This window comes from Larus michahellis, chromosome 8, assembly GCF_964199755.1.
Source record: "Larus michahellis chromosome 8, bLarMic1.1, whole genome shotgun sequence".
Classification (NCBI taxonomy): domain Eukaryota; kingdom Metazoa; phylum Chordata; class Aves; order Charadriiformes; family Laridae; genus Larus; species Larus michahellis.
Window position 1 is genome coordinate 36,277,310 of NC_133903.1, and position 144,179 is coordinate 36,421,488.

Sequence of the window (144,179 nt, forward strand, 5' to 3'; positions counted from 1 at the left end):
CATTGACACAAACAAAAGAATATGTGTATAGGGCTCAAGTTTATGTGTTGTTTGTTGGTTTGGGGTTTGTTTGGTTTTTTTGGGTTTTTTTTGAGTTGATCATTGTTGTTAGCACTTTTTGTTATTAATACTTGACTTGAGGAGTTCACAGTCTCTCTGATGTGTGTAATATTGCCAACAACAGAACAAACAGCGTAATCTCTGATGGTTGGCTTTTTTCCAAAACAACCACATGGAAAGGTTAATTCTGTCTGAATTAAAGAATTTTATTTTGTGCATTTCAGAAATAAGTGAATAATGACATTTTTCTAAAATCAGTTGTTGCTGTTCTAGACAGACACATGTAAAACTCATCTTTCCATTTTACATTACAACATGCAGTGCCAGAATGATACATTATTTCACTTGAATTCTCAAGTTAATAATCTTTGAATAAATCAAGAGCTATTAACTGTATGAACACCGGTAACAGTCAAAATTATTTCCCTTGGGAGGAAGAAAATAAAAAAGATGTCTCAATACCATATAGATCAAGAAACACCAACTAGAACATGATGGATTAACAGTTCTTACTATGTTCTTTAGTTTATTTCTAAAACATTTTACTGATTATGACTTTGCGTTACTAGAAGTTATTGAGTGTATAACATAAATGATACTAACAAACAAGAATACAGTTCAGGATGAGTCAACCTGTCACCTCTTTTTAGGGGATAATGATATAGAATTTATCTAGGCGAATACCAGCTCATGTAAGTGTTAGATTTACCATTGTTCGCTTCCCTCTTCATTTTTAAACCGTCTGGCTCAACAAAGCATTGAGTAGCTTTCTGATTAAAAAACAAAACAAAAAAGAAACAAAACAAAAAAACCCAAAACCAAACAACCCCCTCCAAACCAATAAACCCCCACCAACTGCCCCAACAGTTATAACCTCAAATCTTACTTTTGTTGCTACTTAACAGCAAAGTCAACCAATATGATACATATTTTTTCCTATTTAAAACATTTATCTGTCACTAAAACTAATGGTCAACTAATCAGTGCAGAAGCAACATTATAAATGGGCATTTTTAGAAGTTCCATAACACATGTATCTTTGTGAACCCAGTGGTGATTTATCTTTAAAATTTTACTATTAAATTAGGAAAAAAACTAGCAGTGACAAATATGCAGTCTCTATCAGCAGTGCAGTTTGCAAAATAGTGGAAAGTCATCTATAATAACATAGGAAGGCTTTAATGAATAGTTTTTCATGTTTGTTTGTTTTTTTTCCAACAACGAAAAGGTGACCATATGTATCATTTGATACCGTGTGGAAATCTTTTTCAACAGTCATAGCTCTTAAGCTGCACTTCCAATTTTAAAACATTTTCATCAAGCAAGAACAATTTATCCTGCCATATTATTCCTGCTTCCTAAACCATAGGAGATACAAAACATACCTTGAAATAATAAATGAGAGATAATTATTTAGGGAAACAGTAAAAAGCTAGTGATACAGTAGGACATAAACCTCAATATCATTATCAAGAATTTTGGAAAGTTCCGTACATTATGAAAAATACTTTATATGCCTCTTGCACAATAAAAAAAAAATAATCCGTGGCTGACATTTCAGTAACATTTTCAATCAAATGACATCTCATGCATTGTGTCGAGAAAATAAAAATTTCCCAGCCCATGAGCAGCAGCTCAAAAGTTGACATACAATATAGATCTTCCCTAATCGTAACTTCTAAGTACTGAACACTTCAGCAAGGGAGTTCAAATACTTACTAACCTTTCAAACTAACAGTGTGAATATAGCTGCTTCTTACAATTCATCTATCTTCAGTCTATTAACTTGCCCTTAAACGTATCTATCTGTAACACGTCTCCTTGAACAAGACAGCACGCTTCCGCTGTACTTCAACAGGGCACAGAAACTTTAAAATACGGATACAATAAAATCTTGACCTACATGTTATTAGTGCATTATAATTACATCCTGTGTTTATTTTTTTCATCATATGTTGTCTAACATTAAGAAATGCAATATCAATTTTGCCCCCCATCCCACCCCGTGATGTGGGAAGCACCGTCAGCCTCGCCCTCTGCCTGTTTACTGCACGAAGATGGAAAAATGGCATGAATAGAGAGTTGAGAATTACCAACTGCACTTCTGTCAACGACCCTTCAGTTTGGGAACACTGAACTGAACTCCATAAGGGCACACAGGCATCCAAATATGAAAAAACATATGTTTTGCATCATGTTCACTGGATGCTGTTTCCAACAAACAGCACATAGAGGTAGCATGCTTATTCTTATTGGTGTAATTTCAGAAGGCCTATAAACCTCCTCTTCTCTGGTGGTAGGCTAATATCTTTCCCACTGATGTTAAGTGTTTCCACCTGCTTCAACAGAGCTAGGATTTGCCTAAGAATAAAGGGCTGAGGTGACCATACCTCTTCAATAAATTAATTTAATTAAGCAGTCAAGCACATTCACTTCTGTATCTTTGGCCTCCCCTAACATATATGCTGTGCACTGTATGCACATGCGTATGTTTCTTACAAACTCCTCACGGTGAAAAACAGATTTACATGAAGAAAGAGGTTTCCTGCATGGCTCACAGTGTTTAAATAAATTTAAAAATGGATTAGCATAGGATAATACCTCATTATTGCTTGAGTTAACTCTCAAAGTAGTTTTAAGTTTTATATATATATATATATATCTTCAAAGGTTGGTTTATTATAGTATTCGTAAACTTTATTTCTGTGGTTGCTTAATGGAGTGTTCAGCTGAACACATGCAAAAAAACCAACCCTGTAATACAGTCCAGAGAGATAACATATTATGCCTTCATTAAATGTATGCTGCTACAGAACAAAGCATACCAAACTCGGGAAGCTATAGGTTAGTCTATTCCCCTTTAAGCATGCATTTGCAAAATATCCATTTACTCTTGAAGAAATGAAGAAAAAAAAAACAAACAAAAATGTAAGAGCTGTGCTACTTATTTTTAGCTCATAAAGAGCCACTTCGTTACATTAAGATTTTATTGAAAAGTCTAAAAAAATACCGCTACTTAAAATTAAGTTTGTGCATGTTCTTAAAATTGCTCCTTACTAAAAGTTTCTGCATCAAGTGTGCACTGCAGTTTTATTTTATTGTCATGGCCTGATTTTCAACAAACAAGCTCCCCAAGCCCCACACAGTTATAGGACACAGAAGCTGCTGGCATTCAGCATCTTTGAAAGTCAGGACATGGCTTAAGTGTTTGTGCAAACAGGACGTTTCCCTTGCAGTATATGTCAAGTGTTGATTTATGCCCAATAATAAGACCACAGAAGTTTCATCAAATCAATCAAAATAAACTTTTACAAGTCATAGAGGATTTCAAGGATAACACCAATCGACCAGGCCTGAGTTTCACAGCTAAAAGGGCAATACTGTCCATTTTCATTGGTCAATTCTGGGAGCCCTTTCCAAGATGATCTGGATAAAATAAAAAACAAGCAAACAAGTATTGTTGTTAGATTATACATTGAAATTTAAAGAACATTTCATTTCAAAAGCTTTTAGAAGATTATCTCAGTAGAAACTGGAAACCATGACTAAAGGTCTCTTGTACTACAGGCACAGTATGTTCTTTAATAACTGAAATCTATTTCAATTTTTTTTTTTCCTGCAGCTGGGAATTGTAGTTTTATGAGGACGTGCCTCTCCTTCAAAGTAGGCTTTCTTCTACTAATAATATCTGAACTTACTCTGCTGGCTCCTGTTGCTCCTGTTTCTCATTCAGGTAGTTTTGCAGTTGGAAGACTATGAATGATCTTTGAGATAACTGAATGGTATTCAAACTACACTTGAAACTGTATTATGGTACTAAAGAGAGATAAAGGCTGGAAGATAGTGTGACTACATAAGCCTTTTTTTCCCTCCATAGGCATAAAAAAACCCCCAGAAACTAATGTACTTACAGAAATACTCATATGTAGACCCTGTTGCTACATTAATAATTCTATACACAAATAAAGTATCAAAACAGAGTAGAAGTACACTAATTAAGTAGTAAGACAGAAAAAACAAAGAATGTTACCAAACTGCAAGTCATTTGATAATATTACCAAACAAGACACTGGGACAAGACACTATGTACGGCAAAGTTGCTTAACATCCCTTTTCTTCCTCCCCTGGTCAAACCCTTCTGTCTTGACCAGTCCTACCAAGTTACTCTTATGGGTGCAAATAAATGCATATTTGAAGTACTGCAGAAGAGATTATATGGAATAGATATCAAGGGCAAGATCTTTGTTTTGTTTGTTAGTTTTCGTTTGTCTCAAAATCCTTAAAAATTAAAAATATAAACAGACGATAAAGGGGGAAAATAGTGTGGGTTTGGTTTTTAAGAGGGAGAACTCAAAAGGCAAAGGAACATTTCAGAGCCATAAGCAAGCTCCTCTGCCTTATTCGAATATCAAGCTTATTAAGATTCTGACACACTGTCATAATAATTTCCTCATTTATAACACAAGAAATCCTAACAATATTTTGCATCGTCTTATCTGCCACAATTTTACTGTGTCACTACTAGTCCTTTAACTATTTTGTTTTGCAGGTTTTTTTTGAAATATTTTGATTTTTAAAAAAACAACTCGCCATAGATTTTTTTTTCTGAAATTCATTTTTTTGTATGAAATGAGATCCTGATTTTTAGGCCAGGTTTATTTCACCCAGTCTTCACATGGGTTAGCATTAGTAATTCTGCAATCTATAAAAAAGCTCTAGATCTCAGCTGTACTTGAAACCTCACTCGAGCTCTGCAATAGCACATGTAGCAGTGGACTTTATATGTAGAAAACAGATGCTGTTTATATTATAGATCTGTACTTTTACATGCAATTGGATAGTGGATACCACTAGCTTGAATGAATATCTTAAATGTGTGTTAGCTGGTGTCTTACCTTTCAAGGTGAACATAGTGGCGAGAAAGAACATTCTTAATCATAACTACAGTTTTTGCATATATCTCTGGACCAATCAGCTTTGAGAAGTACAATTTTGCACGAAGAAAATATCCAATCGGCCACAACCATTCCTAAGCAAAGAATGAAAATAGATTATTATGATAGCTGTCAGTTTGAAAAGGTGACAGCACTTTTTCTAAAATTGAAGAAACTGGCTCTTACAGGTCCTTGGTGATAATTAAAACCTCTGGCTACATTATAGTTGTCATTGTCAAGAGCATTATCATATACTCCACAGTAAACCATGTCACTGCAAGAAAGAAAAAATAAATTATGCAAACAAAGCCTTAACAAAAACAATACATAAAAACGGAAAGCAAAAATTGTTCATGGCATTTACATTTAATGATGGTTAAGTTCGGGAAGTCTCCACCAGGTTCTGTATTTCACATGATAATGGAATTCCAAACACAGTTTAAGCTAGTAGGAAAGCAGTTAAAGTCTTGGAATGACTTGAATTCATAATTTTGCCCTCCTGCTTTCACTCAAACCATAGTGCTGTGCACTGTATCATATATAAGTATATATCAAGACACAAATTCAACATCTTTCATGATACCAAGTTTTACTTGCTTACTGTGGGCATCCAAAAACACCTGGTGATTGTCTACATAAATAACATCAATTGCACAGACTTCTAGAACAGCAAAAAAATTGTTCTGGAAGTATTTATTGCAGCCTTATTTCACAGGTATATGTGACGATTTTAACAAAAGAAATACTACCCCTAAGTGTTAAATAATTCCTACTGTCACATTTTGTAATTAATGCTTATTCTGATTTCTACTATACTTACTCCGGGTCTAAGGTTTTCATGCCTAATGGACCAAGCAGTTTTTCCTCTGCTATCTGCAGAGCTTTCCAAGCTCTCTCAGGTGTGAACAACTCAGGGGCCTAATAAAATAAAGATTTAATAAGTAAACTCTGCACATGTACACACATAAGACTATGTATATAAATGCAGAAGCTCACAAAAAGCCTAAGTTCTGTATTACTAAATCAACTTCTGAAACCTACCAGCTGGAGTAAGCAAGAGGAGAGAAGCTATCCAGTGATTTTTTTAAAATTTTTATTTTAAATACACTTGTCAAGTATTATTACTGAAGCTCTTTAGAAACCCAATAAAGACAACAAACAACCCATGCATTTTAGCTAATTTGACAGTAAAAGCTGCCTCCCAGACCTAACCTCAAAGACATTCTGAATATAGTGACCACTGCAAATCTATCCTAGCTATACACTGGACAGCAGTTGCATTTAGGCAAGTCCTGTCAAGGAGGTATTTTTAGGAGATGGTCCAAGATGGACCAATATGAAAAGCATGGGAAAGAAAAGCTTTCAAAAAGTTACCCTAAGCAATGTATGTTCCTGATACAATGTCATCCTGATAAACTTTACAACGTAAGCTTAGTTCAATAATAAAGAAAATTTTAAGTGCAAATGCTTTCCCCCTCCCCTTGCCCCCACTTACCACAACCATTGCTATTGTAAAATTTGGCCTGAGTTGGTAATCGCACCATGGACTTGAAGCTCCATAGCTGTCCTTATAAATTCCACGTTTGTGAACAAGATTTGGATGTTTCTCATTAGGATCTGATGGGTTCTCAGAGACAAAGAACAGCCTTTCAAAGTGTCCTTGAATTTTTCTGTTCCACTCATCATATGTGACAGTCACCTCTTTTCCTGCAAGATGTTACGTACAAGTTTTTTTTTGTTGTTTTTTTTTTTTGTTTTGTTTTTTGTTTTTTTCTAACTTGCAGTTAACTAGGAGCAAACAGTATGAGGTACTGTGATCTTTAGTAAATATCTAATTGAGTAAGTTTAAAATTTATAATTAACATTTCAGCATGGTAACATGTCAACTCTTTTATAGTACTTGGTATACATTCTCTTGCTATTTTGGAGACTTCAAAGAGAGTGTCAAAACAAGGATAAGTGTCACTTTTAAAAGCTTTCTCTTCCTGAATTCCTGACACTTAACATAACAGGAGCAGACCTAGGATAACCTCTCTCCAGCTGGTGATTCCCCACGTTTAGGTCAATTCTACAGTTCACAGGAACAGCTCACTGAAACTTCAAGTGAGACTAGAAAAACATCAGGTTTTAGTCAGCAGGATTATGCTAGGGATATCTTCCTGATTGAGACACACATACATCTTAAATAAGCAATGCTTTTATGAAAGAACCAAAAATAGTAAAGAATTGTACTTAGTTCTATATTAGGTGAGTATAGCAGTATTACACCCATTTTTCTTAAACTGTAATTGGAATATAGCAAAAAGGACAATACTACCAAAATTGAAATATGGGGGGTGAGGGGAGGGGATGGGATGGGGGGGGGGGGGGAGGCAGAGCAAAGAGGCGGGAGATGAGGTGGAAGAGAGGTCTTGGGTCCTTTTACTTAGCATTCTTGTAATGAATAATCATACATAATACACAATCATTCTATTACTTAAATCCATTTTGAGAAATAGAATTTAGGCTCTGAAATTCCTTTGTAATCCACACCTTAATACATGGAATAAAATATTTGAAATATTGACAACACAATATCAACATCTTTTTTGTAGTAACAGAAGATTTTAATCATACAAGATACTTTCCCAAGTTTTTCTCCTTTTTCTCCTAATCTTTATTGAGTAGTTTGATAATCACCCCTGATGTTATACGGCTACCATTTCATCATTTTAGTTATTTTTATACTCCAGTAATACAATTATGAGATATGTCTGTTTTTACCATGTCTTTTTACAGTGACTCCACGGAATGGAAACACATCTTTCCCAGATAAATCCATCAACCAGCGAACAGCCGACTTGCACAGGCCAACAATTTCCACAGCAGAGCCATCTCTAAAATAATAATGATTTAAAAAAGCCCAAGAATTACTTTAAGAAGGCTATTAAAGTTCAATAAGTAACTGGACAAAAAAATAATGTGTATCTTATTTAGACACGTTATTTTTCCCTATTCTCCTACTGTTCTCATATTTCTCCTGTAGAAGCATGCCAAAGTTCTACAGTATTATAGTGTTTTGTGAATAACAGTTCCATCATAATCACTACTGTCATGATTTTCTAAACTTCAGTCATATCTCTCTCACCAATATTCTCTTGAAAATGAGAAGTCCTTAGACATTGCAGTCTGTCCTTAAAAGGCAGCTACTCCATGCCTTTGAGTTTTAGCTGTCCTTCTCCATACCATTCTTTACGTCCTTCTTAAGACCAGCTCTCCACGTAACACTCAAGATACAAGTGCATCTTGCAGGTGCAGGGTTTCACAGAGGCAGAACGATGCCCTCTGGCTTGTTCTAAAAACCTTTACTGATGATACCCAATATTCACTTTTGTTATTGGCTTTTTTGTCTGCTGCTGTACACTAAGATATGATTCCAGAAAGCTACCAGTGACTCAGATCTCCCTCCTGTGTTGTAGCTCAGTTCTGATCGCATTGTGTGGGCATAGTTTCGACTAGATGCGTATCTTAGCTTTATCTACGCTGAAGCTTATCTGCCACTTTTAGGCATGCTCAGTTTTATAGGATACTTTTGAGTTTCATGAAGGGCCAAAAAAAAAAAAAAAAAAGAGAGGAGAACACCAGTATAAGCAGCCCGTGTCAATTTACTTTTATTTAGATCAGTAGGATTCCACCTGATGAAGAATCAAGGGAGGAAAGGGTGGAAAACACATGAGGTTTTCCATGAGCTAACAGTCAGGGAACAAGCTTCACTGTACACTGGCTAACAGATAGTTTTTTTCTGTACAATAGACTAAATTTAACATGGCATTATCATACCCAGGTAATTTTCACAGATTTAAGATAATTTTATACCAGTGATTAAGAACATGAAAAAAAATGATCAGACCCAAACGACTTGATACTCTGATGTCAAAACTGCATTCAATACAGAGGTTCTCATCTGCATGTGCACTTTGGTAACTTAGGTAATATTTCTGCCATAGTAGGTTACTCAAGTCAGAAGTGAAGCATTAAGATAAGAAGTAAATGCACTTCTTGGACTTGATTCTTTTTTCAGGTGATACTCAGATAATCACCAAATGCATAGATTTTATATTATATCATATTGGGTTTTACTGCCTGCTTGATGGACAATTTTTCTCCAGCATCACCACTTTACCCTCCTTAGGGCAGGTACCTCAACCTCTCTTGGTTCTCAGTTAAAATGCCTGACTTGTCATGCAAGACAATGCTTTCCTCCAGTTCTGACCCACAGATGGTAACTGATTTGAAACTGATACTGTACTTAACTCAAGCAGGAATGCCTGCAGCAGTTTGCTGGCACATAGTAAATAGCTTATTTTTAAAATCTTTAATCTCAACTTTAAAAGCTCAGATGTTGTAGATATTTTTGAATTCTAAGTAACAAGTATTCAAACAACACAATTATCAGTAAATATCTCCTATAATAAGTCGAAATAACAAAGTACTATTAGTACTACAAGTATATGATTTTACCTAAATTACATTTTACTATTTGAATTCAAAAGTTGAGTCTTTGGATGGAGCTAAGACCGTGCCAGAAGCTGAGGGGTTCACTTGCTAAAAACACACCTTTTTTTTCTTCAAAAAAGCACAAAGAAAAAAATTGCCATTAATATTTTAGTAGGCAGAAACATGTAGAACATTTGAGAGATAGCCTCTCAGATGTATTAATGGAAGGCATAGTAGGTCTGCAGAAGAATTTCAGTGAAAAAAAATAAATTAAAACATTCCCCTCAAAAACCTGGGTTTTGTACCTTGGAGTAGCTGGAATTCCTCTGTTGCGAGCTATATCACTCTCTCCCATTTTATCCATCCAGGTGCCACAATTGAAGCGGTTTCCTCCAAAGACAAAGCCAGTTTCATGGTCAACACCTGCAGTTACATTAAAGCCTGCCAAGCAAGAATATCACATGTGGAGTCTATATTTTAAACAAAACAAAACCCCAACTGCATCCCCCCGACCAAGCCTCCTAAATAAACAAAAAAACCCTCGGAACAAGAAATCTGAGGTGCGTTTCTGAAGGCAACTGTACATTTTAAGTGAACTTTTATTTAAAGATAACTTGTACCACAACATATAAACAGTTGCTGATAATAAACAATTAGACACTTTTTGAACATTAAAATGTATTTCAAGTAATGTAGTTTTAGTTTTACTAAACATAATTAGTTTTTCAAAAGTATACTCAATAGCTAGAGGAAAAGAAATATAAATGCCACCTTTTGAATTGCATAGTAAGTGTTCTATATATGTTACCTTCATCTCTCATGTTTTGATCTATCTGTGGACCAGCATTCCTTTCTCGAAAATTTATGCCTTCCATGTGTCTTTGCATTGCTTCCTGTATTACTTCATAAAGTGGCTGATCCTAGATTGATTGCATGTGTGGATGATAACGTGAAAAGCAAGAGATGAAAAACTAGTAGAAAGGCTCTAATGTGCAAATAATAGCAATTCTTAGCCTCTAGTTTATGGTACTTCAAAAGAAAAGCATCTAACATTTTTCAGTAGCATCTTTGTCAACGGCAATACATTGTATACAATTTTTAATATAAACATTTTTTTCAGGACAAAAAGCAAAGAAAAAATTTATTAGTAAAGCTGATGGATTTTGTTTGTCCATCCCCAACCCCCTGCACCTGTCTAATCATCTGATACAGATGTAGAGAAGCGCCTAAAATTTCGAATTCTTGCACTATAATCAAATTTCATCATAAACAACAGATAGCAACAAGTTCTTGTAGGTAGAAAAATTACATCCTTTCATTAAAAATATATAGTTGTATTAAATACTTAATTCAGAAGTGATCTTTACCACAGTGCCTGCAGGCTGAGGAGGAGAGTCATCTCTTGGGTACATCCTAGAAACTGGACACCTGAGAATGTCTAATCCATTTGGAACAATTTTACAGTAGTCCTGGATACACTGAAGCCACCACCATACAGCATCACGACAGTTGTATCTGGCATGTGTCCCCTGGCCAAGCAGATTGGGAATGAGTCCATGTCTTAAAGTCCCACCAAATGCTAAAATGATGTTTCTAGAACAAAAGAAAAACACAGTATTGACTAAGTTACTTTCAAGGCCATTATTGGACCAAGTATTAAGTACAAAGCATACAAGTTTACCTTAATAGCAAGGTAAGTCAAGGGGACAAACAGGGTCTTAAAGACAGAGGCCAAACGTTTGCTGTTGAAAGCTACAGAAAGCTACAGCTTCATTTAGCATGAACTTCTTTTACAGTAAAAGGTCATCTATTCCCTACAAATTCCCCAACATGAATAGATTTAAATCAGTTTGTATAACACATACAACATCTGCTAATATGGAAAAGCTAGTTTGCTTTTTTGTAGGTAGTGATACAGAGCCTAAATACAAGTCCCGCTGAGGTCACAGGGAAGGTTTTTATTGACATTGTTTATGATTACCCTGGTATCCATTCGGATGGGTGGGGTGGAATGGGGACGGAGGGCAGGAGTAGATGGGAATTTCCTATTAAAATACAGAGAGGTGACAGCAGCTGAGGTTATGAGAAGTTTCATTTGAGAACTGTTGTGCATACATTGCAGAAAACATGGATTCCAACTAGCTTTAAACAGAAATATAAACATACTAGTAGACTGCAGATCTTACTGCATGAGAAAGGTAATAGTTGGCCAAATGTACAATACCATAAACACATGATAAACTAAACCAAATAATTTTTATGTTTGTATCATGGGGCGAGCTCCACCCAAATGAAAACATTAATGGAAATATCAAATCAACATATCTGGCTTGTATCTGGCTCATTTGTCAGGATAAACATTTACAAACAGATTGCAGATTGTTAAGAATCCATACTTAGCTGATTTCTGTTATTAATGGACAAATATAAAAAAATTAATCATGATAGACATGCAATCACACCTTTCTGATTAAAATAGTATTATCTTGCTACTTCGAGTTTTTACATAAATAATTTTGAAATTATTGCTCAGCAACAATGGTGCAAGTACACGTGGAACACAATCACTTTGTTTAAGGATGAGCAGTAGTGTTACAGGGGTTAAAACTACTTTATCTGTACAGAACATCAGCTTCATACTGGTGCTAAGAAAGGAAGAGAGAGTCATTTAAGAAGTACTTTTAATTCTACTTGAGAAATCCCAAATCTGTCTAGGGCCAATAAAGTTTTATTCTGCACATCAATGGTTTCTAATAGCTTGTGTGTCATCTCAGGTTTTGAGAGCATGCCTTTTTCCTAACTACCTGCAAAACCAAAAAGAACAAAGAATAAGTCAGTCTTACCTTGCTTCTAGATAGCGCCCAGTAACTAACATTAAACCTCTCAGTGCAATAAAGGTATCCCTTCCCCAAGAGCGAAAAATTCCAGAAGAAAAGTGAGGTAAACCTAAAAAGAAATATTGTTCATCTCATTTATTGATATGGCAGAAATCTCCAAGCACATGTGTATGTATAAAATAACCAGAAGTAAAAATATATTCACATTTATAATTTTTTTTCCTAGGTTAAGATATTTAAGGTAAATAATTTTCTAGACCAAGTGCTTGATAAAGTGAAAACCTCATTTTAGAACAATTATCTTCTAGAATTTCAAAGATCTTCTAGACCACACAACAGAATTTCTAATATCAATAACACAGTCACATTTAAATTTTTAAATCATGTTCTAACTTAACCAAGTGCCATACTTTAATTAAAAAAAAAAAAAAAACAAAACAGAAAACCAACAAACAAAGAAGCCATGACGATGACAAGATTTGTAGCTCTGTTGACAAGGGTTTATGTGTGAGAACTGGGCCATCTCAGCAGCATCAAGAGGATAAGACTGGAGAGCTATGAATTTCTTCAGCCCCAAATTCTTCTCAGCCACTATAAAAGCATCCCTGCTTCTCTTTTCCAGCAGCTTCTAGAACTATATCTTACTGCAAACATTATCAGATGTAACTCGAAGTATGATTCTGACTGATAAAGTGTAATAATTACAACAGTGAGGTCCATCCTTGTCCTTTCTTCCATTTATTAACTTTTTCAATCTAACAAACAAAAAATCCCATACGGTAAAGTTTCAAAAGAGCCACCTGTTGTGCATACTTGATAGAGCAACGTTTTAACTTCTATCCTCTTTTCCAAACTATTTTCTCAAAAATATTTTTCAAACTCAGATATGGCCTCCACACCTCCATAATTTTAAGGCAACAGCACTTGAGACTCACAACACATGTACAAGTTAAAAATCTCACAGACACAACTACAAATGAATATGTGAAGGGAATATTCACAACCAAACCCTTTACTATAATTAATCTTTATGGCCAATGGAAGGGAACATTGTGCCTCTGCGCTTCTAGGCAGCACTAAAGCAGGCAAATGGAATGTTACTAAAAACCAGAAACTAAAAGCAATAAAATTCCATGAGAGAAAGACAGCCAGCAAAAAGAAGAAAATAAACACCCCAGTGAGACAGATGCCATAGAATCTGTGGATGTTAAAAGTTTCTATGGTTTCAGAAAAGACATGGGCCAAGTCAGAACAAACTAAATTATTTCTAACCCACTAAACACAGAGATAATACTTTTGACATAGGAAAGTACCCAATTCAAAGACTGCCAGATGCTGGCAGAACATTCAGAGGTATAAACACTGTTTGCTGCCTGCTTTTGTGCTCTTTCATTTTGGAGACATTTTCAGATCAGGCATTCTTCTGGTCTGCTAATGGTTCTTTTTCTGAGAACTTGTAAACAATAAATTCACCCTTGTACTCCATTACAATTCAGTTCTTAAATTCATGTTTAAAAAAGATAAACTAAATCCTATTATGCTAAGTATATTCATCTCAAGCTAGTCTTCTGAAAAGAAAGAGAACATATGTGAGAAAAGTGGATATAGCTAAAAATGTCTCTAAATAAAGCATTTATTATCTCCCTACCTGCCAAGAGCAGTAACAAAATGGTTGTCCCCAAAAAGTACTGCTAGACAAAACTCCCATATTTTTAATATGGGCAAATGTTTATCTGAAACACAAACTGAAACACAGAGGAAAAGTGAAGAAAATTGCTACCTACATTTTATACATGGTTGCTGACATACAGATCCCAAGCACAATGGAGACAATTTTAATATAGTTACCAAAACCAGTTTAACTGTCCTGGAAGACTTTTTTTTTTTCCTTTTTAAGATGTTGTCCTCACTTACCAGCTGCCAAGGAAACACAACACTGTTCTTTCTCATTTGTAATCTCATTCAGCCTATAGGGAACATCATGTAAGGAAGGAGACAGATCTGGCAGACAAGAATATTTTCCTATCCCACACATCTGGACTGAACCCATGGAAAGGTGTTTAACAAATGTTGATCCATTCTGCACAAAGCTGTAATTCAACATAATTAAATTAAAATAACTTTGCATTCACCAGTATCAGTCTATAAAATGTACCCTTTTTCATTTAACAAAAGACTATTATAATTACTATGCATAATAAATATAATAAACTAACAATGAATTAATATTAGTATTTTACATTAACTAATTTTGTACATAAGCTTTAATTTGTACATCACTTTTTTCCCCACCACAAAAAATGAGTGCCCAAAGTTAGCCTAAATTTTAATTTATTAATGCCAATGGGAATGTTTATGTCAAATGTTTCTAGGGAAAAGGGGAAAAAAAAAGAAATTGGTTTGGTTTACTTGATGCTTACATACAGACCTAAGACCTCAAAAATACAATAAAAGATATTTTACTATGAACAGAAGAAGTTTTTATCAAACCTAGCCAGTATTTTTAAAGATTGCCACATTCTTTTATATATATATATATATTCATATATATAAAAAATTGGAAAACAATAAATCAGTTAACACATTGTCTAAAATAATGCAACCTGCATTCCCGACTAATCTCGAAGCATTTTCATAAAATACACTACTTTCCACATAATTTCACAGCCATACCAAATTCTATGCCCGTTTTAACATCTGTATTTTTTCAATACAATATTGATTTGTTCAGAATGTCCATAGCAAGAATAAAGCCTCCATAAAAATCAGTCTCCCTTCCCCTTCCAAGAAACAAAGGAGCAGCAGACACTGAAGATTAAAGTTATTTCAATAACTAAGAAAAGTGCTCAGATAATGAAGGCTATTTAGCTGTGTTAGATAAGGAATGCTGAACAAAGCATCAGCATCAAGTACGATCTCGTATTTTCTTTTTTCCCTGAACTTTAAGGCATCATTGCAGCCATACTAAAATTATAGCAAAAAAAGTTTCTGAAGCCTGGCAGAGAAATGCTGGCTTAAGGTTTCCTCCTCCTATTGCACAGTAGTTATAAATTCAAACCCTGGGTAGACATCTGAACTCTCAACCTTTCAAACCATCACTGTTAGAAGATGGATTTGATACTCACTACTAATTTCACCCTTTTACATTGAAAATATTCCAATTACATTCTCCAGCAGATAAAACTTAAAAGGTGGAGATATCTCTACAGCTCTGATTTGCCAAGCATACCTAGACATCTGATGCCATCCCACATCCAGAAGCGTTGTGTATGCACCCACTAATATGGCATCAAAGTAACATGGGATGAGGTAACGTGGAATTCTCTTTAGGTAGACAAACATGGCCTTCAACCATTTACCAACCTATTAAAATACAATATAATTAGAACTCAATGACAGTAGGGTTCAAAAACCAGTGCTTTCAGGATCCATCTAGTTAAAGTATTTGCCACAGTTTTTGTACGTGTATTACACTCAAGTTATGCTTGACCACCACAAAGATGAGGTTATCTTCAGTTATTAATAACACCACTAGCATGCAACCATTCATGTCTAAGAAGTTGTCCATGCTAAATATTTGTGGTAGAATTGCTTGTACCTTCCTGCTCCAAAATTTCAGCTCAGACAGATGAACTCTAAGAAAAGTAGTAGGGAAAAATCTGTACTATATCTGTACTATGACATAAATAGGCAAGAACATCAACTATAGAAAGAGATTATATTTTGCTAGTCTTGTGGAAAAACAACAAAAAAGATTATAAAGAAGCAATTAAAACTGAGTAGCAAAGGAAAGCTGCAACTCCAAAGGCATTAATATGATCGAAGTGTGGGAAGGAGGTTTCTCATTACTTAAAAAGACAGGTCTGAAGAGATGAAGGTTGAGACCAAGGATAGAAAAATTATCAGAAGGTTAAATTACGTATGGCCATTAGTGAAAATGACAGCAGATCTGGGCCTAGGATTCAGGATTCTGGAGCACGTGTCACTGCAAAGTGTTTGACAACTGCAAAGTATTTATCTTCTTTCCTTCTAGTACTGTTAAAGAACATCATGAGAACTTACTAGAAAGTCACTGAAGTTTTAAACCTTGCAGATCAAGAAAGTACCTGACAATATATTTACGTGACCACTCTATACTTTTAACCTGGAAATTATGAAGGGAAAGTTACTTATGAAAACAGTGAAGTTGTAAAGTTTAGTTTCATGTGACTTCAGTATACTATAGGTACTTCTCTGCAAAACAGAACTCAAAAAATACACAGGAAAAAAAATTTAGCAACAGTCTTTGAAGAGCAGTAAATCTGGCAAGTATCAGACTAACTTCTTTCTAGAAAAGCTCCATCTCTAAGGTCAGATTCAGCATTCACTTCAGTACAACATCAGACTGCTTTATCCATTCTTCTGCTTTGTATCGCTATACTTGACTTCAGGAACAAAATGAAGAATGCTAAAGCCTTTAATCCTATATTAATTATGTAAGCTACCCAAATCAGGTCTTCATCTTGTGAAATGAATAAAGCAATTCCCGTGCAGGAAAATAAAATATGACAAAGATAGAAAAGGATGATATTGTAATGCAGGTAACTTAAATCTCAGTAATTCCTGTCTTCTCAACACTTGATTGTGCAATCTTAGTATAACTGCATCATCATGACGTATGCCTACGTATGCATAGCATTTATGCCCTCTTTTGAAAGTACTTAACTTAAAAAAATAAAGAGTTAATTCCTTTTTATTTAAGGAAGAGTAATAAACAAACAGGGAAGGACCCCTGCAGGCCTTTATATAAGAGCTAACAACTCCTCTGTGCCCTACGTATTTTCACTTTCCTTGTGCAGTCTATTCTTAAATAGGATTGAGGAGAGGGAAGAAAAACATATTAACAGTTTATTCTCCTAGAAGAAATTCCCTAGACAGGAAATATGTTATAGACAGACTGAATTTAAAAATAAACCCATAATTGAAAACTAGTAATTTAGAACCTACAAAACAAGTAATTTAAAACCCCAAAATCACCAACTAAATATTTCTACTCACTTCTGCACAGGCGCCTGCACGTGAAATCAGACGATTACTGACATAATCAATCATCCAGTCTCCAGATCTTAAATTATCACAAAATGGATGACCCAAATCATTCTTTGGTCTAATGTCTGCCATCACTGACATTAACCCTGAAGATACAAACCCAACGCTGTATTAAAAGACACAGCATTATCACAAACAGCCATTACAATTCAGGGTGAAAAGGCACACAGCAACAGATGCTTTAACTGGATTTAACTGTATTGCTTCTCTAGATTTGCAGAACGAATTAGCACAGAACTCAATTGTAGCTTCTGCAGTGTAACTGTTATGTAAATCACTGTGGAGTAACTAGCATGATAGAATTCGCACGTCTGATAAATGATCGACACTCCTCATTAATCTAGCAATGCCTAGGGTTTAATTCATGTGACTTTTCACTGGAGGTCTATGTATTTTCTTTTTATTTTAAAAGCAAGGGCATTGGTGTTAAAACACATATTGAAACTTAATTTTCCAGCCCAGAGCATCGAGAATGAGGGTTCTTGTTTTAGTATGCAGTTTCCTGGGTACAACACTGATTAGTAGCATGGTCAAGCAGAAGGAACTTTACTGGTTTTCATCCAAGCAATGGCACTAGCCATACAACAGCATTAAGGTATGATCTAGATTGAACAGCTCTATTTTACTTTTTTCCCTTGACAGAAAAAAGAATGCTAAAACTATTACCTTGGAGGCCTGCATACTTCAGCGGTGACCAGTTTGGTATATTGTAACAACCTCCGCCATCTTCTTGTTCTTCTGCCTCACACCTATACAGTACTTGATTTAGGTCAGCCAAAGTTAGTTTAGATGCAATACTGAAAAAACAGTGGAGAAAAAAGAATTTCCAAACCCAAAAGCAGCATTAGTAGGGAAATAGAGAAAGGATTTCACAAACAATTCTACTATCAGACTTACATTAAAATAATTAAATATATACAGCTCTCTCATCTCTTAAATCTTGGACATTAAGAGCCTGATTTTTCAGATGTTCTGCTCAGATATGTCAGTATTTATTTAGAAACACAGTATTAAGTATGAACCCCGAACAATCATACCCCACCATTGACAAGCACTCCAGGTTAGTAAGTCTACTTTAAGCAGCAATTACACAGAACGTGAACAAAATAGCCTAAGAAGTTTTTAAGTATTAACCCTGCTTAGTATTGTACGTATATATTGCACTCTGACAATCCAATCGATCTGTAGTAACAAAAAACCTGCCTCACTTTCAGTTTACAGACTGCTCCCACTGTAGCACTCTCAGTTCTACTTCAGAAACTTAAAAGAATACTCACGAAGAAAATAATGTTTTTAATATAGGTGCTGAATGATCATCAGGAAGACTTCCAGATTTAAAATGAGGACTGAACTGGATCAAATGATTGCGGAGTACACCCACAGCCTCTTGTGCCTTTGGGTCAAGACTAACTCTGTAAATATGAAGGCATAACTTACAGAAATGTAGCACTTAAAATAACTATTTCCAAGTCTCAAAACAATGAATCCTATCTTCTATTTTAACTAACACAGCCATTTGGCAATTATAGTAACGTACCTGAATACTATTACACTTCCTGGTGTTAATTTTTCAAATTCTATTTCTTGAACAAATTCATTTGGCCCTTTTATGGCAGTTCCAGCTTGCTTTATAATTTTACTGTCTTTAATCTTAGAAAAGAAAACACATTTGCAACTGAAATTCAGTGTCTTTTTTCTAACATAAAAATAGCATAAATTACAAAGTATTACAGCAGAACATGGGTGAAGGAGGCTAGTTACCTGGATATGCTCTCTGAGTTCCATTGTGAAATTAGGCAATCCATTTATAAAGCGTTCATCTTTTTTATAAGGACTAGCACTTCTCTCAATAGTCCTAGCCTCAAGTACTACTTCCTCTATTTTTCCTAAGAAAAGTTAAATCATGTTGTAGTTAAGATACTTTTACTCTGAAGTGATTATTTTGAAAACATGAAGTAAAACCTAAAACTAAAAACCTAAATATTCAAAATATAAGTCTCAGTTGTATAGCTAAAGAACAACAAAACATGACAAAACATATGAGGAAGTATTTTAAATATCCTATAAACATCTGTTACACATTCGCCGGCTGTATTGTATTTAAAACTGCAATTTTCTCATTTTATAATAAATTAACCATTCAAATCAGTCAACAATTATTGAATTACAACCTGTCTTTTGCTGATCACCAGCTCTGTTAGTTTCCTTATAATCTGTTAGGAGACTCTATTAGATTGGTTTCCAAACTGCAGCTACAGATCATTTATCCTAAAATTATAACACCTTATATTAATATTCAAGTATTCTAATTTTCTATATCCTTTCAGTAAGCTACAAACTAAGGTACACAGGTCTTACAACCACTTGTAAATGTCTTAATATAAAACGTGACTGACTAAAGCAGGCACACACATGCACATGAAGAACTGAGTATACCTAAAAAGCCACTTTGGAAAGCTTCTCTTCAGAAATATGGCCAGGTAACGTGTAGAAGTTGTTATACTTTGCTACTATTAAGTATAGTAAATACTTTGCATATTTCATGAATATTATGTATTACCTATATATTCTCTTTATATTAACTTACGCAGTACAATGTTGTTTCTTAAGATATATTTTAAAACCACAGAAATAGTCATATATAAGAAAGCTGAATAGCAATGGCATTGACAAATATAAGATTTTAGTCTTTTTTCCCAGTATAACACTTAATAAATAGTAATCATCCCCCCCCCCCCCCAACTCTGTACAGTTAACCATCTTGCTGTTAACTACTTCTTACCAGGTCACAAACAAGACAGTAAATAAAACCACACCCTTATGGGGAGCTTATAGCAGGAAGTATACTCAGTATGAATGCCTTGGAAAACCCTAAGCAAGATAATTTTGTTATTGTTTCTTTAACCCCTTTTAGCTACATACATGTTAGTACATATAAAAGGAGCGGTATATACTGAAAATTCTCACTAGTTTTCATGTGTTTGAAGTTAAAAGGCATGGAACTAGAATAACTTGAATTTTTTGTACTCCTGACATCTATTGATAAGAAATCAGATTACCTGGGATACACATTTCGGGTACTTCTTTACTGTAGAAGGAAGTTTTAGGATCCCTGAAAGCAGTTCGACTTACAGCCACAACAGACTGGTGTGTGTTAGGACAGTGTCTTGTCACTGCCACTATATCTTCATCAACTTGATCTACATACACCTAGAAAAGATACACCATTGCAACAGTGCTCATTCAGAACATAAATATGGAGAAATTGCAATGTCACCCTCACTTCTTGCCTGATTAAAGCCTTTAGCCCCCAGCTCCTGATGCAGCCTGTTCATGGCCAGCCTTCCTGCTAGAATTCCCGTTTGCAAATTAACTTCACCAGGAGACAGTTGTGCTGCTGGATTCCATTTTGAATAAAACCTCTCTTCAGATACTACAGAGATCTGTAAAGAAATTAAGATTTAAGCAAATATCAAATACTCTGGAAAAAAACCAAACCAACCCAAAACCAGCTGGCGGTCTCAACTACATAATCAATTCAAGTTTCATATGAAATTAGAGAATCCAAAGTAATGCCAGCTAGTAAACTGCTTGGAATTTCAAATAAACAAAGTTAAACTTTATTCTTGTCCTAGGACATATATTTTACATTTTTAAAAGTAACTTAGGAGTTAAACTGTAGACACATACCTGGTGTGGTACTAGTTCATCATAGCCTTTGGTGCTTCCTGTAGCACAGCATGCCATGGAAACAATCATTGCACTAGGAAGAGCATCATACGCAGACCGGTGCTACATTAAAAGATAAGTAATAAATAGTGAATTTAAGACATAATTCATCCCTCCCAATTCAGCATACTCACTTTAACAGAGGAATTGCTAATCACATGATCATCATTTTCTCAATCACAATGGAATTATTGAAAAAATTACCACAAAGGAACTAATAAAAGCAACGTAAGAGAAATGCTCAAAAATAAGTCCTCCAATTCCCATCATCCTCTCTCATTCTCTCCTGTAACACAGGAGCTTAGGAGAACAGGTTAACAAGCAGAGACAGAACCACTTTAGTAGCTGGAATGAAAGAATCAAAACAACTCATTAAGTAGCTTTATGTACTTTTTCCTTTGAAAAACAAAAGCTTGAATGTCAGAGGGAGTTGTTATAAAATTTTGTTCTCTGCATGAAAACCTGAAGATCTGAAACACATTTTTCATACATACCACTCAGGAATACATCTACATTGCACGAAGCCCTCCCATGGTTCATAAATATCAATTCAGAAAACATTAAATGTAAATTCTGGATTTCAGTTTAGGTGCTCACCTGAATTGGACATTCATTGTCATGTGTAATATCCATAAACAGTGCATGAGCAATAGCTGGCATCAAAGGCCTCAAACGTGGCTGAACAAAAGAACCAACAGGTTCACCTCCAAAACGATAAACTAACCTTCCCTCTTCATGGCTATTATAAGCAGTCATTGCCTCTAAAGAACAAAATAGGTAAGTGTTTGCATAAGAATAACTACTATAGAATACAACATACACAAATATGTTAATGCAGCATTTTACAGCTGTTAGTTTATTGTGCTCAATCATTAAAAAAATGTTAAAAAAAAAGACATGTAACTATAGTCTCCAATGTAAATACACAGCCTTGGATTATTCTATGTACTATGATGTATTAAGGTAGAGAAAGCTAAGGGGAAAAAAAGGGAGAAAAAAGGAGAGACCTTTAACTTTCACACAGGCTTTAAGAAACTCATGCAACAAAAAAAATCAGACATGATGCAGCACTTGCATAGCAGAACTGTGCTACCACTTCTTTTTCTCTTGCTAGAATAAGAGTGAAATATTTAGCCTTCTGTAAACTAATGTAGGATGTCTTCTCTTATTTTACAGCTAGTACTGTATTTTTTGCTGAGTATGAAAAAAGTCACAAAACAAAACCTGTACTTCTGATTACACAGAACATGAAATTAAAAGTGCATGATCCAGAAGAAACCTTTTCCTTGGAAAAAGCACGTCATCTATAATCTCTTGTTGGAAAGAGACCACACGCACAGCAAGCCTACCTCTTATTAAGGAGGTAATGCCCAGCCTATTCACAAAGACATTGTCCAGCTCCTCATTTCCTGTGAACAGTTCAGCCACTACATACAAATCCGCTCGCAATTTTCTAGCTGTGTCCAGCATGTACTGCAAAAAGCACAGCCAAAAAAGCCACAGAAAGGGGAAAGGTAGATACAAAAAAGGACAAGTTTCAAAGCTAGGCAGGGATCAGACAAAAGGAAAATGCCATGCAGCAAAGACAAACAGAAAGCCAAAATTAAGGAACAAAAAAGTTGTTACACAGAAGAGGACACACAAACATAAGCAAAATCAAGAATCCGCATACAACACAGGAGAAGTTAAATAGAACGTGAAGAAGAAAAGGTAATTGCATAAGCAAAGAACAGGAACATGTAAGAAAAAAAGCATACCAATGTTAGTTTCACATTAAGAACTCCAAACCATACATGACAATCCTACATAATTTTCAACTGCTTATTGTACCTCTAATCAGGCTGGTAATTCCCAGGCGGTTGACAAAAACATTGTCAATGTACTCACTGCCCGTGAAGAGTTCAGCTATCACATAAAGATTAGGTCTGACTGATCTGGCTGTTGCTAGCATCTCCTATAGATCATAATACATTTTTAATGCAAGACATCCATTTTCAGCTTTGTAGGTGCAATCATTAACACCGCAACCAAACACAAATGAGTTGTTCATATATGCAGTTCATTTAAAAATATTAATAACAGGTAATATTCATAAAACCATGTTTATATTTTACAGATATTATTAATGGACTAAGTAATTCTAAGAAATTCTCTGAAGACTTCAAGTTAATTACAACTTTGTTTTTAAACAAAACCATAACTGAAAGTGCAAGAACAAAGGTTGGATAAAAGAGATACCTGTTAAGGTAAGAAATCTGAGGAGGACTTTAAGCCTTTGAAGTTACCATTCCAAAAGTAGTAACAGTAAATGGAAGAATGGCAGAAGTTTTGAAATGGCTGCATTTAAGAGCCACTTACAACTTTTGTATGGACAAATCAACTTGTTTTAGAGAGCTCTTCATAGATTTAGGTAAGCTCTGAAACCAAGCTAAGACTAAGCACTAACAAGCTGCACCATTCAAATCTACTATTTAAAGCTAATTTAGTAGATAAGTATAATTTCTGGATGTAGTCAGCTCCACACTATACAATAAGCACTAATCTTAGCAATAAGCTTGCCGGACTAAACTTTTTGCATGTGTTCCTTACTGACTTTTAAATTCTGGGAAGTAAACCACTTCCTGTTTAATTCAGCAATAGGAAAATATATATGGCAAAGAAACACTAAGACCTTCAACCAAGTCTTGGCAATGACCCCAGGTAAAACTGACACACTGGATACTGGCAGTCATTGCAATAAGTCCATAGCTACTGAGGGAAAAGTTAGCCAGGTTCATCTGCATCTGCAATACTTCAGCTAAAGCAGAGAATTAAAGATAAAATAGCTGCACCACTCTACTGTTTAAAGTAGCTGAAACCGTATCTAAACATCACCAGTCACAAAACTTTGCTTATGCCATGAGGACGATTTATTCACACCTGAACTCTGACACGTAGATCCTGCAGATTTTGTAGCAACAGTGCAGGACTTATTTCACAGACAGAAGCTGCTTTATAATAAACATGCTTAATTTTGCGTACCTCAGCTACATGAATAGGCGTTGAGTGACAGTTGTCAAGACGAACACCATGGAAATATTTAGCAGTGATTTCAGTATATTTTTTCATATGAGCCCAGAGGTATGGGCAGTCTTCAGGTTTATTACCATAACGCAGTTTCACACTGTCACCCCAACAAATAAGCTCTCTTCTCAAGTAAACATTGGAACCTGTAAGGCAAAGAAATTCACTACAGTGTGTATATCTATAGTATAGAATATGCACCAAAACAAAAATGTGGTATTTAATTTTGTACTACTGAAGACTAGGAGAACACTGTGATGAAGAGTGAAAATTCTAACAATAATCATATCAACTCAAAATCTATATACCCTCACTGATGTACAGTTTCAGACTACTCCAAGGGAATATTTAACTTCGATAGCGATAGTGAAATAATTCTTCAGATTGAAATCAAATTCCTTTTAATTCTTTAAACTACTATAAAAACTGTACCTGAGGAAAAAAAGAAAAAAAAAACAGCAGACAAATGAACAAAACCAGTAGTTTGGTTGTTTATACTGGCCAAATTCAAAAAAAGCATCTCCCTGTGTTACCATAAACAAACTGCCACAGCCACAAACAAAAATTTTACCGTCTGTTAACAGCAGACTGTGATGACATAAGGCAAATTTCTTAAGTACTTACGCAGGTAGATGACTTAAATAGACAAAGTCCCTAAGTAATTTTTTTCATAGAACGTGTTGGGTTGGAAGGGACCTCTAGAGGTCATCTAGTCCAACCCCCCTGCAGTAAGCAGGGACATCTTCAACTAGATCAGATTGCTCAGAGCCTCATCAAGCCTGGCCTTGAATGTCTCCAGGGATGGGGCCTCCACCACCTCTCTGGGCAACCTGTTCCAGTGTCTCACCACCCTCATTGTAAAGAACTTCTTCCTAATGGCTAATCTAAACCTACCCCGCTCTAGTTTAAAACCATTGCCCCTCGTCCTATCGCTACATGCCCTTGCAAACAGCCCCTCCCCAGCTTTCTTATAGGCCCCCTTCAGGTACTGGAAGGCCGCTATAAGGTCTCCCTGGAGCCTCCTCTTCTCCAGGCTGAACAACCCCAGCTCTCTCAGCCTGTCCTCAAAGGAGAGGTGCTCCAGCCCTCGAATCACCTTTGTGGCCGCTCCAACAGGTCCATGTCCCTCTTGTGCTTTTTGTGTGGAGGATAAGTATTTATCCTCCATTTAGTCTAGTTTCTTATACTATTTTTTGCCTTTTTGATGCAATCAATAAAAAAAAAACCACACTTTAAATCTCAGTTCACCTGTAATATACTTACCACACAGGATGTACTGATGGAGGTTTAACTGTGACAAAGACTTAAATAATCAGTCATATCTAAAAATGTGACTTCTGTCCTATATAAAACACATATTTGACAATGGCAGTAATATAATTTAAAATAATAAACAAAACCACCAAAAGCCCACACTATTTGCAACATGTAATATCCAGGCACAGTCATGGACTTGTCAATAATCAGAACCCATGTAAGAGAAATACAATTATCTTTGAGTCATCAGTCTTCTGAAGGTCTGCTTATATTCATCTTATCTAAACCTGATCAAAGCATGAACAGGGTCAGCACCACTCAGGATGGGGAAAACAGAGCTACTCCATTGCTTTCTGCTACTCCTAGACCAGCTTTACTGATGCATCACCACAGTTATTTTGGTGGTTGAACCTTTTGAATTAGATCAGGAAGCTCGTTCAGATGAAATTTAATTCTGCCTTAGCAAAGAGATTATTTTTCAGACAGACTAATTTCACATTACGGACACCTAAGTCATTGGACACCTACAAAATGAAAGACACACAGCAAAAGTAAACAGCTAGTAAGTAAAGAGCAGAGATTGTAAGCCACAACTACTACTAAAAACATTCACTTAAGCACAGCCTAACTTTTAGGTTCACTAATGGAAACATAGCTACAGGGACAGAAAAATTGGCTTTCTTTGGATGTAACACCATGATTTTTTTTAAGGGCCACTTACAGAACTAGCTGCATTTGTTTTACAATTCCTGTATTTGTGCCCTTCTGTATAATCTTTTCACACTGTATTCTCTGTTGAAATAATGTGTGACATTATTGTCACACTGCTGTGTGACAAGCAGTGGCTGGATGGACAGTCCCCAAGAGTGGTGGTCAATGGAGTTAAATCCAGCTGGCGGCCAGTCACAGGTGGTGTTCCTCAGGGCTCGGTGTTGGGACCATTTCTGTTTAACGTCTTTATTGATGATCTCGATAAGAACATAGACTGTATCATCAGTAAGTTTGCAGATGACACCAAGTTAAGTGGGAGTGTTGATCTGCATGAGGATAGGGAAGTTCTACAGAGGGACTTGGACAGATTGGATTGATGGGCCAATGCTAACGGTATGAGCTTCAACAAGGCCAAGTGCCAGGTCCTGCACTTGGGCCACAATAACCCCATGCATCGCTACGGGCTTGGGGAAGCGTGGCTAGAGAGCTGCCTGGCAGAAGAGGACCTGGGGCTTCTAATTGACAAGCGGCTGAATATGAGCCAGCAGCGTGCCCAGGTGGCCAAGAAAGCCAATGGCATCCTGGCTTGTATTAGAAATAGTGAGACCAGCAGAAGTAGGGAGGTGATTGTCCCCCTGTACTCAACACTGAGTACTCAGCACTGGTGAGGCCACACCTTGAGTATTGTGTCCAGTTTTGGGCACCTCAATACAAGAGAGATATCGAGGTGCTGGAGCGAGTGCAGAGGAGGACAACGAAGCTGGTGAAGGGCCTGGAGAATAAATCTTATGAGGAGCGACTGAAGGAGCTGGGACTGTTTAGTTTGAGGAAGAGGAGGCTGAGGGGAGACCTCATCACTCTCTACAACTACTTGGAAGGACATTGTAGAGAGGTTGGTGCTGGTCTCTTCCCACAGGTAATTAGCGAAAGAACAAGAGGGAACGGCTTCAAACTGCAACAGAGTAGGTTTAGACTGGGCATTAGGAAAAAATTCTTCACAGAAAGAGTGGTCAGACATTGGAATAGGCTGCCCAGGGAGGTGGTGGAGTCATCATCTCTGAATGCATTTAAGAGTCCTTTAGATGTGGTGTTAGGGGATATAATGTAGGGGAGAACTTTGTAGAGTGGGGTTGATGGTTGGACTCGATGATCCCAAGGGTCCTTTTCCAACCTGAATGATTCTATGACAAAATAAAGGTATAACACAAGTATAAAGCACTGAAAAAGCCGTAGACTAATTAAGAGAGAAAACTCAGTCATGGAAGTTAGGTATGGTAACTAAAGCCAGTGACTGAGGGAAAAAATGTAGCAGTCTGCCCCGAAGGCAATTAGCTGAAAGGCAACTGAACAAAACCACCCTTGAAACACATACTCTCTTCGTGCTCGCGAAGGAGAAAAGAAAAAGCAGTGAAAGGGCTGTAGATTATTTTGCAGAAGTGAGGTGTTTGCTAACTCCAGATGACTCTGGAGTGGAGCATCAATCAGATTAACTTCTAAAGCAGATTCAACAAACTCTTAGATAGATGTTGTTAATTAGAATTAAACCGGCCTTTGATTCTGTTTACAAAGTGAATGACTACTCTGAAAACAAGAGTTGTCAACCTTGCTTTTACTGGATATCAACAGTGTCCCCAAAGGAGTCAGAATACAAGGCTTTAGTGCATGGTGAATTCATACCCTATCTTACCTTCACAAGCAATGTGACTTGGATTAAGTGGGTCACCTCTTGACTGCAACTCACAGGACCTTTCAAGGATCCAGTTTTTTCTCACTAATGCAGTAAAATACTATCCACCTTTTTATTGCATTAGTTTTCTGCCACACTGTCACTGTCTTATGGAAATGACAACAAGCAGTGGTGATGGAACAAAGTAAGCAAAGACAATGACAGAAGTGGGAAGGCAGGATGTCCCCATTCCAGTGGCAGAAAGCTGGTGATTTCCCTCTAAAATCTTGCAAAACTGTACCTCAAATCCCAGATCTTACAGTTGATCTGTATGCTGAAGGGGAAATAAGAGTGCTATAAACTGAGTATCTGTCTGCTATTCTGCAGCTTCATAGGAATACATCTGGAAAAAGAGATTAAATAAAACCCTTTTTGCCTTGGCTAGAATATCAAAAGGTTTATAAGATAATTCAAAGTTCTTTTACAAACCTGGTTCTGCAAAGTTTCTAAGAGGATCATCTCCCATAACCCAGCCATTATGAGCCATGAAATAACACGCTTTATCCAACTGATGTATCATAGCTTCTTCTTCCTCCACAGTTAGCTCTTTGAATGGATACGTAAAATACCTATGGAATAGACAGGCAATTAAAAAAACAACCAACCAACCCACCCCATAAGGTAACCTAGAGATGAAATTCATTGCCTTTGAAATTAAAATATCTGCTATGAACTGGCTTGTAGATAAAAAACAGATATAATGGGGAGCTTTCTATTTTGTAGTATGCCTTGAAGGAGAAAGGACAGGTGCTGCCACTATTTTGGTGTCAGGTGGTAGTGTAAGATTAAAACCCTGGCTCTTCAGATACATGAGTAGCATCAAGTTCAAACTTGAAAGGTGTAAGCTTTCCTAGTTCCACCCCTCTTCCACCTACATAGTGCAAAATTGCCCTTTTAAGTCTTTGATGTGTTCTGAGTAGTCCTTCATGGTCTGTGGTCACATTTATTTATTAAAACAGTTACCATTGTTGCTTAAAAAAAAGACAGTAAATTCATTAAGTGGTATTTTTCCACGGGAAATTAAACATACGCTTGTACATATAAATTTATACTTCTAATAAACTTTGAACTCACTTTCCCTAGACAGATTCTAATAGTTTCCAAACAAATAAAATAAAAAAAATACCTGGTAACTAGAGGATGTTTTCTACTGATAGGACCCAGCTTAGGACCATTACCAGCCAGCCGTTCATAAACCACAGTCCCCACAAGACAATTGACAGCCTAGAAGTAATTAAATTATGCATTATTGAAATGCTTGCATTTATTTGCAATTTAAAACAATTTCGCATTAAAACACAGTAATTATAAGACCTGCTCTTGATGGTGATTAGTTTGTCTGTATTGCTCAGCATTCAGTTCCTCAATCCTCTTGCGAAACCAGTTGCAACATTCTTCTATTGCAGCTGGTCCATTGCTTATTAGGAGGACATTAAAAGCAGAGAACTATTAGAATAATTTATTTTTAAAACATGCAGTATACATAACTAAAAGGAATGAAAAATTTAAGTTTTCCCATCTCTGAAAATAATTTCATTTATTTGGTTTTGCAAATTTAACTTCACTTGTGATTTTTAACTTCTAATCAGTAATACAATACCTGTGTGGTATGAACGTTGCCAATGCTATATTCATATCTACAGTACAGCCAAATCGTCTATAATCAGGGTCCTGAAGTATTTGAAGATGCTGATTTGGATCAGATTTAGTGCTCATTTTGCCTAAGAAAAAGATAGAAAAAGAGTATTGATAAAGTAAAAACAGGCATTACACTGAAAAGATACACAACTTTTACCATTCTAGCATAAGCAAGATATGGGTAGATAAAGGCTTTGAAGGGGTGCAAAGTCTTCAAAGACTTTACTAGCCCTCAAAGCATTCTTGTATGCTTAGATCAGCACAGCAGATTTCTCACATAGCAAAAAATTGTTTCATTTTCCATATTAAGTTTACCTATTAGTTGCTTGAACTATAAATATATAATCCACATGCTTCAGCAACATACCCTTCCTTTACCTTGAGTTAGAAGGGTTTTAAATTGCTGCACAGCTTTGTTAACATCCACTTGGAAAAATTCCCATAGTTTAATTTTTGGATATATATCTTCCCAAATTATTTTACGGATACACTGTAAAAATAAGAATTATGTTAGTTAATAATGTTGATGATTGATATAATTAGGAAAAGCTAAGTGCTCATATGAATTGTTCAGGAAAAATATTTAGAGAGTAAAGAGTTATTTGATTACATGTATCTGCAAAGCATACATCAGTTTCTGTGCACTTCCACAGCCTTAGAAATATCAAGGGTTTATTTAGCTATTTATAGTGTTTATTAACTTATACTTAGCTCTTATTCACTTACATTCAGGTGATGATCATTTTCAATCAAGGGAGGTACCCCTTTAGCAGTGCACTTTCCATCAGCCACCATACAGGTCAAGTGCCACAGAGCTCTATCCAAGACCCAAGCTGGCTTCAGGTGAGGAGAATTTACAAGGTTATAGCCACATTCTGGATGCATCCTGAGCCATTCACTGTTTGTTGCTTATTCAAGAAAAGGAGGAGGAAAAAAAAAAAAGAAGAAAAAAAAAGATTAGGTACACAAGCTGAACACTTAATTCTTTTGTAAAAACGTCCTAACACCAAGAAGTTAAGGCATGTACAGTTAGTTCACATTTCAACTAAAGTTCCATGCCAATAGAAAAATCATGTCTTATGCAGAGGTATGCATTACTGTTAAACATTTGTTTTGCAACAAATACAGCTGCAGAGACTGCAGAGAAACATTTTTGTTAGTTACATAAAAATATGCAATAGTACCACCAACTCTAAACCACTAGAAAACCCACAATAATAAAATCACATTTTTGTTGCAGGAAATACATCAAATGAAGTGCTCTTTGTGTGTTGAAAGCCAAACCTACATGCCAAACCAAGATTTAAAATGGCACAAGCTATTTATTTTTTAATATTCTTAACTCTATCAGATGATACCCACACAGAGCCAGAGAGTAAGAGGGCATACACACTGCCCAAGAAATAATTAATGAAAAATGTAGTTAACTGGGCTTTTGAAGAAAGGATTAGCTGCGACCCTGTTGCGTACATCCTAAGAAGCAGAGTGATGGGAAGCGATGCCACGGAGTCTTACACAGGAATGTGAGTGCACTGTCTGGTGCATGCAAATGGAACGCTAGTTCAAATCAAACACCACACTCCACTGTGTCTATTTTCTGAACTTCCCACATAGCATGAACAAGCACCAGAAGATATGCTGAGCACTAAGAATTAATTCAGAGAAGGTAAGGAGCCGTCACTAGAAAATGGGTGCGATATTCTAATACATACAATAGTGGGCATGCAGTAGCATGAGTAAATACGTAAAGAGAAGACAGAATTTGGATTCTGGAAGTATGACAATGAGGAAAAAGAATCCTCAAGGGTTAATTTCTTTCCATTTTTGGAACTGTCCTAAACACAGTTTAACTTAAAATAATTTTCATACGTTCTTTTGAATGAATCTCTGCAATTGAAAAACTAAATATTAAAAAAAAAAAACACAAACCACCATGGAGTGCATGAGAACAACAAAAAAAAAATCACTCAGGTTTTACAAGGTTTTTTAAAATCATTTTTCATAGAATATGTCTTATTAATCCACTGTTTTAGAAAAGCAGAGAAAAATAGAAGTACTTCACACAAGGGAAAATATATGACAAATTATTCTATTGGAAACATCAAGAGAGCACCATTAACGTGTCCAAAATTATAGCAGAATAATTAACACCTAAACCTCAAGTTTGCTTCGTTCAAAGAAGTTCAAACAAAATGTCAGAGGGAGAGAAAACAGTGTTCTCTCTCAGCTTATAGTGCTAACAGCTCTTCTGAACACCCTCTTACATTACATCTCAAGATCATTTTGAACATGGCAAAATTCCATGTTTATAAGGTAATACCATTTCTGGAAATTAAGATCTTCATAGTTTAAATGCCACCTACAACTAGAACCACCATACTTATTTTAAAGTTACATAAAGCAGTAATAAACTCAGGCTGTTAAAGGCTGTTCTAGACCAACCAGATTCCCCCCTCCCCCCTTTCTTTTTATATAGCTATACTATTTCTGAAAAAAAAAAAAAAAAAAAATCTCCAAAAAGCTAAACTAGCTTACTTGATTTCATCTAGCAAGAACCACGATTTACTACAAGGGACTTTAATGAGTAAATACAATTAATTCTAAAGAGACAATATATCATTTCAATCTAAGGTGTTATCATGCCAAAAGAAAAAAAGTCAACAGGCCTTCCACTAAACCTGGTATGGAACAGAATGATGTTTTCTGATCAGAAGGTAACCTCCAATGATTCACAACGTAACACCAACAGAAATCTAATTCTGCAGAAAAAAATTTGCCCGAAACATCACTTGTGATTACATTTATTACAGCTGGGGAGAAAATACACACAAGTATAAAAATATGGAAATATTAAGATACAGAATTACAGAAAACAATTTCCAAAAGTAAATACTTTCTCATTTAAGAAAATAATTTCACATTTTTCAAAGGACTAATTCATTGTTATATAAATTAAACACAAACTTATTTAGTAGTGATGCTCACTGCCCAAGACTACTTTTTTTTTTTCCCCCTCCCCTTTATAAAGCTGAGCAAAGGAGCTGTTTGATGTGATTAGTCAAATGCTTGGAAATAGGATTTACTCAAGTGTTAAATTGCAGTTAGACAATAGTAGCCTCTTCTGAAAGGTAAAGAAAATATAATTTATTTAAATTTATTTTATTACTTTATGCTTTATTACAGCCACTGAAAGATCAGAAAAGAAAAAAATCGACTCTCCTTTTTCTATCTCCTGATGAGAAGTAAATGCCAGTGAACACAATATTTCTTATTTGATGGTGTTTGAACACCCTGAAAAGGGTGCCCCAAAAAGGGCACATCTACCCAGTTACCAGACAGGGTTTGCAAATTTATCTGTGATACTCCTGCTAACATGCCAAAGGTGCATCTATATTTAACATTAGCCCATGCATCTACTTTATTTTTCAAGTCAGGCTATAGATGCTGGGTTTCATTAGAGACTGACAGAGACGTTAACATCAAAAACTGATTCTCACCACTCTCTACTGTGCAAGCAGTCTGTTCTCCATTTCAGTGTAAAAACCAAACACCTTAACTTAACCACTTAATATTGAAAGTGAGCTGCCTGGCTTTACGAGGGGAACCATTGCCATTTTTGTACAGTGGTCTCAGCTAGAAAGCAGAAACTACTAACAGATACAACCACTATAAGCTGAAGGGTCATGAGCTGTTAGAATTACCAGCATTAGAAGATTTACTGTGAGACAACTTAAGCTTTTAATGCAGACATGCTGCAGAATTAATAACAATGTGCAAGTATCCATAATCTGCTCAAAATAACTGACTATACACTTTGTGTCTTTTATATTTAAATAGTTCTATGAAATATTTTTTACAATTAAATCACCCTAATGTGCAGGAATTAACTAATTTAACTACTAGCAACTATTATTCATTTAAATACCAAAAAAAAAGGTGAAGTTAAACTTCCATCTAATCAAGATCCAGACAAAAAGAACCTCAAAAACTGTTTGCCTATTTTCTTATTTCAGAAGCTCCAAAATGTTTTACCTCTACAAGTATATACGATATTATTGCTTACGCGGACTTTTATCAATGTATCTTTCTGTTTATGCTAAATTTGGCATTTATCAAAGTTTGGAGTCAGTTGTAAATCAAGAGGTTTTGATTATAAACAACAAAGATGGGGAAAAAGATTTGAGTTTAAAAGTTTGAAAGGAGGAAACAAAGCCATCACGTATATCTTGCTTAATGATATAAGTTAGGACCATGGTCATTTGAAAATTTCTATCCTGTTAGAAGACACTCCTAAACATCCTTTCAGCATAGTGTAAATGTTTAGTCATCCATCCCAGTGAAGATTACTTTGAACTCTTAATGTAACCTGGAAAAGTCCTTCTACAAATGTAACCAAGTAATAATGTAACATTTTTCTTTTCAAATATATTTTGGAGTCTAATAAATAGTTTAGGTTTAGATATTTCTGTCCATAAAAACATTCTCCTTGCTAGCATGCAAATATACACAGTAAAAAGATGACAGGATCTGAAGCACATGTGAGAGAAACTGCACTTCTAGTTGGTGAAGTGCAAGAAATTTTTTATCCCAAATTGGAAGAACGTTTAAAAGTCTAATTCCCTCAGACACATAGCCAATAACTATACTTAGTAACTTCTCAACAAACAGATAGGGTAAACAAGAGGGCCCACACTGCATCGCAGACTGACTGGATAGGAACGTTTGGCAGCAATCAACACCAAAGAACTAAAGCAAATAAAGCTTGAAATTCACAGATGTCTGTGGTTAGGGGTTTTTTAAGCCTCAAAGGACTGTAAACATCAACATACAAAACCACCTCTTGTACTCTCTGCTATGAGAATACTAGTTATTGTGATCTTTAGGATTATGGCAAAAAATGAAAACTGCATTATAAACATAAAGTAAACTCATTATCCAAATAATCAGCAAACTTACAAATGATCAAGTACTGTAATTTAAATTTCATCAGATCATACTGAAGAAAACCCACTGTCCCTCGGTGCACAACAGACAACTTTAGCTACAAAAAGCAATTAAGTAACGCCTTCAATGCACTGGTGTATCTATGCTTAAAAAGAACACACCCCAAACACAAAGCTATCTTCCCCCCGGCCTTCCCCCACAGACTGAGCTGTAACATTTCCTCCACTGCTTAATCCTAGCCTCTTGTCCCTATTCTGTTTGTTGTCTGCATGTTAGATGCAAATTAGAGCATTTACTTTTAAGCAGCTACAAGAATACTACCCTGTTTAACAAGAAAGTACTAAGTTTATGTTCACCAAATAATTCATAATGCAGATTCCATTCATTTCTGTGGAAGCTGCATATCACAGGTCATAAAAAGCAGATTATAAAAATACAGACACATGCACAGTTCATTACTTCTCTCTAATAAGGGCTCTATTTGCTCTTGAAGTAACAGTACTAAATTCTTTTACATCTGTTATGGAGGCATATTAATTATAATTGTAAAGAGTTGTCCTGGATTTGAGAGATTCAAAGACAACTAAGTTGCTTAAAACAGCTACTAGAAGATGGGTTCAAAGGGGAACAGTTAAGGGAAATAACGAAATGTAATTATAGGATCAATCTGGTTATTAACACACACACACACAAATCATACCTGTATGATTGTAGACTACATCTGTGATGCAAAGCATATTCCATTCATTTTTCAGTTTTTCCACAAGAGCTCCTATATCGCTCCAAGTGCACTGTTTATTATGGCTTGAAAATTCAGGATTTACTTCTAACTGATCAGCCAGTGAATAACATGATCTAGACAGTCCAAGCTTCTGCAGTGGTGTAAAATGAATCATGTTGTAACCTATGTAATAAGAAGCCATTTATTTAATAAGAAAAACAAATTTCAGTCAAAGTTAATTAAAAGAAGCATAAGAAGTTACAGTTACAATATGTACTTAAAGCTAGTGTTTGGAATTACCAGTATAAATTAATCTGAATCTTCCCCTTGAAATTCAACATAACACAAGCTTTAAAAAAATCATCCTGTCAGTTCTACAAACTTGCAAGTCCGTGTGAAATCAAAACAATAAAACAAAAGTGATTCCCCGTATCAGGAAATCCCTGCATTTTTGCACCTTTGCAAATATTTTAATAATTTCACTGACTTAATTTATTAACAAAATTTAATCTAGTGGAAAATAGTTTACAAAATAAAGAACAAATGAGCTGTTTACACTGAAGGTCTTCAGTGTTACTTTGGTTTTTGATCATAAGACAAAAACATATTTTCTTTAATATGTGGATTGGCATTACCTGTTTCTTTTGCAACTTTAAGCCTATCTTCCCATTCATGAAACGGTCCCAGACACTTAGCGAGGAACGTCTGGAGTGTAACACAATCCAAAGGTAACACATGATTATCGGCTCCAACATGCAAAATAGGATCCACAACTATGTAACCTCCACCACTCTTTTCATTTCTAGGAAAAATTAATGTTCATTGGTATAGTAGACACCCATTGTACAAGTTAGTTTCAGAAAGAGAATCCAAGAAGCACAGCTACTTCAAAAACACAGTAGCCCAGTACAGGGGCTGGGGGGAGGTGGGGAACAGGACTTCAGGGCACCTGAAGAAAATAGAAAACACTGAAGATACGTTCATCTCTTTGGCATCATATCTCTGCTGGACTAATGCCAGTTGCTTACAAGAACACAACTGGGATACAGAGCTTTGAACTCTCTGCAAAAGGGAGATACTTTTGTTATTTTCTGAGACGGAATGCTGGCACCTCTTTATAGAATACCAACATAAACAAAGCAAGCATGACTGCCCATCTTTTATACAAAGACCTCCATTTGGAGCACCATCCTCGGAAAGAGACCCGAGCTAACTGCTCTTTTAAGCCTGAGGGAATTTAACCACCCATCTTCCAGAAACTCAGAGTTATCAGACTACAGTCATTACAGATACTGGCATTCTCCTCAGCACTTGTCCTGTAGAAACAAAGGACAAAGTAAAGAATGTGAAGTAAAGAATGCCAGAATATCTGTGCTAGAAAGAAAAAAAGCAGCCTTCAAAGCCAATGAAGAAAATACAAATTAATTCAGATACTTGGAATGCTGATGACTTTGAAAACTTGTAAAAATGGCTTGCCTCTGCAAGCAATTGAAAAATCAATTAACTTCGTTCTGTACAGTTCCAGAATATCTTTGCATCAGAAAGTATTAGACAACTACCACAGCTACTGTCTTTCAGTAGCAGATTCAGATAGGCCTCATAGTTGCAATTTGAAAAATGCATGGGGAAAAACACATTTGTATGCTTGACAGTGATTTCTTCAGGTTAAAATGTAGACCAAGGGAGAAAGACTGCATTTGGCTGTAAGTATAGAATTGCACTTACCCAAGACTGAAATAGTACTGGTATGACCCTGAAATTTGCAGATCCAGCTTACAGTATTTGTCAGAGTCATCTTCTTTTCCTGTGGGATTGTGCCACGATAGTGTCCTGAACTTGTGGCGATCAAATACTTCTCCAGAAGCTGGATAATTTGTGTACACAGTAACAGGCTTGCCTTGAAGAGTTGGGCCCAGTCGGAACTGTAGTTCAAAACCTCAAGAAAAAAAGAAAAAAAGAAAAAAATCACTTTATGAGGAGGACTAGATATTCCTGTTCCATAACTGCAAATCACAACTTGATATTATGTTAAGAAGAAAGTGCACCAACATATCTGCCAAGAATTTCAGCAGAATGGTATTATTTCTACACCATCATCTCTCCCTGCTTTCCTAATGTTCTTTGCACACTTGACATATAGTCCTTTTCCTTTACTTATATGGCACTATATCTCCTTTTCACTTTGTCCCTCTTTGCTATATAAAGTCTTAAGAACAAAATACAGCAAAACATCATACATTTTTATGCAGATTTTGGTTTATGTAGTATTTAAGTATTTAGGTTTACCAAGCATGTATATTAAACTGACCCATAAAAACATCTGAAAAAAATCTGGAACACATTCTGAAACAGAAAACATTTAAAATCCCTTCATTCTCCATTGAGGGTTCACTATACAACACTAAATTCCTTAGGATTTTAACTGTAAAATGACATATACTTGTGTGTAATCTACGATATAGAAATTGTTAAACTTCCAGAGAGCTCAACAAATCAAAGGGAGATTTGTATACATGCTGCAGGTCATGTACACGTAGAAAGAGCACTATGTAGGCTTAAGATATCCATGATAATGAGAACAAAATTAAGTTAAAATATTAGGACCTAAACCCATGCTATAGTCTGTTCAGCTGGATATGAAAAATTCAGTTTAGGCAACAGGTTTCAGAATAGATTTCCACTTGCAGGTATCAGGGCCACCATCACATGCATGGCTAATTACAGCGTCCTTTCAAATGACTGAAACAGACAGGTATAAGTGCTTGCACAATTACTTTTACTAAATTACATGCCAGTCACGTAGTTAACTGTAGTAACACACCTACTAGCCCTAGCAGTCTACAAAATTGGGAGTAAAAAAACCACCTAAGTATTTGTAAAGAGAAAGTTATTAATACAGAGGTGAATTATAAAAGTATAAAAAAACCCAACCCTGAACAATGGCAAGTTCCAGTATCTTAAGTTGAAAAAAATTCCATTTGCTTATTAAGTAGAGTCATGGGGACTCTAATATCAGAATTCAATGTCTAAATACATTTAAATGCAAGTATCACCAAGCTCGCACTTTCTCTTATTAACATAATCATCACTGCACCAAAACTGCCACATAAAACAATGGGTTTAGGATCTGAATATTTGTCAGGTAAAATGAAGCTCATTTGATTGTTAAAAAAAAAAACCAAAAACATACACATACAAAAAAATCACTTCTGGAAAGTTAAGTACACTCTCCCCAGTACTGTCCTGACATTTTATTGTAGGGATTACTAAAATTAGAACACAGGGATATATGCCATTGATATCTTATTTCCTGTAACAGTTATACTGACATCAGGAACGCTGTGCTCAAAATTAGCTATGCCCTCTCAGAGACTGCTACCAGCAGAGGCACTTTAAATGTTTGAATAAAATTTACACAACTGGAAGGACGAGTTAATAATTGAGGTTATGGTCAACTCCGCACTTCTTCACTACTGACATTTTCTTAGATTGTACTGTGAGAAAATTTTGAAATCAATATAGTTGATGAGAATTCTTATTCTCCAGAATGAAAATCTCTCTCCTCTACTAAACCACTTTGATATTAGGCTCCTAGATCCGTAACATAAAGTAATAAAACCCACAGAAGTTCATGAGTAATAAAAATTGTTGCATCATTAAAAATTAATCCTAAAGACAGTGGCTTTAGTTTTAGTCTGAATTTGCTGACCGGCATAATAGTAGACCAATTAGTGGGGTGGCTTTTTGTTTGGTTGGTTGGTTTTGGGGGTTTTCATGGGTTTGGGTTTTTTTGTTGTTTGGTTGGGGTTTTTTTTGGTTTTGGTTGTTTGGTCTTTTTTTTTTTTCAAATAGACTTAAGAACACTTTCAGAGAGAAATAATGCCAAGTTCTTAGAGTTCTTAGAAATATGTGACCAGAATACTAACACAGCACGGCTACGAGAAATCTGACAGGCAAGAGAAGATTTAGGAAGAGCTGAAGATCCCATATCCTGCAACATTACGTCAGACTTTGCAAAACATTAGTATTACTGATATATTTCAAAATTATAATATTAAAGATGGGATGTTGCATAACACATTGCGGATAACTACTAGAGCTCGACTTATGAGAACTTTTTCAGGTCACCGAAGTACAGCTTATAAAAAGGAGAGGTCCTGTCCTGCAGGACCCATCTAAAAAATGCTTTGCGCTTCAATCCCATGAGGGCTGACAGCTCCTAGACGATCTGCTCTTCATTTCTCAAGAGTTTTACGAGTCAGACCAAACCCCAACTGGAGCCCACAGAGCTCTGCAGTGGAAACAAGCATGTCAGAAATTGTTTCATATTAAAACGAGGAAAAAAGTCCTCAGGCTGAGCTCCTTTTCCGTTGCTGTCCGAAGAAGGCGGAGAGCTCCCGGCCATTTCCCTCTCATCCAGCCGCGGGGTCTCCCCGCCGAGGAGGAGGAGGAGGAGGTGGTCGAGGAGGCCGCCGCCCGCCGCCCCCGACCTACCTTGCTCCAGCCTGAAGAGGGTCTTGTCCAGCTTCTCCATCTCGCCGAGGTGCAGCAGCCGCGTCTCCTTACCGCCCGGCATGGCTGCGGCCGTCTGCCCGGCGCTCCTCCCGCCCCAGGAGACTCACTTCGGGGAGGAAGAAGCGAGCCCTGCCGTGAAGGGAACACAGACAAAAACCCACAGGTCAGCGGCGACCCTCGTCAGGACGGCGGCCGTTTGGGAACGCCTCACGCCGCCGGGCTCGCTTACATGTTCCCCAGCCCCGGGGGAGTGAGAAGACGAGGCGCGGCAGGGCGGGCAGGAGGGTACGAGGGAGCTGTCAGGAGCCACCCAGACCTCCCCTGGCCGGGGACCGCCGCCGGCAGGACCCCACAGCACCTTCCCCGTCCCACAGCGCGGCCCGGCCCCGCAGCCAGAGCCGCCGAGGTGCCCCCGGCCCGAGCCGCCCCCGGGGGGGGGAGCCTGACACCTGTCACTCTCCCCGCTCGCCCCGGTGCTGCCGGGAGTCGCCGCCAGGCCCCTCATCACCGCCCTGCCTCCGTGGGAAGCGGTGCCCGCCTCAGCCGTCCCACCATACTCACGAGCGGGCCCGCAAAGCGGCGGAGGCGCAGCTCCCCGCCGAGGGCGACGGCTGCCGAGGCCAAGCGGAGCCGGGGCGGGGGCTGGAGCAGCGCGTCCGCCCTCGCCTGCTGCGGCAGCCCCGGGCGGGCAGGCACTCACGCACTCGGCAGCAGCCGCAACAGACTCGGCGGCACCGCTTATTATTTTTTTTGTTTGTTTGTTTCCTCCCCTTTTCTTGCTTTTTTTTTGTAACAAACTTTATTGGTTCCGCCGCGGCCGCCCACGGAGACGGGCGGCGCCGGCGCAGCTCCCGCGAGAGTGCAGGGCCCGCCCCGGCGACGGTGCGGGGCGGCCGGGCCGGGGCCGCCCCGCCTCTCCCCGCCCCTGCCGGGCCGGGCCGGGCCCGCCCCGGGAAGCGGGCCCCGAGGGGAGCGGTTACCTTAGGAGCCACCCCCCGTCCCTGGCGTTGATGCGGCTGCGGGCGGGCTGAGCTGTTCGTGAGTCCGGGCCGTGGAGCACCCCAGGGCTTTCGGGGAGCGCAGGGTGGTGGTACCTGATGTTCCGCCCTGGCCTTTACAGCCACAGCCCCCACCAGCGCCCTCACACACGGCTTGTGCGCGCCGGCGCGGGAGACCGCCCGCCGAGGGGGTTCGGGCGGCTGAAACTGAAGCTCCGTGTGATTTCACGGGCGTTCCGCTGAGGAAAACATGACTGTAAAGGCGGCCTGAAGTATCTCGGCTGACGCCTTTCGGCCCAGCCGCGCCTGGCCGTGATGGAAAGGCTTCCCCAGCTTCTCCGCCTCAGGGGCCGGGGCGGGCACAGGGGGGCCCAGCAGCCGGCTCCTTCCCGATAGGCTGCGCTGTAGGAAAAAAACCATGGTGTCAGCTAGGGTTTAAGGGCTATATATAGTATGTGGGCAAGGCTACAAACTCCGGGGATCTCTCTTTGACCAAGAGGTAAGGTGGTTTAAAAAAAACCACCACAACAGCAGCAAAAAAAACCTCCAAAACACCACCCTTATTATGAAGAATACTGTCACTAGACAGCTCTCACCATTGCTTTATATTGCAGAATACCTGCGACAGTTGCTCCAGGCCTCTCAACACCAAAATCATTTAACTGCACCCCACTGTAAAGGTCAGCCTTGCAGCTTTGGAAGGTCAGTCTATTTTTATTGCCTAGAACTACGTTTAAAAAAAAAAATGTGCTTCTCAATTTACAGTCACTGTTACACTTTTTTTTTTTTCCAAAGATGGTATATTTTGTGGAATTGGGAGGAGCCTGCAAAACAATTTGGACTTAACCATTTGCTTCCAGTCATCCCATGCATACCGTTACAACTATGTCTTACTGCAATGTGTTCATCCAATTACAATGCATTTAGGGGCAGTCCAAAGGCCTCGATGTAGATGGAAACGCTTCCACCCATTTCAAACTGAATTTGTTGCCTCTTGGTAGCTAATTTTTTTCTTTTCCCCCTTCACCTGCTCCTCCCTCTGAATATTTTAAGAAATATATTCCTCATTACAGTTCACACTTTTTGGTATTGTTGAGAAAGGTTTTCATGTTAGTGTTAGTGAATATGTCAGCTTTTATGGCCCTTGACAATATTAGGATCCCTAGACAGACTGGGGGAAAATTCCTAGTAAAATCCCTCCTGTGTGTTTGTGCAGTTCCCCTAACACTCACCTCAATAAGCATCATTCAGATGTGATTCAAATGTATTACTTTCGATCTGGATTATTTTATGGATATTTCCTGGGGGCCCAGCAGGATTCTCCATTCTTCCTTGTCCTTCCTTCCTGGCACCTTATTCCTTGCTTAGCTTGCTGGTCTGTGTGTTTTGTATAAAGGACAGACTTGTACCTAGCAGAAGCCTGGCTCTACTGGTATGCTGGCTGCTTTCTCCGAATTGGATGTGTCCTAGTAAAGAAGATATAACATAGAAGTGGGAAATGCAAGAAGCTTCAACAAGGTATGGGAGTTGCAGGAGAAAAAGCCAGCAGAAATGTCACTGAAAGAGATCTAGACCATCTCTTTGCTATGGCTTCAGTATTCTGAAGTGACTTTGCAGTTGGTCTGCCACAGAGCCTTGCACAAGTGCCTCTTCCTCCAAGCTTGCTATTGTCCTGTCATGTACTGCAAATGGGGCGGGATTTAGAAATTTCATGCGCTGCTTACGCAGTGAGCAGTTCTAAGAGAGGAAGAGCAAATAATGCCCATGTCGCCAAGTCCTTTGCATAAATAGTTACCCTAGGGTGCATGCTGAATACCTTGTGAAAAGCAAGAAAAAACTCAAAAGCGTAACTGAAGGCAATTTCATCGCTGCTAGTAAGTTTTAAAATGTGTCTCTTGTTTTCCCCACTTAGTAGGGGAAGTCACCCTACTCTAGTAACTAGGTTTGCAGTGCCACTTCTCCTCTATACTATGCATTTAGACATGTTTTGAAATGTATCCAAGTTTATGAAAAAGGATTTTTAAGTTTCTCATGACAAAAATCATTAGGAAACTAGCATACAGCCTCTTGATACCAAATCCTGAAGCAGTTATTTTGACCAACATTTCTGACTATAGCTGAAACAGATGTCAACAGTTTAAATGAAGGATTTGATCCACAGCAAAATAGTTCCCTAAATACTATTAAATCACTTAATAATTAGAAGAGTATTATTTCATTTGCCTTCGGTTCTGTATGAAAAAATTGACTATTATAGAGATACTGAATGACTATAGCAGGTCCCTTAATAAAGTTTAATCAGGAAGGCAGAGCAGACTGCTCTCATCGTTTCTCCATCCACGTCACCTGTTATGCTGGCATATCCCTTATAGACTTTGGGCCTGTGTTAATTTAGCAGACATAAATTGAGCAGGCTTTCTGTATATGGGAACCACACCAGCAAAACATCAGTACACAAGTGCTACCATTTAGCATTGCAGGTATTGTATAGGACAGCCAACAGCAATTGCGCATGGCATTTGCTACACTGACATCTAAATGGTGGATTTCACAGTGTCATTTTATCTTCAGTTTGCAGTTTCCCTCTGTCTGATATGATATACCACAGTAGGAAAAGGTCAATAGTTGCTTCAAAATAAGAGTGGAGACCATATCAGTGTCATTAACAGGAAAATTTTTTCCAGCTTTTTCAAATATATTAATACCAGAATTCTTCAGCCCTTTACAGACACCTTCCTAGTACTCCCTCCCTTCCCGCCTTCTGTTTTGCAACACAGTATTACAAAACAGTTATCCTAGCAGTGGCCTCAATACACTCTGGGGAGCCTGTTCACTAGGTGTCGGATCACATGTCATGTTGCTTATTCCTATTTTAAAGGTTATAACTGTAACGTGTAGCAATTTAGAGTACTTACATGACAGTACTCTTTTTTTTTTTTTTAAATAACAGAACAATAGCTCCCAATAACAACAGGAAAAGCCAACTAGCACAGAGAGAACTTAATTCTAACTAAAATTAAAAGCAGATTCCTTTGGCCTGTATGCAGAAGATATGAGACCTCATAAAATTTAAAGTGATAGCATAGTTTTTCTCAATGCCCAACACTCATGATCTGTAAATCCATGAATTAACACTGTGCTATTGTTCAAACAATAGGAAGCTTCAGAGGTGTTGAATCTTCTGTCCAGCTTTTGTCCTTTAATGGGGAGATCTCATCCAGAAACGCAAACCAGATTTTGAAAGAAAGCTCATTTTCTTTAAAACTGTATCTCTGCAATTTGATTAAACTCCAGACTAGAGTGTGAGTTAGATCTTTGCTATGCAATGTCTGAAAACAAGTGCTGTTCTTAGACACATTATGTGCTCAGCAGGAATTCACATATGGCCTTGGACATTAGAATATAGTATTGAGAGAAAATATTGTTGGAATATTGAAGTAATCACCTGTAGCCTATTTTTTAAAAAATCCCTTCTAAATAGCTAAACAGATTGCAGTAGCCTGGTAGGCAGGGAATAAATAGTAGGCTGTAATAAAAATGTCTATATAATTAAGAAATCAAATGAGATGGAGAGGCTAGGACAGTAGCCTATGCAGTTTGTTCTTACTGAACATTTAAATGCCCTTTCCTCTAGTTACTTGGCAGTGTTGGTTTGACCTTTCAAAGATGAACCTGGTGTCATCATGAATTTTTGGATTGCAGAAGCGGTTTTGGTTTGTTTTTGATCCCAGCTCTGTGCAGCCTCAAACAATCAATGCTCTCTGCTTTAACTTCTATATAAAGTTAGACTGCTATTAATTTTTAATAGAAAACTGTAAAATTCAATGCATTTATCTTTAAAGAGGGCCAAATAAAATTTACTGTAGTTAAATGTAGCTTTTCACATAATTGCTTAAGATACGTTTGACTGTGCTTTAGCTAACAATATCACATTAATTTGTTATTAATAATTTTCTGCAAATGTGGTGACTTGGCAAACAACATTTTAAATTAAGTGTCTGAATGATTTTATTGTACCATTTAACTTCGTTAAGTGTAAAATAAATTCCCATGTACTGGGACAGTTTTTGTTTTACAAAGAGAACATATTGCACCTGTATGCTGAATCACTACCAGCACTTTTATCTTTCTGTAAATTGTTCCATTTAACATTAGTGAGATATGCTGAGATTTAAGACTTCAGAGTACCCGTTCTGTAGGAACTGCAGTGATGTTTTATCAAGCACATCTACTCTTTCAGTTTTATATCTCCTCCTCAAAAATAAGTACTTAAAGAGTATCTCTTGCACACTCCATTTTCTTTATGATGCTCCTTTCTATTGTATCAAACTATAGTGAGAATACCGTGGATATTTTCCTGGCCCATTAAAATAATAATTCTTAGATCTTATCTAGACAGCTCAAATTGTAAACAATTGATTGGACTGTCTGTTTTATAAAATTGGCATCTGATTTTTAAGCAAAGAAATAACTATGTACTAGCCTCACATAATCTGAGGTTATCTGAAAGCTAATACTGAGGTCCATGGGCTGGCTTTGTAATCTTTCAGTGCAGACAGAATTCAAGCCATAGTAATTTAATCAGTCTACCACATTGTGATACGCTGCAGAAGGAGAATATTTCACCAAATGTATGACTACAGCAAGCATTTGTTTTAAAAGATAATTTTCATCTTTTCCTCATCTTCATGCTTTGGAACAAATTCCTGATTTCTCATTGCCAAATCACTTCCAGTCCCAGGCCTTTTTTCAAGAAGTTTTTGCATTCTACCACCAAATTAAGCATGAGCAGGTGAACCAGGGAAGATGAGGCAAGAGTGGTTTGCGCTAGAATGCTACAAAGCTAAAATTCAGACCGACGCATCTTCTTTTGCTATATAGCAATCAGCGCACCTAATTTAACGTTTATAGTTGAACCATCACCAAATGCTGCTACCAGAAATTCAAAGTCTTCTCTCAACAATCTTCTCGCTCTTATTCTTCTCACAACTCTCCTATGTTAGATATGCCTTTTACCAGCTCTGTTAAAGCCTGACCAGTTCATAAGCTTTTGAAAGTCTCCACAAGCATTTAGCTGAGACTTGCTAAAGTAAGAGCTAAAATCCCTGCAAACATTCCTACCAAGCATACTCAAACATCACCACATGGTTCCCCCATAGAGGTACTGGGCATGTACTAACTAGCACGTTGCTACAATTAACAGCATTGCCAATCATCCATCATGCCTACAGAACGACTGCTTGTGCTTGAACTCAGAGCAACCACAAAACCCACAGACATACCAGGTCTGAACAAAGAATGCATTTTTAAGCCATGGAGGAGACAAATTGAGAGCTCCTGAGAAAAAGGTGCAAAGCTGGAAAAGGGTTGTCTGTGAAAGGAGCTCTGAGATGAAATGAAAAGGAGCAGGAAAATTAGTTCCTAGTCTGAGTGAAAGGAAAGAGGAAAAAAGCTGTGGGGCAGAGCTGGAATTGAGATTGACCGTCAAAGAAGCTGATCAGTGTGTCGAAGAGCATTGTACTGGATGTCAATTAATCTTGTAGTTTCACATTATGAATTGTGTAATCAGCTCTAAAGTGCCTTAAATGGAGGCACTTACAGATCAATCCTTTTGCCAGCAAGCTCTTTGCTCCTCATGAAATGGAATAATAGGATCTCATCACATCTCGCTGATATAATAAAATTAATAATTAAAAAAAGCACCACAGAAATGGTGAAAATATAGAAAACTCAAAGTTAATAATTTAGTACTATTATCAGATAGGACTTCAATAATGCACACTCAGAGTGTGCATCAGATCAAGCGATGGCCCACATCCCTTGAAGTGGGTAAAATGCTTTTACTGCAGTTCTTTATCCATTCATTTAATTGTGCTGTGCAATCAATTAAGTGGAGACTCTTTCAGAAAAGTGGCAGGTTGTCATTGTATCATAGCACCTGTACAGACCTGGCTCAAATTGATATCAGGGAACCAAGCTTAATTCTTTCATTTCAGATAAGCAAGGAAGTATTTTTTTGAAAAAAATCTCTTCAAGTCAAAGTCGATACACATTTTGGTAGAAAGCTACGGTGTGCCTACTTCAGCTGTTGATGTGCCAGAGATAAAAAAAGTAGGTTTCTCTGTAGTCAAGAGTGAAAAACCTTATTTTACTTAGTGGCTAATGCCACCTGGTGGCTAGTTAGTGTAATTGACTGAAAGCCGTAAAATGCGTTTTGCGTTTACCTCTAGGTAAACAAGTATTTCCGTAGAAGTACGTTTGCAAGTGAGAATGTTTATGTCTGACATAAAAAAATTTAAAAATAGTGAAAGTAGAAAGGGCTTATTAGTAGAAAGGAATAAAGACCACAGAGAAGCATACATTAAAAAGATATTTCTGGAGGTCAGTGGGATACCTTTATCTAGTTAGGTTAACAGTCCAGTTGACCTATCTAGTAGGTTAACAGTAAGTCAGTGGATAAAACAGATAAATATGAAACAGTGCCAAAGCTCAACGGAAATTAATTAATTAATTATGGAGAAAAATATGTCATCCTACATTGTGACTTTTATCATCATTTATTTCCTTTTAGATAGTCATGATTGTTTCAATGACTCAACATTCCCGTCTCTTTGGAGAAAAAAAAAACCCCAAACATGCAAATTACTTTGGTAGGAAAAATTCTTCCTATCTAAGATTATATTACTGTTATTATTTCCCTAATACATATTTAGCTAAGACGATAACCCTGAAAGCTTGAAAAATGCTGAAGCCTAGTCTTGTAAGTGTAGGAGGTGAATAAATACAAGTGTCAAAACTGTTACCTTAAAAGACCAGTCTCCTGCATGTCTTCAGCAAGATCTAAATGCACTTTTTGAAACGTATGTCAATATATCAAAATAGAAAACAGTACTAACAAAACCTTCTTAGATCCAAGTTATCCATCATCAAAACAATCTGATGGGGTGCAGCCTTTTTGCACATCACTTGATTTGAAGTCAAGCGATGTTTTACCATGATAATCTTGCCAGTAACATAGAGAAACCATTTGCCTAGTGCACGCATATATGAAACTTGAGCAAGGGTTGACCTTGTAAAATACCACAGTTTTGCTGTATAGTTAGCTTAATACTTAAGAGGAAAATTGATTACAAGGAACCACATAATAACATAGGTTCTTTTCAGACCTAGCTTCAATGGCTTATTGTTTTCCGTATTACTTTGGGTTTAAAAAATAGCATAGCTATCAGTATATGCCTTGGACTGCACTATATTTAATTTCCAAAATTATATATATTTTACTTAATTGTTCCCTCAGTTCTTAAGCAACACAAATTCCCCTTTATATACTCAAAATGCAGTCTCCTTTATGAAATTGCTGTTGCTTTTAAAACTATAAGCTTTCACTTACTTCCTTGAGGTCCTGTAACAAACTACACTAAAAAAGGCATCAGCTTCTTTTCATGTTAGATTTCATTGTTCATTTGCCACTTGATGTCATCATCCTTTGACATAGTTCAATTGTAGATTACATGACTATCTCTCTTCAGGCTTGAAGTAAGATTAAAAACCAACCCCCAGCCCTCTATGTCTCTAACTGATCTTTTGGTTAAGCTAGAAACCTCTGCTTTGTAATAAATACAGAATTATTATGAACACACTAACAGAACTATAATTGCAATACACTTTACTTTTTATAGTTCATATATCCAAATGCATTTATTTCCTTGATTCAACCTGGATATTGACACTTAACAACTCAGCATGTAGTACTGTTTCATGGAAATATTTTTATTAAGGCTGTAGAACCGTGTTTTTTGTTTTTTTTTTAAGGAGACTAGTATGTTTAAAAAGAATCCTTCCAGACAGATCTATGATTGCCTGTGCAGAGGAAGTATGGGTACTTGTACTCACTAGTTAGAGAGTAACTGTTTTTTCCTGGTTCTCTCGTTTTTTTCCTGGTTTTCTTGCTTTATGGCTCTTTAGCAATAGCTAACACCTTCTGAAATTAAAAGAAGCTGTAAAATGAGAAGCAAAACAGTGTTCCCTCCCTTGCCCACTTTACCTTTCACAGATAAATGATTTTATTTTCTTAAACTCTGATTACAGTTTCCAACAGGATTCCAACAGGATACAGATTCCAACAGAATGAGGAAATTACTTCCATATATTCTTATATTTATAACAATGTTCCAGAAGTATAGACTCCATTCTGTCAGTGGGCCAAGACCCTAAAATAAGATCTTAAAAAATATTTGTATATTAATTCATACTATAATCTGTGTAAGTTAGTAACCTAAATATTGTCAAAAGTATTGGTCACTGTGATCACCAGTTTTCATACTGTAAATGTATTTATGTTAGTATTTGTCATACTAATAATGTATCTGCAAAGAAGGCTGTTTTTCTTCAGTGGAAATTAATTAGAAACACACAAGCACTTAGTAAAGCACGTACGTACTTGGGCTTACAATTTTATTAAACTCTTTCATATTTTGGTGACTTTATGAATGGCTGTTGCAAACTGTATGTTTTGGGGTTTTTTCCCCAGCTAGGGGGAAATATCCATATTTAATTTTAAGCTATTGATTATGTGTTATGTTTCTTCAGTTGCTGTACACTTAGTGAGATCTCAGCTTCCCAAAGACTTCCATGAGCAAGATGATACAAGTGTAACAGTAAAAGCATTCGTCTGATTAGGCAAAGTGGTTCATCATCGTTTTTCACATTAAATATATCTTATAATATGCTATTACAGAGTACCTCTAAGGTTAATGCTGCTTTTATAGAAACCGGGAAAACAGTAAAACACAAACAGAGCATTTGCAAGCCTGCTATATTTAGTAGATAGTACTTCTTATGAAATGATGACTAAATTAATAGTATTGAGATCACTAGAACTGTTGAGACCTACTAATAAGCAACTGAATTACCAGAGCCCTCCAGTCAAGCGCTTGTTAACAAAAAGACAGTATTTCTACTCTGTGTGAGTGTAAAATTCCCATTGGATTTTTATTAAATGATTGTCTTTTTGTGCTGCTTTGATTTGTGAGCAATTGAGGACTTGGAATAAAATGCAGAAAAACAGAGCTTGGAGAAGCCTGTGTAAGTTAACTGCAGTTTCTACCAGCAAACTCCCAGTTACAGCCGGTACTTATTTGCTTTCTTGATAAGAAAAACCCGATTTTGCAAGCCCCTATATATGAACACCTTTAGGCATACGAGTAGCCCCGCAGATGACCTCTGCAAGCTTTTACAAGGACAATCTCTCCGTAAAACCCACGGGGCAAGACCCAAGCGCGCAACCAGGACGCTCGTCAACACCTCCAGCCTTTGGAGGCGGCAGAGAAATTACGTGCCCTTAACGCGTTCCGCAGGACCCCGGTTCTTCTGGGGGTTCACGCCGGGCAGCGACTTATCCCAGAGCACAGCGCGTCTCTCCGCGCACGCTGGCCCGTCCCGGCACTGGGCCAGCCCGGCTCCCGGCAGCGGCCCCTGGCCCTACGGCTCCGCTCGCCGCCGGCCCCGCCTTCCCCCTGCGCCTCCTCGGCGGGAGAGCGCGTCGGGGCCGCCCCCCGCAGCCGGAAAAGCGACCCGTGCCGCCGGGAGAGCATCGAGCAGGGGGAGGGGGCGGACTGGCCCCCGCCTGCCGCTTTCTCGCCGCCCTTTGCTGCAGGAGTGGTGCCGGGGAGGAGAGGCGAGCCCGGGACTGCCGGTGAGCGGCGGCGCGGCGGGCAGGGCTGCCCCGGAGAAGCTGCTGTGGCTCCACAGCGCTTTGGCTAAACTGACGGCAGCGAGTGCTCGAAGTGTGGATGCTGCGAGCTTTTTGAGAACTGTATGTGCTTAATAGAATACGGCAGCTGTGAAGCAGACTAAAACTTGATGAAGTACCTTGTAGCTGCTGCTTTTCATGCAAGTATTTCTGAATTGCTGTAGGGAAAACTCTTAAGCCTGCTTGCCTTAATGAGTAAAGGTAAACTGGCTTATTTTGTCTGGAAGCCACACCAGCCATGTTCCTCTTGCCTCTTGATTGCTTCTTAATGTTACCCGAATATTACTTTATTCTTTCTTAATTAAAATGCATAGGCGATGGCTGTGTGGTTACTGTTATAATAAATGCGCTGATCTGTAGCTGTATTTGTTTGTTAACAAACTATGTTGGTTTTAGGTCAGCCTGCAACTTTGGGTTCTTCATATAGATAAAAGTTTGCAAGGTTGGGGCCTTAAAGATTATCTACAGAGCAGCTGCACAACAGAAAGTTAAATAATCAAAGTAAACAACAGGGCAAAATCCTTGCCTCTTGTTCGTTCTTGGTGGGATATATGGAAAAAAAGGCAAACTTATCATATTCCTTTATAAGATTGCTTATCCCTGTCACTTTGATAGGGAGTAAATGCTTTAAAATCATACTGCAAGTTTGTACCAACTTGTGCTTTGAAGAAGAAGGTATCAAAAAGTTGTGGTTTGTTTGATTTTGGGTTGCTGCCTCCCCCTGCTCCCCCAACTGCACTAGAAGATAATTAAAATAATTACTGAATATGAAACTCTGAGGCCTGTGGAAGTGGATGTCTGATACAGCAAGGGAAGCTGCAAGGTCAGTGCTTCATCACAACTTCACGCGCTTCAGCTGAAGTGTAGGGTCTTATGGGCTTAGCTTGGGAAGCAGCATGAAATGTGTGCCTTGAAGTAAAGAATGCTCTTATAAATGTTTCTTTTTTTGTGTGTGTACTGTTTCTTCTTTCAGACGAACTTCCTCTGATCCCGGGTACGATAAAGGTTAATACTGTTAGATGCAAGGCAAACAGAGGAGGTTACAATGTAGTATAAGTTGCCTTGCTGTAAGGAGAAAGGCAATGATGATTTTACTCAGACTTGATTGCTGTAACACAAGGACTGGCTGTAAGGTAAGTACCTATGCTTAAACTGTTATAAAAATTCATTTCAGATGCAAAAGCCTTGAAGTTCTCTTTGGATATTTCCTGAGTAGAAAGACCAAGAAGTTGAGGTGTGTATGTTTTGTCATATTGTGTGTGTGTTTGTATTTAAAAGTAATGAGTTATTGTGAATGTGAACACTACTTGTTTTCTGCCCTTGCTCAGTCCAGCTATTGTGATATGACCACATTTGAATGAGCAGGATAAGTTAACCCCAGCTCTTCCACTAAACTCAGAGGGAAGGTGACTCTTGGACAGCAGGGCTGTCTACTTTTGCTTTGTAAAAAATATATTTCTGAAGAGACATGGCATAAACACTTTCTGTCAATACAGCTTCTGCTAAAAAGTTTTTGACAGCTTTTTCCTTCTTTGCTTGCCCTCATGTCTGGTGGTTCTCAGGAGAAAAGTTCTGGCTATGATAGTTTTTGTACCTTTGAATTGGCAATATGTTTGCATTGCTCCTCCTTTCATCTCCTCTTCCTTTCTGAAACTAGTTTTAGATCTTATACTCTGCAGCTAATGAAGTTCTGTTAAACAGCTGAAAAGATAGTTTCTGTGAAGAGAGCCCAAGTTTGTGTGTGAAAATTGTGCTCTTGCGGAAAGCTACCAGGGCTTTCTTTGCTCATACCTGCAGGGACTGAGGAGTTTTTTCAACACAGAAGGGAGTAACTTATTGGTCTCCATTTATCCAAATCCAGTTACTGTAGGATCCTGAGATGTAATCAGGAGAATAAATTCCCATGTATACTAAATATTATGAAAAGATTCACACTAAAATTTGGTACAGTTGGTTCAGGCTTTTAAAGGTTCTGTTCCCAAAATTACAGCACTCATTTTTTTTCCAACCATTTCTTATTCTTTCCTCGGCCCTCCTTAGGAGGAGAAGGAGATGACTCCTGAATGAATGGGATGATAAATTCCAAATGTTCAGACAAGCGTAGTTGTATTGCATTGGTACTTTACAAAAGCTGGTAGCTATTATTATAAGCAAACCGTATCTGCCTTGCCAGACAGAATCTCTTGAGGTTAAGCCACAGATAATTACTCTGGCCTTTAACCATTAATGTTTGAGTTATCACAGAGGTGTTCTTGTCTTGTCATGGTCCATCATAGTATGAAGAATGGTAGCTACTTCATCTCCATAATAACTGAAATGGTTGTTTCTAGTTCACTTTTCCAGGAATATCTGTTGTAGGTTGTCAGGTTTTTTGGCTGCCTCATTTAAAATAACTGCTCTGTATCCCACTCCTGTTGGAATAACTGGCCATGCATGGAGTACCTTTAGGATTCCTGTTCTGATTTTTTTTTTTTCTGCATGACTTTCCTCTGAATCCCTGGTGGGCTGTGTGCAATGTGAGTTCCCCCAAAAGGGTACTCTAACAAAAAAGCTCTATTTCTGTTTTGAGTTCTGACCTACCCAACAAACATATAAGACAACTTGTTAGTATGGCTCAAGAAATGCTTGACTGATTACTTTAGAAGTCATCTGTCAGTATTGAGTAAACTCTATATGAAATTGAATTTCACAGTTATAATCAAGTTCCATATGAAATAAATATTAATGGACGTTCCGATTACTCAGCTTCCTTGGAAAAGCTTAACTTCTTTCTAAAGCATTTTGCCCAAGTTTGGCAAGGGTGATGAGAAGATGACTGTCACTCTGTAATTTTTGGCTTTCTGTTAATTAGAGGGCTGTATTGTAAATGGCTTCAAGTACACAATTCTCTCCCTCCCTCCGTTTGCCCTAAAAGTTACACGATATTTGAAACACTGTTAGAATTGCAGGTAATGATGAAGTTTCTTTGAATAAACTTGTTGTGAAGCTTTCTTTCCTGCCAGGGGATGTGAGTTATGTATTATACTGAGGGAGGGAATAAGAAATTTGCAGTCATGCTTCAAACTAATGAGTGTTGAAGTATTTTTTCCATTTTATATAAAGGTATAAAACGTAGTGGTTTGAACAACTGTCTTACACTGTAATGATGTAGTATGTGGTACTACTTTTGATTTAAGGTCCAGTACTAATTTTGATTCAATCTATTTGTAGAGAAAGGACTCCTGGATCTTATTCTATCTTTGGTCGTGTATAACATACTGAAAAGCCCATGCATAGTACAAGGTTAAGTAAAATAAGCAATTGATGTTATGTGATCGTGCTCAGACTAAGGAGCTGGTACGCTCTGCATCACATCCTTGTAACATTGACTGGGGCATTTACTGATGCATGCTACTGCATGGTGTGCACCTGGCACGCAGGCAGGGTAGAGGAAGGAGATTGTACGTAATGCATTTATCTTGGAAAACAAGTCACTGGATAGTGCAGAAATCCATAAACTTCCTGTTGGTCTTCTAGGCTGTTCAAATGACAGCAAGTTAAAAACACTGGAGGATCACCAGTTGAAAAATGCTGCAAGAATTAGCTTTTTTTTTTTCATACAATTTGAAAGCAAAATCTATCGAGAAGGACAAATCTACAGTTTATAGTAAGTTATAGTGGCAACTGAGAGTATTTTCAAATGCCTGAGGTAATAGCAGACTGTTCCACAGCTTACACACCTCAAAACTTAAGTTAGCATAGCTTCTTATTTTCAATCTAGCTTCAGTGGCAATGCTTGGTGATTTAAGTTTCTGACGCAGTTTATGTTGATCTTATCTAGGAAAAGATGATGCTGCAGAGATCTGCTGATTCATCTTTACTGGAACACAAATTAATGGTGTTTTTTTAATTCAGCCATGTTTTGGGGAGTAGAATAATACAGTGACAGGTCCTGTAAGATGTGATAGCTTTGATCAATCTCTTGGATCCTTCTTGGTACAGGTAGAGAACTGTTCTTATTTTTACTTTATTCTTTAAAAGGCATTTATTCTTTTGTAGTGAGGTGAAGAATAATTCACATATCACACTTCAGCTTTCCTGAACCTAACCTCTCTGTAACAAATCCTTTCCATGGCACTAATCCTAATGGTTTTTGTTCAGGATTTTACTTTTGTATGTAGTTATGAGATTTAATTGTCTTCCTCTGCTTTTTCCTGCAAAGAGGAATGTCAGAAAAAAGTTGCATATTTTACAGTTTATTGTACATTCACTTATTACAAACATTGATTCCTGTACCTCTGTGTGTGATTTAGTTAAACTTTTAGAGCTAGCTCTAATTCTAAATAACTACTCTGCATTGTAGTATATATGACATGCTAAAATCTCTAAAAATGCAGTCATTCCTGACAACATCACTTAGAGGGGAAATAACACTATTGTGGTTGTAGAACTCTAATCAGAGAAAAGAGGAAAGCATGTAATCTTTCAGAAGAAGAGGTATCTGTTTTATATCGGAGTGACTTTTATGTTGGAGTCAGTGTGCTGGTGGCTAACTGTTGTTCTTTGGTTAGGTTTTTTGTTTAGCAAAACAGATGATCTGTTGTGCAGATATTTGGTTGAGTGTGGATATAATTGCTTATTGATCTTCAGCCTGAGTATAAAGATACTTTTTCTTTTCCCTTCTAAGAATTGTTTATGCTGGATGTAGGTATCTTCTTTAGGTGTTTTTTAATATTGTTAATTTTCTGAAATACTAATGATACATGCTCTCAGCTTTCCAGACTAACTCACTTTTTCCTTCTCTTGGCAAGACTGTCACATTCACGAGGGCATGACATATTGTTTCATGCTCTTGCAACAGGTACTTTTTTAGAGCTAAAGAGACATCTTAACCTGCCTATATGAGGAAGTTCTGGGCATTTCTTGAATTTCCCCTCTTCCTTCCTGTATGTTCAGATTTTGTGTCCCTGTCTTTCTTGCCCGTTATGGTTGGTATAAGACAACTTGTGAACAGGCCTTGGCTGAAGGCTGAGGGTGGGAGTGCATGTTGCAAAAGGGGGTAGGGAGGCACAGCCGAACTGGAGATGGCAAATGAGTGATTGTAAACATCTATTTTTGGCTATTCCAAACTACATTTTAAAATATGAAGTTCTGCTGGTTATACTAAGGGTTTTACTATGTTATTTGATTTAAAGTCCAGAGTTCTTTAATCTGAAATTGAGGAATAATTTCTTAAAGCTTGACTTGTCTAGAATGTTGGCCTATTGTACTGTTTTGCCTACAGTAACACTTTAGGAGATATTTTCCTAAAAATACAAAACGAATCTTTAACCACAGAATGATTAGTGTTATAAGAGTGCTTCCTATCTTCCTTCTGCCTCTTTTACTGTGTAAGTAGAGAATGCAGAGTGTGACAACGTATTTCCAGATTAAACAAGGAGAAGGACTTCTTAAGGCAACTGAATAAGTGTAGTTTGAGGAAGGCTAAATTTTAATATGGAAATTGTTATTCTTTATAGGACCTAGCCCTCATTGTTGAATGTGCATAGAGAAGACCACTCCTTTACAGTTAACCCTGTTTAAAAAATAAAAAAGCTTTCAAAAAAATAGCTTTTCAGTACAAAACTTCTTTCAGTTCATTCAGTTTCATTCTTTTAATCTCTGCTGCTGCTTCCTTCTCTTCTGTAAGCTTTTGAAATGTTTTTTGAGCTTTTTGAGTCTGCCAAAGAATGTTTTTGTTTTGTTTTAAATCCCTACCACATCCTCTGCTACTTAAACTAGACTACTAACCTACTCTTTTTCTTGTCTCTGCGGTATGCAGCCTTATCTCTTCTGGCAGCAGCTTGTTTTGAAGACTTCATTGGTACGTATAAAAGCTGCTTTAACGTCACCGTTATACTGAACCTTAGTTTTTAGCTTTCTGTAGGCTTCCTTAACTTATTAATAAAATCACATTTAGATTTGGGACAGTTTGAAGAAGTATTGGAACTAGAAGGAAAGGCTTACTTTAACTAGACGTTAAAGTTGTTATCATAATGTTATCTTGAATATTGGTGAGGAGGAGTTGAGTGTTGTTTTTTTTTCCTAGTTCCTGAAATATAACTGTTTAACCCCCTCTCCCCTCTGATATTCTTCTGTGTCCCGGTGTAATGTTGCTGAGGAGCTCTTATGTTGAAGTACAAATCTAGCATTGTCCTGGATATTGTGGATTTTTAGCACTGAATGTATGAGAACTTTGGAAAAGTTAATATTGATGTCTCTTGGGGTGTGTAAGACTAACAACAGGCCTTGTCTTCATTTCACTGCTTTTTACGTATCGGAGTTCAGCCTGAAATGGCTCTGTGCCTTCCTTATCTTCATGTCTATGCGTGCAGTCGGGGAACTTCATAACCTGATACTTCTTATCACTTCGTGCAAAATGGGCATGGCTCTTCCAGAAGGCAGACCTACTTGCCTCATATATGTTCCACTAGAGCTGATAACCCTCTTCTTGTGTCTATGGATTGAAAGGAAGTGTCTCTCTCTTCTCCCTGCCTGTTGGACATGCGAACGCTTTTCTTGTTGGCTAAGGCTTTCTGTGAACAAGAATACAACTGTAAACCCTGCATGCTGCTGAGTAACAAAACAATTACCACAGCTTTTCTGAAAGCAGTATAGTGACAGAGCAAAACATCGTATGATGAATGCTGGGATTAGGGCTTCATATAACTGTTTCAGGCTCTTCTCTACTACCTTACATGTTTTTCATGTATACTGTTCCCTTAACAAGAGTGTGACAAGCAGTGATGTTGTTTGACTAATTGTCTGGCAGTCCAATATCCAAAAGGAAGCATTCAAAGGAAAAGTCTTGTGCTTGTCTGCAACAAACATACATATTCCTTTGTCTAGATCTTAATACCAAATTCCCACTCTTTTGCGTGTATAAAATCTATTTCTGACATTTGGCAACTTTAGTTTCCCTGCAGAAAGAAGAACTTGTTAACCTGGGAATTATTTGTCATATGTGAAGAAATAGACACGAGTTGTGGAAACAAAAGGCAGTCTGTAATGGTGCACAGCTTGGAGCTATGATTAATAGAAAAGTGATCTCAGTAGTAACTATGTAGTTCCTCAGTACTGTGGACTTTTATAAATCAATGAAAACATGTTCTAAGATCCATCTGTCCTGTGCAGATGTTGAAGGGACTTGCCTTTTTTTTTTTTTTGAGAGAGAAAATAGGAGAGGTGTAAGCAAAAGAAATTTAAAAAGTGATGTCAAAATGCACTGAGAGAAAAAATCCATCCAGTGGAATGAAGGATTGTCTACTATCTATACTCTTGATAGCCTGAAATATGATATCTGTGAACATTCTTGCAGAGTCTCGCAGTTGTCAGAGGCACACATTACTCTTAGCTTCTGCAGCTCAGAATGGTGTCTTCTCATGCATGCTTTTGTTTTAAATATGTCTTTAAATTTTGGTATCAACTTACTCGTCTAAATATGAGCGATGATCTGTAATATAAATGTTTATTGTGTTTAATTGCCTGTAACTCTTACTTTATATAGATGGAGCTGCCTGGCCTTGCTTTTGCTCTTTGGATGTTTATTTGCTTGTATGCACCTGTGGATGGCTATCCCAGTGGAAAAGTAAGAGAAGCCTGCACCAGCATGATACCCTGTCATGGTAGCTCTCCACAGCCGTCACCTGAGCACACCATTACAGTGAACGGGACTGAATTTAAACCAGGGGACAACATAGAAGGTATTGTGTCAGTTATAGCTGAAGAGTTTAATTTGTTTCTTTGTGTTGTAGCATCTCTGCTCAGTTAGCTCTACTAGATCTATCTGAGCAGTTGAACCTTGTTCAGGTGATCCCTTAAGCGGTCATTTGGTACCTGTAAAATGAGCTTCTGGTCGTCACTGTTAAAAATATTTTGTTCTTCCTCTGGAGAATATTTCAACTTACATTTATTTCCCTTCTTGCTTCAGTTCATCTGTTTGGACCAGATTTTGAAGGATTTTTCATACAAGCCCGGGATGCAGAACACCTGGATAGCCCTGCAGTTGGTTCTTTCGTGTTAGTTGACCGGAGACTTTCTCAGCTTCTGACATGTGGCCGTACCAAGGTATAGTCTAGTGTCTTATAATGGGACATCAGGTGCTGAGGTGTTTGTACTAGAGTGGATCTGTAATAGGAGAGAGCTAAGCTATGTAATCTTCTTTGAGCTCAGGAAGTCTCTCAGGAAATTGGTCTAACTTGCAGTATAGAGGCATGGCTCACTGCAACTCTTTCAGATGATTCTTACAAGCTGTTTAAACTATTCTGGTGGTAGAATGCTATTGACTGCTGCAGAAAGATGCAGCATTCATAACATGATTTTTACTTGTGCACAAAGAATGTGTATTCCTGGTTATTGTACTTAATATTAAAAAGAGGAGGGCATCCTCTATTTGTTTTGAAGCATTTTCCATGCTTGTTAAGGACAGAGAAAAGGTCTTACAGCAAGGAAAGTTTAGATCACTTATTGTGGAAAACAAACACTACAATAGGCTATTATCTTTGGTGTTGCTCTGGTGGTTATTGTTAATGGAGCCTTCTTAGTAGCCTTGGGTTAGATCACAATCTTCAATATCCGTTTTTGATAAATTGATTCTGCCTTGTGTGAGAGAGATGTGAATTCTGACTAGTGCTTCAGCAACCTGCTTGAACTTTATGAACATGTACAGTGTCATCTGAGCTGGTGTGGACAAAGTTCTCAGTCTGCCTAGATGTTTTTTTTTTGTGGTTTGGTGATTGGTTTTTTTCCCCCTCTCTACTTCTACCACCTGCCCTCCAGTGGTAGGTGCATTCATCAGTGCTGTGAAGCCATGGGGATGCCTGGGCTGTGCCCTTTGTGGTCTGAGGACTTAGTTCAGTGCTGTGTCTGATCTGTTTATCTTGTGCAAATAATGCTCTGATCCCAAGACTGCTTTTGCATTTTGTCCTCTGAAATACTAGTTCTGTTCTCTCTGTACAGTCATTGCACTATCTCTTCATGCTCTTACTATCAAAAAATGGAGGATTATCACACCATTTCTGCATTAACACTGCAGGAACCTCTGTCTCATCACTGCTGTCTTCTGTATTGAAAGACCTCTAGTTGTTCCTTTTAGCTTTAAAGTTTGTTTGTATGTCTAAGTTTCAGCGGTAGACTTCCTCTGAGTTGATCATGACTGATTGGGAAAAAGCCAGTTGGACTAGGTCTGTGCAGTGTAACAGTGTGGTGTCTGTTTAGGATTTAGCTGTAGCCTGTGACAACTCTGTTAGTTGAAATCTCTGTGATGCATATCCACTGTGTAACTCACGATATGTGTGTGTTTTCAGAATTCAGCTGTCAGTCACACAAGTAAAGCAAAAAAGAAATATGTGAAAGTTTATTGGATTGCTCCTGGAGATGCACCAAAACGTGTGCAGTTTCTGTAAGTAAATCCAGCATTAGTTCTAGTTTATTAAAATGCAAATAAGGTAAACTGGTACCATTGTCTGTGTCAAATATTGGCTGGCAAACGAAAAGTATCCTTGGATTAATAGCCTGAAAATCAACACTTCTCACTCGCTGCGGAAGCTACATTAATGCAGACACTTGTTCTTTAGGGAAAGCTTGGAGATGATTAGTTTGAATTTTTTTTTTTATTTTGCTGGGAGAGTAGAAGGGGATTTGGAGACTACTTCCTTTAGTATTTTTGGTTAACTGCTCACTTTTCTCATGCCTGTAATATACAGTATTAAGAATCTCTTTCTTTGCTTGTACCTAACAAAGTGGTATGTATACAATCCTGTTACACTGTTAGCTTTTTGGGAAAGAATGGATAAAATCTATGCAACTCGTCTCTGAGGTTGTAATCCACTGTGATTTCAGGCATTTTCCTACTTCAATCCCTGAAGTCGTAGAGCTCTGGATAAAGATGGGTGTTTTACAAATAAGTTGAACAAACCATAGAAGCTTTTCATTGTTCTCTTTTGAAAGTACCAGTCAGCTGTTGATGTATACAGTAACGACTCTGTGTGTGTGATGTCTTTTAAGAGCCACAGTTGTGAAGAAATACAAGACTTTCTGGGTGAAGATTCCTGGTCCCATTGTTTCTCAGCCTAATGCTTTGTCCCCAACAACACCTTTGCATGCAACATCGGAGGCTATATCAGCTTCACACCCAATTTCCTACTTATCAAAACCAGTAAGTAATTATAAACTTAAATAATGTTATCTTTAATGCTTGTGGTTAATGGAATTTAATGAAATCACATTGATGCATCCTATTGACAGAAAGGGAGAGATGATGGATGAGTAACTCTAGGTACTGGAGACCAAGAACATAGACAGCTACCCTGTTGTGTTAGTTGAGTTGCCTGAATTTGTGTGGGTTAATTGTTGTCACCCCACATGTGGGTCAAAAAGTTGATGGAATATTTAGAACTTAATGGTCAGAAAATATTATGCATACCTGGGACGAGAAAGGGGAAAAGGCTTGCTCTGTTCTTGACTAATAACTTCCTACTTACTAACTGCAGGCTCAGAAACTTCCTTCTGTGAGTTCATCTATGTTACTGACTTCCATTACTGATTCTTGAATGGACTGAGCAAGCATCACTATTCGATCCAGAATAAGTGTGACTTCTAATCCATGTATTTTCTCATTGCATATCAGCGGAATTGCTACTTTAAAAAGGAAACAAAAAGCTGGTCTTCCCTTCTTTTCTCCCTCATCCTACAGCTGATATTATCTCTCTATAATAGAATAACTTTGAAAAGAAAGTAAAAACTTCAGAGAAACTTCCTGTGGTTAAAATTTTAATGTCTCTAAAGTGAAAATTCAACTTGAGTAAAAGTACAGCTTGGAACTCAGCACCATTTTACCTACTAGTCCTCGGGTAATTGTAGGGATGGGTTAAGAGATCAGTATGTAGACATAGATGGTGTTTCTTTGTTGTTCCTTATATGCTTTCTTGTATATGGGGTAGAAAGGGAGGAAGAAGAGGGAAACTGTCATTGTTTATGACTTGTTTGTTTGCTTAATTGTTTAGTTTAATGCATCAGGTTGTGGAAGTATGAAGTTCTGCATTAGGAACCCTTCCAGCTGTGATCCTGAAAGTGCTTCCTGTTTTTTTCTATCCTTCCAACAAGAGAAGAGCTCAGTATTTATTGAAATGAGTGGTCCAAGTGAAGGGTATCTAGCATTTGCATTGTCCCATGACCAGTGGATGGTGAGTGTGCTATTCTAGTTCTTTAGTTGCTTTTGTGATTTTAGTGAAGTTTGAACGGTACTCTAGCAAAACATGCATATGGAAAACTGAGATGCTGCTAGGTGTCACACAAAGTAACTTCTCTCCCATAGTGCTGAAGCACAGGTTGCCTTTTATAGGTGGATATTCAGTTTTAGCTCAGGAGTGACTATTTGCAGTAGAACTTCCCTGTGGATATCTGTCTTAGCAGAATCCAACCTGTATGATTGTACAGTAGTTGACTGGAATTCTTGATTAGATTAATCTTTCTTTGTTACCTAGCTAAAACCCCTCACCTGTCAGAAGCTGAGTTGCTATACTTTCTGAAAGCCATTTGCATTTCATCATTGTACAGGAGTGACTCTGTTCAATCTTAAAAAGTGTTTAGAGATCTTTTTTCTAATTGGTGTTAAAATGAAGGGATGATGCTGTTGACAAACGCATAATACATAAACTAACAATTGCACAAAGGAGATGCTGTTTATATTCATGTCCCTAATGCGAGAACACTTAGGTTTTTACCAATATTTCGTCTTTACAGCTATTAGGAAAACCTTAGCTGTAGACTATGTTTTTAACTAAAGAGGGTTTTTAAATAACACCAGCATCCATCTCTGTCTTGTCTGGTTTATTTAGTAAATTTTAAACAATCAAATAAACTTCTGATAATATGGTTGTTACCCTGGGAAGGGGAGAGTGTAAATCATAATGTGCCTTACTATGTGTCATCTGTTTGACTTAATGTGGTTCCTCTGTAATAGTGAAGTGTTTGAAAGCTGGGAAATAATAGCTTGACAGCTAGAGAAATCTTTCTTGGGTCTTGTTTCATATATTAAATCAAAGAGCTTTTGGAGACTTCCAGTAGTGGTTTTTATTGGGCTATAAATCCTTTTTCTTTTAAATTCTCCAGGGTGGTGATGATGCATATCTGTGTGTTAATGAGAACCACCACGTTCATGTGAGCACTGCCCATCTGAAGGGGCGAAGTCCTCCTGTTTTGGATTCAGAGGTACATTTGAAAACAACTAAGACACTTCCACAAGTGTAGGTTTTAAGTAATGAATGGTATGCTGCTGCTGCTGCTTTGTGCTTTTATTTTGTACAGCAGCTGTAGCTAATAAGGTGGATCCATAATTCTTCAAGGTGAGATTGGCTGGGCTCTTACTTCCTAATAAATGTTACCTTTAGAAGTCTAAATTTAACTTTTAAAAATAAGTCACCGGGTCGGAGCTTACTCTATTGAGGAATTTTGTGCCTGTTATTACTCTGTCCCTTTGCTAGGGCGGCAGTTGCAATTGATATATCTTGGGTTAAAGTTTGGAAGGAAAGGGGAGATTGTTGTTATAAGCTGGAAAAATTGGTGGTAATACATTCTAACCCTTACGTTGCTGTATTGATTTACTGATAGTTGGTATGCAAGAGACTTTTATTCCCCACACCCCTCCACCTCTGATCGTTGCTGTTCTTTCTTTGTGCGCCAGTGACACTCTTGCCTTTTGCGGGGTTACTTTTAAGCCAATTACTCTGCCAGTCTGGAAAGGCTGGGTATTAAATGTCTCCTGTTTCACAGAATGCCCTTGAAGATGTGTCATGGAGGCTTGTGGATGGTGTTCTTCAGTGTTCTTTTAGAAGGAGTATTCGTCTTCCTACTTATAAAGGGAGATTTAATCTGGATTCCAGTTACTATATCTTCCTGGCAGATGGGGAAGCTAGTGAAGGTAAAGGACTTGCATGTGGCTGCTTTTCTTTGAACAGCTCTAATGCGTTAGTAATCCTTATGTAAGATACACCTTAGATGAGAACTGGTATCTGACCTAAGGTTTCCGAGTTTGAGGCGCATAGTCCAGTCATTCTTACTGCCTTTCTGGATCATGGGTTTGATTTTGGAATTTATAGTAAACTTATTCATATAAGCGTGTTGTATGCCCACTTTATGCTGGGAACTGTTAGGGTCTTGAGAGCTGGCTACATCTTTTTGAAATGGAGGCTAGCATTAAAGGGAATTATTCTTCGCATCTTATGTGCGCAGGGGTGAGTTGGTTCTTGTACATTAACTATGCAAGACAGCTTAGATGACATCTTAGGTTCTTGCGTGTCATCACACACTTGTGTGTCTGAACACATATTGTGTGTCAGAGACTTAGTTTATATGATTGTGCTCAGTGGTCACAACAGGGCTTGCATTCATAAAGAAGGAGTGGGCACACTTAACAAGTGCAGTGGCTTTCATCAGCCATAAATTAACCACTTTATGTCACTGCTTAGGTGGACGAATATACAAACATCATCGCCAGCCTCTGATCACCAATGGAATATACAACGTCACAGGCCTTCCTCAGGATATTGGAGGTTCCAGGTCCCCACGCCTTATCAAGGCTCATGGTAAGTTGCAACATCTGCTTTTGTCTTCCAGTTCTAGACTTGCTGAGACTGGAGAGCTAAGTTTTCCTCATTATTGCAGAGTAGGTATTTTCTCTTATCTTTCTGGCACTCATGTTATATATACTGTTGGCTAGCAAGATTTGAGACTGTGAAAACAGAATAAAGTTATTAATTTTTCATTTCAAGAATAGTGTTACAAGATTCTTTTTACCCAGGAGAATGAACATGCATTTGTCTTTTCTCTTAAATTTATAATTAGAACTTTTTTCTGTTTACCTCTTTCTCTCTGGTTTAATTTATTTTAGTTACATTATTGGTTTAATTCTATTTGAAATGGGAAACCCCTTAACTGACAGTCTAGAGCCATTGAAGTTAATGAGAGTTTCTTTCTCTCACGGTACTGGGTTTTAAAGTAGGCCCATGAGAGAACTGTCAGTCATTCGTTGTCAAACATGTTGTAAGAAATGTTACCTTTCATCCTCTGACATCTAAGTTCGTGATGGAACAGCATCTCTCACCAGTCTGTACTGACTGTACTGGCGTATTAAATGCAGAGTAGCCAGAACTGCTCTGTCGTGCTGTGTGTGCATAGTATGATTATCTTTTATGTGGATGTTTCTGCCCTCTAGCAAGATAAGTGCTATAAAGCTGTAGTCTGAATGAGGCGATTAAAAACTTATCACTGGTAAATTCTGACCACATGCGTATGGACTAAACTATTACAGTCCTTGAGGGTGTATTTGTATGGGGCTAAATTACTTATGTTTACCTTGTATTTTTTTCAATTTTCAGGAGCGCTAATGTTCGTCGCTTGGATTACCACAGTTAGTATTGGTGTTATTGTTGCACGATTCTTCAAACCTGTCTGGTCTCATTCATTCCTGTTTGGAAAGGAGATGTGGTTTCAGGTGGGCAAAATCTCCCCATATCTGCAGCCATATTTTCTAGCTTTATTGTAAGCAGAATTATAAACCTACTACATCCAAGAAATAGGAGATAAAACTTGGTGTGCTTTTTTTATCTTTCTTTAATCTTATAATATGGAACAATTACAAATCAGAAGTTCACCTACTTTACTAGTAAAAGCAAAGTCTAAAGAGGACACTAAGAACATCTTTAACTGTAGATCTGTTAAATGTATTTTAATGGTGTATTAAGAAAGCTGTAGAGTTTCTAAAAGCAAACTTAAATTTTCTAGGTGCATCGTATGCTTATGTTGACCACAGTCGTGCTTACAAGTATTTCTTTTGTGCTGCCTTTTATATACCGAGGAGGTTGGAGCAAAGTAAGTGTGTGCTTTTGTTTTGTTTGTTCACTCAAATGTAAAGTTGGACCAAATGAATGAGAAGTCCACTGATGACTAACGTGTTACGGCTATTGACAAGGAAATTGCTGTGAAAGCTGTCCTTAAGTAGGCTGACTTCAAATCTTAGCAAGCTTTAACTGCAATTGAAAAACTTCAGTACTTTCCTTTCTTCCTCTTTCTCCCAAATAAAGTCCTTGCTCATGGTTTCTTTATGTACTAAATCAGTCTTCTCCCCATTTCTTTAAAGAACTTGAATTTGGTAAGGAAGTGAGGATGGGACAACTGTCTTGTTAAAGTGGTAAACCTGCCGGGAATAAGCGTTGTTATGAACTTGGACTTGAGTGACTGTATCCAGTGATTAAGCTTAGTCTGTAACAAACATTAGATAGATAGAGATTGTATACCTGTTGCTGTCACCTGTATAATACTTGGTGCAAGGGTATATCAGAAATCGGAAAATCTAGGCAGTATCTGAATTAAAGGTGTGAGAAGGTATGGTCACAGGTATGAGCTAGGGAAATCAAACAAAATGTTTCAGGGTTAAGATTAGAACAGATAGGGCGAGAGGGGAGACCAGTACTGGGCGGAGTTAAAACATAGGCCTCCCCTGAAGGCAGAGGGTTGAGGATGAAGAGCTTGGAGCGTAGCTTCTACAGTCATATTGCTCTCTGCTCTTCCTAAGGTAGAATTTCTCAATACAGCAAAAAGGTGGGACAAACCTTGGGCAGACTTATTGGTGTCTCATGCTGCCGAGGAGAACAATCTCCATCCAGCTGCAGGGCAGCTTACTGTGGCCTGTCACCTCTGCCAGTCAAAACTGCTGCTCCACTGTAACTTACTAATAGAAGCATAAAGAAAACTATCAGCTCTTTGGTATTTTTTTCTGTATCTTTATATAGATATGGTATTAAAGAAAAATGTCCTGTGTTTAGCAAGCAGGTTTTCATCCCTATCTCGGCTGTACCGTGATGGCTCTGACAATCTTTCAACCACTTATGGCAGGTTTCAGACCATCTCGTCATGCACCAAGGTACTCACAACTAACTCATTAAGTTACAGTCACAGTAATTAAGTATGCTTGTTTCTTTAAAAAAATCTGTTACATTGAAAAGATATCTTTAAAGTAGGTAACAGTGTTCTTTTAATTTTATTTTCTTTTTTTTTTCCCCCAAATTACGTAATCAATAAAACGCTTTTCCTTGTTTTGTAGGAGGCAATTGTTTAACTGGTTTCACTGGAGTACTGGTACGACAGCTAGAATACTAGCTGGTGAGTAGGAGTAACAGTTGTAAGTCCCTATTAAGTGATTCAAAGGAACTTTGTTCATTGTCTGGACTATTGCTCATCTGAAACATCTATGGACATCCAGTCCAGGCATCTCTGAAGATTCTTTTTCTTGCTGGCCATCTTCTTTGTAAGTTTTAGGTGTCTGTCAGGTACAGCTTTAGGCAGAAAAAGTGACTATGTAAAACCGAAGAGGTTACAGACAAATCTGAAAGATCTCTGTAATGAGGACCTGTTCTTATCTTGGGTAATTTCTTTTTGTCTTGGAAGACCAGGATGGTGTTCTGACAGTAACATAGTTCAATGTTATTTAGTGGAGGAGGGGAAACTCACTTACGGAACCAGAAGCTGGGCTTAATTCTATTAATAATGCAAGTTTCTACAGGCAGCTTATGCACAAATGTTGCGGTGATTGTGGTCTTGTTGGTAGAGTCGCAAATGCCAGTGATTGGGTGACTGGGATGTGATAGGGCACTGAGGAGAATGAAAACTATCTTGGCCTTCTCCGTTCCTTCCTGCCTTCCCCCTCACACTGCGAAAAAATTAAAGCTTTTAGCTCCATGGACTCCTTTAACCTCATTCCCCAAGCAGTTATAGGCAGTTCATGGGAAATCTGTTGCCAAAGGTGCTGAGAGCATTTTTTTTAAATTACCCTGATACAGCACTCTTAGTGTATTTTTATCTTGTTTTTACTGACTAGTGGTGACTATGTTCTTGGGAATGGATCTACCAGCACTTGACCTCCCAGACCCATGGGACACCTACACAATGATTGGTTTTGTAGCTTGGCATGTCGGTACTGATCTTCTGCTGGAAATACACAGCTACTGTCTCGTACGTAAAGGTACAAACCCAACAAAACTGTTATTACCTTGCTTGCTGAGGATTGTGCAAAAAATACGTGACAGTGTTGACTGAATTTCAGGAGGTGTTCTTTGGCTTCTAACTTGGAAGCTGAAAGGGAATAACTTTTGAGTCATGGTGTCATATCTTCTGTAAAAACAAATATGGGAGTAAACCAGTTTTCAAGACTAAAGTGTTCTAGAAAAATTGGTTTTGTGCCATTAAATAGTAGCCTTTTATTTTTAAAACCATAGTTCATAGGGGCAGACTGAAATGCGTAAGTATTTTCCAAGAATCTATCACTGTTTGCCATGATTTTTATCCTGGATGGGTAGGTAAAGTTCAGGTTAATTCATGAAGATTTAGTCTCATTTTGTTGTGACAAATTGCTGGTATGAATGGCTTTTATTGCATGAGCAAAATGATCAGAAACTTGAGCACAAACAGTTTCAGTTTTGAATGAACAGGGAAATGAAAGTGAAATCCCGGCTCCCAGTATGTCTAGTGTGGAAACTGGTAGTAACTTCATTGGAAATTGTGAGCTTCACTGGCTGGTGTCACTGAGAGGAGGTGACTGTGCACATATAAATCACCAGTATCTATGGCAGAGATACTGCAGAATTGAAGAAGCATGATTAGATAAGAGGCTGTGTAAGGTGGCACATGAAGAAGTAGTGATTATAAAAGATGTAAACTTAAATTTAACTGAAGTAATTAATTCCTAGAAATAGAGAAATGAACCTGAAATGTTTGGACAATGAATGTTCTTGTTTTGTCTAATGGAAAATACTTCTTAATGAAATCTAGTTTTCTTAAGATGAAAAGGAAAAGGTTTTAGATCAAACAAACGTTTTGTTCAGTTCAAAACTAACTGTTTTGATGATTCACTCTAGCAAAAGAGACAAAATGTTTTGCCGCTTCAGTGTCCAGAAGTTACTTTTTGTAGGTCAGCTCCAGAATAATTTTCACTTGTGCTGTGAGCATGATAGTACAGGTCATGAAACCCCAAATGAGACTTCCAAGTGCTTTTCAAATTGGATGCTGTGTAAGACTTAGTTAATTACTCACAGGTTCAAGACTTCTGCGGTGTCAAAGTGGGGAAAAAAACCTTCCTCTTAAGAGAAGACTTAATTGTGGTTTTTTTCCCTTCCCACTAACAGTTGAAGTGATAGAGGATGATAGAGTACAGATACTGCAGTCGCTCACATCTGCAGAAGCAGAGGTAAGTCACAACTTTGTAACTAACTACTGTGAGATGGGATGGTTCTTTATTTAAACCAATAAAAAGACCGACACTGTTATGGCTTTTCTTTCCCTTCTCTTGCAGGGTCGGCTGTTTAAACAGATTGTGTTAACCATCTATGTCTGTGGAAATGCGGTATTCCTCATTGCCTTCCTGGCAGCAATCAACCAAATATGAAATAAGTCATTGAAAATTTTATGATGAAATATTGTGCAGTTGAAAAACCTGCAAGGAATGCTTTCTGTTACAGATTTCCCTCCAACATCTCCCTGAAGATGTAATTGAAGAATAATAGCACATGTGCATCATACTCGGTGTTAGGGAGAACTTGAATTCACATCTATAGAAGGATGCTGCAGTCTTACAAAAGCTGTCTTCTGATGGGACTTTTAATGGGAGTCTTTGCCTGAGTAAGAAATGAAGTCTCTATTTTTTTAAAGTGTGGTAATTAACTTGATTGAAGCTTATAGGTCAAGAAGACTGAGAAGATGTGCTGAAAATGCTGTTTTGGTAGTCATTTCCCTAAACCTTTTGTGAATGTTACTGGGAAAACTGGAAAGATTGATCAGGAATCTTACCATGTCTGTTCACTCTACTGTGTTCTAATGGCATGTGATGTGACAACTTCCTGCTCATGACAGTTTTGTGCATTAAAAAACCACCACCACACCATAGTGAAAAACTGTCACAAATGCAGATTGATGCATGAGCTAAATGCTGTTGTCTATCTTTGCAGTTAAATGCAAAAAATATTCTCTCTGCTCTAAGAGCAGTACACTTACACAAGCATATAGGTCTGGGAACTTCAGTCCTTTAGTAAAACCACCATTTGCCTCACTCAAAATACTGTTCTGTCCAGTTACCCTCAGTGCTTCTAAACCATAAAGAGAAAACCTGTTTGCAGTATAAGTGCATTAAAACTAGTTGTACTTACCCAAAACTCAAGCACGAAGAACCTATCTCTGTGTATGGATTTCTGTGTTTTGCTGTCTTTGATTGCTTGTGGCTTCCAAATTTTTTTTTTCCTGTGAATAAGATGGATTTATGCCACTTGATGCTTAAATGGAAGTGAAAATATTTGATCAGGAATGTTTCGGTTTTATTTGTGCTATTGAGCAAAATGTAGATTAGGAGTTGGTCTGGCTTCAGGAAAAGCAACTTCCGTTAATGCTAAGCGAGAGTCCTTTGAGTCAGCATATCTAGGAGACAGAACTGTCTTTATAAGAATATGGGAGGGCTTTTTTTTTTTTAGTCAACAAAATATTTATCTAAATATATGAACTAGGTACAGGGAATGGAAAGAGACTATATTGTTTAACTTCTTTGGTTTGTGGCTTGCCTGAATATGGAAATGGCATCTTGGAAATGAACCCTTGATATGCCATACAGTACAGTGCTTTGCATTTGTGTTTTGCTGCTCTGAACAGTTTGCTTCCACACTTCTTCATTTTTAATACTGGAAAGTATCGATTTTTAGTTGTTAACGCTTCAAGATATGCCTTCAGCCTAGGGCTACTAAGCTAGCTGTGAATAAAGGTGTTGGGAGTACTGGATAGAATAGTAAATAGTGAGGCCTGGCTTTGTATAGACTGTTAGAGCAACATCTCTGTAATACCTGATGGCCAGCTCTAACATACATAACACGTGGCTCAGGTAGTCGTTCTCTCCATTTACTAAAGCTGTCTGTTTCTGTCTCTTCCTCTATCTCCCCAAATCCACAATGCAGCCTGTTGCAGGGACAAGTCATATTCAGAAAGCTACAAGTAGTCAGTGATCTTCATTTTGGCTGCTCAAGTAACTGATTTAGCAATAGGAGCATTTATAGAGCTGGGATTAATCCCTTTGTCAGTGGCAGCAGCAGAGTACAAGTGAGTGTAAGTTGAATCGCCCCCCCTTCCTCCTGGAAGTTGGAAAAGTGATGTGCAGATTGGGAGTGGGGGGCTATGAAGAAATACGGCAAAATCCAGACTGAAGGGCAAGAAGTATATGACTAACTGTAGATTTGTGGGTTTTTTAGAGAACTCTGATCCTGAAAGCCTGGGAATCAGAGGCCCATCTAGTGCTAAAGTTTTGGGGGACTCTTTCGTATACCACGAGTTTATAGAAGAAAATCTCTCAACCTAGGCACAATTGATGTCTTTTTAAATTAAAGCCAATGCCAAATTCTTTCTGTAATACAATAGCTGTACTGTGTGTTGTTTCATTTTCATGTGACAATGAACACAGGTTTTTTAAAACTCGAATGTAAATATCTTAATAAAAGTTTTTGTCTCTTTTAGTGAGGTGAAAATGCTGTCAAATAGAAACTAGAAAATAATAGTCTTTTTTGCTGCTTTGCCTAGCAGCAAAATGGATTGTCTGCTTTCTTTGTAGATGTTGTTTTATAAATTAAAGCTATCTGAATGCCTCCTGGAGAACCTCCTATTGAAATTGAATGTTAAAATAGTTTCTCTCTGTACTGCAGAGCCTCTCTTCATCAAGAAGAAAAAAGATGCTTGTTCCACATCTAATACAGCTTTAAAGTTGGCAAAATTGTCAGTTGCTCTTTGGATAACTTGTTCCTTCCCAGTGCTAGCAATATTGCATAGTTTATGTGAGGCCTTATGTGCAGTATTGTAACTTATTTGATGGAAAGACTTGTTAATTTTGTGCAGTGTTTGTTCACATGTTCCTGCATGACTAGTAAGAGGAAGCAATGTGTCATAGTATCATAGTGTCTTCTGAAGTTTCTGGTATGCTCCTTTGAAAACAAAGAAGAAAAAGTCCATGGAAGTGTTTGATATCAGCAGGAAAATAGGTGGCAGGTTGGTTCTAGAGAAAATGGTGGCTGATGTGTGTGTATATATCTTTTTTTTTTTTTCTCGAATGATAAAATATTGTTGTTGCTTTGTTCATAAAGGAATCCCACTGAAGTAAAGAAAACTTCTTTACAGGAAGAGATCAAGAAGGTTTCAATGTTCTCTTTTACGCTCAGATTAAACTTGTGATGACAAATCAACATTCGCATATTTCTTTTTGGGTTCTTCTAGACAGGCAAACACTCCCAGTCAAGTAGAAACTTGTGATCAGTCTCACAACAAGTAGTTTACTGTTTTGATTAAGTTGTTAGGTGCAGCCTCCAAATACCAGTCATCTGCTCTTGACTTAACTACAAATCATGTTTCTTGTATATGTTTTGAACGAAAACTAACTGATGCAAATAGCTCAAATGCAATGTAATTTACTGCTACTTTGCTTTACTTTATTATTTTTTTTTCTCCTTTTGCTAGCTGACATGCAGGCTGCAGAATGACCTAAGAAAAGGTGTGCTTGCTTTTTCTTCCTTACACTGAATGCTACGCTGTTTTCTGTTTTGTCAAAAATCACAAGATGGGGAGACTTCATATTCAGTGTAATAATGCGCATATTTTTCCTTTGCTCAGGTTTGGGAAGGCTAGAGAGAGATTGTCTGCCTTTTGTTTTCTGTCATGGTTTGTAACACTACGTGGCGCTCTTGTTCAAATAACGGATTGTTATTTTGCTTGCATTCTTTAATCTGTCAGTGAGAGGTTGAAATGTGTAAAGGATGTCCAAAACCGGAAGTGTTTCTAGATGAACTAATCAGAAAAATTCTCAAGCTTTATGAAGAAACTCGCTCTTAAATTCAGGCCAGTTCACACAGATAAGACATTATGAAATGGGTGTTTATTTGATGTCTATGCTTAAGCTTTTGTTTGAACAGTTATGGCCTATTTTCTTTTGTCCTGTGTGTAAACTGTGCTCTACCTGGATAAGTCCCTTTCCAAACAACTCAAGATGAATGGCAATCATCGAGGAAAAACTGCAGTCTTCTGCATTTCAATGCAGAAGTTAACATCTCAGTGATTTTTAGACCTTCAGTGCAGGCGAAAGATCCCAAGTGAATAGAAGAATGGTTAAGAGGGATGATCTGCTAGTAATTCTGAATTCTTTGCTCACATCAGTCTGATCCCATCTTCTCTAAAAGGTGTGTGTGTGTGTGAGAAGGGGGGAGCTGTTGCATTCACCTACCTGAGGGAGTGGCACAGCAGAATTGGCACAGGACAAGTGCTTCAGAACACACTTGGGTACCATCCGGTTTAGCTCATATGTGAGCTAATTCAACCACTGTATAGCTTCTACTGCTCTTCCTCGCACTGTGCAAAAGTGACTTTACATATTGCAAACCACAAAAGCTGAACATGTGCATCACACTGAACCAGGTATCTGTGGTAGTCATCGTGGACAAATGATACTGCACTGAGAAGGACTGCAGCTTTGGCTTTGTTTCAGAAAGACTTTTGTCTTGCTGGACCCTAGAATTCATTTGGCTTTAATGCTGAATTGGAATTTTGCACGGCATCTCTACTGACATGTGAGGAAGATGATTTGCCTTCTTCTAATTCTGTTCTTGTTGATATGGAATGTGGGCAAGCTCCAGGACTGCAGCACTCAGATGATGAAGATCCCTGCTTCCCAGAAGCACATAATTCTTGAATGCTCTATTTTGTGTCTCTGTGCCTCCAAACTAATGATCTGATATCCATGCTGCTACATAGCTAGTGTATTAGTGTGGGACAGTTCAGATTTATCTGGCACAAAGTTAATAGAGATCTACCGAGCTCAGTATTGTCTCCAGAAGCAGTAGTAATGAGTGCTTAGACCAAGAGATGTGTAACAAGACTGTAGTGATAACTTTTCTCTTCCCAGCCAAGATCTCCTTGCTACTTGCCAGAATCTGTGCAAGGATGTACTAAACTAGAAACTGCAGCTGGACCATGAACTTTTGCAGTGATTGGATTTTTATCTATGAAGTGTGCAATGAATTATTAAAAAAAAAAAAAAGTAATCTATTAATGCTTTTGTAGTTCTTTTGCCCTCCCATTTACTTGGTCATTGTGAGAAAATGCTCCTTGTTTTTTGTTTTAAGCCTGCTTCTTGATATCATTGTTCAATGATCTGTATTTTGGTTTTACCTTCCTGCCTTTATCACAGTTCTCTAGGCCTCTCACGTCTGTGCCTTACTCTTTTTCCATGTATGACTGCTGCTGTATGTAGCCATTTCGCACTTCTGGTAATCTTCATTACCATTCTCTGTTTGTCTCTTGGGGTGACCAAACTCTACTTGAGTTATTAATACGAAGTACTATGCCACAGCTATGTTTTGATTTATTTTCCATGCCTTCCCCGAGTCCTAAAGCTCTCTTGATTTTCCTGGCTTCTGAGCATGGATTTGGTATTTTCACAGGACTGTCTAAAATAATGCCAAGGTGTTCTGCTTCCTAGCCAAGAAGTTTGTAACACCAATTTAACGGCTGCTACTTGTGCTGCGTATGGTTACGGTTATTTTTGGTTTTTTTACATGACTTTTAATGTATTGGTAGTGAATTTGACCTGTAGATTTACTATGTATTCAGTATTGTGAAGTCTTCCTTCAGTCTCCTTTCTTTTAAACTACTTTGAATAACATTATGTTGGCAGCAGCATGTGTTCCCCCCTTTCCAGATCATTTAATTTTAATAGCACAGATTAAAGGAAGGCAGGGGATGAGTGTCCATAGCAGCCTGCTGCTGTTAGAAAAACGGCTCATGACTACCTCATGCCACTCTCCTACTCTCTCACTCTTTGGTGTATCCTGTTAAGAACCTTTGAGAATGTTTAAAAAAAAAAAAAAAAAAAAAAGGGGGGGGGGTGGGGTGTGGCGGGGAAAGGAGTTAAAGGTAATTCCCTCTGCTGCTCTCATAACCAAATAAATAACAGAAGAAACATAAGGGGGGAAAAAAACCATTATAAACTACATATTAAAAAAAAATACAGGATAGACACAGAAAATGTAATATAGTTAAATTTATTTGTTCTTATTTACTATTCCACTCTCCAGGTAACCATCTCTGACAAGTCCAAAAATTTGAGATTATTACCCACTTCAGACTGGAAGCCACCAAGAGTTTAGAGGCTACAAGTCAGCTGATTACTACCATCGTGCCTCAGTATGAGGTAGTAGCTTCAGTTTCCTGCCTTGAAACGAGGAAGACCAGCAAAAAAAATCATGGTTGTATTTTGCTGGAGTATAATTTGAGTCAGCTATACTAGAAAAACACAACCTGAGCTTTATCTGTTTAGTGATTCAAACTAAAGGCTAAGACCTAGCAAAATAAAGCTATCAGACTGATTTGTATAAAAGGATGTAGTGCTACTGCAAGTAGGCACTTTTTCCCTGCAAGAAGTATGTACTGGAAAAATCTGATTCACATGTGATTTTTCTATGTGTAATTGTACTTATGGCTGTTTTAAGGGCCCTTAGCTCCTCCCTCGTGTGGAAAGAAATAACCTGTTCCTTGGTGGGAGCCTTGGACCTTGCTGGAGAGCTGCGCCCAGTGGTGGCTGCACCTATAACAGACCTTCTGTTGCAGCTGCAGGACAAGCCATTGGCAACTCAGTATTTCTGAACGGAGGCTTGCACTAATTTTAGCTTACCTGGCCAACTGAAACCAGTATGCTAAGCAGCATTTTACTTACTTATTTATTTATTTATTTCATGGACAGGCACTGCCTGTCTGGCAACCAGTTTCCTGGAAAAGCGGGGCTTTCTGTAGCAAACTAGGAGGTGAAACCATGCTCGGGAGGCGATAGCGTTATGCACAGGATCGGTCTGTGAGGTTATGGGTGGGCAGCATGTATGTGGCACGGGGGAGGGAGCAGGGTCTGAGGACGGCTATACTGTCATACATAAAACAGAAGGGTGGGTGGACTGTGGAGCTCTAGAAGGTGGCTAAATATTTAAAAGCTGACTTTACTATTTTTGGTTTGTTTTGCTGTCACTTAAAAAGGAATGCTTTAAATTTTGGCCAAGGTGATATGCTTGGAAACCAGCTTTTATATTTTCATTTCTTCCTGCTCTTATCTCTCATGTTTAGTTTTTTATTAACCAATGCTTTTACCAGAAAAATGCTGGGATGGCATTTTCAATCAAAATCAGGTAGATGGGCACACTTTGAAGTGAAACAATGTTCTGTGAAGTCCCATGGAGATGAGTGTTTATCTGCTCTGTGTACATAGCAACAACGTATTCCTGATTGTGGGAACAGGAACACGCATATCTTCATGCTTGCATATATACTGCATTTATGGTCTTAGGTAACTTTCCACTACTTTCAGCAAAATCCAGGATGTGATTTGTGTGTACGTGGCAGTTGGTCAAATTTATAAGTCTGTTCAAGTCCATTGGATTATGCAGAGGGCAAAATAACCCAGATGCATAAAACAGAGGAGCAAAACAAGCATTGTGATCCAAAAAAAGTGTGTTGAAGAAACTCTTCTCAGCTTTATTCTGCTTTGAGTAGTAAATTTTACTTCCATGTCATTACAGCTGTTAAATCACCTTTTTCCCCAGCTTTGCCATTCTCATCCTCAGAGCTGAAAAAAGAAAACAAACAAAGCCATTGCATTTTAAGACTAGCTTTCTATTTCTATTTCTGATGCTAAATCTCCTTATTTAGAAAAATGTAGAATATACATACCTCCAGTGGTTAATCCAGCAGAATAAGCATTGGTTTAGTGTTATAGAAAGAAATCAGTAGAAAGCATTAGTTCTGGTAATTTCGCAATAAAAAGCGAGTTTATTAAGAAATTACTCCATTATCACTATATGAAAATTTGCTCAGCTCTCTTCTAACTGTTTTGTTTCTGTTACCTTCACTAAAGCGTTGCAGACAGATGGTATTGTCCTTGACTAGATGCTGACAGATTAGAAGGATGCATGAATAATTAAACAAACTCTTTGTTTAAACTAAACTCCTCAGTGGGAGCTGTAACTGTTTGGAAGCCTTTTTCTTTTGTGTTGATGTTCACAGAAAACTTTCCTGTCTTCCTGGTGCAGTGAGTCAGAGTGGGAGTTAGTCATATTCCTGATATAAGTCTGACGGAGTAACTTAGTATCTGTAAAAACATCAGTATGGCTATTGTCTGTAACTGGGTATAATGCGGGTTAGTTTGAAAGTGACAGCGCAGGGCAGATGATTAAATGTTAAGGTTATTTTTAGAACAGCAGTATAATGCTGCTGTTAGATATGTAAGAGCCTTCCCCCCCACCACATCGTTGATCTGAGAATGCAGTGGGAATAATCTCCAGCTCTCTGACCTGTTAGTTTGAAGAGTCGCCCAAAATAGCATGTCTCGTTCCTTCATCCTGCGTATGTCTCTCTACTGAGAGACGGGGGGTCAAAGCAGCTGTTTACTTGATTTATGCATGTCAGCAAATGTCCAACTTGAGTTATGTTTTGAATGCTGAAGTTGTTGCAAATCAGGAGCATCTGAGTGTAACTTTATACGATAGGGCCACTGACATTAAGCTTAGCTCTTGAAAAGACCACGGAATTCTGAAGGATTTGAGTCCTGGTTGTGGTTTGAGAGAACAATCAGTCTGATGTTTCACTTACAGCCAATAGTCCATTTTTGTGTTGCTCTATGCATTACAGAAACATGGTATGCATGAATCTTTCTCTATGAAAAAGCTTTGTTGTATGTTAACTTTCTTCAATGCAAATGGAGCTAAGTCTCTGCTGTGTGGTTTGTTTGGTTGGTTTTTTTTTGCCACAACTTCCAGTGGTAAGGAAAAAAAATTAGCTTATTGAGACTAGCTACCTGCCAAAAACCTTGGACCTTCATGTGCCGTGAGAGCCTGTTCCACACTGTCAGTAGGTTTTACTGCCTATTCAGCTTCAGTTTTTCCTTTCCTTTCCTTTTTCATTCCACTATGTCTAGCCTTTGTTCCCCCCTCAGGACTTTTAATTTCCCTAATGAGTTTTAAATCTTCAGAACATTTGCACACTAATTCATTGGACTGAAATTTAAAGAAGAAAATAAGCTCTAATAATGCAAAACACTGGTGTCCTAATTATAGCATTGTCATCCTTCTCTCTGTATGGTTTTTCTGAGGGCACACACTTTGAGATATTAGTTTCCCACCAAGCTCATAGGGAAAAGAAAATTGCTCCCATAGGGGAAGAGGTATGTCCTACATTTTTGTCACTTTGGGGGCATGCTGAAAACTAATTTAATCTGGTATTTCTCTATATAGATTGGTACATGGACAATTCCTCTGCCTCCTAGTTGGCCATCGAACTTTTTCAGTAACTGGCCACCATCGCTAACTTTTTCAGTAACTTGCTCTGAAGATTCATTTCTTTCCCAAAGTAACTTTGTTACATTAGGGACCATCTCCTTGGTCTGTCCTGTGCTTCCTTGTTTTCCGTTCTCTTTCAGAGAGTCCTCAGTGCCTGTTTAATGTTCAAATGCTGCAACTGCCTCTCAAAGCTTTCATTTCAGAGAGGATTATTTTTTCTGTTGTATGGCTTGTTGTTTTAGTAATGAGTGATGAGGTACCAAAAATAATTTTGACTCCCCTGTTTTCACTGGTGATGTTTAGGGTGAACCTGCTAAGCTGGGCATCAGTGGCTGCTTTTAAAACAGTTTATTTCCCTAAGAAGCAGCTGTGTGTAATACATTGTTCTAGATTTAAGAGGCTTTCCTGGTTTTGTTTCTTTTTTAGAAGTCGCGGTAGGATTACAGGACTGCTTGGGAAAAATTGAGTCACTTCCTGCCTTTTTCCACTGATCAAAATGTCCCAGGGAGTGCCAATAAATAGGTAGAAGGGTAAAGAGGAATATGGCTTAGTTCCAAATTTTCCTGGGCACTTAAGAGGCTCACTTGGAGGCAGTGCTGACTGTTGGGGTGTATTTCTGAGGTGGTTGCCAAACTGCTTTTAATTTAATTGGGACCATTTTTTTCCTAATTGGCTAGAAATAGGAAAATTTTCCCCTTGGTAGAATACTTCTAAGTAAACGGGTAAGACCAAACACAGGTTAACAGAACAGATTCTCAAATGTGTTTGCTAGATTTACACTTACTCCCCTTCTCTGAAAGTCTGTGTTTGTTTTCCACTAACCTCAAAAGAGAGAATTGTTCTGAGAGTGTCTGAGTGACAGGGAAAAATGAAGAAGTTTCAGATGCTTCTTTCAAGAGACAAAACTAAGCAAAGATTGTTACAGATCAAGATGCTTGGCTAACATCTTATGGCCTGTACGAGGCCACCCAAATGGTACTGCTAGCTTGTAGTGATGACTTAGAAATTTCTTTCCCGGGATCTCTTCAGGAGCACCCACGCAGCGGGCTGTTGGATGAATGAATTGTTTCAGTTGCAACCAGCTGGTGGGTGGGTGAGTGTCACTTCTTCATTATATGCCTGTAAGTACGTGATGGGGGAATTAAGGGACTATCCCCAAAATATAATGGGCTGGCGCAGTTGCTGGAGTGTTTGATCTTGCCTGTACCAGCTACTTCTGCTCCCAGTTGCTGGCAGCAGCCTTTGGTCCCAGAGGACACAGGAAGGTGCGCAGATGGCAGGATTGGTGCTGGAGAGAAGCAAAGGTCCTCCCAAGTGATAGAAAAGCGCAGTGGCCTCTGATCAGAAAGGCTGTTCAGCGCTTCTGGAATATTTCAGACCGTTGTGTGAATGACTGCATGGGGTTGATACTCCTATAAACTAAGAGCATTACTTACTGAACAGCTCTTTCCAAGCAGTGCATGCTGAAGCAAAAATACTCGAAACTCCTTATGTGATCCAATGACCACCCTTTCTCCTGGCTTTACCTGTATTGTAAAGAAATGCTGGGCTGCCAATGCACTTTAGGGAGGGCCCAAACTTACACTTTTGTTGCCAAACTGCATAATTATTCAGAATATAGTCTGGAAGAGGAACAGGGAGAGAACGTGGAATCAGGACCCCTGATCTTCCTATAATTTGACCACAGTGTTCTTTCCTTGAGGTGGAATGTGACTCCTGTCTGAAATCTGCTGCTCTGTAAATATACTTAAATGCTGTTTAATAGTATACATTAAAGTACAGCATAATCGTAAGGAAGAGCTTTCCGTGTTTCTGGAAGATCTTGCTATTGTTCAATCTTCTATTATAAAAAATTATAGTAAGAAATAGATACCTTGAGTATTAATACACTATAAAAAGTATTTAAAAATAACACTATGGACTATATGGGTTAACCATATGTAGTAATGAAGAACTGTTTCATTGTCTTTCAAAGGCTATAAAAATATCTATCTTGGGTTAACAAAAAAAAGGTAAAACTTGCGTAAACATTGTCAAGGCAAGGTTGGCAATGCTGATTCCAGAAAAATGCAAAGCAAGCTGGTTATTAAAGAGTTTTTCTGATTTAAGGAGCAATTTGGTTTATCTAGGAAGTAGTGAGAATGTAGATAGGCACAAAAACCTTCCAGTGAGGAGACAGTGTTAAGAAGCAATGCCGTTAGTTACCTAGTAGAAAGGAAAACTAATTCTGCTAATCGAGGTAGCGTTAATGGAACTTTTAATTGTCACTTGAAAGAGAAGCACTTTTGATCTCTGAAGGTTACAGAAATGGCTTTTCTGAGATATTTTATTTTCCAAATTTTGATATGGTAACTAGTGCATTGCTAAAGATGAAATAATTCAACAGTACGAAAATGCAGATTGGCGTTTGTTAACAAACAAGAGCAAAGAAATGATTAGTAATTGCATATTAGTCCATGAAAAAATCCAAACGCTAAAGTGAAACAGTTGCTAGCAGATAAGAGTAGTATCAGTTTGCTACATGAGCGAACAGCAGTGACATGATTGTCCTTTTCTGTTACCTGTTAGTGAGGGATCTTCGGTACCATCTCCAGATATCTGGCTCCGAAGTTGTGCACGGTGTGTCGGTGAGCTTAAGCGTTCTTCTTGTTCTCGTAGGGAGATGGAATTTTTGTGGGGTACCTTGTTCAGGCTCGGGCCCAGACTGCTCACGGGGTTCATTTGTGGGACTTCTGTGATTTTCCTGCTTGGTGGCTGATAAACCTGACTGTAGTGGCCTATGGGATGATATGCTGGTTTCTCAGACTTGCTGTCATCTTCATCGTCATCATCATCAATGACAACTAATTCCGCACGAATAACCCCATCGTATCGTGACAACTTTTGTTCTGCTTCTTCATCGTCATCGTCAATGCGCTGATAACCCATGAAAATCATTGTTACTGGTTCAGAATCATCTACGTAACATGGTACAGCTTGGACGACGCTGTATTGAACATCTTGCTCCTCTTGAGGTGTAGGGGATGTTTCATTAAGATGGCAGGGACTTAAAAACCTTGTCTCATTATGTCTTTCTCTTGCATTCTGGTAAGGTTTTAATTCTTCACGTGCAGCTTTTCTTTCTTCGTTATGTACCATCCTGTTCTCAGGATTAGTGTGCACTGTCTTCTCTGAATGGGAAAGAACTGGAGAAGGAGACTTTGGCTGTATTACCTTTGGAAGATCAAGCCCATTCTCTTTACGTTGATGTCTAAAGGGCTCTGTTTTGGGGGAGAAATCTGTCTGATGATTGCTAAATCCATTCATCTCTCTTCTGTGAGTGTCTTCCAGTTTTGGTGCAGCGACTAATTTGTCTTTCTGAGGAGTAACTGGCCTGCAAAATTTATTTGCAAACACAGGCTCATGATACTCTGTGGGAGATTGGGAATTTTTTTCAGTTGCCTGCCGTAGCAGGTCCTCCACCTCAACAGGAGCAAGTTCATCCATCCCATTTTGCGTTGTGCTGCCATTTGAGGACACTGCATAGACTGACTTCCTGCCATCATCATAGACTTTAATTCCTGTCTCTTTAAACTCCTTTGAGGGAAGAGGTATTGTTGATAACACTGTGTTTTCTCCTGTCTTCATGTCTTTTTCAACTTTAATTTCCATGGCAAACAATGCTGTTGAAAGAAACAAGTGCTTAAACTGATAATGCAGCAGCTGCAAGAAATATTATGGAAGAGTTCTGACAGTGATAGAGAATGACTGTCAGAATGAATTATGAAATACGTGAAATTATCACATACATAACCAACATATTGGATTCTCATTTTGAATGCACCCTTCCATCCTGTCAAAACTTGACGTAGAAAAAAATATTTGTGTTGGTATCTAATTCTATGAGGAAAAATAAGCTGTTGAGGAGCCAGTTTTCATTATGTGATTGACTGAGCCAGATTTAACCTCGGCCCCTGGTGTTTTGCTGGGCAGTAGCAGTTGAAAGAGCTCAACGTGCTGCAAGACTAAAGAGTCTTGGGCACTCAGAAGCATTAGGAGGTTTTGTAGTAGTTGGGAAATAACCAGAATACTGCTGGCTGTCCAGTAGGTGTAAGTGCGGATAACAACTGTGAAATGTATGATATGAAGGGAGGAAATACTTAAACCAGGTAGAGGAACAAAGTGCTGAAAAGAAGCATCAGTGTTGAAAATGCTTGATCCTTGTTCTCAACGGCACTCACCTTACACCAGTGTCCCACCTCTCAGCTTTGATGACCTAACTGATAACATAACACAGCTTAAATAAGAACAACATTGTTCCATATCTGTAATGTTTATCCTTCCCTTAAAGTGTATTAAATTCAATTTATAGGAAGTCTTTGCACATATGGACCCCCTTTGGAGTTACTAATGAGCAGTACCTTTTCTCTTTTCTTCATCATCGGTGGCAGCGTGTGCTGCGCTCTTCAGTGCAGAAGGCCTGAAATACTTGGGAAGGTCAGGTATGCTGGTGTATATGTAGTCTGCTGCCTCTGAGTAAAGAAGATCCACAAAACATTTAGTATGTTTTCACTGACTTCTACAGGAATCTTTTTAATTTTTTTTTCTTTTTGACTAAACATACCTTTTTCAACTTCTGCTTTTTCAGTCTTCACAGACTAGGAAAGAGAACCATTAACAATAAATGTGATTAGTCAGTTTTAAGATGTTAACTAGACAGAGGTTTGCTTTACTTGATAGTTTTAACTTTTTGTGTGTGCAGCTTCATACTGAGAAGGGCCTAAAAGCAGAACCCGCTCAGTTGGAACATGGGAAGGGAGAAAGTGAAACTTTCCGGGTCTTTTTTTTGCCAATATAATTCCAGGTCACACAGGGAAGGACAGGACATTACAAAGTCTTAGTCAGTGGCACAGCCTCACACTGTGGCCAAGCTGGTTGGCTTCAAAGATTTACAAAGGCCCTACTTTGGCTTTCCAGTTGTACTTACCTCCCTTCTTATTTTTAGAGGGAGAGTGTGTGTGTCTCGAAGAACAACTGGAGAACTGAAGTTCAGTTTCATTACTATATTGTTGAGATGATTTAAGGTGATTTTCGAGTATCAAAATGACCTTTAATATTAAGTCATGTTTCACTACAACCTCTCTTAGGGACTTAGGGGAAAGCGTGATGCAGTTTAGCTGGGCACGTCATCTGAAGGAGCATGAATATGTCAGGCTCTGTACCTGTTACGTCTGTCTCTGGCTGAGATGCAAAGTTGCTGGTTGGTGCCAATAGCAGTTGTATTTTTTTGAGATGTGCTGTAGATGAGTAATGATAGGAATTGCTCCCCCACCCCCATAAACAAGCAAATGGGGATACGTGGGCACTTGAACTACTGTTGATATCTCGACCCCTTTGAACTACTGTCACTTTAGACAAAAGCTTATAACCACTCACAGGATCCAGCTAGTTCCCCTTTCCTTGGTTATCGTGATGAATGAGTAATTAATTCTACTTCTGGAGTAATTTGGCACTAACCTTTATTATGTCTTCTGTTGTTTTTTCGACAGACTTAAGTTTCTTTAAAATTGCTTCTTCCTTAGCTGAGACTTCCATTTCCTCTCTTTCCAGAGCCTCAATTTCCTTCTCCAGTCTGCAATCACAATTCCCATTGATTTAATACCAGGCAGAGAACAACGCTGCAGATTCAATACACTTTGGATATGGACATTAGTGGGGCTGGTTCTACTTACCCTGACAAATTTTGCTCTAATATGAGATCAGCTTATAATTTCACATGCATCAGAAAATACTGTGAAATGGTATTCTCATCTTCTAAAGGAAAAATATACCTGCAATAGGTTCCTTCTGAGCCTTCTTTGAAAACAGTGGCTGAAATTAACTTATTTTTCAGGAAGGAACAGATAAGGAATAAAGGACCCCACAGCATTTCCTCATCTCTAAGCAATTTTTCTCTCCTACGTTGTCTGAAGAAATGCAATTACTCCCTTGTAATTAAGATGTAGGAATGTAGTATACAGACACCAGGGTTATGATTTTATTTGTTTGTCTCTTAATTTTGTATGTGTACTTATATGCATGATGAAAAGAAGCAAATTCTTTCGTTGTAAGAAAGTCAGAAGAATGTTCTTGTAACTGGTAGTACTTAAAGGGCTAGAGTACATCACCTCATATGCTATATTTTAATAAATGTAGCCAAACTGTATTCAGGAGGATCCCCATGGAGGAAAGTTCTTGTCAATCTATAACTAGAAGCTACAATTCCAGAAGTATGACCTCTATCAATGGAAATCAAATTGCATTCGTATTTCCGAGGGGTAGAACAAGTATCTTTTTTTTTTTTATAAAATAATAACGGCATTTGACTGGTGTTATTGTAGCGTTCCTCATAGACTAGAACAGAGCTTGTGTAGCTAGAGTTAAAAATACTAGTGTGTTTTAAGGGCTCCTGTTGAAGGCTTTGTACTAAGGCTTTTAAAGGCATATGCGTGTCCTCCTTAGTCACTGGTCGGCATTTTGTGTCCTTAATTCTCTGGGACAAGTGCTGAAGTCTTATTTGTGGAAAGCGTTCCTTTTCATCAGAACAGCAGTCATGTAAGATGCCCTGGGTTCAGTGCACCTAGGACAAGCAGCCGAGAAGGTTAATGTTTGTAGTAGTAACATCCTCACAGTATTACCGATAGATTTGCAAGAGAAAACTGAGTAGTTCACATAGGTGTGATACATGTTGCATCAGGTGCTGATAGCAATCACTTTCTAAGATTGGAATTGAGATTTCTAACGCTAAGAAACAATTTTTAAGGGCCTATTTATTAGGGGAGGAGCCTTGAACGGTACCCAGGTCTAGTTAGTGAGAGCTTTGTTTTACAAGACTACAAGCCTACCTCTTATGAATACCAAAAATACTAATTTTGGATATTGTCTAAGACAGCAGGATATTCAGCAATTGACTTATTTCTGTCAGATTTTAGCAATGCAAACCAGAAATATCTTGCCAATTAAGACTTGGCTGACGGGCTAACTATTTTCTTAAAACACCTTTATCGTAATGGAAAAAGGAGATTGAAGCTTAGCAGTCAAAATTTCTTTTGGGCTATTGACTTCTGTTGTAGGTTTGTACATTATTTAAAGGGGGTCACAGCTCCTTTTCTCTCCCCTTTTTGTTATATGTTAAATCTATGTTATATGGTTTTTTGCATGTTAAAGCTGACTACAATGTTTAAGGCATGTTTTTCCTAATTAGACTTTTTATTTTCTTAGCACTAAGGTGTTTGACAAAACACTTCTAGACAGAAAGGTCCAGGATGAAATATTTAATCTTTGTGTATGTGAGAGAGGGGGGAAAGCACTGCCCGGTTAAAGCACACCTCTAAGGTTAGTATCTCAGTCAAATTCTTTTCTCTGGTGACTGAGGTAGTGATTTAAGCAGGTGTCCCATATCCTATTTATTTTTCCTCTTTCTAGTCAAGACTGTTCCTTTCTGCCTAAGTGTATGTTTGTTGGGTTTTAGATAGAAATTTGCCTTATTAGCCTAATAGCTGGGAAGTCACTTTTCCATGAAGATCTAGAATCAAGTCCAGACTTAACTCTCAACCGGGACTTGAACTGGTTCTCTCATGACGTAGGTGAGTGCCGTATAGCTTCACTCTCCTGGTTCATCTACCTTTTCTTTCTGGGTTCGTTTTTGGAAGGATTTCTTTTAACTTCAAGGAAAAAACAAAAGCAAATTTCAAGCCCGTCCATATTTGAGTGAAATATGTCTTCTATTGTGTTTGAATCCATGTCAGAAATGAATGACTGTAGACTTAAGGCAACTGCAACTGATATCACTAGTTGCTGAATTCAGTCAGAATAGTTACAACTAGGTGATCTGAGCCAAAGTAATAAGTAGACTAATGATGGCCTATAACCCTGATCGAAAAAATTGTTTTATGTTTTGACTTATTCTTTAGTATGTGCTAGGATCCACAACATTACACCAAACTCAACATTAATAATAGAAACCTGTCCTCACTTTAAAGTAAGCAGACCAGAAAAGTTGAATGCAGGCTGGCAGAGAAGCATTATTTGTCTCCTTCTGTGACACCTTGAGAAGTCTGAATAGCGCTGTGGCTCTCGTCCTATTTAAACTCAGATTTGTAGAGCTACAATAATAGGATACTATGTGGACTTTTATCTGTTAGTGAGAATATCCTCTTTTTTGAAACACAAAGGTATCACAGAACTCAAATTGAGATGTGAAGAAAAATGCATTCAGGATGAAAGTAAAAGCTAAAAAAAAATAAATTTAAAAGCAGTTAATGCTTTGGACCTGAGCTCTGCAAGATGTCCTTAGGACCCTGCTCAAAGGTACTAATTATAGTGCTAAAATTTAAAAATTTTATAATAAGGGGATGAACATTCTTGGAGGGCTATAAAAGAAACTAATGCTATGAACATGTGCCGTATTTTTGCACTTATTACAGAACAGTATTTGTTTAATATATTGAAATGTTGTATTTTTACATGAGACTTGATTGCAATATTATCATAATGCAAAAATTAATGATTAAAAGCTCACAGAAGCATAATGATCTGAAGAACCATTAACCTTTACTATGGGTTTATTTCAGTCTGGACTCTAAACACTCTTAGACATACAGATGGAAGAAGAGGAGGAAAAATCCTGGAAAGGTATTAAAACTGAAAAAAAAAAAAAAAGGTGGTGTGGAGAGAGAAAGAGAAAACACAACCCCAAATAAATCAAAGGTGATATCTGGGAGATCAAGAAAAGTATTATTTAAGTTTATATATGCTCTCACACCCATACCAACACCCACTTCATATAGTAATTAAGAGGACTGATTTCAGTGCTCAGTGGGGTTAGGGAAAAATTCTTATATCCATGTAATGGGAATTGCATCTAGACCTTAAGTATCTCTTCTGCGCTCATACTTGCGTGTAGACATAGATTTTTATGGTTCATTTTCAGAGGATGTTGAGTGTACGCGCTGGAATTTGTTGAAAGGAAACTTAAAAGATGTAATCTGTATAGTTCAAAGAAATCAAAGTCCTTTTGACTTTGTACAGTTGAAAAGTTAGGCCAGAATCTTTCTGGTGTGTTTAAATCTTTAGAAACTTCTAAATCAATTACACTTTTATGAAGTTACATCACAGTTTGTATTTATCATGAAAGGATCTAGCAGCTACACTAGCAATTCTAAGAAACTATCTTTTGACAATGCTGCTGTGTTTTAGGAATATGACATAGCTACTGTATTAAATCAATCCTTTGGATATTTGTCCTTTTCTCCTCAAGAAGTGTTCATTATTTGAGAGAGGAAAATAAGAAGTATGGAGGTGTGGATGAAAGAGGAACCTTAGAAGCTGAGATATTAAATTGGAAGTTTCTCAGCCAAAGTAGTAGCTGAATTAAGAAATTCTACAGAGAACACCTGACTGCTGCTGGCCACCAGATAATCTGCTGGGGTTGGCACCACTGCCACCCCAGAAGAAAAATAAACGGCTTAAGAATGAAAAGCAGATAGGAGGCTGCCACCCTGGAGAATACCATACCGAGAGGAAAAGGCAGTTTAGCAAGTCCTCACATGTTTTGAGGTGAGTCAAATGCTTTAGCAGCTCTGGGGTCCATCTAGCCTTAGCCTGCATTCATGTATCATGTTACAAACCATTGAATAGATTTTAGTTAACCGATGTTTGTGCATTTTTAGGTATGTTGTTTAGCAACTAATTCCATCAAGAATGAGTGCTATTTGCTGAAAATTAAATGACAAAATGGGACTCCAAATTCTTCATTCAGCTTGTACCCTGACCAAGGACATGCTCGCTCGGCTCACTGCAACTTCTACGAGGTAAAGAGGGGGAATAGGACAGGTAATGTAAACGCTGGGTTTGTCTGTGACCACAGCATTCAGCCATTTGTCTGCCCAGTGGCTCAGGCTACTCGTTATTCACTGTTTTGTTAGTGATACAAAGAATGGAATTCTCCCTTTTATAAAAAAAATGCTCAAATCCAAACTGATTAGCAGACATACTCTAGCTCTATTTGACACCTGAGTAAAAGACGTTTCAAAACAGAGGTCCCATTTTGGAGGGTGATGGAAAGGCCTATGCCACTACTGTAAATAATCTGCCCACAATTGCAATTGTCCGTTCAGCAGAAACAAAGACTGGTCTAAGGGTATTCAATAAGTCTTTAAAGTGATTCAGATTTTTTAACTGAAGATAAAATCCATGCAGAATAATCATCCGAGTAGACAGAATCTATCTGAATCAAGTGAAATTTAATAAGCAGATGCCCAGAAGAAAGAATTTTACTGGGCTTCTCAGGAATATATCTTACTGCTGCTGTATGACATGTGCCTTCATGATTGGTTTAGTAATCTTTGATTTATAGGGCAGGTGAAATGTATGACTTCACATATATGTAGTCATGCAAGCTTTTGTTAGCTTGGGTGCTATCTATAGCATAGAAAAAGAACTTGTGCAAGTTCTGTATGGTGCATATTTTGTGCTTTTTAGTGGACATTGTTCATACTGAACTCTGTATTATTAGGTTTCTGTGTTGCTGCTGGCTGGTTTGAAACTGGGCTGGGTATGTCTGAAGAAAACATAATGATATCTGTAAGGCAGCATGGATGTTTTTCTAGAGGCCTTTGCTAGACAGCTATTGAGGAGTGGTAGGAAGTATAATTTATAGCAAAGATGCTTGATGTGAATAGACCTGCTTAAATTCCTAGTTCAGAGGGAACTTCCCACATGACTCCAGGTATGTTCTTCTGCCTCCATTCTCCATCTGTAAAGTCAAATGTCCTTGTCTGAGTCCTCTGTGTATCGTGAAGATAAAAGCTGCCAAATACTCAAAGGTGTGTAGATTGTTTGGTTATAAAAGCAAGTGTATCAGTAATGAAAATATTTCTTTTGATATCAAGGCCTTACAAACCTCTAAACTGTCTTTAAAACTTCAGCAATGGTGAATTAAGTCCTCTTAATTCAAGGTGGCTCAGGAATGCAATTAGGAGTATTTCTATACAGATTTTCATTTCTAGGATGCATTACACTTGTGAAGTTGTTTATCATAAGAGTGAAGACAGCGTGTCATTTTGTGTTATACTTTTTGTCAATTAATTTTTTCACTTTATACTGATGTAATTTGTCTGATTCATTTCACTACAAATAAATCTCAAGTATTTCAGATGTACATCAAGAAGTAGGAATCACTTTAAGGAGGAAGCAATTTGGTGGAGCTTTCCAGCAGAAGGTCACGGGCAGGAAAAGTTTGTTGGTAACACTGGTAGTAACAACAAATGGCTGTGGAAATGTTTAGTTTGCCATGAAAAAAACAAATTGCCATGAAAGAGCAGCATATACAAAAATAAGAGGAGCCATTTGCAGGTTCTGTTAGGCAAGTGTAGTAAAACAAATAGCCTTATATTCTTGGAAAAAGAATATGTGTAATAGCAGGAGAGAGACCAGCAACTACAATCAAACATTTACTGCAGTTTTTTTCCACTGTAGTGCCTACAGTTGCAAGAAAACTTATTTAATTTCATCAGGATTTAAATTGCTTGTTTACGGTCAGAATATCAGCCATGTAGATATACAAACACGACTTGTATTTGTCATTAACTGAATCTAGAACTATGTAGGAAAAGATTTCATACCTAATACATTTCTCTTAAATGTAGGCATATAAATAGAAACTACTAAAAAACCAAAACAAAAACAACAACAAAAAAAACCCCAAATCAATCCCAAAACCAACACAAGAAAGCAAACCTGTAATCCCTGCATTCCACCTACATGGGAAAGGAATTCTAAAATGCATTTTTTTTTTTTTTTTGTACGTGCTGAATATTAACTAAGTCTCTGGCAAAAATTCCTTTGGGAAGGTAACAGCACATTCCTATAGTTACGCTGTTACAGGCTCAGGCATACATCAGGTGTACGAGCTGAGCAGCCTCCGCCTTGTTTGGTATAATGTGTGTGCTCTTAGTCATGTAGTGCAGTACTAAATGTGCAGTCTTCCCATTCACCGCGTATCTGCATCTAGTCCTTGTAATTATCAAAAAATAGAGATGGGCTGAGCTGTTACTCCAGGATCCGTATTGTGATTTAAGAAAGCAATTAGGGACAAATGATGGGTTTGGCACATTCATTTCTCCTTCCTTAAAGCACAAAGGCATTTAGAAATATTCCTTTAAATGTCTATGGGAATCTTTTAAAAGACCTGGAATTCAGATAAACTTTAAAATTTATATCCCCTTGTCAACAAATACAAACTAGAATTAAAGCAAAGGAATATTCCTCTGTGATGCTCATTTACCTGTGTAAATTAAAGGAGTTTTTCAGGTTTGAAGCTCCAGTTGGATTACTGTTTTACAATTTGTAACAGTGATAAATTCTATTCATGCTAAAAAATAAGTTTATATGGCTATAATCAGAGAAATAGAGTTTACCATGTGTGTTCAGTTTTGGTCTCTGAGGAAATAAAAATTAAGGCCATTGGGCTGACAACAAATTCAGGACAATAATTATACAAAAACAGTATCAAAAGACTGTACAACTGTAGTTACAAACCCAGGATTCTGCGAGACATGGCAATGACATTATGTACGTGAATAATCAGCCCTATTTGCTGATATCTCTAGTACTGTAGGAAGACTTTTAAGTCCTAATCCTGCATTCCAAGTCTTCCTGGGGATAGGACAGGAGAGACCCGCTGCCAGTGCTGCTGTGAGATACAATTACAATGATGCAGGTGCAGAGAGCCCTAAAGGTATGTTATGAAGTGACAGACTAGATTTAGATGCTGGAGATACAGTACGCTTCCTGCTAAAATATTTCACTGTTTTTTAATGCAGTCAGTATGTCAGGAGTTCAGTAGCTTTCCCTTTTAGTGGTATAGACGTTCAGACCTCCGCTATAATAACACTGCTTGTTCTTTACTTGGGTGTCATCAAATGAATTGGAAACAGCGTAGATGAAAGCAGTTTTAAAGATCTCCCATCACCAAATTTCTTAGGGCATAAAGGAGATCTCAGCTAAAGCTCCAGCTCTTACTCAAAGTCAACAAGACTCTGAATATCCAGTCTATCCTCCCAGTGCCTGGAAAAGGGCTGAACTTCCAATGGGCTGGTGGGGAGCTACTTGCTCAGAGCAATTTCTCTGTTGCTCCTGAGCCAGTCCTTCCCCACACGGCTATTTCCTGGAGATCACACTGTTGTAGGGACCCCTCTTCTGTGTCTTCATAATCACAACCTGCTGGGATGTTTTTAGAGCACACTGTCTACCTTCTACTGCTGCAACAGAGAATTCCACAGAGGTGCGTGAAAAGGTGTTCTGTTGAGAAAAGTGCTTTCAAGCAAGAAGTCAGCATAATTATAGGACAAACTAGCACTAGGCTGCTGCCTGTCAGCCAAGAGAATTATTGTTTGTGTCAGAGAGATGGAGTAAGGAAGGAGGGAAGTGGGTGGGAGATAACTGGAGGAGGTAATCTTGGTGACAACTTTGCCAAAAGAGTGTGTGTAGGAGGACAGTGGAGGAAGAGGAGAGTATGGAGGAAGATGCTATTGAACTGAAATAGAGGAAGAAGCCTCAAAAAAGGTTGATGGAACTTTGCAGAAATTAATGAAACAGGAACACTTAATCTCTTCTGTGGGTGCTAATGGGTAGTACCAGTCAGTACCTGGAGCCAGGTCAGGAGCTGATTGTGTACGGAGCCCCGTGGTATTTGGGAAAGGCTAACTGCAGCTAACAAGCACACAGAATCACATCCATCGTAAATAAAGGAGTAGTACGTGAGACTGTCAGTGCAGTTTGATGTTAGCCCTATGTGGTAGGGAGGTACTAGGCAATGAGATTTGTAGGAACATCTCTAATAAAAGGGAGAAAAAGGCCTTTTCTGTAACAGGCTTCTGGGAGTAAACTGCAGGCAAAACATCATGGAAGAAACGTGAAAATAAGGCAAGTGATATTAATAATGCTAGGCAGCTTGTACTGTTCTGAAGTGCTGTGTTATGGTAAAAGTCAGGTGTTAAAGGCTGTGCAGGACCTGGGGAAACTGAAAAACTTTTAAATTTATTTACCATTACTTTGAAATTATGATTCAACAATTGCTATCGGAGCAAAACCCATATACTGTGGCTTACAACTATTGAGTATAGCGTAAAAGGGGTATCTGGAATTAGACAAATACTCTGCAAGATACTTATGGTGCAGTATGATAAACTCACAGTATGGAAGCTTGCATTGTGTATTCTCTAATTCTAGCTGACTAGAAAATATAACAAAGACTGCTTTACTCTGTGTATCAAACTGCATGTGTTTAGCCCTTGCTGACAGCTTAATCTTTTAGAAAATAAGGTAGGACTTCTAAGAAGGGACCATTTTAACCCAGACAGAAGGGCAGGGCTGCCACCTTACCTGAAAATATCTTGTTCCAGCTCACGAGTCCGTTGTTGGTCCTCCCAGTTCTGCTTTTGCATTTCTTCTTGCTCTTTTGGAGTGAGAGAACTAAGGCCATCCAAGAGCCACTTTTCTCGCAAGGCCTTTTTCTGATGGGGAAGAATACAGACAAGTAAGTGTACTTTAAAAGTTAAGCTATTTAATAATTTACTGTATTTATTTTGATGCCATAGGCATGATCCACATTCTTGTGCTGTATCTAGCATAAGGCAACCTAATGTCAGTGAGTGCCACAGAAAGAGAAATACTAAAACACATTTGTGTTTTGAGATTGACTTTAAATCAAGCTCATTAAGAACAATGTCCCATTTTATTAGTCCAGTCAATAAACACAGAGAAGATGTCAGTTGTTACCTGTAACAGATAAGTATTTGTAAGTGGATCCAGTGGTGTGTTTGTCCTCAATAAAACAAAACAGTTGTATCAAAGTGCACGTATTACAGACGCGTGCAAAAGGCCCCGGTCAGAAGCGCTATAGTTTTATTTCAATAGCCCTGATTTCTGGGCTCATGGCATTGCATAAATTCTGGGAGGGAGCATAAAAGGTGAAAAGTTTCTGTAAATAAGCTTGTATGGGGGAAGAGATTTCTAGGGAGTTAGTGGAGTTTACAAGGAACTTGGGTGATTTTGGTAGTGAACTTGCATTTCATCTGTGGGGATGTGTGGAGTAAGCATGGGACTGGAAAGGTGGAGCCTGGCTTGCTGCTGTCTGGTCAGTGTTTCAGCAGACCTGCTACGTATTTACAACTACTGGTGTAGGGGCAATCCACGACTTACGTATTTAGGTCCTGACCCGGTTTAGTGCCTGTGGAGCGTTCTCTGTACAGTAGTGGCTTATAAATGGGTGTATTGCATGTGTACAGGTGAGTGGATCTCTCAGCTGTGTTTTCAGACTTTGAAAAATATGGCTCAATGCACTAATAGCTTCCTACAGCTGCTTTACAATATGAAAAAAAATAAATTAATGGAGATAAGTTCATATTTGCAGGCTAGATGTTGTAAACCATGCCAACTTTCTTGCACTCTTTTTACTCCCTTCAGTCTAGCTCAGGAATGTAAATCCAGTTGCTGCCTTGGAGCAGAAGTGGGAGTCAGGGCTCCTTACAAAAACAGCTTAACAGGGAAAAAAAAGCAAGCATATAAGGTTTTTAATTAACCATGATTTTTCTGTTTGTAATTTAGATTCCTTGAGCTGTCTGATTTCCATGTTAGTTCCCCCCTCCCCCACCCATATAGTTTCAGTAATTGTAGGGTGTAGATGAGACTAAATTGGATTTTGACTGCTGCTGCTCTGAGGCAGAGCTGTGCCCGGCACTGGTGAGAAGGCTGCATTAAGCTCAGTGCTGCTTGCAGCAGCTCCGTCCTGTGCGTTGAGTCACTTAAACTGTTGCTTCCTACAGTTTTCTGTTTACTGTATACTTTACATGAGGTTATTACTGAGGGCAAACTGATGAAGGAGGATGCAAGTAGGGACCTGATTGCAGTTAAATGCAATTTTCAACTTGCTTGATGTGTGAAATACATGATGTGATAGAAACTGTGGCTAAAACAGGCTTGCTGGGAATTCTGTGGCACTCCACAGTACTGTACTTTTTTTACTTCACCGGAACATAGGAGCAATGTTTACAGTTGCCTTAGCCTTGCGGGACAGTAATCTCTCTCTCAGCACTGGATCCTAGGAAATCTGAAGGAAAGAAGGGCTGCTCAAGACTGATGTTCTGAGCCTTGACTCTGGCTGTAGGGTCATTTGGCAGCACCTCCTGGCAGTTGTGCCCTAGGCTCAAATGAAATGAATGCAGATTTTAATAGAATGGTTTTACCTGATCTGGTAGATGCCACGTAGGTTGGTGTTGGCACAATTCTTACTGACCACAAAATACTGTTTTCTCAAGTGGGAGGGGACACAGTTATCAACTCCCTTTCAATCAAGCTGTTAAGATTTTAATGATAAATAGGGCTTCTAGAAAAGTGAATTTTTAATCCTGGCTGGAACTGAATTAGTCTAGCATTGCTGTCTCCAAAAATAAATCTGTAATTCCTTGTGAGAATTACAGTGAGGCTGGCACTGTAGACCTCAGAAACCGATAACACCCATTGAAATCAACAAAAGCTTCATGTATGTATAGGGTTAGGCCCAAGAAAACAAAGTCCCTAAATACAGGCGTAACACAATAGCATTATTTTTGCCTTTTCCTAGAATAGTTTGCTGCTGCTCCCAACTAAATGCCATGTAATCGTTTTAATTTAATTGGCCACTTTTGAAAGAATGACACATTGCGTAGTTTTGAAACAGCTTTTGAACAACAGAGAGTTTCAAGGCTGCTCCACTGAGGCATCAGAACAAGCCAGCGCAGGAGCTGCTGCTTTGGGGCTGTCGGGTTCTTTCTGCTGTCTAAGCATTTCCTTCCACTGCAAAGCGCCTCTAGCTCAGTACTAGGTTGTGTATGTGTTATAGCACTTGTATGAAAGCACGTTCATTTTGCATTAGGCTCGGTATGTTAAGGGAAAGGGATACATTGCAATGTGATAGGACCTTGGGAACAGCCAGAGTGCTGGGAAGCAATCGCTTTCTTTTGTAGTTCACGGTCACATCAGCAGTACTGTGACAATATCCTGCAAATTCTGTAAATAATGGCCTATGCATGCTCCATGTATAACTCCACTGTAATCCTTAATGTGGCTAGACTAACATGGCAAGATCCATCCTGAAAGGCACAGATGTTTTGCGTTTGTGGGTCTTGCTCTCCCAGTGGTATGGCAGTTCACCTTATGTTGGGGGGGCGTAAATAATTTTCACAGTTTTCACAGAAGATGTAGTTAAACACTGTTAACGCCTGGAAAAAGCAGGTGTGTGACCAGCACTACAAGGTAGCACTAATGGAGTTCAGGCATGTCAGAAGCCAAAAATTTAATAAGCTACATCAGAAAAGCCCTTGAAAAGTACATGCAAATCAGTGCTGACTATGCTTTTTGAGCAACTGTGGTCATTTCCCTTGTTGCCTCAGCAAGAAGGATTCCAGGTAGGAGGAAGACTTAGTTGTTAGACGAAATTTCCCTTGTACCCTCACTAGCGGCCCCCATCACCCCTTGCAGTTCTGTGAAGCCCTGACAACACAGATGTCTGTATTTGCTTGTGTGTCCTCTACTTCACGTGATAGAGGTGCACGTGTAGGGAGTAAATATTCCTTCTCCAGTATGGTTGTACCGGATAACTAAGACCTCTTATGACACCTCATATGTCTCTTCCTAGTAAGAAGTTAGCTTGGGGACAGCAAACAAAGTCATTGGGAAGCTGGAGCAAAGATTCCTATTTACAAAAAGGAAGTTTAAAACAAAACAAACAACCAAAAACAACCAAAAAACCCCCACAAAACAAAGCAACAACCTTTTAATAAACCTGTTGCTAAGGGTTATAAATAGGAATGAAGGACAAAATGAGGAACAGGATAGCGATATCCAGCTACCAGGAACAGCTATATGACAGTGAGATTTACTAACCTGCAATAGTTTCCTAAGGGACAGGTGCGAGTAATGTTGAATAGGTCATGGAGGTCTAGATTTCACCATGCACAACCAGTGGGAGTATAAATGAGTGAAATCAAACTGACTCGCTAGGGAAATGAGCTGTCAATAAAATTTACCAGAGTGCCTAAACATTTCAGAAGTCTAAATCTGGTTTAAAGCGATTCTGCGCTCGATTCTTGTGGTGTTTGATTCCATTGAAATACCTGAATTAGTCTGAAGCATAAACATTTGTGAAAGGACAAGGCTCCTAGGGCATCAAGCAGAGGATGTTCATATAGTAATGTTGCATCTGATATTAGGTGTCTTAGTACTCAGTTGGAAAAAGTAGTCTCTGTTTTGCATGCTCTAAATAGCTAATGATATGTATGTACTTACACACCATACACATCTATAAAATGGATGCTTGATCCCTTTTTCCCAAGTGAATATTTCCTCTACAGGTCCTTGATTTGCCTCACATGCAATATGGCCAATTTTAATTTAATACCTTTTCTGTATGATATCTGTATGATTTTTCATAGAACAGGCAAACAAATGACATCCTTTGTCCTCTTCAAAAGGAAGAGCATTTCAGTAATATTTTTCAAGGAGTGTTTTAGCTTCTGTAAAATTCTGTAAAACACCTTCAGAATAAGTCCAAGGTAGCTTTTTGTTTTCTTAACTTTTTAACTCCATTGTACCTATTAATGTTAGCTGAAGGCATGTACTAAATCTGTAGGGAAACTGCCCTAGGACTCTGCACCCAGCAGTAGTGAGGATTAGCTGGTTGTCTAGACCAGATCAGTTTATCCTTCTTAAAAGAAGGGCAAAAGAGTCATTCTGAATTTATAGGCATGGAAACTTGAAACAAAGTGCAGGACTCCATGTAACTGTGTACTAAGATAGAGGACGACAGTCACATGTTTGCTGCTCATTAGTTACAGGACTTGGAAAAGATATTCCCCTCTCTTTTAGGCAAGACATTACACAATTGGTCAAGCCTGTCCTTATGGTCACTGCCTTCCAATAAATCCTCAGCACAGATGACTCTTGCGTTGGCTTGCATGGCCTGGTGAACTAGTTTATCACAACTTCTCATTTTTTTGGCTTGACACAAAAGAAGAGGGTAGATGAAACCCAGAATCAGGTGTCTATTTTGAAGAAGAGTCTGTTTTAAATATGCTTCTCAAGGAGACACACCATGTTCCTGGTATTGCATTAAACATATCTTTCTGAAACTGTTTACCCACTCACAAAATTAAAAGGGTATGTAAAATACCAAGTCTTGCATATTTCTAGAGGCACAGATTCTGCCTCATCTCCCTACCTGACACGTACTGTCAAATTGCAATAGACATGTAAAGAATGGTGATGTTGGGTAGAAATCGCTACAATTTCAAGTGTCTGCAGAGCTGGATACTTTGGTTTCTTAGTAATTTGGATTTTGTAATCCTGAGTTTAGCAAACCACATTTCAGGACAATATTTGCAGCACTTCTGTGTTTGAGTTTTGTTTGTTTGTTTTTTAATATACAAAAAACCAGCATTATTTTACCAAAGAGTCATTAAACAAGCTGACAAAGGCTATAGCCAAATAAAAATCGGCTGCTTTTTTTTCCAGTAAAAAGTGCAATTAGACCTCATGATTGTGCTGCACCCTGTACCAAGTGAGGTTGCTGTAGTGGAATTAAGGAGTGAACACACCCAGTCTGAAATGTGAGGCTTAATTTTCAGCTGTGAGTTATTCCTGGTTATGATCTCATTTTATGCCATGGAAGAGATCAAATAACATTAGCTCCTGAGTGTAATTTTTTTCAAAGGGTGATGCTTATTAAAGTTAAATGGAGTCCTGGCAAGACTCCAAAAAGCAGTGAAAATTTGACAGTAAAAGCATGACTTAAATGCATGAAGATTTGCATTCCAAAATCCCAAACCTTTATTCATGCTGAATGACTTGAGGCTATCTTTAGTTACATAAATCCAGCACTTTACTTACCTTTAAATGTTGGTGTTTCATTTTTTCCTCTTCCACTTTTAGACGTTTCTGTGTAATTTCTTCTTGCAGTTTTCTTTTGTCCTACAAATTAAGAGAACAATAAAACACTTTTTAGAGAAATTACTTGTTGCTAAAAAAAAGATGTTTACGTGGCGTTCGGTAGGGTGAAATCAATCTATGCAAATAAAGCCTTATTTTAAAGCTTATATGGTGCTCAGGCAACGCATAATTCTTAGCAGCAACAGCTCCTGTGTCCTATGCAGGTATGGTTGCCATTACTCTTTCTCTGAAGTGCGTTTAAACATGTTAATGACCACAAAGCACGGATGATCCAAATTAAAAGTAATTTACTGTTGGAAAGGGTGGGAGAAGAAAACAGGAAGAAATAACATTTGAGCACAATTGTACGTGCAAAATGAGGTGAGAAATGGGCCCTGACCAAAATTCCTAAGCAGCCCACACATCGTTTAGGAGAGGAAAGAGTCTGCATGGCCTGCACTGTGCAGCTGTGATACATCACTCAACGAAACGGGCTGTTCGGTGAATCCGGTAGTGAGCTTATGTATCTTGTAGCTAATAGCTGAAATAAACAGGAATAAACAAAGACTTAGAAATTTATTTAATTAGTTGAATAGTGATAAAGATGAAAACAGAGAAATGACGTAACCTTCATGTATGTTGTTGTTACCTCTCAATTAAAAAAAAAAAATTTTTTTTGTCTGTGCAAAGGCTGTTTTCATTGTTGCTGGACTTTAGAAGGAAAAACCTCAAGTAGTACTGACCTATCATAGTGCCACCTTCATCCTTTTTGCTACAGATTATAGAAAAAAGGAAATGGGTGAACAGTCCCTGAATGCTGGCAACACTCAAGTCTCTTGTGTATTTGGACAGCTGCTGTCATGTGGAGTATCCTTGTGGCTGCTCTATATGAGGCCAAACACTGATGTAGTACTTTGTGTCCTCAGCAGCCAGTGGGAAAGAAATCATGCCAAAGGGAACTAACTTTTACAAGCTGTATTAACAGACTATTCTCTTGGTCAGCCTTAATGCTATAAAATCCTATTATTGGATACGGCAACTTTTGCACTTTTTTCTTGGTATGTTTTAGGAAACTAAATTAAATCACCTGTTGTCCTGTGTAGAAATGTTTGCTGACTGGCAGCCAACCCCTCTTTTCTTTCAATTAGAACAGATTACTGATAGGGTTGGTTTGTTTTGTTTTTTTTTTAACAGAGTCTGTTTTCAGACAAGGATGGTTTAGGAAGGAGTTACGTTCTTCACAAACACAGGAAGACTTGCCCTTTCAGCCCACTTGAGGAACCAGCTGTGCTTAAGGAGGGCATAAGGCTGGGAGTTGTTCTCCACTGTTTCCCCAGGATCTGGGATTTGGAAACAGGAAGAGCCGTAGTGTTCTTGGCTGAATCATTTCACTGTTACTGGAAATTAGAAATTAGCAGTGGGGCCACAGGCTATAGGGACGCTTTGTTGAAGGATGGGAAGTAGAAGAAACCACCTAGTCTTGTGGAGATGGAGGGCAGGACTACAGGCAGGCCAAGCGCAAGTGATGGTGTGCTGGGGTTTAGTAGGTGAACGAGTGTCAGTGATTTCTGTCTTGCAGTAGCCATCTATAACCACCATCTGTACTTTACAGTTTTTCCTTGATGGTGTTAGTCTGCCTTTTTAATACACCAAAGAGAACAGGTAGGGATCTTGCCTCAAGATACGTGCTACCTTCAACTCTGTAGTGCTTTTGATTTGAAATGCTCTTTAACTCAGTTCACAAGGCTACTGATTTAGGATCACTATAACAGGTAACTTTTCTGCAGTGTCCCTTTTAAGAGATTTTATCCAAGAGGTGCTACGCTGGATTTTACTCAGCCAGTGCTGATTTTGAAGACACAGCATCTGGTCTCTGACCTTTGCACCTTTCCCTAATTAGGAAATATTCCTGATCTCATTGTATAAATGGCCTTTGAATAACCCATCATAAGGTGAGCAAAGTGTGACAAGAGCTTGTGTTTACAGACTGTTACAATTCTTAAGGAAACTGCTTTTTCTCTTTAGTACAGTTCTGGGTAAGTTCTTAGAGAATGAACTTTTACTTGGTTTATACTATTAAAAATATTCTAAGTCAACTTAAATATTTTTTTATACCGCTGGAGATGTGTACTAGGAGTTTGGGCAGTCTGAAATGAGAACTGGTACACAAAAATAGTGTGCAGAAAGAAATCAGAGCGTAAAAGCACAAATGACTGCATTTTAAATTAACTGTGTAATAAGGAACCTGTTCAGTAATGCAGCTTTTGCCTGGTTGTTCTGCTAGAGGTCTATGTTTCTTTTGCATCCCGTATTTTTTCTCTTAAAGTTTTCTACTCATATCCTTTGGTGTTGCAGCATGCTTTAATTTCACTGGTGGTAATAAACATCCATTATACAATTATACAGCCTAAATAGGTTGAAATAGATTGTCTTTTATATAGTTAGTCAAAGAAAGCTGAAGGTCTAATGCCAGAAGCTAAATTCAAGGAAAGTGTATGAGGAACCTTTTTGAACCTTGTGTTGTCAGAATACTTTTTAAAACCTGTTAGGACTCTTCCTGCAGTGTATTCTGCTATGCTTTGCCTGCAAACAGTGTCTTGCTCTACAAAGCTTTGACTATACATGTAATGGAATACATGTTTATTCCTAGATAGCTGAGATCCATGCTTCTACTAAACTTCGTACTCTGCCCCTGTAGATAATCAGGTTGCTGGCAGAAGTCCTCTAATCCTCTCTTACTATGCTCTTAAGGTAGGCAAGACTTGCTTTTTATGAAACAGCACCTTCATCCCTTCCTCTCTGTTGTGCATCAATGCAAGATGAGACTTGAGCCTTTGTCCTAATTTTCAGTCCTGTTGAAACATATAGGAATCTTTCCTGACTTTTGAGCATTTAAAATAAATGTGTTCTAAACTGGATCTATCTGAAAGGAAGGGAAATGCATCTGTGGAGCAATATCTTGCTAGGTATCTTGTGTACCAAGTCCATTAGTTTAAGCCAGTGTTCCACAGTGGTCTGCTTGGTCCCATGGCAGATGGCATGTACTGTCAATGCCAAAGCAGCAGCTAATGTTTTAGCTGATGCATTTTTGTTTTCATATAATTTTCCAGAGGTAAGGCTTGGCTGTTGACGGGTCTTATCTGGAGGTATGGACACTTGAGTCTGACGGCATAAAACTGCAGAAATGTCATAATTCCAATCTTTAATCATAATTCAAATCTTGTATCACTTTTGTTTTCCCATAGAATGGAGGATTTGATGAGAAAGGATTAAGCCTAAGGTTCCTCTTTGACTGTTTTATCTCAATATGTTTTCCACAACAAACACTAAAGCTTTTGTATGTTAAGATACAACAGTCTAACAAAATCGGATGCGTTTTATTTTTTACTTGTTGTATTCTATATACAGCAGCAGCAGGTGGAAGCTACATTACAGATGAAGACAGTTCCTTTTCAGAGCTGTGGGAGCATCAAAACCTTAAAATAATAATAATAATAACAGTAGGGGTTTCCTTTTTACTTTGCTACATAGAGAAGATCTGAAAAAGGATTTGAAAACCCCTAATGGCTGTGTAAGGGCTAGATGCTGTAAAGGAGCCACGTATTTAACAACAGAAACCAATCAAATTTTAGTGCAAGTGTAGTTGTTTGCTGCTTTGAATGCCCCTTGCCATCCTCTGTTAGATCCTTTGCAACATAGATTTTGTAGGTAGCACTTGAAATTTCCAAGTGTGTTGCTTGAGACAAACCTTCCTAAAGCCACTGAGTAACTCGCAATTGTAATCGTAAACGTATTGTTTTCTTAGACAACTTGTATTTCAGATTTTTAAACCTGATAATAACATCATCTTATTTAGGCTCCTTCATTTCTGCAGTGCATTATAACAAATAAACTGAGTGTTTCAATTAAATGCTCTCAATTGATGAAAGTGATGAAAGTAGAGAGCAAATAGTTCCTTTACACAGCAAATGTAGTAAATGAAGTCATGGCCAGAACCCAGGTATGATTTCCCATTTCCTGTAATGCAAGACACTGCAAGCTGTCACAGTTTCTTAATAAAAATAAGTCTCCAGTATTTGCCTGGGGCAAAGACGCAGCCAGGGGACGCTAACCCTGGTGCGTTCATAGGAGTCCTCATCAGGCAAGCCCCATTCCTCCTGCCAGGTACCAGGAAGCATAAACCATCACAAGGCCTGGGCTTCCCTGGAGCACCGAAACATTTCTTATTGTTTGAGCCCACATGCTAGAGACAAAGTCCAGGTTATGCGACTGGTTGAAACGCCATTACAGTTAAACAAACAATTGCGCTCTAAACCCTCTAAAACATTCCAAATTACCTTATTGTGGGCTTGATCAGGTCTCAAGTAAATATGATTAATGGGTCTGTTGGCTTTTATCAAGTGTCATAATTAAAACCCAACCAAATTAAAAACCAACCCATTCAACTCCCATATATTTCCAGTTACGCCTTCTCACATTTATTTTGGTTCCAATAAGGTATTTTTTAACTCTGCTCACCATTTATTTAGTCAGTAGTGTTTGTTTCACAACTAATCTATCATGCTAAGTGTGACAAACGCCTTTGTTCCCATTATTTGCTTTTAAAGATTGTCTGTGACAGTGGGTGATCCTTTTGCAGTTTTCCTTTCATCCCAAAGAGCCAAATTTTGTTTCAGCTTAATTCTGTTGTTACTGAATAGGTTTCAGTGGAGATCACATCAGAGGAGAGTTTGGATTCATCCTTTTTTGTTACATCAGGTTATATTCCTTTAAAAATAACTCGGTAGTTCCTTTAAAACACAATAAATCTTTTGAATCAGATTTCCCTTTAGAAGAGAAACTGAAAATGTTTTCTAACATCTTCAGCATAAACTTCATGGAGTCTTTTTTTTTTTTTTTTTTTCCTCTGAAAACCGACAGGTAGGAATTTGCTTGATCCAACCTTGTTCTCTTTCACTTTTCAGACAGCAGTACTTATGATAGATCATCAATAATTCAGAAACTGTATTTAATTCCACAATGCAAACTCCAAAATCTTTTATATCTCAGTTTTGTTGTGAAATGGGAAAATTGATTTGTTCTGGAATTCTCTAGCTGTCTTTTGACCTGCTGTCCTTCAGGCAAACATTCAGCTGTGATGATAGTAATATGTATTTTAGACTGTCCAGTAGTGACTTGCACACATACTTTCATTGCTTTGAATTTAATTTGAAAGTGAAATACCACCCATAATAAAATCAGTACAGGCAACTTTGCTGTCTTAAAACAATAGCTTATAAACCAGAATTAAAAAGTAACAATTTCAAGCAGACGTAAGTCTCTCTATTTTTTTGTCCTGGGATAAATAATTCCTCAGAAAATACAGAGTAGTTCATTAACACAATACTGCTTCTAAGCCTTTTTTAGACATAATTTTTTTTTTCATAGCGAATTATAAAGCACTTACTGTTATGGCCTGGAATCTTTCTTTCAGCAATTCGGCTTCCTCCATTCTAGAAATCAAACACAGACAAGTAGTGAAGGAAAACAGAATGAAACCATAAGCAAAAAGCCTCCTGGTGGGGCTACAAAAAAAAAAAAAAAAAGCTGAGGTGATTTGATCCAATTCCAGAGCAGAGAGAAGGCAGAGTTTTTGACTTGTCAGGAGAGTCCCCGAACAGATGAGCAGATCACCCCAGCCAGACACATGTAATGAGGGTGTGTAGAGGAGGCAGACGTGGAGGGTGCTGGCATGAGCTGACTGACAAGTTGGAACAGAGGAGCACAAGCCCTTTTCCTTCAGAAGCTGCCAACTCTTTGTTTTAATGTGCTCAGTTAGCGTGCCATTGCTTCTTTAACTGTTAAATGCCCAAACCAAAATCTTCCAGGACCATGGTAGAAGTAAACTTTTAGTGTGTTACTATTTCTCTTTCTTCCCTTTGTGTATGCTTCCGTTGATAATCTGATATGTTGAACTTATTCAATATTCCTGTTTCTTTTGAAATTTATTTCACCTGTGTATTTTGACCTGTTGTAATGTTAGCGCTGTAGATGGCATGTTTTTGTGGTTTTTTTGTTTTTTTTTTTTTTTTTGAAGATGTCCGTTTAAATTTAGTTTCCTAGATGAAATCTTTAGAGAAGCAGTATTCATAGCTGGAAGAATGTTTTAGAACTGCTAACCTAAAGTAAAATAAACTTTAACGATCAGGTCTGTCATTGAATGCAAGTGTTAATCTGTGCAATTACTGGTCAGCATCTAGGACTGAGGGGAAGCTTTGTCTAAGTAAGGATTTCAGGATCATCATTTCAGTGTTACCAAGATGCGTCTAAAATGTCAGTGGCTCTCACGCTGGATTTCCATTCAGCTGACTTGAAGGGTTTTTTGCTGCGGACTTCTGCTGAAAACAGCATTATGCTCCTTAAGGGATGGCGTACATTTTGACCTTTCCAATTACACGAGCGGGAGTCAGCCTTCCCAAATCAATCTAGGAAACTTGCAAAACAAGTGGAACTGCCTCTTGTAAAATCCACTTATGGAAAAAATTCTAAGCAAGATAAAGCTGAATTCAAACCGTATAAAGATGTAATGTGAATCTAGAATCCCTTTGTTATGCTCAGTACCGTGTAACTTAAGTCTTTGTAAGGACACCAACGTGAGAGTCAGTCAGCATGTTTAGGTTTTTTCCTGTTAATTCATTTAGATGACTAAACTCGGCAGGATTTGGTGAGGGGCTTTTACTTCACATGTCAGTACAGTGACCTGAATCTTGGTGGCAAATCAGGCTCATTACTCGCAAACTCTAAGATGTTACAGAATTGAACACCTGATGGTGAAGTTACATCCTCGTAATCCAATATGAATCAATATTTAATTTCAATTTCCACCTTTCTAGTCTATCATCACTCACCCCTGTACCCAAGCAGACTATCCCCTTTCACACTGGGATTAAGGATGCATTAATATTTTGTTTACACTGTGATCCACCCTGAAGTTTTGTTCAAACTTGCAAAGACCCCATGTTTTATTCTCCAGTGAAGATTATTATTTTTAAAAAAAATATTAATATATGCCTCATTTGGTCAACACCTGAAATTAAAAAAAATTACCACATAAAAGCAAATGTGAAGTTCAAAGGGAAGTGTACTGAGGTATATCAAGAGACAGATTACATGGGAATTTAAATGTATTCAGTTTACGGATTTGAGAATAAATTCAATCACCCCACTGAACTAAACATATTCTTGCTGCAGAAGCCAACAGAGAGACAGTCTTTCTGTTTAATCTTGCCTAAATTAGTATAGCCTGCCTTATTTTGAAAAACAAGCCAAACTTATTTCATCTTTGTCTTCTGTGAAGTTCATCTTAAAATTTAAGTGTGTATGCGGACTTCAAAATGTTTAAGAATATTTAAAGCAGTAAATGATTACATCAGAAATAAGGAAGTCTGTTTTGGGTCAGAATCTGTACTCTGCTATAAATAAGACTCCATTCTCAACGGGTGCAGAAATGAGATCAATATTTCAAATTAGAATCAATGGGATTGCATTGCTTTAAATTTTTGTGATCTAAAATATTTTCCTAAATTTATGCTCCAAAATTATTTAAATGCTTTTAAAAACCTTACTTGTGGAAGATATAAATTTACAGACCAGAAAAAGTATGTCTTTCCCTAGTCTAAACTCCCAGATTTTGAAGTAACCTGAAGATAGTTTCTAAAATGTTTCTTACCTTTTGATGTGACCATTATTAAAAAAGTATTTAAAGTCCACTTTAAACATTTTAAATTGTTTAAATCATATATATCCTCTTGCTAGGCAGGATTTGTTGTTCAGTCAATAGGTTGTTTTCCAGTTATCTTAATCCTATTCTAAATGGGATTTATGTGCAAGAGAAGAAATGGACCAGCTGTCATTTTGTCTGCCCCTTAAGCCTGCTTCACCGACAGGAGTGTCCACCGTGTTATAGGTTAGAACAGTGAATCTGAACAGCTGTGTCTTCAGTCCACAGGATTCTGGGAACAAGGTTTTTCAGAACTTGCCTGCCAAAAATATATCCAGAGGAAAACTATCTACCTATCCTGCAAGTTTAAGCAAAAAAAAAAAAAAAAAAAAGAGAGAGAGAGATGTGTTAGCCTGTGTTTCTGTAACTGGCAACTGTGTATTTTTCTTCTGGTAGCACAGATTTTCTGAGTTATGCAGAAAATGTTTGTTGTATCACATGATGAGTCATACAGGTTGGGTTTTTTTTTTTTTGCTTCACTTCTTCCTTTGTTCATTTCCATTTTGCTTTGGGTACCTAATGTAGGAGTAATAATGAGAATTTAAAGCACAAGGTGAAACAGTTGCATTATGAAGTCTTAAAGAAAAATGGGTGGGAATTTAGACAAATGCAATATCCTGAACCAAAATCTAGAGGAGGGACCACAGAAGCACCTTCACAACTGGAAATACAAGTTCCCTTGTCCATTTCTTAAGCAACGTTTGAGTACTGGCGTAGAGAAATACTGTTGCTTCAGAACTTCAGCGACTGTCCCTGGCCACACTCTACAAACAAAACTGTCCTCAGTTCTCCTCTTACACGTTGCACTGGAATTTCTTTTGAAACAAATCATTAACCTAAGGTAATACACATACAGTGAGTTATAGATTATTGTAGTAGCAAACAATTGCTTCTAAGAAGAAACATCTCATTAAAGGTAAGGAGTAAGAAGCTTTCACTTTCTGAAAAAGTGAGTTTGATGTGAATGGAGTTGATCAGATTGTTATCAGTTGAAAAGATAGCCTGTGCTTTCTGGAAAGAGCAGCTACTGAGTTCCTGAATCACCATTTGTGCATCTTAACTAGTCTGATTTTTTTTTTTTTTTTTTTTTTTTTTTTTTTTTTTTTGCTTCACGATGAGCTGCTTTCTGTAGCTGTGAAATGGGAAAAGGGCGTTTTGGACTTGGTATCAAAATGGATTTTATGGTTTTACAGTGAGTGAACATACTGCCACTATGCATCTGTCTGCACGTAGCCTTGAATCTCTGACAGCAGAGGAATGGAGAGGAGATAAATTTTATTGAAGGTCCCTCATTGAAAACGTCTACTGCAGTGTCCTGTCAATTGACCCAAAGATCTGGTGTCTGGGATGCCTCAGCTGGTTGAGAAATAGTCTCTTCTCCAGCTAGAATAAAGATTTTTGCATTTTAAAGGTGAAAAATAAGCCAACAAGAAATAGAAATTTGAAGATCTAAAAACTTCTATTTATTCCAGATGAAATACATACAGTAGACAACTAAAGCCTTTGGGCAGTTGGTCCCAAATTATTTTTTAGAGAGAATTTCTCTTTAGCTGTATGTTATTTCCCAAAAGAAACAAGGTTTGTTTCTCGCTCAAAGGTTGGTTTTGAAGGCCGTTTCCACCATTAGTCTGCAAAGTACTTCCAGCTGTTTCAGTCAACAGTGCATTAATGGTGCATAATAAGCAGCAAACAGCTTTTGTCTAGGATACATCCAGCTACGCCCCCCTTCTGGGGGTCATCATGGTACTATTTTTTTTTTTTTTTTTTTGGCTAACAAGTTTAAGACAGTTACAATTGTCAGTGATGGAAAACTTAGCCCTCAGTAAATAAAAGCCTTGAAGTCCAGAGAAAGAATGCTAGCCACGAGCAGCACCTGTCACATTAAGTTTGTTTTACTTTAACCTGACTTCTTTCATAATATAAATAACATGTTTTTATGTATCCATCAAGACATAAATTCCAAGCTAAACTGGAAGGTGTTTAGTGAAAAATGTGTGTCTTAATAACAAGGAAAAAAGCTTTAAAGTGACGATAATCTGGAGAGATGAAGTTAAAAACTATTCCCAGAATATAATTTTATATACATTAATGTGTGTAAATAAGTATATATATATTATATTTAAAAAATAATTATTAGTAATTAGTATATATATTACGTATCTTTATGGATTCCTGTAGATGTTTAAATATTGCATCTAGGGATATGTGTAACTACCAGACTAGTTGTGTGTAGCATGTCTATGGAAGACTTTCTCATTGCTTGTTTTCCTTCTGTGGCTCATGCATCTATAGCTTTTTAACCTCTCAGTTTCTGTTGGTCACTAAACATTTAATCTAATGACCTGTTTAGGACATCGGGTCCTAAAGAAGCTCTTGTCTCTTGATCATCTTTGTAGCCCTCCACTGGACTCTCTCCCGTAGTTTCTTGCCTTTTTTGAGCTGGAGCGCCCAGAACTGGACACAGTACTCCAGATGGTGGTCTCACCAGGGCAGAGTAGAGGGGGAGGATGACCTCCCTTGGCTGCTGGCCACACTCTTTTTAATGGACCCCAGGATGCTATTGGCCTTCTTGGCCACAAGGGCACCTTGCTGGCTCATGGCCAACTTGCCCACCAGGACTCCCAGGTCCCTCTCTGCAGAGCTGCTTCCCAGCAGGTCAACCCCTAACCTGTACTGGTGCATGGGGTTATTCCTCCCTAGGTGCAGGACCCTGCACTTGCCCTTGTGGAACTTCATTAGGTTACTCTCTGCCCAGCTCTGCAGCCTGTCCAGGTCTTGCTGAATGGCTGCACAGCCTCCTGGTGTGTCAGACACTCCTCCCAGTTTTGTGTCACCAGCAAACTTGCCGAGGGTACACTCTGTCCCCTCATCCAGGTCAGTGATGGATACGTTGAACAAGACCAGACTCAGCACTGACCCCTGGGAAACACCACTAGCTACAGGCCTCCAACTAGACTCTGCGTCGCTGATCACAACCCTCTGAGCTCTGCCGTTCAGCCCGTTCTCAATCCACCTCACTGGCCACTCATCTAACCCACGCTTCCTAAGCTTACTTGTGAGGATGTTATGGGAGACAGTGTCAAAAGCCTTGCTAAAGTTGAGGTAGACAATGTCTACTGCTTTCTTTAATACTTTAGTCAGTATTATCCAGTATGCTTAAAGATGTGTCATAAATTGGGGGGAGGTAGGAGAGAAAAAAAGCCTCATGTCCCTCCATCAAATTATACAGTGTTAGAAATTATTAAAAAGTACATACATTTTTAGGATCTTAGAGGAAGTTCATAACAACCTCTGCCAGCTCTCAGGAGGGAATAACATTTTACCTTGAAGGCCAGTTTTGGAGAGTTAATTCTCTACTAGGCAGGTCTTTCAAGATAATTAATTTCTTGGGTCCTCTCACTGAAGGAAGACAGTATATGAGTATATTAGTTTTACGAAGCTAAATTCTACCTTCTTAACTTGTTTGAATAGACACACATCCTGAATCTCTGGGAGGAAAAGCCTGGAACTATTGTGTTTCTGTTGGTACAACTCCCTTCCTGTTGCTATTCATAACTATGAATATATTAAGTCTTTAAACTAAAGAAACAGTTGTTGGTCATTGTCGTCAATTGGTTTTAAAACATTGATTATTTTAATCATATTTTACAATAAATCTGCTTGTCGGATATCTTTCAATATTATAGAGAAGTCTTATAGTACAGCGCAGGCTCCACCGTCTCTTGCATGGTAGGCGTGTATATTTTGTGCACAGCGGAGCATAGCTATAAATGCTGTTGTGCTAAATACAGATCACCTTGTCTCTATTTTCTAATATTGCACAGTGACCTTTATCAATGTCTATTGATTGTTTTTTAATCAGTTAAACCTGGTTTTTGTAGCCTTTTTCATGTTCCCATACACTTGTCAATTATTGGCCTTGTGTATTTTGGAAATGTTTTATGAAAGTCTGCACGTGAGAAGTTTTCCAAAGCAGCTTTAACAAACCCTGTCTCTCATTTAAAAGTCACACTTCAATGAATAGTTTTAGTGTAATTACTGTGGTGATATTAAATGTGAGATTCTTAACAGAATATGTTCAGGTGCCTAGATAAGTGATAGGATTTTGTTTTGTTTGGGTTTTTTGATTTATTTTTTTTTTTAAATGTAAACTGAAATAAGTAAAACCGCAAAGAGTCTGTAACAATCAGGATGAGAGCCTTAAACACGTTGTGGAATGCATTGCTTGCAACCCAGCATTTTCCAACTGCTGCAGACACACACTTCTAAGAATAGTGCAGAGTTTTAAATCCTCCCCAGCCAACTGCGTGGGGAATTTTTAGCAGTGCTCTGACAACCAGCTTTAGTTGTTGTGTAGTTTGATTATGTTTCATTAAGCGAAACCAAATACCCCATAACCAGGGCCAAATACCCCGGGGAAAGTAACAAAACCCACATGGGGACTGTGCTGTCCATAGTAAGGTAAACTGCATGACATATGCTTCTGACTCTTGTTTTTTGATGCTCTCTCAGAACACAGAGAGAACAATAGTGGTGTTTGGCCTCAGTCTGTTTGTAGAGCAATGTTAGGGCCTTGCAGACATATTCTTGTGAAGTTTTAGTGCCAGGTGGGGTTTCTGTGAGTACAAGTGCTGCTGGTGGAAGCCTTGAAAGTATAGATGATTTGGTCTAGAGGACAGAGCAGAGGTAGGAATTCCTTAGGAGAATTAGAATCTTTCTTCTAGAGCTGGGGGCAGGGGTGCAGAAGAGGCAGGGCCAAGACTGGAGTGATGAAGCCATTTGGCAAGTTCCTCTAATCACCAACCTCTTGTTTACAGGCTGAAGAATGGAAACTGTGTAGGTTACATCAGTTGTTTCCTATCTCCTGAGGCGTGGGCAGAGCCCTCTCCCTGCTCACCTGGGAAGCTGCTTAACTCGCCTGTGCCTATAGCACTGTCTACCCTGAGCGCTGGAGCTCAGGTGTTCTGCAAGATGGGATGAGCCTTATCTGATAGCTCTCAGCAGAGCAAAGAAGAATTACTGCTTTCTCCACCCACGCTTCCAGCCACATTTTCCAGCCACTTTCCTTCCTCTGACTACTCTGTGAACCAGCTGAATTTGCTAACCTGTCAGGAAAGTAATTTAAAAAAAAAACAACCAAGCCCAAAGGAAACCTAAACCCCCAAATCCATGAGTGTTCACTAAGCCAGCAAGCTGAATGGGCTCAATGGGAGAGGACAGAAGCAGAGTAGTATTAGGGAGTAAGAAGAAGTGGGATTCTGGCTGGGAGATGTGCAGTGAGAGACGATGGAGGAAATGTGACTCTAGATGTTGCTAGATGAACTTAAGCCACCTTGCAGGCCTCAGGCTTACCTTACCAGAGTGGTCCAGGGACCGTCAGAGACCTTACACTGATGTGTATAATAAGCACATATGCTTAGCTGTTTGTCTGAAACTTGAAACTGTTGTGAAAACATGATGACTTCAGACTCTGGCAATCCTTCCTGTGCTTCCAGATACTTGGTATCCTGTGCTGTGCGTGGGCAAAAAATATCCCACATACTATTTGTTTTGCGTAAGCCTTTCCAAGTATTAATGGAAAAAAAATACACGTGGTAAGATTATGTAAAACTTTATTGTTAGCAGAGCTGATAAGAATATTTATGGCCGATAACACTTGTTGCAAATACAGGCCTATTTTCCTCAGTGAAGACCTATTTTTTTGCTGAGGAGTTTGTTATTTGGAAGCAGTGTCTGAGAAAAACTCTCAACTTGTCAGTCATTCAAACTGTTAACTTCAGCTGTCCCCTGTTCGTTTGCAGTGCCGGGTAGGTCATCTGAATAACATGGGGACTCTGACCGAACGGCTGACGCCTGCTACGTGGAGCGCCGAGCGATGTGGCGCAAGCAGCTGAAGCTGAATAGTCATCCGGATGCCTGCGAGAGTATGTCACCAACTTATGTTTTCCAACAGATTCAAATATTTCACTTCTGCTTCTCATAGCACCGTATATTTACTTAACCCCTTACCTTAGAGCGGTGATTATTAACTAGGAGCAAAAAAACTTGGTCTAATACGGTTTCCTTTATTTTTCTTGTAAGATTTGTTTTGTCAAGGTTTCAGACCTGTTTCATAGCTACATTTTCTTACTAAAAAGTTAATATTATCTTCCTTCTTTTTGCCTGAATCTGAAGTGGATTCTCTGAGCGTTATTATACTGTTCGCTTGGAATTCACTTAGGGTGAAATTACATGAGAAGTTTGAACTGATGTAATGGCTGTGTGGTGCTGAGAAGAGGCATCCTGCTTCTCTCCCTCTCTCTCCTGGACACTCATTCCCACAGCTTACGTAGCTGGCTGGTCACTGAATCTGCTAGCTAAGCTGGCAGGGAACTAACCCAGCAAAAAGGTGGCTGCTGCTGAGCTAGTGAGTCAAATCATTGCCTGGAGATGTCTGATGAGCGCCAAAGCGTGGTAAAGGAGAGGGCAGAGGGTAGAACTGTGGTTACTGGAAAATGCAAAGGAGGGGGGAAGAGGAGGGAGGAGTAGGAAGAAAAGGGAGTGGTGGTAAACTGTTAGATAAACTGGGCTGTTATAGGTAAATTTACCTTTAGAGACTATTTGACGCAATGTGGGGAAACCTTTCCTTTATCTATTTATTTGTTTTTCTTCCCCTGAATGCTGAATAGGCCTTTCAAACACTGTTGGCGGGTCAAAGGTTAATATTTTATTAACATCCATGAATAATGCAAAGAATGATCTGGATGCAAGTTGTATGAAAGAATATTTTGGAGAACATAAAAGCTCTTTTCTTGTCATATATTTTCAGCTGTGAACAAGTTCTTTACCTAGTGACATCAGGAAAGCTAAGCTAATCTGCAGCTCGTGGTGTTGCTTAATTTGAGGTAATTTCAGACAAGTGTCTTTGCAAATTTCTCTTCATTCTAGGAAGCAGGATCTTTGGTTGGGTGGAAGATCCATTTTAGTCTTTGTATAGATTTCTCACTGTCCAAATGCACCTGGAGAGTGATGCACAGGCTGGAGTTGGATACTATTTTAATTATCTATTTTAGCAAAACATTTTAACATTTGAAAATATCACTGTTGTATTTAGTCTGTAGGTGAAATGACTTTTTGAAAAGGGTTTTGATGCGTAGTGTTAATCTGGAAAAGGGGTTTGTCAGGTAATTTCTTATTTCACAAAATATTATAATAGCTTCCTGTGAAGGGGATCTAGTTATATTGTTAGGCTTCTAGCTAATGGAGTTAGGAGACTTCAAGAAGCTAGTTCTTGGGGTTTGGATTAGAAACTTCGTCCACATTTCTTGCTTGTAATCACGACTGGATTGGACACAATTGATTTCGGTGTTTGAAGGAAAAATGACTGCTGTCATCCATTAATTTAGTTGCTCTCTTGTCTTACTTATTTTGGCTAATGCAGCTCAGGATTCCAATAAAAATTTGTCATTATCTCATGGCTGCTCAGTGCTTGTATGACAAGTTTTATATTGTCAGTTTCCAAGTGGACTGTCAGCAATGGGAGAAGAACCAAGGAATGAGTAGCACACACAGTAATCTGTCCTTTCATGAAGGAACACCACATGTCAATGTCAACATCTTTTCACATAGTCTATGCTTCAAATATCAGTAAAACGTTAATGACTAGCTTATTTATACAAGTTTTAGGTTTTTTCTGCTGAGATTCAAGAATGTTTTTTATGTGAATACCCTTTCTCCAATTGTATGAATTATATGTTCATGTAGGTTCACATTAATACTTGATTCTTTTAGGGGACAGACACTTACTTGAGTATTGTTTGGAATTTACACCATAAATCTCAGTAACTGTTTTACTGATTTATTGTTGAGTTATTTCATGTCACAGCTGAGAAAGTAAGATAGATCAAACAACTTCAATAACATCAGTTTGGACCTCCAGCTAGCAGAGGAACACGCTTTTGGGGACCTAATGATCTATCTGAAGGAAATGTTGTCTTAAACACAGCTGAGGGACCTTAGGTCTCTTTAATCCTAAGAATTGTCCTATAGCAAGGTCGTATTATTCTGAACTCATTCTTTTTTACCAGTATGGAATTTATTTCATGGTTGACAGCTTCGTTTGATATGTGTTGCTCATATCTAGAGAACTTCATGCCTTTTAATCATATAGGCATATTTATTATATCATGTCCTAGTCCCTCATTAATTTCATAATTCTGTAAATATCTCAGTTGAAAATACTGACGGGCTGTGATCTCAGATTCCTAATTTAAATACTGGTTGTAGCATAGTAGATTAAATAAAATAATTGCATTTTTTAAGAATATCCTGCCACCACCACAAATTGAACAACTTCAGCAATTAAGAGATGTCTTCAGGGTTCCCTATTCTTAACAGAGGGAGAAAATGGCTTTTGTAGTCATCATTTGGCTTCAGAGAACTTCAGAAACAAGTTCCCCTTTTTGGGAGAGCTGATCACTGGGTTTCTGAAGCTAGGTTAAAACAATTTTTTAAGATACGTGCATGAATTCTCAAGAAGTGCAGTATAGATCAGAAAAGGAGCAATTTCAACATTTTATGACCAGAACTCTTAGCTATGTTCAGCTTAGTTTGTCTATGTTCCAATGGTGACACTGGGACCTGTCCTGAAAAGTAGGTGTCAGAGATTTTCAGAGCGGCGTGAATGTCCTGTGCTTGCGCTAACTGGCTTGTCCAGAGCTGAGCTAACAGTTGTGTGCTACCATATGCAAATTACAATTAGAATTGATGGTGCAGGTACTGAAATGGGTTTCTTTAGTTGGTCCTTCTAGGGGGTTAAAAACAACTCTTCTTCTAAGCCCTCATTCCTTTGACTGCAGCCTTTTGTCTTAATTGCTGTATCACTATGACCACTTCAGCAACACCTGAGCTGACGGCTGGTACTTTCTCCAAACTGATAGCGTCTGCTTTCCAAAAAGACTTGCATGAGCCATAGCCTCTTCCACCTTCTCCTCCCACTTCTGCTAGACATTATCCTAATCCTCAGTCTTTCTCCTATCCTATATTAATCCTATAAACCCTAAGCAAATCTGTCTGCCTCTGTCAGTGTTTGGTGAGGAAGGTTCTGTTCTCCAGGGTGACAGCTCTCAGTGCACAGTCTGCACTGACAGGCTGCCGTCAAAACTGACCACAGTTTGAATCCTCCGGTTTAATTGTCCGTTACCCAAGCAGTTATGAAACCATCAGAGCAGCTTTAAGTGCTCACAGAACATTCTGAAAATATTCTTTACACACTGGTCCCTTAGGTTGTATTGTGTATAATGCTTGTGGTGTAGGACTGTCTTTGAGTGAGTGAAATTAAATGCCAGTTTTGAAAACAATATGAATAATACAAGAATAGATATATAGGACAGACTTTGAAAGATCATGAGCATGACTGAAGCAATTATGATTTCATTGTGATTACAGAGAGCTTTCAATGAGAAATGTGAATCAACAAAACAGCTTGACTCTGGATTCTTCTTGTTCCTCTTCTAGAAAATTACTTTAAACTGTCTAATTAACCTTTCCTTGGAAGTACTGATTCACTTGTCATTTTCTAATTGCTGTAGGTAAAAGCTATCTGTAGTACAGTTTGTCAAAAACATTTGGTGTGAAAGGCCAATATACTAGAGATTGTCACAAATCCTCCTGTGCTAAGTCAATGCTTTCAGATCCACTTTCTGTTCTGTTTTTCCCCTGCCAAAGACTTCTGTCTGCATGATGTGAATGAATCCTACAATTATTAGATTCTACAGTCTATTATCCTAGATTAACCTCTTAGTTGTATTTTTTTTATCTAGTTTTGCCTTTAATTTACTTACTTGACCTTTTAAGTGATTAGTCAACAAGCTTTGGTCTGATTTACAAGAACGCTCCTAGCTGGTGAGACAATGACTAATCTCTCTTACAGTTACCTCTAGTATCTAGACACCCTCATTTTCAGACGTGAAAGTGGGATAAGAATTATTTTAATTCTTTGGTTTGTACATCTTTGATCATTCAGTTATTTTGTCATTTAATCATTCTAAATAATTGGATCCTCCTGAGTAATGAAAAGGTTTACAACAATTCATGAACAAGGTGCCATCTCATTCCATGTAGATGTGAGATGATTAGTAAACAGTTTGAAATCTGTCATGCATTCTCATTTATCTGTAGGCTAAATTAGTAGTCTGCCTGGGTTAATCTCAGCACTTTAGGAGTTTACAGAGGGTCTCTGATGGCATCTGCCTCCAATCTGCTTAATTACAAAACAGTTAGATTTGCCTGATCAGGCTTTTGTTTTTTTTTCCTTTCAAACTCTGGCTTGCAAGGCTCATATCAGTAAAAAAGCTTTATTATTCTCCTTTGGATTTCTGCATATAGTGAGAATTCTTCATTAGCAGCATTTCATATTTTTTCTCTGACAGTAATGCCTACATGTGGCAAACAGACCTTTGCAGCAGCCCTTTGCACTTCAGAAATGACAAACCGTTCCATATGTGTTTTGAAGTTCTAAGAAAGTGAATCTTATTCTTTTCTTAAGGCTCACATGTATGAGAGACATAATGTAAATGACAGTACTAGTTTACAATTGTTATAATTCAAACCCAGTACTGCTTAGAGCTAAAACAACAGTACCGTATTCACGGCAGTTGAGATTTGACGTACCATTATACAGGAGGAAGACCACGCTTGTGAAATCAAACTGTAAGTGGCCTTTTGTACTCTTCAGTGTTTTGATCTGTGGCACTTTTTCAAAAAACAGAAACTGATTGAAAGCAACTGAATCTAAACCCATCTGATTGAACTGGTAATGGCTTACTGTTGGGTATCTTGATCAGACAATTCTTGCTTGAGGATTAATATATTGGATAGGAAAATAATTTAATCATTGAAAATTCTTCTTTCTTCCATTAAACAAGATTTTAAAAAGGCTAGCAACTTAGAACTTATCTTCATTGCCATATAAAAACTCTTTGCAAGAGAAACTTGTGATACAGAAGTAGAGAATAAATTGACGTTCTGAAGAGCTGAATGAACAGCAAAATTATTTTTGTGTGTTTTTTCTCCCCCCTCAACACCACGAGGGATCAGAATTAGTGTTCATAGGCCTGCATTAATTGAAAAACGGGTAATGCTACACAGTCAAGAAACAGTTTATACATCTACCACATTACATTAAAGTTTGACAGAGTTTCTAGTGACTTCTAACATACTACATTGCTTTCCAACTGAACTGCTGTGATATTTGAAGACAGTAATAGCTGTTTTCACAAAACCTTAGAGCCTTGGCTGTGGTTTCTCTCCTTTGCAGATATCATTTTCTCTTGAATGGAGCAGAATAATTTTTTCTTAGCCATCCTTTAGTACAGTAAGTAGAAGTGTAGTCTTCAACAAAACTTATTGATTTAGTCTGTAGCATATACTGCAGTTTAAAATACCTGAGAGAAATGTGCATAGCTATTAAAAGAGGTAGATACTATGACCCAGGTAATTTTTGGGTTGTCAGTCTAACACGATCAGTTCCAGGCAAAGTGTTAGGTACGCTGCTACAAGATATAACAATGCATTAAAGGAAAGTGATATAGTGAGTACTAATACATGGGAAATAAATTTTGTCTCTCTAATTTGATGTTACTTCTGGGAAAGGTAATGGAGAAGATATATTATTTTCATTGATACCTTCATTAGGAACCAAATTTATGTAAAGCCAACTCAAGAACACAGAGATTGTGAGAGGTAGAAAGTGAAGATGACAGCTGACTGGCAGGGGGTGATCTGGAACACTAGCAGAATATGTGCTCGTAACCAACATTCACTTCAATACTGTCAAAAGCGGGGTCATATGTTTAGAAAGGATGAAATGCCTCAGATTAAGGCACTGCCCTGAAACCTCATGATTCTGAGTCATGCTGGATAATCAGATGAATATTAACTCTGATAGCAAACCTGTAGCTAAAATAGCTAATGTTCTGAAGAGATTTAAAGTTCCTCCGTATTTGGGAATGAGTGCAACTCTTGTGGGGAATAGATTGACCAATTTTGCTGGCAGTGTTTCAAGAGGGATGCTATAATCTGACTGGAATGTTATGAGAAGAATGAAAGAAGGATTTAATAGAAACTACATTCTGCAAAAACTACATTCTGCAAAAGGAGCTCAACTTATTAAATAGAAAGTTAAGTGACTCTTCAGGAAGACTCTATAAGAAACAGAAATTTGACAATTGACAATAAAGCCTCTAACATTAGCAGAAGGATAACAAAATTCAGTGACTAGATGTAGAAATTTGAAATTTCTGCATGCTAGAAGAGATTAACAGGGATAGTAAGCAATTAATGCATCAAGGTGTGAGTGCAGTCTCCATTGCTGCAGACTTAAAAAAACCAGATTCCTTTGGTCTTATAATCAATGGTCAATAATGGTGGGGGAGTGGCAAAAGCAAAGTGATGAAAACTATGGCAAAGCCTCAGAAATTTCTTAGCATGCTCAGGGAAGAGATAAATTATGGTACAATTTATCTCTTGTACATGGTAAGAGATGTACAAGAGATACATCTTTGTACCATTTGATGGTACAAAAATGGCTTAATCAAGGGTCACGCAAAATTGTTAGTGCTGTTTTGGGGCATTTACTGAAATAAGAGTATCAAAAATCCCTGACACAGGGCTGGTGTTCCATTTTCCCCATCTGTTCTGCCACCCCAGCCGTCAGAAACACTGCTCTTCCGCAGTTTCTCTGGAGCTGTTTTCAGGTTGTTTCAGCTGTTTCAGGTAAGCTTTCCTTACAATCTCCAACAGCACTTTCTAGTTTTGATGAAACATTTCCATGTTTTCCTCTGAAGATAGTTTCCTAGTGGTTGACAGACACAAGTAAGAGTGCAGGTGGGAGTAAGACTCTTCCCTTAAACTACATTTATTTATTTATACCTAATCAATATACCTGTATTCAACTCCACGTCTACCACATTTTTGTAATTATTATTAGATGAATAAAGACAAGTAAAATTATTCAAGTTATTTAGAAACAAATATCTTACTGAATAGTTGAAAACACTGCTTACAGGACAATTAAAAAGATTCCTTATTAATATTTTTTTCAGTTTTCTTCTGACTTCACATTACTGGAAGAAACTTTTAAGAAATCTCACACATCAGAATTTGCTATTTGTCACAGGTAGCTGGTGGTTTTGGCAGTTAGCTGTCAGTATTATAATAGCATCTACAGTCCTACTGTACTGGTTACAGAACATATTTACAGAACACATTTGTTGTGACAGTTGCTGAATCCACTTGCTCGCAACCTTCTATTTGGAACTTTGTGCGTTTTAAGATGTTTCTTATAATCCAGAACCAGTGATTTTCAAATAGGGATTGGATTTGCTGGTTGTTTGGTGGTCTGAGTAATGAAATGTAAGTATAATGTAAGCAATAATGGAATATTGCCAAAATTGTGCTGCCAAAATTGTGCTGCCAAAATTGTGCTGCCAAAATTGTGCTGCCAAAATTGTGCTACCAAAATGCAGGCCAGGCTAGCCCAGAAGAGAACTGAAACAGCTGTGTGGTTCCTGTTGAAAACCCTGGAAGTCATAAGCAAGTGCTCACCATGAAGTATGAGCTGCCTATATTTCAGAGTGTTTCAGTTCTATTTTATTTCTATTACAATAGGCTGCTGTGCCTTACTAACAGATTAATTTGGGTGGAGCAGACCCAGAAGCAGGGTAATATACTATAGTCATCATTAGCAAATATGATTTGCCCTTGAACAGTCTCCTCTGCTAATCATTTTATGCTATCGCCATCCTTTTTGAGGAGTAGCTGTATTTGCTAAAAGCAACCTGCCCCTGTCGATTTGCCAAGAGAAGGTCCTGTCATGTGATTTAGTGCCTCTCAAAAAATGTCTCTGTGTGGCTTGGCTGACTTCTCAATTCTTTGCGTGCTGAGACTGCTTGAATATAGCAGGCTGACTATCTTCACAGAGGGCTATAGTTCAGATCTCATCTTGGTGCCCGTTCTAAATCAGCAAGCAAACTGATATTACGCATTAGCAGATGACAGCGCTTGGTTTGGTGATGAGGAGTGGCATTTTTCACCCTGGGAGACTGGAGGCTGAGCCAGGGGCTGCCATTGAATTTCTCCTTAGTCACAGCTTGTGCAGGAGTCCCTGGCTGTTTTGATACTCTGCAGAAAATGCAACCAGTAAGCAGGGCTTCTGGTAAATCCTGTGTGTCCTTGCATTCAGGGTTTCCTCAGGGGTCAGCCTGATGGCATGAAGATGAGCTACCTGGGAGGAATAGTACTACTCCCACTTGGCAGAAGCACCATTTCTGTTATATTGCAAGTGGTATCACTGCCTTAGTTTAATCTTTGTGACAGCGATGTTTGCTGCAGCAGGCACAAATGCATTACTGGTGTGGCAGGCTCAGCACACTGGGGCGGGTTTTCAAGAGGGCTCAGTTGGCTCTTGTGACGCTTACAGACAGTTTTCTGAAGACCCAGGACACTGACTTCCAAACAGAGAAGAGCTGTAGAAACTCTGCCTCTGTCAGAAGTGCGGGAGGTCTGTTTCTGTGTGCAGCAAACATCTATTTGTGCAAGAAGTGACCACAAGTTCTCATGTTTTCAGAGGGGCTGTTTATTGGCTTTTGAAAGGAAAAATGTGATTTGTCAACAACTGAGCTTCTAGTTGGTATAGAATTCCTTCTGCCTTGATAAGTGATAGTTGTTGGTGATAGATTATTGTGTGGTGTATTAACAGCACAAGCCACAATATTGGGCAGAAGAGGTAATAATGCCCCTCTCTAACTGCCTGCACATAGCAAAGTGTGTATCTATGAATGTAAAAACCACAAATCCAGATATTACTCTTATGCAGGTATTTCTATAAATAACCCCTTCTTCACTCAGAGAACTGACCACTAGAAGAACACAATCTGTGCAGTCTTTTACAACCAATGAAGCATATTGTGCTCCGGTCACACTAGATGTTTTAGAGACACTGTGGCAGGTGATAGTGCCAGTGGTGAGCTTATGAACTAAGAAAATAGAAGGGGCCTTCATAAAAGGCTTGGCTTTGAATCTGTGATGCTTTGTACGTGCTACCTTTTCTGATAATATTAGAGACCTTATCTGTACTGGGCAAAGTGCGCTGTTAGAAAACACATATTTTAACGTACTTTAAATAACATAACATGATTCAATACTTAGTGTGACCAAAGATCATCTAAAGCTAGCTGGACTTACTTAGACTTCTACTCTCTTAACTTTAGCTTTAACTAGATAACTCATTTTTTAACTCAGCTGTCTTATATTTTTTCTAGACAATAGCCTGTTTTAAGGTATTTATAGTGTTGTTTTTTCTAACAATACCTTCCGATTTGGGAAAGATACAGAACATTTCACTGCCTGAAAGGTTACAAAATTTAATGGGAAAGGTAGGGCATAGTGAGTCATGGTCCGGAACACTCACAATATGCAAATAAACTGATGTTTCTGTTGAGCAGTCATAGGGGATTGGCAGAAAAACACATCTGATAGTGGGAGACTTCTCTGGGCTGTAGTACTGGCAATGAGAGAGATGAGGGGAAAATTAACCATAGAAAAGGTATTTAAGACCAGGGGAAAAAAATAATTAGAGAAACATACAGGAAACCCACTACTTTCTTCTGATTACTTTGATTTCATTTTACTTTTGGTGCTTTTTCATGTTAGTGATGAACTTACAGATGTGGTTTAGCACCTCTGGAAACATTCAAATAGATTATGCTTGAACTTCTGGAGGAGATCTTATTATAAAGGTAACCTCAAGAACACATAAAACAGGGAAGAGATCACAAGGATCAGAGATCATCATGAACACTAGGAAAATGTTAACTGATACATGAGAAAGTAAGTTGCTGAAGAGGCAGTATTCATGATCTGTAGTTTGGTCTTTTGTCTGTCCATCAGCAGGTATATAATAACAAAGCTTGAAAGCTCTTTGGTCAGCAGTTCAGTTCCCACAGTAGGAATGAGGCAGGGCTTGCTCAGCTGATACCTCATTCTGACAAATAAATTGAATTACAGGATGGACGTAGAGCAGGAGTCAGTGTGGGATCAGTAAGAACAGTATTAGAGTAAACCTCTACCTACCACTGTTTGCAGAAGTAAGAGCATGGAAAAGTTAACAAACAGCACATCTAGTATTACTTGTTCAGCTGGCATAAAGGAAGCACTTTCAAAAAAGGAAGCGCAGAAACTGGCCTTGCTCCAGGGATGAACTTGCTGGGGCTTGTAGATGTCAGCTGTCTGTACTGGGTAGGAAGGTTCTATACATGTTTTGCCAGATCCTGGCAGGGTCTGCACTGCCTATGAAGAGGGCTGGGTTGTGTTCTGGCAGGTAAATACGGGATGACACAGTAGCTTAAATGTGGAAACAACACAATGACACAGTCATCAGACCACATGAAACTCTGTGAGAGCAGAAAGACACTGCCTGAGCTGGGATTTTAATGTAAGAGAGATTTCGCCCTCTTCTGAGGTCCTGAAGTGATAATGGTTCTTTCTGAGGATACCAGTGATTCCCTCTACAAGTTTTGTACTGGATAAAACTCATGTTGACAAGGAAGTGTCCACAGGTTCTTGTATACCATGGCTCTGAGAGCCATGAGAACTAGCATACACTTTACAGTTACTGATTGTGATCCTTCCAGCCTGCAGCACAGGGTAATTAATGCTAACAACTCAGTGTGGCTAGGACTTAATTATATGGAACCTGAACCTCAATTTATAGAGCCTGATCCTCTATGTCTGTTCACCAGTTCGGATCTAGCTGAAGCGCCCCAAATCTGATATGTAACCTCGGCAGAGCTACTTCAGGTTTCTGTCACCAATGCACAGAATCAGGCCTGCTATTCGTGTCAGCTCTGGGCACTGTCGACCAACATCAGGTTCCAAAGAGCTTTAGTCCCCTGAGTAACAGCACAAAGTTTGCTCCTGGAGGTGAGGTTGGGGGGGAAGTAGCTTTAAGTATTTGTAGAGATCAAATTTGTTAAAGAAGGTTCTGGCTGTGCAATGTAATTTCTTTATGGCATTTGTGGGATATTGGAAGCTTGGCCTGAAGGAGAGGCTGGCTAAACAGCTTAGCATCTCATCTGCACTGAGGGAGACAGCCAAAAGAACATTACTCTTGTATGCTTAAAATTGACTGGAAAGCTAGAAGTAATTTTCAGTGGCATGCATAAGGTAGGATTTGGCTCACTCACAGACTCCTGGGGGTAGTTTTATAAAATAGCATTTCTTGTGGGTATCTTTCTAAAGACACACGTACAATCTTTATCCCTCTAGCATCAACTTTGTAAGGAGGATTGAGTATTATTGTCTGTTATTTTGATAGATGTTGTAGAGTTATGCTAGGAATAATAAACAACCTGGATTTATCCTCTACCTGGGAGCCCTTGAAAAGCTCTGTGTAGATGGGAAATATCACTTCTTACTGTAGTTCAATTCTCACCTCTAAGAAGATCATTTCTATGTACTCTGTGAACCTCTTGGAAGGAACGTGTTTATTTTGAAACAAAAATTCTTCAACTTCAACCAAAAGTCCCACTTAGGAGACAGACTCCGTCCATCTTTATGCTCAGTCTTGCATGGATCACACTGCATGTCCCAAACCAGCAGCCATGCATTATTAGTTTAAGCATTCCTAAAATCTAATTCTTAAGTAAACTAATATGTTTGTAGAAAGATATAGTTTAGTTTTTCTTTCACTATGTAAAAGAACATCTTGAAATATAAGGATTGATTAGAAGAATTTCTCATCTAATTGTAAGGAATTTCTCCTATGGAATTTGCTGACTCTTTTTGGACTCCACTGAGCAATCCAAGCGCATGGTGATCTCTACTATGCAGGCGCAGTGGAAAAGCGCACCTAGAAATGAATTATTTGTAGTTCAAAACATATAATTACAAGCTCTGTCTGGGAAGATTCAAGGTCAAGCTTGTTGCCTCAAGACAGAGAATCTTTATGGGAAATGGCAGCTAAGGATTAAGTCTATAGAGGAATATATTTGCCCTCTGCACAAATACAAGACAAACTGCATTAATGTGCTTCAGTACATTGAATTACTGTGCAGTGAAATTAGGAGTATCTGCCAAGAAGTTTTTTGAAGAAGATAAATCTTTGATTACTAGCAGCATCATGTGGACAAATGACAGTCAAAATACACATTATCCTGGATATTGTGCAGTCAAGTGGGAGCTCTGCGCTTGCTGCATTAGAATTAACCTGGTGTTTCCTGAGTCCTTTAGGTTTCATTTTTGGCTAGTCAGCCATTACCAAAATAAACAGGGCCAAATTCATTCCTTGGGTATCTTTGAAGTCAGAAGAGTTATAGTTGTACTAAGTCCCAAGCTTCTTAGTGTAAAGGCTGTGCCCAATCTTGCAGGAGAATCCCCTTTTGAGAGCTTTTCTCTAATGGAATGCAGTGATTAGCGTGGCTTTTCATTATTCATCATGAGTCACCTTGCTGCCTGTTCAAAAGCTGCATTTGCAAAGAAGTGGTTTTGCCTTTTCTCAGTTTTCAGTGAAACATGAAAAAGATCTCATGAAAACAAGATTCCTGCTTAGGCCCATCAGTATGCTGTGGGTTAATGAGGAGATGGGTCAACTAGGGTAAAGGTCATTTCAGTGACAATGTTTTGTTTCCATTACTGCATTTAAAGGTCTCTCAATGCCCAAAGGACTTCACAGAGTTCCTTTTGCTGTTACAGTGCTGTCTCTTTGCCTTACCCTCTCTGCTGTGTGTAAAACATCACGATAGGCCTGGTGTCTTTGCAGTCTTTGATCTAGGTTACAGCCAGGGTCGTTACCAGGGAAAAATGTCTGTTCTCTTTTCCCCACACTCTTAATGTAGGGACTAATTTTATCTATCTCTTAAGCTGATACAAAAACTAGTAGAAGTTGTTTGCACAAATGTTTGCATGATACCATGAGTATAACCCATGTTCAGATTTTTTCCACTGGCTGCTTCATATTCCTTGTGATGGCTCTTTCCTTGAAGAATTAAATTGTTTTTTCTGCAGTTGATAATCTCCATGGTAGATTTTCTCCAATACTCTGACTTTAGCATCACGTTATAATGATTTCAACAGGACTGACTCACATCACTTGCAACCTAGAGCAAATTGCAAATACTTGGCATTCCAGTCTGTGTAGCAGACTTCGAGTACTTGCTTTTGGTAGGCCATCACAATGAAACTCTAACTGATGGACAAACCCAGGCTTGGAGACAAGCGTTTCTTAGTTTTCCCGCTTAATTCTCTTTCACATAACAACTGCTGTATTTTCCAGTTTAGTGTTTCCTCAGCTAGCATTGCCAACATTAGCTGTTTCCAGACTAATGGAAACTTTCTTCTTAATGAAGCAAGTTGCACTGCCATCTATTTGAAGATGGAAAACATTTGTAATCTTTACATACAAAGAAATAAGATCTTATCATAAATATAGAAGCAAAGCACAGTTGTGCCCAGATCTCAAATACGTTTGTGAATGTGAAGGAAGATGAGTGCTCTAAACATCTAATAATGAAATGCAAAAAGTTACTCTTTTATTTTGCTTCTTGAGCTCTTTATTCGCACAGGAAATGGCCTTTTGAAAACGGAAATGTGGCAAGCAGGAAAAGAAGGTATTTAAGGAAGAAGCACAACTGTAGCCTGAATTGTTGGCTTGGCCTTATCACATTCTAGATAGAGGAATGGAAGATGAATGGATTCACACCCAAATTCCACTGCAGTCATCAGCTGAAACTTTAGAACTGGGCTCAGGGGCCACGTGTCCACCTCCATGTGCAGCTGTTAAAGTGCAAGGCTCTCTGAGCCTGTGTCCTGACGTACTTTAAGTTGTTTGATCCTGTTCTATAAATGGGAGTGGTGAGGTATTATGGGTGCAACCACAGTGACAGAGATGTCTGTAACCTACCTAAGAGAGGTCTTGTGTAATTTTTGTGACAGGGATTCATGATTCTACAAATCTGGCCTTTTTTGTTCTCTAGTGAGCATTTTTAGGCCTCCCAAAAGAGCATAACTGCTGTCTTCATTCTTTTTCTGCAATCTGCAGCCAGAGTGTTGCATGGTATTTTGTTTGGGATATAAAATGCTGATCTCCTGAGTAATTTCTCAGATTTATTTAGTGTATGGAATAACTTTACAGCTAAGACAGTTTTGCCCATTCAGAAATGCCTCAATTAGAAAATAGACAGAACTGCAGAAATGAAGCTACAAGTAATTGGACTTGTAAAAATATTCCAACTTTCTATAACAAGCTTTAAACAGACTAGATTTCATAGTTAAATATTAAGATATTGTGATCTCTCTGTCCTAAAACCAGATTATGAAATGGATTATCAACTGAATGAACTGATTGTCGTTCTGTTTATGTATATATACCACAGAGGGAGCCATGCTTTTCTGTAACGTTCATGTGGCAATTGCCAAAAAAGAGCAAGTAAAGAAACCAGCAAAAAGTACTGGTTTATATAACTTTTTTTTGTGTATTGATATAGACTATGTAATTGCTAGAAATGGTTGCTTTGCAGGAATAGGGTGTGACAAGTCATCCATCACTTGATATCTGGTCCCCCAGCAGGCATTTTGAGAAGTTAAGGAACTCTGCAGTAGCTTCTACGTATTTGTTTTCATAAGAACATTCCCTGGCAGGCCTGTCAAGCGCTTGCTGCGTCAATGATCTCTCCAAAGTCTTTCTTATATTTGATAATTGCCTGAATATTGCTATGGTATGCTCATTTAAGGGATTTTATTACAGGCCAAAGGTAAGTACAGTGTTATAAAGTGAACCATGAAAAAATTCACCTCTTCTCCCATGATTTAATTTGTCCAGGGGTCTATGATGACTTTTTAATTCAATGCATGACTTGTCCAAAGTAGAAAATGATATATGAATTTGAGAATTAAGCTATCAGTATAGCACCACTGAGTTTTAGTTCATTTATACCACAATGAATCCATAATCAAGTATTGTTGAACCTGTTTGCTCTGCTCGATGCTCTTTCAATATTAGACTATTATTATTACCACCTATTAACCATGAGACCTTCCTATGCTGGGAATATTCCTTATCAGATCTGGGTAATCTTCCTGTTGAAATCTCGGTCAACAGACGGAGTGGGAATCTCCCTAGCTAATGGCTAATAGATAAGTGCTGCTCATCAGAGGTTTCCCTTACATATTAACCGCTTGCCATCTAGCCTTTGGGAAACTTGATTCTTCTAATCTCTTTAGTAAAGGTACTTCAAGGTGTGCAGGAATTAAATAGAGTAAGAGAACTGTGTTGGCTCTAGCATAAACAAAGGGAACCTTTCCAAAATGATAAGAAGTGAAGGTTTGTTGCTATAGGTAGAAAAAAACCCCTATAACTACACCTTCATAGTGTTTTCTAGGAATCACGTTATCCACTGTCATGTATGGAAATATACAGTAGTGGAGAATCTGACACTATATTTCCATAGCGGATTGTGAATTCCCCCTGGAATTCCAAAACTTGAAGTGCCTTTGAACAAAGGGAAGCAGCTCTCTTGAGTCTTAAGTTATAAGCACGTTCTGTGAGTAGCAGTTTACTCTGATTCAAATGCCTCTGTACAATTGTTACAGAAAATACCACCTGGAAACAGCTGGATAGGTGTTGAGTTATGATTACTACCACTGAGTCGTTCTACGTAGCACTGCTGGAAATTGTGCGCACTTGATAGACCATAGTCAAACAGGCTGTTATTGCTGTCACTCTGACTCAGTCCAGACTTCCCCTCAACACCCAGCCTTCCTACCCTCCCCTGAACCCTTCCACCTTCAGACTTTCATGACATGACCTATTGTGCCTTTTATTTGCTGCTTCTAAGTACTTAAATTAGTGAAATAATACAGGCTCTCGTTGCTCTGTGTGCAGATAAACTTTGCTATCAGTTGCATAGCTGGTTGTGACTGATTTATACAAGTCCCAGCCTGAAGGTGATATGGATAGTGCCAGGCAATCACGGCGCTGCTGTTTGCTATCTGCCTTTTGCTCTATATAGCCGTGTTCTGTGCACTTCTGACACAGTCCCACTAGGAATTTTTTAAAAAACACTTTTCTGATGCAAATTGGAAGAGGGATGGCGCTAGAGCACTGCTGAAAAATTGGAAAACATTTATGTTCATTTAAGTCCTGGATTTCTGAGGGGAATTTACCATGAAACTTCAGGCAAAGGGAACACACAGATACTGGGACGATTTTATACATCCTTTCTTCAGCAAAAAGGCTATAGAAATCAATGGCCGTTTTTTGGACTGAAGCTCCCAGAATTTGATTTCAGCTTTCTCTATGCCTGAGGTTGGATTTATTTTCATTTTTAAAATGAGTAATATTTTTAAAACGAAAGTCAGTGAAAATCTTCACTATGTATCAACCTGCGTCTGCCTATTACCTGTCAAAGGAAGTTAGCAGAGCAGTTCTTTGTTGAGATGGACGTCCTGAGATCAAACTAATTATGCAACAATATTGTTTCGAAGTTTGTGGGAGAGCGTCATTCCACCAACTCCATGTACAAGTTTCACTATAAATATAGGATAGACTTTAGATTCTCTCTGCAGTCAGCGGAGATGAGCATCTCCAGAGAACACTTTGGCCATTCCTAAATATACTAAAATAGATGAGTTGCTTTCTGGAAGTGGGTGACTCCCTCTGCTGACTACAGAGCCTCTTTCTGCCGTGCTAGTTTTCCTGTTGACAAAGCAATGTTCTTGATTCTTTGTATGAAAAAACCCAATGCAGGTTAGAACAAATCTAACATGTGGGCAAATGAAAGTCCACAGACTTGGAAAATATATTAAATCCACATTTTAACATGAACAGAAGCATTTATGTTGCATTTTAATGTTAATGTACATTCTGTATCCCCCCTAATATGAGCATTCAGGAGTGTTAAGTCTGTTGGACTGTTGACTGTTGTCAAATCTAGAAAAACTGAAATACCATCCTGGCAAGGGAACCAAGCTTTATCTATGTCTATTATCCCTTTTGCCAATGCTGCACAGCCCAGTACTGACACTTCTAATAAAGACCTACCAGCCTCACAGTAGCTAGATAAGGAATAATCTGCTCTTCCCTCATGGGCCTTACCTGATCTGTAGCAATTAAAGATTGGCTTGAATTTGGAAACATTAAATAATTTTTCTACAAAGCTGATATCCTAATTGTACTTGAAAATTCTGGAAATAACTACTTAATCCCTTTCTTAATATTGAGTCATAGGTTTCAACAGCCTTCTGTGGCAACAGGTTCCCCAGGTTGATTACATAGTGAGCGTAAAAGTACTATTTTAATTTTCTACCTGTTACTTTTATGAAATGCCTTATTATTTTTGAAGAGAGATGCACACAGATTAGGAGTTCTTAATTTTCGTTACTTTGTCTGCTCTTTTCTGCATTGTTTCTAAAATAATATTCTGTTTTTCAGGGAGCAAGGTCTTTTTTTTTTTTTTTTCCTTCCCCAAGTCTGTTCTAATTCTCCAAAATCCTTTCCTTAGATGTAGAGATCAGACCGCAAACCAGTACAAATATTCTAGACAAATTTGTGCTAATGACTTATATAAACACATGCTAACGTTCTATTAGTAACAGTTTCAGCCTTTATATATCTTCTTTGCATTTTTGGCTACAGCTGTGTACGCAGTTACATCTTCACTTACCTAAAATAATGCTATGTCCATTTCTTGACCAAATATTGCCATGTAAACATACCTACAGCTAATTCAGAGTTCAGCAAAGTGTCCTAGTAATTCACAACACATTTATCAGTTTTGATTTTCCTTTCTCATCTTTGCATCCATTCACGTAGTGTGCTTGGATCCCTTTGTGTAATAATCGCAGTTTTTATTGTGATGTGCATGGTGTGTTGATTAAGATTCTACATTCCTAGGTAGAAATGATAACCCATGGTAATCTGCATGGAAAACTTTAATTTGTAACTAAGCATATATTTTGGGAAAAAAGGGTATATTATGTCATGTGTGTTATTTAAATAAAATAATGAACACTAGCAGCTATGGTTAAATGAGTGAGAAAGAATAGAGCATAGGAGAAATTTCATAATTTCTAAACTAGTTCCTAATTCATCTGCTTATTTCTCTAAAACAGACAAATGTCTCTACCAAAACAAATCCAAAACTATGGATGTCCAGGGTGGTAATTTACCACAAAGCAAGCAACAATGACTGTGGTTATTTTTCTTCTCTGAGAATTCAATCTGAAATGGATATTCTGAGCATCACTATTAAAGCAGGATGTGAGAGGAAGGTAAACAGCCAGGGGAGACTTCTCCTTCATGCAAAAGGAAAGCCCCTTGCATTTAAAAGAAGCTCCATCTATGCAGGCAAATTCTATAGACAAGGTGAGGGCTAGGGAGGGGAGGGGCGAAATGCAACAGCGAAAATTGGAAGAAGAGAGATTGGAATACAAGTGCAATCTGAGGATATAATTTAGAGAAGCAAGAGAGAGAAGATTGAAATTACCTGTTTCAGCAACTTAAAGAGAAGATTAAGGTGCCAGAATGTTTGAAAGGTGAAATAACCAATTTTGAGAGTGAGAAAAGCTGAACAGGAGTTATAATTTATGGAGGTTAGGGACTGAGAAGTTAGGTCAAACATGAGCTTCATGAGAATGCGATTTCTGGTAATGGAATCATCACATAAGGCGCAGAGTACTCACTGTGGGGGATGCTTAAGGCAATCCCTTGCTGGATGCAGCTCTGATGTCCAAAGAAGATGCACAGAGCAAGGCAAAAGTTGTCTTTGTTTATTCTTGTTTCTCAGTGATGGCTCTCCTCACAATGCTTTTTGCTGCCTTTCCTGACATACAGAATGTTTAAACTATAACTGTCTAATTAGACTCTCTTATTAAAATAAATAGTTCTAGTTCTGACAGTGAAAAGTCGTCGTTTAACTTAAAGCCAAACCACACAATCTGTGTATCTGTGTAAGCTGTCATTATTGCTATGCATGGCTGCTTTGCTGACAGCCAAATCGGCACAGTGACCACAGTATTTCTTCTGTATTCAAAACCACTTTCTAATACAGTTTAATGTCACAGAAGTGGGTTTAGACAGTTGGATTAATTTTAACTGTATTTCAATATCCCCTTCTGCTTTCTATTTCACCTGTCTTTCCGTCCTCTCTGTTCCTCTTTCTCCCTTGTCCCAAAGGAACAGCTATAGTCACAGTCACACAGATATTCTAAGATTTGCGTAGTTCTAACTTTGAAATAGATACTCATCTATTGTGAATGGGCACAAATGCATTGAAGGTATCCTGGATTAATACAAATAATTCTATGTCATGTCATCCTGCATTTGAAAGCACAAGAACTCATAATCTAGATACACACCATAATTGTAGTTTCATAAACTAGGAAATATTTTTAGTAAGGAAGAAAAGCAGAATGAAGAGCAAAATATGGAATGTGCAGAATACTATAGGAAAAACAGATTTTAAAGTCACATTTCTTAAGAGCTGTATGCAGCCTAAATAGATTTTAAGAAATTGGGATCTTACCTTTTTTGTCTTTGATATTCAGAAACCAAAGCGTCTGACTGCATTTTGATGTCACATTTATCGCTACCACTTTGCAAATGACGACAGGGTAGAGGACTGAAAGAAGTACGGTCTGAGATGATAAATCCTTTTGGTGTTGTGTTATTGTGCTTTATTCATGCATATATCCGTCCAGGTGAAGTTTGGCCTTCTTTTGTGGAGTTAAGAAAAACAGATGGAAAAAGATATTTTAGAATTGTCCATTATGGGTCTAAGAAATACTTGTTAAAAGACTTTTCCTCTGACAAATCAGTTATCGTCTAAGGGACCTACTTTTGTTGTTTTCTGGTTATAATCTAGTAAATATTTAACTTGTTAAACAAGAGACTTGGGGCTGCGTGATTTATAAGTGGGTGTAGCCCTTACTTTGGCATTTATTGTGGCCCTTTGTTCTGGACATAGCCTAACTAAATTAGCAGGTGAGGTAAAGATTGTGTTGATTTACCGTAATTTCTGGACAGATAAAAATGCTAGGCAGGTGCTAAAGGTTGCTTTTAACAAAAATTATAAACTTTCATATCATGAACTGTTTTAAATGAAGTGTGTGTGTTGGCAGTCTTCAGCAAAAATCACAGCAAATGTGTTCTAAAATTGAACTTCTGTGACCAGGAATACTAAATTTTCTTAGACACCCAATGAGAGTACTATATTGGATATGGATGTTTTGTTTCACGCAAAATTGCTTTGAAAGCAATAATTTCATGGCACCTATTTGATTCTCCTATGCCAAGTTTCATGACACCGTGATTTATTGATCTGGTGGTGTGTGAAGAATGAAAGGAAACATGGCTCCTTATTTGACAGGATGCCATACTTGCTCTCTAAGCCATGCCTCAGACTGTGCAGGATTCAGGATACATGATGCAGAGGATGTCTGCATCAAATCTGCAAAGGATTTGGCCAAAAGAATATTCAGTCTCCAATATTAAAGTTGTATATTAGACAAATTGAAAAATCTGGAAGAGCCGCTTCTCTAAACAGATATGTCAGAAACAAAGAGTTAAGCAAGTGGGGAGATTGGGAACAGGTCGGAAATGTTAGGAGCCATTGCTACTTGCAGCGGAAGTTTCAGGGGTTGGGGAATCTAGACGTAAATCTCTGAACTATCACAGAAAGACACGGCCTTTTTAGTTCTTTCTATTTTGGTGATGTGGGATCTCTTTGACATGTGGAAATATTCAAAGGCCAGCTGGGATATTGTTCTGTGTTTTGTAATATAACTAAAGGTAGTTTGGCACGGGCATTGGTTAGCACAGAAACACCAGCTGTGTGGCAATCTGGGTCCAAGTCTGTGATACTTGCGCTGGCTGACACAAGCTTTGTTCTGCAAGCAGTGTAGCCCATTTCCCAGAGGTGACTCCTGTTGCATAAGATAACTAGCTATAAATAAGGTCTGCTCTTTGCTGATGGGGAGATCAGCTGATTTAGGAGACTCACTAGTCCCCACATTTTGGCCTCCTACCAGCAGAGCTGAAGGCTGGTGAACTGTGTCATGGTGTGACACCAGCTGAAGGCTGGTGAACTGTGGCACTCTTAGCCTTCCTTCTTAACTCATGGTCCCATCTTTTGGATAGGTAAATGTAAATGAACTGGAAAATATAATTTTGTAGGTGTCCTTTCTATGGTTGGCCTGGTAAAACTCCTGAAAATCCTGTGCTTTTTTGAGTATGTATTGCCCCGGTTATTTGTCTTCAGGAAAACATAAGAAAAATATGTTAAATACTAGTGAGGAAATAATTTTAAAGGAGATGAAAAAAAAAAATCTTTACGCTGACTTGAATATCAACTCCTTTTTACAAGTTTTCCATCTTTAGATTGCTTAAGAACCCAAATGTTGTAATTTTTAAAATATTTCCTTTAAAAAGAATTATTTACATTTAATTCTTCCCAGAAACTGGACTAAAAACTCCAGAAATTTTTACATTAAAGATTTTCCAGAAACGCGTGTAGTGTATCTGGCTGTACTGTGGATTAGGTCTTGATGAAATAGCTTTGAAGAGTTGCATTTTAAGTATCTCACTCACAAGGTGTGGTGCGATAAAGTCTCCCTCTTACGGGGTCTGTCTGGCGCTGCAGGAACTTGCGCAGGTTCTCCGCAGTGTGTAGCCAGGGCTTGCGGGATGGCTCTGCAGTGCTGCAGGGCTGTGGCCACCGTGCCCTTCTCCTCAGCTCACTGCGGAGTGGAAGCCGGCAGGCAAAGGTGGCGAGCTCTGTTTCAGTGGCAGACAAGAAAGAAAAACAGGAGCAATCCTAAATCCCGAATCCTGCTCGTTTTCTTGACACCTCAGAAGGGCAACTACCAGCAGGAACACAGCACTGATTCTCAAGGTTGATTATTAACTGGTTAATGCTGCAGGACACAGTTATTTTTAGAGCAACGTAAGAGTCCTAATTCATTAAAAACTATGCTGCTTACTTGGACTGAAACAATATAGCTTATTTCTGAATATTTCTCTTTTGTATTGTTTTTTATCATCTCTGAAAACATACACATGGAATTATTTTTCGTTATAGGCCTATCAGCCTTTTAAAAAGGGGGCCAGAAGCATAATTATGATATTATAAAAACATAATTTATATGCACCCCCTATATACGTTTAATAAAGACTTACTGTGTGCCATGTTCAGGCATTACTCACAAAGGTTTAATTCTGGTCCAATGTGAATGTTTTGATCAAATTCAGGTAAACCAATACCTGAATAGTAACACTAAAAGTAAGATGGGAATGTAACGAACATACACGAATATTAGGAAAAGTCTGGACAAAACAGAGAGGTACCTGCCAGACTGTGACTTGTAAGGAAATCTCCCTTCCTTCATAACATAAAAATTTTCTTGTTTATTCATGAAAGCATTGTCTGGGTCTATGTGATGCAAAAGACAGGAACATGCAGTTAGTGCTCTACTGCTTCTATTTTTGGACATTAAAAAATATGCATGGATGTACATTAAGGGCCACAGACCATGTTGGCTTTACTTCATACTGAGACTTTTGCCTTCATATAGTATAGTAGTGTCTGTAGCTTGAAATTATCTTAATATTATTTGTTGTACTACAGGAACTTTGCTTGTCTGAAGGGATAATTTTGTTCCCAGAACTGCTACACAATGTTATAGATGTGATGAAATTTTCTTGATTACTTCCTTTTGAGTCTTGCTGCTATTGAATTTTAACCCTAAACAGCTGTAAAGCAAAAGAATGCCTTTCCCTCCTCTGTTAAGATGTCATCTTTTTTTGCTGTTGCTCACTTTACCCACAACAGAGAAGCAGTAGCATGGTGGGTTGGCAACTAAACAGCTCAGGGCAGCAGGTGGATTTATGTTTCATTATTTTTTGTTCAGCTGGTCAGATATGAGAGGTAGTAGCAAAGTAGTATCCTTAAAATTGGGATATTTTGTAGAGATGTTGAAATGCAAATTTACAACTTAACTTGAAGTCTTTACAGATTTGCAAATATCACCCATGATCGTTAAGAGCTGATCCACTGCAATGGGTAAAAATTGTGTTGCATTTGGCATCAGATCACCTTTCAGATTAGTAGTGTTGAAATTAATTTAAATTATATGTTTCATAATACATTGTTCAATTTCGTATTATATGAAAGTGACCCACCCTTGCCGTGTCATTTCCTACGTGTCATTTTCCTGCACGAAGTACTGCCAAACTTTCATCTGAAACACTGAAGCGCCGCCCTGATTTAATTTGATTCCTGACATTAGAAATCTGGGATAACTTAGTTGTCTTCTTCTTACATGTGTTGTAAGTGTTTCCAAACAAGTATATACAATTATTAATGTCTTCCAGCTTCCCATAGAGCGCTGAAAATAGATTGCTTTGAAGTTTTGTGACTATATTTAATTTCTGTCTGAATAAAAATAATTTTATTTCTATTTAGGCATGTCAAAATACCTTTGGTTAATTTTGTGTGAGAAAGCCCAGATACAGAAAAGCTGAGCGTGTCAAAGATCTTAAGCCCATAAAAAATCCTGATCTTTTCTCTGTCATTTGAATGTCACTGGAGAAAGATCCAAGATGCTGGAGGAGACACTCCTCTTGTGCTCAGCTCTGTGGCTCATGCTGCATAACTGCTCTCATTCGCTTAAAATGTAAAAGCAAATTTTACTCTTAGAGGGAGTAAAATTACTTTAAGTTGCCTCATTCCATTATCTCTAATTTAAAAAATTGCCTGTCCATCTGTGTGTCTTTCACATAGCATCACCTCACTTTGGAAGATGCATCCCGATTCTACTTTTCAGGCGTGTGTCTCTGAGCATAGCACAGAAAGTATTTTATTCCTCTGTATATTGTGCTGTTAGGGTCTCATACAAAAGAACTTATGGTATGTCTAGATTAGTGGTTTAGTTCAGATCAGGAATGTGCTTTTAAAGCCAATCTACTTGTCCCTGCTAAACGTGCTTTGATTCATATCATGGAGTAGTCTTGGGGTGCTTTATTGGATCTCTTTCAGATGAAGCTGAAAAGGACAATGTGTTCCAAGAGCACATTCAATGCAGCTGCATTCGGCTGCTAACAGGACCTGATCAGTTCTTGTCTGAGGTAAACCCCCGTGAAATATACATAGCGAGGGTATCAGGTTGTCATCATGAACTGTTTCATTCCGCAGCTCTGTTTCTAGTGGACCCCAGTCCTTGCTGATATGTACATGGCCTCTGTCTTGTTGGTGTGATTCCTTTTAGCAGAGGTAGTGTCTGTCTCTTTGGCCTCAGAAGTTGTTGTGTAAATGTCTCTTAACAATTATGTTCCTGTGAGACCACCCATCCAATTGCACTTCCTCTATTTTAGGAGAGAAGGAGGAAGGAAATCACTTCTTTCCCAGGGCCAGTGAGGTTTTACTGAATATATGGCAGATTGCTCAGTGCTGGGGTTCTGCTTTGGCTAAACTAGAAAAGCTGGAATCAACTGCTTTTGGGTTCAAATATCCCCAGAGTCAGAGTATTCCTTGCGTACTTTCTGGAGCTTAACTTCAGGCTTGCCCCTTCTACAAAAGTAGGGGACTGGAGAGAGACACAAAGGGACGTTTGCCAGCTAGCAATAGGGAAGTGACAAAATGGAGCATTCTCTACTTACGCCATATAAATAGTCTTCTGGAACACATTTTCTTTCTTGCCTTCCCAAAAAGAAGTGATAGAGGCTGAATGTCAGATGTCACGTTTCTTCATGTGGTATCTTTTTTGAGAAAGCTCGACTCTAGTGAGACTAAAAGGAAAATAAATTTCAGTAATGATGAACTAATGCAGTCCTAATGGAATGCTTCTAGACTGACTGGGATTTAATGGCATGGCAGTGTAGCAAATTTCTGGATTTTAATGAGATAAGCAAAATAACTGCCCTTTACATGATACTATTGATGGGCTGAACTTGATTAAATTAGAACAGAAGCAGTTTGCAGACTGAGGCAGGTATACTGTGGAAACACTGACTTCAACATCAGTGACAGCAAAGATTTTTAGGTATAAATCACAGCCACTAGAACCTAAAAAAATTAAATTTGGAAAGCTGCATGCATTAGCAGATTGGATTGTTGATACTTCTTCAAGATTTTTTTTAATTTTTTTTTTCTGCTCTGTAATAGCTCAGAGCTCTCTATAGGTTGCAATGAACTCTGTAACAGAAAGTGCATAAATGTCAAATCTGAATAGTTTGAGATCAAATATCCTCAGTGAGATGGAAATATTTCACGCCTGTAGGACAGTTCATAGCAGTTTTGAGGTGATCTTGGTTTTCTGATTTTTTACCATGATTTGGCACTTGTAATTCTATGCTATGGTTGAAGCTGGCATTCATTGATATATCTGAGGTTGGTGTGTCTCTAGCACCTATGAAAAGGAAATGATCTTCCTTAAGATTTTTGGCAATTATTCTGTGGAATTTACGTAATCTATGGTAAAAGTGTCCTCCAGTTAGAAGTTCAGTCCAAGCAAATGGTTTGAGCTGAACTCACAAAATACTTGATGTACTTTTCAGATATGAAACATGCTGCTTATTTTTGTTCCTCACTGGGACTCAGCGGCAGGAAATAAACTTCAAAGAGATGTTAGTGTAGCAGTGTGTTATTAACTCCTCTTTGCAGCTGGATGAAGCCTTGAAGAATTTAGGATAAAACTGAGCTGTCTTAGTGAAACAGCATTTTTAAAATTGTATTATGTACCAAGGTAATAGCTGCTTCAAAATTTTGCTTCATTAATGGGGAAGCATTAAAAGCTCAAAACCACTGTGAAGGATGTGTTAATCAAAAATATTAATGAAATGTGCTGACCTCCAGGTATATGTTCCTGTGCACAAAAATAAGGTCTCTGTAATTGAGACCCATTAAGTACTGTGGCTATATTGGCTGAGTTAGCAGCCTCAGGTGCTGGCTGGCATTCAGTATTGCCAATTTTTTGCTCTGTTAGCTGTATAAATGGGAGGAAAAAAGAGAGCCTTAACAGCAGTCCAGTCTTTACTAATAGGAAGGTGCTTAAGATGCAAATGAAAAGCTCTCCTATCCCCTCTTTCAATATATAGCAAGTGTATTCAGTCTGTCTTCACTTTCATCGTGTTAAGAAACTTATTATTTGAGACAGAGCTGTGCAGATTTCTGTGCTGCTCAGTGGTTGTGCTACAATACAAAGATCAGAGATCTCATTCCCATGTAAGGACACCTCTTTCTTTCTGTAGTAGAAACTCATTAATTTTAATACACACCAGTGAAGCAGCTGAGTGGGCTTTGAGGTCTCCTTCATAGCAGCATGTTGTGTTGCTTCTGCACCACTGAATCCATTATTCTTTTATTAAGAAAGCAAGGAGGAATACAGTATGTACAGTCCTAACGCTATCCTGCTCAGCTATCACAGGGCATCAGCACTCTCCAGAAACATAGAGAGCCTGCTTGAAAAATGAAATGAAGCATTCTTTGTTTTGTTTAATCCGTGAGTGAGGAATATGTGGCACATATCTCTACATGATTTGCTTCTTCACTCCTTCCTTCTTACACTAAAGTAACATAGGTCAAGGCTAGGAAAATTGGCTGCATAAGAAATAAATGCCAGTAATGCTTATATAGGGACAATAAAGAACTTGTCTGCGTTTTCTCTGAAAACAATTGTAGGTAAGGTATTTCCTCAAGCCTCCAATATTTAACTGTGCTGATGTGAGTATTTTTACGGAGACACACATTTGCTTTCTGTATTGCTTCTTTAGGATTGAGACTTCTTTCAAGCCTTGGGAGCTCAGTTCCATTTCCGTAGTCCCTAAATGGGTCTGAAAGTCTCAGCCCAGTTCTGCCGTGATGCATGAGGGAGGCATTCATCTAGTATTGAGGTCAGTGAATCTTTTTAGGGGAGGCATGCAGTGGTGCTCAAGACCTGAGTGTACTGATTCAGGTCCAATTCAGATTTGAATTCAGAATGGAGGTTTGATTCAGCTTGTCACATCCTTCAGCCTCTGTCCCACCTCTGTTCTGTCAATACAAAAAAAACCTAGCAAATACAGAATCTGTAAATTTCAGCACACTGTCATTTGAAGTTAGTACTCAGGCAGATGATGTGGTCATTTCTGCATATCCAATATTAGCCATGTTTTTACTTTGTTCATTAAAGAAGTCCCTATTTAATTTCAGTTGTGATTCTGCAGAATTTCTCAGGACTCAGTTGTGGGGATTAAATCCAAGCAGCCATTCTTAAAGTTTCTAAGACTAAGTCTCCCTTCTTCTTTTCTCTTTTTAGGTTTGTCTCTCCTTACTGTCCCTATGTAAATATGCCCTTTTTTTCTGTTTTGCCCCAAGACTTGTTAGTTCTAATTTATAGAGCCAGAAGTCTCCTTTGTATGCAGTAATTCCCATAATAACTGAAAAATTTGCAACCCGAGCTCCAGAAAAGCCTTATCCAGCCTACCTCTCCTGGGCAATGGTTCAGGAAAAAGAATGAAGGAAAGCATATTGGAATGTCTCCCAGTAGCCGCATGCTGTTGTCTCCCTATGGTGATTGATTAGTGTTCTGTCAAGAACTACAGGCATTGATTGATGTGCTGTGTGATAGAGAGTATCTGCTGTGTTTGCTTGTTTGCAGTTCACGTACAACAGAAACATTCTATGTAGTGTCCTTCTGATCTGTACTGGGAACCGGGGTGTGGCTGGATAGCAGAGGCAGGCAACCTTGCTTTCTTCTCCTTGTTACCTACATAACAGGTTGGGTGAATCCTTTGGCAGGAAGACAAAGCACAGCTGAGCATGTTTTTCTAAGTAGACTTTTGTCTGGCATTCACAGAGAGTAGAGGGTTCCTGTGAAGAGCAGAGAGTAGACAAAAAGCCAGGTGTTGGAAATGCTAAAAGAATAGAGGCTCTCCCAAGGACCCAGAGTGGTGTGCTGCAATCTAAAGATGAAGCAAAGTTTATTTTTATGTATCGTTCTCCCTCATGTCTGCATTGGTGTCCGTGCTTTCATGATTCCCTGAGAGTTTTGTCAGCCATCAAAAATACAACTTTTAGCCAGATCAACTTTTCTGAATCTTTACATAGTACTCTGGTTGCCAGTGGAATGGGAAGGAGGTGAAGGTTGTGATCTCTTGTAAGCAGTGTGGCCTTGTATCAGTGTAAGCTGATTGGAAAGATTCTCTCACCTTATATCATTGCCCTGTCAGGCAGAAAGTAATATTTGGCTCAGAGTAAGTAAACAACTTGTTTATATTTAAGTTAATCACTGGAGGAGATGGTAACACCCATTTACTGTAGGAGGAAAGGTGTTTTCCATCACAAGATGTCTGCATTCCCTTGTTAGGAGGACGTAGTGAGGACCCTGGTGGCTAGCATGCTAAAAGTAACTGGCTTACTATCAAGAAATCTCTGGTGGATGGTTGAGGACAGTTGGAATCAGAATAGTAGGTCTGAGTATGAAAAGACACATAAATCAACATCTTCCCTCTATCCTGACTGCTCGGTTAGGTGACGGAAGCTGGATGCCTGGCCAAGAGGCTGGGTAAATATTCTGGGAGTTTGGTGGCTGATGAGAGGGGCTTTCTCCTTGGACAAAGGTGAATCCTTACTGTGAAATATCTTCAGAAAAAGCATTGAAGCTTCCTACCCAGAGGAAGCTCCTACTCAGGCCTGGAGATAATTGAGATTTAGAAAATGTCAGGTTTTATGAAAAGAGCCAGATGATGGCAGCATAGAATGCAACAGAAGACTGAGAAAATTCCTGAGTTAAGTAGCAAGAGACCTGCCCTTGAAAACTGAGTCAGAGTTCAACCTTTCCATCTCATCCCCCACTTCAGCCGTGGCCTTTTGAAATATAGGTTTGTGGTTCTGTGAAGAAGAAAAGAAAAAAATGATTTTGTCCTGTGTACATGTGTTGATCTTTCATAAACTATGCAATAAATCAGCTCAGAAATCTCTCTGTGTGGCATCAGAGATAAACAATTCTGCTTCATCCTTTTAGACCCAGAAATCTTGTATTTTTTCCTCAGCACTATAAATTCTTCTAGCAAGGCCTACTCTCTACAAATAATACTTTCTTCATTCTTGTAATCAAAACTTAATCTGTAACTGCTGCAGCCTCCAAGACAGAATTCAGAATATTGCTCTGGATATAATGGAAAATACAAGCCATGCGCATGTTAGTTTTTTCAAGAGAAAAGCTTAACAACTGATGTCTGAATCAAAGATGATTGACTTGGGCATCTAAGAAACTAATGTCTTTTTTTGTTGTGTGATAGAGAAGTGCTGTCTCTGTGGCAAAAAAACTGTGCAGGGGCTGTTTTCTCTAGATCTACTGGTTTTATTGGTCATGAAAGCAGGGAGTTGGGTTTTAATACAACCCTTCAGAATTACTTCTGCTGAGGTAGCCATACAGTCCTGGGGGAAGCAAGCATGCTGCAGACCACTTTCAGGACACGTACCATTATGAGATAGGAAGAGAAGACCGTGAAGCGACACAAGGTCATAGCACATTCACAGCTGCTGTGGATATGCCTTACCTCTATGCTGGTACCATTTGGAAGTGGGATTACGAAGCTGCTCCACTGGTTTTATTTTAATGTTTATTGACAATGTTCCCTTCACAAGCTTATAGAAATAGTTTCCTGGATAAGCAAAACATAAATGGCTGTAATGCACTTGAACATCAAATGTTCTTCTGCCAACAAAGACTATGGAATTAATGCTTGTTACATCTGCAAACTCGTCAGTCTCCTTGGAGTTTAATTTGAAATTTCAAGGACATGGGTACTTTACACTACTGAACACTTACAGAAAGAAGATATGCTGCAAAGAGGAACTGGGACTGTACCAGCTTCTGAGTTTCTGGGTGGGATGAGGGTGCAATACATTTCAAGTTCAACTGTTTTCTGGGATGGCAGACTCATATTGCTGCTGTGACAGGCTCTGGCTCTACAAATCTCAGTTATTGTGCAGTTGGCGCTAGTTTGTAGAGCAGAATCAAATCTTTTGCCTGCACTTCCTACCGCCTAAAAAGCAGCTGGTCTCCCATAGACAGCAGGAAATGTCAAGCTCTGTTTCACTGGGCTACTTTGAAAAAACTAAGGACGATAACTTTTATCCTTGTATTTGTGTAACCATCATCCCTGGGACTGCACTCACCGTGAGTTTCTACCCCAGCACTTGCAAAAGATGAGATTCTGGCTTATTCTGCTTCTATTAGTTGTGACAGTAAATAAGGGCATTGGAGCTAGAAAAAAGGGGATATTTCCTTGTGAAACCTATCCAGGGCAGCTCACTGTTATGGCAAGACAGCAGGCCTCAGAAGAAAGTTGACCCTTCATTCCTGAGAGATCTTACAAAATTAGTGCAAATATGCAAATTAAAACCATTTAGTAGCACCAGGAGGGGATGTCTGGAATTCCCATGGACAGAGAAGCGAAACCCTCATCTAGCATATGTGCAATAAAACAGGAAGGGGGAAATACCTTAATGCGTGGGGAAGGGGAGGAAATAAGATGATACCTGCTGCTACTTACTGTTCAATGCAAACTAAAGTACTTGCCAATAGGCAAGTAAACAAGTAAAATTGTTTAATATCCATACAACACTTTGAAGATCGAAAGTGCAGTAAGTGCTATTATAATTACATTTACTACAGAAGCTTAGATTGCTCTTCTAAATAGACATATTGCAGTTTTATCTGTAAAATATTGTATTAAAAAAAGGCCTGTGTGAAATTTTTCTGAAAGGGAATGAATGATATGGTACATTTATCAACACAGCAATAAAATGTTCACAGTTAGGCCCTCCACTTTGTATAGGCTTGGAGGAAAGGAATTTCTGAGTCAGCATGTGGTGCCATTTAGCATATTTAAAAGGTAGTTTAATAATAGTCTTTTTACATCCTTTTAGTGCATATGACTCTTACTTTAAAAATGAAAAAAAAAAAGAAAATTGCTCCTGGGGGTTGAGTGTGCTGCATTCATGCTATTCTGCACCTCTGATTGTTAAGTACTACAATCAGGAGCGTGAACAAAACATGACCTTGAAAATGGGCATCATAATTGTGGAGTGATACTGCTAGTGCACATTTTCTAGGAATGCAAATTAGGTGCATGTCAGGGGTAAGCAGATAGAACCTCAGCACAAGGCTGTGCTGCTCCCCCTCAGAGATCTGCGTTTCTATTCATGAAATCTTTGGTGTCTTTTCTAACCCATAATTTTCAAGACAGCCACGTATTGGTGTGTCTGCTGTACAGTCTCTGCTGTTATTCCTTTGGAGCGAACAGGAATATCCTGACACTGTATCTTGTCACAGTCAATTTTAAGGGTTTGAACAGCTCCAAGAAAACACTTTGCTCCTAATTAGCAGCTAGTTTAATACACAGAAGTTTTGCAGCTGTCACATGGCTATGCTGAAAATGTTGTGCTCTTGGTTACAAAAGGCTGCAACACTGGAAAGAGGGCAAGACCTGCTGGTCATTTGCTACAGAATCAGTAAAATTGACTTTACATCTTTATCTTTTCTGGGACAGGAAGGACCACTGTGGCTAGGTTATGAGGATAAATGTGATACTAAGACTGCTGTGACTTTGTGTGAGCAGGCCTGCATTGCTGTGGGTGGACAGCAATTCTTAGAAAGAGAAAATCAAAAGGTAGGAGCTGGCAACTGAACTCTCTGGGTTCTTTGAAAATCCCACAAATTGTCTCAAAAATCTCTTTAAATAAAAAATACATTTCCAGTTTCATTTTAAGTGCAGTGAATGATTTTGTAGTAAATTCTTCTGGGGGCTTTATAAATATGCAGCATAAATTAAATTATGTTGTATGTCTACTTAATATTAATTTGATTTGTTGAGCAGCATTTAGAATTGCCTTCTTATGGCACATAAACATAACATGAATATATTTACAGGAGATAAGACATATTCTAGGCTGAAACAAAGTGTCAGTCTGGAAGTGATAGAATGGTAACCAAAGGTGGTAACATTTTCAAGTAATAGACCTCACTAAAGCAATTTTATGTTGTTTCATTTGAAAATTAAATACTGTTTTCTTTGCTGACTCTGATGTGTGTTGCACTCTATCATGTGTTCTTTCTCCTGAAGTTTATTTTTCACAAGATGGATAGAAAGAAAATGTTCTTGTATTTGAAACAACTAGTTTTTCTTGATTATTCTAACTTGCATAGTGATATGCTTGACAGTATCAGAAACCGTCCAGAGCCTCCCACACTACCTCCAAAGAACAAACCTCTAATAACAAACTACCTCCTAATAACAAAGTGTAACTTTTTTTGGCCATATTACCTTTGGGATTTTGAGATTAAGATGATGTGTATACATTTGCTGTACATCTATATGCACAGTAAGCCTGCAAAACTAATATAAGTTATCCAGTTGGTCTTGTGTTCTATTTTCAATGTCTATATTTGAAGATCGCTTTAACAGAGTTGCATTTATCCAAGGGAAGAAACTAGTCTTAATAAATTACTGCTTCACATACAGGGTGAAATTGTGCAGATTGCAACTGATTTGTAACTATAATTTGTCTGCCTGTATT

General features: G+C 38.3%; 3 protein-coding genes across 27 annotated transcripts; 1 reads left to right on the forward strand and 2 right to left on the reverse strand.

Annotated features, from left to right (window-relative positions):
• Positions 1 to 245: 245 nt before the first annotated feature.
• Positions 246 to 41,117, reverse strand: AGL (amylo-alpha-1,6-glucosidase and 4-alpha-glucanotransferase). 5 transcript variants are annotated; one of them, XM_074597106.1, is made up of 34 exons: positions 40,680 to 41,117; positions 39,679 to 39,828; positions 36,910 to 37,120; positions 35,820 to 35,986; positions 35,164 to 35,367; positions 30,246 to 30,427; positions 29,898 to 30,009; positions 29,482 to 29,602; positions 29,196 to 29,298; positions 29,008 to 29,105; positions 28,311 to 28,450; positions 24,146 to 24,333; positions 22,955 to 23,078; positions 21,722 to 21,885; positions 21,086 to 21,187; positions 20,686 to 20,838; positions 20,455 to 20,605; positions 19,157 to 19,281; positions 18,933 to 19,045; positions 18,673 to 18,807; positions 18,062 to 18,192; positions 17,345 to 17,481; positions 15,537 to 15,670; positions 14,222 to 14,397; positions 12,314 to 12,416; positions 10,838 to 11,063; positions 10,279 to 10,390; positions 9,776 to 9,911; positions 7,758 to 7,870; positions 6,490 to 6,701; positions 5,815 to 5,912; positions 5,181 to 5,268; positions 4,956 to 5,089; positions 246 to 3,486 (listed from the first exon to the last, which is right to left on the reverse strand). In XM_074597106.1, the coding sequence occupies exons 2-34, from the start codon at positions 39,758 to 39,760 to the stop codon at positions 3,369 to 3,371; spliced, it is 4,593 nt and encodes a 1,530-aa protein (XP_074453207.1). In that variant the 5' UTR covers positions 39,761 to 39,828; positions 40,680 to 41,117; the 3' UTR covers positions 246 to 3,368. The 5 variants fall into 5 exon arrangements, with proteins under 5 accessions (XP_074453207.1, XP_074453209.1, XP_074453206.1 ...); XM_074597108.1 differs by lacking the exons at positions 22,955 to 23,078; positions 40,680 to 41,117 and adding exons at positions 22,474 to 22,597; positions 40,261 to 40,574; XM_074597105.1 differs by lacking the exon at positions 40,680 to 41,117 and adding an exon at positions 40,261 to 40,574.
• An 8,981-nt stretch (positions 41,118 to 50,098) lies between these two features.
• On the forward strand, positions 50,099 to 71,723 carry FRRS1 (ferric chelate reductase 1). 21 transcript variants are annotated; one of them, XM_074597112.1, is made up of 19 exons: positions 50,211 to 50,391; positions 51,191 to 51,271; positions 51,422 to 51,581; positions 56,249 to 56,290; positions 57,974 to 58,169; positions 58,397 to 58,533; positions 59,772 to 59,866; positions 60,472 to 60,622; positions 61,470 to 61,649; positions 62,578 to 62,676; positions 63,238 to 63,385; positions 63,933 to 64,049; positions 64,842 to 64,957; positions 65,248 to 65,334; positions 66,288 to 66,385; positions 66,566 to 66,624; positions 67,340 to 67,483; positions 68,553 to 68,704; positions 68,810 to 71,723. In XM_074597112.1, the coding sequence occupies exons 3-19, from the start codon at positions 51,468 to 51,470 to the stop codon at positions 68,900 to 68,902; spliced, it is 2,028 nt and encodes a 675-aa protein (XP_074453213.1). In that variant the 5' UTR covers positions 50,211 to 50,391; positions 51,191 to 51,271; positions 51,422 to 51,467; the 3' UTR covers positions 68,903 to 71,723. The 21 variants fall into 21 exon arrangements, with proteins under 21 accessions (XP_074453231.1, XP_074453213.1, XP_074453215.1 ...); XM_074597114.1 differs by having other exon boundaries at positions 51,194 to 51,271; XM_074597121.1 differs by lacking the exon at positions 51,191 to 51,271 and adding an exon at positions 51,623 to 51,682 and having other exon boundaries at positions 50,213 to 50,391; positions 51,422 to 51,442.
• A 2,831-nt stretch (positions 71,724 to 74,554) lies between these two features.
• PALMD (palmdelphin) lies at positions 74,555 to 104,195 on the reverse strand. The gene is made up of 8 exons (XM_074597133.1): positions 103,276 to 104,195; positions 97,791 to 97,871; positions 92,250 to 92,380; positions 83,343 to 83,457; positions 82,450 to 82,483; positions 82,247 to 82,357; positions 80,408 to 81,508; positions 74,555 to 76,138 (listed from the first exon to the last, which is right to left on the reverse strand). Exons 1-8 carry the CDS (start codon positions 103,318 to 103,320, stop codon positions 76,095 to 76,097), a joined length of 1,662 nt encoding a protein of 553 aa, XP_074453234.1. The 5' UTR covers positions 103,321 to 104,195; the 3' UTR covers positions 74,555 to 76,094.
• Positions 104,196 to 144,179: the final 39,984 nt, after the last annotated feature.

What these genes read in the sequence shown, in the direction of transcription:
- AGL (XM_074597106.1), bottom strand. Translation starts at nt 39,760, where the DNA reads ATGCCGGGCGGTAAGGAGACGCGGCTGCTGCACCTCGGCGAGATGGAG. An exon ending in CCTCTTCAGGCTGGAGCAAG is followed by an intron (nt 37,121 to 39,678) that starts GTAGGTCGGGGG and finishes TTTTTTCTTGAG; the next exon opens with GTTTTGAACTACAGTTCCGA. An exon ending in TTAAAAACATTATTTTCTTC is followed by an intron (nt 18,193 to 18,672) that starts GTGAGTATTCTT and finishes CTGTTTTTTCAG; the next exon opens with TATTGCATCTAAACTAACTT.
- FRRS1 (XM_074597111.1), top strand. Translation starts at nt 51,468, where the DNA reads ATGCAAGGCAAACAGAGGAGGTTACAATGTAGTATAAGTTGCCTTGCT. An exon ending in ACACAAGGACTGGCTGTAAG is followed by an intron (nt 51,582 to 56,248) that starts GTAAGTACCTAT and finishes TGCGGTATGCAG; the next exon opens with CCTTATCTCTTCTGGCAGCA. An exon ending in ACGCCTTATCAAGGCTCATG is followed by an intron (nt 64,050 to 64,841) that starts GTAAGTTGCAAC and finishes TTCAATTTTCAG; the next exon opens with GAGCGCTAATGTTCGTCGCT.
- PALMD (XM_074597133.1), bottom strand. Translation starts at nt 103,320, where the DNA reads ATGGAGGAAGCCGAATTGCTGAAAGAAAGATTCCAGGCCATAACA. An exon ending in CTGGAACAAGATATTTTCAG is followed by an intron (nt 83,458 to 92,249) that starts GTAAGGTGGCAG and finishes TTGTGATTGCAG; the next exon opens with ACTGGAGAAGGAAATTGAGG. An exon ending in AAAAGCAGAAGTTGAAAAAG is followed by an intron (nt 82,358 to 82,449) that starts GTATGTTTAGTC and finishes TTCTTTACTCAG; the next exon opens with AGGCAGCAGACTACATATAC.